General features: G+C 44.3%; 6 protein-coding genes across 8 annotated transcripts in view; 3 read left to right on the plus strand and 3 right to left on the minus strand.

Annotated features, from left to right (window-relative positions):
* The window catches only part of GDF11 (growth differentiation factor 11), a gene marked incomplete at both ends in the record, with an annotated part of 6,624 nt that extends 396 nt beyond the window's left edge, over positions 1-6,228 (plus strand). Inside the window, 3 exons of the mRNA XM_079714950.1 lie at position 1; positions 4,922-5,319; positions 5,848-6,228. The exon at position 1 is cut by the window's left edge and continues 396 nt beyond it. Coding sequence (XP_079571076.1) covers position 1; positions 4,922-5,319; positions 5,848-6,228 — 780 coding nt within the window. The remainder of the gene's footprint in view (positions 2-4,921; positions 5,320-5,847) is intronic.
* A 7,017-nt stretch (positions 6,229-13,245) lies between these two features.
* SARNP (SAP domain containing ribonucleoprotein) lies at positions 13,246-65,659 on the minus strand. Its single transcript, XM_079714180.1, has 11 exons — positions 65,605-65,659; positions 52,627-52,726; positions 50,292-50,338; positions 49,998-50,065; positions 46,452-46,503; positions 45,539-45,612; positions 45,060-45,088; positions 41,820-41,845; positions 40,241-40,309; positions 16,436-16,525; positions 13,246-13,539 (listed from the first exon to the last, which is right to left on the minus strand). Exons 1-11 carry the CDS (start codon positions 65,638-65,640, stop codon positions 13,498-13,500), a joined length of 633 nt encoding a protein of 210 aa, XP_079570306.1. The 5' UTR covers positions 65,641-65,659; the 3' UTR covers positions 13,246-13,497.
* Positions 65,660-67,004: 1,345 nt separating this feature from the next.
* On the plus strand, positions 67,005-68,814 carry ORMDL2 (ORMDL sphingolipid biosynthesis regulator 2). The gene is made up of 3 exons (XM_079714613.1): positions 67,005-67,179; positions 67,351-67,502; positions 68,326-68,814. The coding sequence occupies exons 1-3, from the start codon at positions 67,006-67,008 to the stop codon at positions 68,459-68,461; spliced, it is 462 nt and encodes a 153-aa protein (XP_079570739.1). The 5' UTR covers position 67,005; the 3' UTR covers positions 68,462-68,814.
* A 975-nt stretch (positions 68,815-69,789) lies between these two features.
* On the minus strand, positions 69,790-74,882 carry DNAJC14 (DnaJ heat shock protein family (Hsp40) member C14; the record flags this gene model as incomplete). 2 transcript variants are annotated; one of them, XM_079714850.1, is made up of 6 exons in its annotated part: positions 69,790-70,000; positions 70,210-70,312; positions 70,396-70,556; positions 70,906-71,025; positions 71,233-71,339; positions 73,458-74,882. In XM_079714850.1, the coding sequence occupies 6 exons, from the start codon at positions 74,865-74,867 to the stop codon at positions 69,790-69,792; spliced, it is 2,112 nt and encodes a 703-aa protein (XP_079570976.1). The 2 variants fall into 2 exon arrangements, with proteins under 2 accessions (XP_079570976.1, XP_079570975.1); XM_079714849.1 differs by lacking the exon at positions 70,906-71,025 and having other exon boundaries at positions 73,458-74,867.
* A 3,154-nt stretch (positions 74,883-78,036) lies between these two features.
* On the plus strand, positions 78,037-80,266 carry LOC307060671 (transmembrane protein 198-like; the record flags this gene model as incomplete). Its single annotated transcript, XM_079715314.1, has 4 exons — positions 78,037-78,211; positions 78,810-79,391; positions 79,832-79,989; positions 80,112-80,266. 4 exons carry the CDS (start codon positions 78,037-78,039, stop codon positions 80,247-80,249), a joined length of 1,053 nt encoding a protein of 350 aa, XP_079571440.1. The 3' UTR covers positions 80,250-80,266.
* Positions 80,267-81,808: 1,542 nt separating this feature from the next.
* MMP19 (matrix metallopeptidase 19) lies at positions 81,809-86,951 on the minus strand (the record flags this gene model as incomplete). 2 transcript variants are annotated; one of them, XM_079715398.1, is made up of 9 exons in its annotated part: positions 81,809-82,320; positions 82,504-82,631; positions 82,793-82,957; positions 83,557-83,682; positions 84,275-84,520; positions 84,993-85,208; positions 85,455-85,585; positions 86,484-86,569; positions 86,865-86,951. In XM_079715398.1, 9 exons carry the CDS (start codon positions 86,949-86,951, stop codon positions 81,886-81,888), a joined length of 1,620 nt encoding a protein of 539 aa, XP_079571524.1. In that variant the 3' UTR covers positions 81,809-81,885. The 2 variants fall into 2 exon arrangements, with proteins under 2 accessions (XP_079571524.1, XP_079571523.1); XM_079715397.1 differs by having other exon boundaries at positions 86,862-86,951.
* Positions 86,952-114,852: the final 27,901 nt, after the last annotated feature.

The following is a 114,852-nucleotide window of genomic DNA, read 5'->3' on the forward strand; positions in this document are numbered from 1 at the left end:
AGTAAGTGGGAGGCGGGGCATGAGCGGTGGGGTGCTGGCTCCCACTCCGGCTCCGGGAAAGTGAGTGGCTCCCGCTCCGAAGCGGGGAGCTCCCGGTTGCTCCGGCCGGAAAGCCTTTTCTGCGAAAACTTGATGAATTGGGGGGCGGGGGCTGCTCCACAAGTTTTTCGAGCTGTGGAGATGGGCTGCGGAGTTGTGTGCACGCCCCGCTCCCGGAGGTGAGGGGGCAAACAGAAAGGGTTGCGAGATACCGCTTCCCACCCTGTGTGTGTGTGTGTGTGGTGGTGGTGGTGGGGTTTCGGGGAAGCTGGGGTCCCCCTGCAGCAGAGGGCAAGGGACAGCAACTCAGTCCTGAAGGGCCCTGGTGGAGAGGCTGGAGAACAGAAGCGGGAGGCTTCGGAACCCCCGCAGTCCCAGCCGGGCTGCCGTGCTCTCCGCCTCCCAATGGCCCTGGCACCAACTCAGCACCCCTTCCACCTTGGGCTTTGCAGCGCGCCCCGCGAGCTGCAGAAAACCTAGTGCTCCTCTCCTTTTCCCAGGAGTGAGATCCCAGAGCCCTGTATCTCTCCCGTCAGCCCAGCTGGCACTCGTCCCATCGGGAGCCCTTCTGACACCAGGTCTCCCAAGGGGCCGGGAAAGCTGTGCCTTCTTGGTACTAACCGAGCTCAGAGAACTCAACTCCATTGCGCTGGGGCTTAGGGCACCCATCTGGCAGCTCAAACCTTAGTGTTGTATCGCACGTGCCCTTAGCCGCAACCAGACTTGAGAAGAGAGAGGAAGACCTAGGGGGATAAAGAAAGCAATAGATGGGGGGTGGGGAGGGGGGGACCCAGGCATCCTAGTCTCTGGTCAAACGGAAGATGAACCTGTTAATAGACTTGAGCTGCTTTGAAATTTTATGGCCTGGAAAATCCAGGCCAACACTGTCCCCCCCCGCAAACCCCCCAGCTCCCCCTAAGGTCAGATGACTCCTTTTTCCCCTCCCCCACTGAGGTCTCCCCCATCCCAACAACTCTAGGGAGCCAGGCCCTCCCTTATGCCCTAGTGGTTTGGCAAGTCGCCCCCGACCCCACAACTGTTTGGTTTTATGGCTCTGAACAGAAGAGGGGGAGACCGGTTTATTGGCAGATGGGTCATAAAAAGCTGGGGGCTGAGGGGAGTCCTAGTGGCCCGCCCCCCAGGGAGAGGCACAGGAACCCAGGCGTGCATCCGGGAGGCTGAGTGCCTCACACTGCCACCAGTTTTTCTGTGACCCTAACTCCACAGTACCGGTCAGGGCTGTAAAGAACTCTCGGAGGACTAGGAAACTAACCTGGGGTGGGGGGTGGGAAGGCCTAGGACCTGGTCTTGAGTTCCTCAGTCTCCCTTCTGCTCTTAAGGCGTCTGCTTTATAGAAGCTAGGGTCAGTCTGAGACTGGCTGAGGGCAGGGGTGGGGGCGGGGGTACCAACAGAGTTAGAAACAGAGAGTGGTAGAGGGATTCTGAAAAGAGTTTGCTGGAAGAAGGTGAAGGGTGCAGAGGAAAAAGATACTTTGGTCTGTGTGGTGCAGTGTGTGAGGATTTCCAGAATGAGTGATGGAGCTGAGGACTTCCCCTTGCTCACTCTATCCCTAGCATCTCTTAACCAATAGGCCTGAGCCCAGAGTTAGCTCTGGTAATGGGGATGCAGGAAGTGAACAGACACCGCACACACAGTTTGGGAAATGCCGGTTAGACTCAGGGGCTGGGGAGGACGGGGAAGGACACCAGCAGGTGGGGTCCCACCTCGGCTTCTACCTTCCTGCCACCCCGGGACTTGGATAACTAGGGAACTGGGTCTCCATCCAGGTATTGTACGTCCCCTTTAAGAACCAAGCTGAGCTCTTAAGGGAGGGAGGGGGAGCCGAGGGGCGGGGAGGGAGAGGGGAAAAGGAAAAAGAGACTTTTATAGTCTAATCCCCAGGGACCCGCTTTAATAAGAGACTTGTGCTCTGCTAATCGGGGGAGGTGTTTGTCAGCAGCGATGGCCTCTGCTCCCCTCCCCCTTCCTCCCCTCCCCCAGCCCTCAACCCTGGACCCCAGCCCCCACCTCTCCTAGGCTGCGGTGCCTGCCCTAGTTCCTCCACCCTCTCAGGCTCTCCCACCACAGCCTTCATCCTGGGAACCCAGCCCCCTTGCCCTTCTGGGAGCCAAGCCCAGCCCCTCAGTTTCTCTCTCTCCTCCCTACACCAAGAGGCCCCTGCCCTCTCAGTCCAACCTCCTGCCCCTAGGCCTTCCAGCCGGGGTAAGGAAAGTGTGTTTGGTGTTTGGGAGTGGGGCGTGAGGGAAGAGGAGGAGGTGGTGAGCAGAGAGGGGGTTGGGCTTTTGCTGAAAATAGTGCAATGACCTCTCTCCAGAACAGAGCCGCCTACTAAACCTGACCTGCTGCCTGCCACCAACCCGGATCAATCCAACACAGATGTGGCTCCTTCCCCTCCCTTTGGGAGCTGGGCCTGTGTGTGTGTTGGGGACTCTCTCAAGCCTCTTGTTTCCCTCTGTGGCTCTACCTGCTTCTTTGTTCCTCCCTCTGTTTCCTTCCATCCTTTCTCTCTACCCCACTAGTCTTAGCTACTTCCCTCCTTTCAGCTTCTTAACCCCCACTCACTCCTTTGGCATCCCTCCTCCTCTCCCAGTGTTCTCCAGCTCCCAAACCTGCTTCTTCTCCCCCTACCATGATCTTCCACTCTCTTCCTTCTTTTCTCCATTCCTCTGCCAGTCTCTTCTAACATGACTTCATCTCTGTCTCTTCTCTATTCTTATCTCCCTCACCATCTCCAGTCCCCTGTTTCTTCTCCTTTCCCTTTTCTTTCTCCAAATGTCTTCATCCTGTCCCCTTGTGATACCAACTGTCCTCATATCCAGTGGGGGAGAAGTGTATGGTGATTCCCGGGGGTGAGGATGGGGGACTCTGCCTGAAGGAACCAAAGACTTAGAGAGATGGGGCCCTGGAGCCCAGTCCCCCATTACTAAGCCTTGGGTCAACTTACATAGGGACGTATGTTTAGAGTTTAGAAAACTAGCGATAAACCAACTGAGAAACTACTGCTATTTTCACATTCTTATTTAATGCTCAGCACTCCTGTGAAGCAAGGATTATTATCAGTATCACTGAGAAGCTTGGTGAATAAGGTCAGATACTGGTTAATGAGTCAGGCAGTGATTAAACCCACTTCAACTGTAGTCGGAGAACAGTGTTTAGATGCCAGGAAGAACTTTCAGGCACTTGCCTGTATAATTTAAGATTGGGAGTTTAGGGAGTTCATTCAGCATGCACTTACTGAACACTGCCCCGGTACTGTGGGAGGAAATAACAATGGTGAGCAAAACAGAAACAGTATCGACACAGTGTCTACTCTCACGGAGATTAGTACCTAATGGTGAAGACAGGCAGGGAAATAAAACAATCCCTATACTGAAATTAGGCAGAGCACGCTATTTGGATTGTTGCTTGTCACTCTCCATCTCACCAGCAGCTACCCTGCCCCAGGGACTCTCCTAACCCCCAATCTCCACTCCCCAAACCCTACCTGACTGTACTATCACTGAAGCTCCAGCTGGAGGATAACTGTACTACCAGTGCCCTGGGACTTTGGAAAAGAACCAAGGGAAAGCTGCAAAGGAACTTTGTGTCTTGTGCCCTGAATATGTGAAGATCTTTAAGTACTCCTCCCCATGTCACTTCAAGTATCCTCCTTCTCCTAGGGTGGGGGTGGGGGAGTGCTGATGAAATAACGGATGATAAATTCTCTGTGATTATGCAGACCTGGGCATGATACATAAGGGCTTGGACTTCCTGATCATCCTTACATGGCTCTGGAAGCTCATTCCTGATTCTTCCTCAGGCTATTTAGAGTGAGAATGGATATTAATATCCAATAGAAACATGATTTAGGGCACTCCCAACTGATTTAAGAGATTAGAAAGGGGAACTGAGCGGAGCTGAAATGGAAGCAGAGGCAGATATTGAGAATCATCCTTTAAACTCAAGAAGGGTCAGTTTATGATCCAAAACAAGGGGAAATTGGCCAAAATGTAAAGTTGGGATGTTAAACCTTTGTAAAGACTTATTGGCACTGAACTGAGAAACCAAAGGAAGCTTAGGGGAGAGAAGACTGATTAAAGTTGATCTGATGTGCTGAATACTATTTCTGATGCTTTGGGAAAGGAGAAAAAATACACGGAGGTAGTTCTTCCCTTTCTTAAAAGTGGAGGCATTAACGGTGATGAGGAAGCAGCAGCTGAGGGAACTTTTCTCAGGGTCAAGGGACTGAGCAGTCAGATGCATGGGGCGTGCTTGAGTGGTTCCATTCTTTTGGGAGTGTTATTTCTGGGGGGAATGATGGAAGAAGCCTAGATTTGAATTCTGGTTTACTTCATGGAATAAATTGAGCCCACGCTCCCTATCTGGACCCTGGGTTATCCATTCCCTGAGGCCATCTGTTTCGGGGGGTGTGCTGGGCTCCACCTGGCCACCAGACAAAACAGAGCAGAAATGGGGCAAGGTGACCTGAGGACAGCAGGTGTGATATGAGCTTTGGCTTTTATGGAGAGCATCAAAGGTTCAGGAAAAGTTGGAGCCCTACATGCTAGGGAAAGTTGGAGGAAGGGAAGACTGCAGGTGGAAGAATTCCCTAACAACTATCTTTGCAGGTTATCTGGTAGAGAGGAACTTCTGCATTAGGGCAGACAGACTAAGGAAGGGGTGTAGATCAGTAAGGCCTGATAGAGCCGTTATCTTACAGGGAGAGCAGGGGTGCTGTTCTAGGTACCAGTGACATGGTAGTCAAGAAGACAGGCAGGGAAGAAGGGTAAAGAACTGGAAAACACAGGCTGAGGAGTGTGAGTTGCCAGTTGCCTCCACAGACACCCTTTGCTGATACTGTGCCCCCTTCTCTCTTATCAGCCGACCCTGCGGTGCAGACAGATGGCAGCCCTCTCTGCTGCCATTTCCACTTCAGCCCCAAGGTGATGTTCACAAAGGTACTGAAGGCCCAGCTGTGGGTTTATCTCCGGCCTGTGCCCCGTCCAGCCACAGTCTACCTGCAGATCTTGCGACTGAAACCCCTAACTGGGGAAGGGACCGCAGGGGGAGGGGGCGGAGGCCGGCGTCACATCCGTATCCGCTCGCTCAAAATTGACCTGCACTCACGCTCCGGCCACTGGCAAAGCATCGACTTCAAGCAAGTACTACATAGCTGGTTCCGCCAGCCACAGAGCAACTGGGGCATCGAGATCAACGCCTTTGATCCCAGTGGCACAGACCTGGCTGTCACCTCCCTGGGGCCGGGAGCCGAGGGGCTGGTGAGCAGGGAGCCTGAGATACTGGCAGATATGTATAACCTGGCCCTGAGGAGGTGGGGTGTTGGAAATGGTAGACCAGAAACGTAAAGTGGGTTAGGGACCAGCATTATTTTTCTAGGGCCCGGAGCTGATTCTAGAGGAGAGTTAGGTGGTGGTAATGGGGTGCTATCGCTTTTCAGAGATCCAAGGGGGCAAGAGTTGAAAACTGGATTTGGGGTGAAGTAAATCTATTTGAGTAAATAGATTCATGGGACAACAAAAGTGGGGTGTTGTTGAGACCTTGGGCCAAGGGGCTGATGAGGATCAGGTTGCCAGAAGAGAGAGAATTGGGGAAGGTGAGTTGAGGGAGAGGTGGCTAGCTGGCAAGAAAAGTGGGTAAAAGGCGGGCTGGGGATGGGAGCGTTGGAGAAGCTGAGAAATCAATAGTCTCTGTTCTGATGCCCCTGTTGAGGGGCAGGTGAGAAGAAACAGGGAGTAAGAGCTCTGCAAGGCTCTATCACATCTATTTCTCCTCTCCCTCACCCCCAGCATCCTTTCATGGAGCTTCGAGTCCTAGAGAACACAAAACGGTCCCGGCGGAACCTGGGCCTGGACTGCGATGAGCACTCAAGTGAGTCCCGCTGCTGCCGATACCCCCTCACTGTGGACTTCGAGGCTTTTGGCTGGGACTGGATCATCGCACCTAAACGCTACAAGGCCAACTACTGCTCCGGCCAGTGCGAGTACATGTTCATGCAAAAGTATCCGCACACCCACTTGGTGCAACAGGCTAACCCAAGAGGCTCTGCTGGGCCCTGCTGTACCCCCACCAAGATGTCCCCAATCAACATGCTCTACTTCAATGACAAGCAGCAGATTATCTACGGCAAGATCCCTGGCATGGTGGTGGATCGCTGTGGCTGCTCCTAAGGTGGGGGACAGAGGCTGCCTCCCCAGCAGACCCCACCCCCAGACCCCCCAGCCCTGAGCCCCTCCGCCCAGGCCCTAGAGCTCCCTCCACCTCTTCGATGAGCATCACACCTTGTTCCCTGCCCAAGCAGTGTGCAATACGGCTGAGGGAGGCAGGTGGGGAATGCAGGGGTGAGGGGTTTGGGGGAAAGGGGGGAGAAGAGGGGGCATGGTCAGGTGGGGAGTTTTTGAGGTTTGAGGTGAGAAGGTTTGGCAAGAAGACAGAGAGACGTAGAGACAGAGGTAGTGCAGAGGAATAGAGACAGAGGAACAAAAAGAGCAGCAGTGAGAAGAAGGCAAAGGGATAGAGATGCAGAAGAGACAGAGACTAGGCAGAGATAAACCCTGAGAAAGAGACAGAAATGCAGTATTGAGAAAGCCCCACACCAAGCCTCCTTTCTTCCACTGGCAAGGTGAGGGGCTTGGTATGGTCTGGGGAGATCCCCTGACTACCATTCTCAGTTAAGAGAGGAAATCAAAACCCATTCTTAGCTTCTTCCCTTTCTCCCTCCAGCAGTGGGTGGGGGAAGGGAAGTGAGGGCAGGGGCAAAAGTGAGGATTTGGGAATTTTATTTATTTATTTATTATGACTTTTCATTTTTTGGTATTTGGCTTTACTGAAATAGATGGGCCCCTGCCCACTGTGCCCTATTTGTCCCTTATCTCCCAAACCCTGTTCTTCCTCAATACTCACCTACTTAAGCACTTGTTTAAAGCTTCCAGGGTTGAGAATGGGAGTAGAGGGCAAGAGGGCTGACACATGGAAGTTTCCAACCCAAAATCACCCTACTTAACCTTCCTGAGCCAAACGGGTTGAATTGAATTCTAGCAGTCACAGAAACAGTAAGAGGTTAGGGTTTAGGAGCTGGGGGGTGGTGGGTGGGAGGCAGGGGCTCAACATCCAGTATCTGTATGAGAGCCACAAAACTAACCCTCAGGTCTACCCTCATAGTACTGACTTAGGCACAGGTGTGGCCTGCTTATGGCCAAATTCCCCCCAGCCAAGAGAGAGACCAAAGAGCCTGTGGAATGCCTCTGCTCCCAGCCTCTATCTTCAGGTCAATAAAAAGAAGAGTAGAGAGAGCCCAGAGTCCCCAGGTCTGGGAAGGGTCAGGAGGGGTCAAGAAAGGAGCTGTAAGGAGGCTGAAGGTTACAGGGCATTTGAATCCAAATCACTGCTCTGGGCTAGGGAATAGAGCCAGCAGACCAAGGTGGAAGGGATTCTGGAAGGGGGACATTTTAGTCCCCCAACCCCAAAGCTCAGGGTGGAAGGGGGTAGAACAAAGGAGCAGAGTGTCTATAATTATTTTTATCTTTTATTTTTGGAATCTAGCAGTACCTGGCAGCAGGGAGGGGACAATACAAGTGGGGAAAAGCACCTGACAAGGCCAGTTAGGGCAGAGGTTGGGAAGGATGGAGACTCCCTGGTTTGGAAAGCTAGGAAGCAGGCAGGGACTGGTTGCCACTCCAGGTCACTAGCTGGGCCTATTCATTCCTCCCACAATCTTGACCCACCCTCCTCTGGACTCACTGTGCCTCAGTTTCTTCCCCTCGATGGAATGAGAAATAGCAGCACCCGCCACAGCCAAGAGATGAATTCTGAGCACTTACCACGGGCACTTTATGGACATAAAATACCTCTCGCTGTGGGACAGATAACCAGGGCACCAGAGTAGTGGTGAAGAGATGTGAGGCTTAGAGGAGTCCCAGGCTTCAGAGTCCAAGTTCCCCTCTGCCTCCCAGCTGGACAGTGCCTGAAGACAAGGAGCTGAGAACCTCCTGATCCATACCCTATCCATACCTCACCTCCAGACCTCTTGGCTCCAGGCAAGAGCCTCGAGGATGTCAGGAGAGGAGGGGAAAGAACCTTCAGCAAAATAGTCACTCTAAGTAGAGCCAGCAGTCGTGGGTCTGATGCAAACAGTACTGAACTAAAGTAAGCCCAAGCTGGAGAGCTGACCTGGAAGGCTTGTTCTTCCCAAGAGCATGACTTTCCTGCCTGGCCCAGCTGGTGGAAGGGGCAAAGCTATGTGGCCACCCTTGGAAAGGTGATGTCGGTGAGTTTTGGCATCTTATTCCCATTCCCACAGTGAAAAAGTGAGATATTTTGGTACCGGAACAGGCAAGGGCTGTTAAGTGTTTCAACTTGCCTCCTCCCAGATAGCAGCTATACTAACCCCCAGCCTCTCCTCTCTGGCCCCGTTCTTCATCATTCCTTATGCCCCAACCTTGGAGAACAAGATACACCTGACCATCAACACCGTTCACATTTCCTTGGTGGAAAGAAAAGGAAAAGAGAAGTGAAGAACAGAAGACGCCTCCTCCAAGGGCAAATGCCCGTGTCTCTTGATCTTGGCACAGGGTGGGGGCTGGGCAATAGGCATCAGGTGACTTCCCTCTACAAATTCTAGAGAGCTGGGGCATTAGACTTGGGGGACACTTAGAATATGCCCCTTTAATGCCACCAAATAAAGACCTTTGGGGGAGGGTCTTTCTCTTATGAACATAAATCTATGAGTTGAAGTCTCATTCCCCTGGTCCTCCTCACCCGCAAAGAGGCACGGGGTAAAGAGGCCTGGGGGCGCAGCCCAGCAACCTAGTGGGAACTAGTACTCCCCTCTCCCATCTTACGATGTGTGTGGACCTGGCCAGTGCCCCTCTGATCATAATTAGTGTAATTATTATTTGTGTATTTGTTACACCGTGTGCGTGATTGCCTTTGTTTGTTAAGGGTGTCTGAGGAGTATGGGGCTGACAGGGGCACTGGAAGGCCGGGAAAGGACTTCTTCACTGAGATCAAGGCTTCCTGGAGGAAACCATTGCAAAAAGGCCATCAGGCAGTTTTCAAGTTATGTGACTGACAGAGGGCAAAGATGGCCATAGGGTGCTCTGAGTTTTGGGATGGTCACATGACACAATCCAGCACTTGAACCTGAAAAAAGAAAAATAAAAGCAGTCAAAGAGTTTAGAATTCAGTGATGAGCTCTTCTCCCTAATCAAGCGCCATGTTTACACCTTGGAGACCAGGAAGCAGAGGATCTGAGGGAGAATGAAACTTTGTGCTCAAGGACTAAGAAGATGGGGGTCTTTGAAGCAATGAACACTAGGGTCGTTTGGGACGAGGGCTGGGACATGCAGCCCAAGGGAGGTTGGGCAGAGGACGGGAAAGAAAGGGAACCTAGTACAACGCTTCACTGGAGGCTTGATCCTAAACAGTCCCAAAGACTACCAAACCCTCTCCCAGCCTCCACAGAAGATCTAAAAGTCCTCTTGAGATGGTCCAGCTAATAATATCTATCCTATTCTCCTGCAGTTCCCTGACCCTAGGTTCCCTCAGCAAAATTTCAACAAAGTCCACAAACCAACCCAACTTTGAACTTCCAGTGTACCAAGAGTGGTTAAGCATCTTAAGTATTCTTTGATTCTACTATAAAAATGTTGCCCATATACCTAAAGCACACTTCCCAGGGCATGAGAGTGGGTGGTAGCAAAGGAATGTTGCTTTATAACTGAAAACAAGACAGGAAAGTTCCTGTAACATCAATCTGATCCAGAATGGGGGACAATGTGGGTTCAATGTGCCACCATGCTTTCCCTGTCCTGTCAGTTCTGTGAGCAGATTGACCCCATCTCAGACCAGCTACAGCTCAGACCAACTACAAGTTGAGGGAGGACTGAAGTGCTACATATTGTATCCTCTCCCCCAGTGAACTGCTTTATCTACATCTACCCCTAACTTTTGGCCTGAGCTAAAAATAGGCTCCCCCCCTCCATTGCTCATTGTTTCCTACATTGAGAGGACACCCAGAAGAGACTGCAAGATGACGTTTATCCCCAAACATCCTGCAACCTAATGGATGAGGAGCTGACCTATACTCTGTCTTTGCCTGTGTCAGGGGCCCCAAGCTAAGAACCAGCAGGCAGTGGCACTTGAGCTTCTGGTGTGTAGTGAGGCAGAAGCAGGGAAGTCAATGCCCCCAGCCACAACGTCAGCTTTTCTGCCAGTGAGCTGGGGTTAAGGGAACAATTGGGACGACTCCTACCTCTTCCCACTCTCTGAACCCCCAAATGCACCTCCATATGTGGTATGCATACACATACACACTTACAAACTAGTCCACTCAGACCCCTACCCTCTAGTTGGAACCTACTCAAGGAAAAGAAAATAATTCTATTGTAAATCACCTAGTAAAATTAAGAGCCAATAATTACTGAATGATTACTCTGCAAACTATGGTAAGAAAATTATGCTCCGTACATAAATATGATAATGTCAATTCTCACGGCAACCTTCACAATAGGGGTGCTACTGGCACAGAGTCTAGAAAAAGAGTCAAGAATGATTAAGTAATTTGCCCAGGGTCTTGGACCCAGTTGAGCTAGTGTGGTAGAACAAGGAATTACACCAAAGTAGTTGCTATACAATATTTCATTCTAATCTATTAATAGTGATCTGAGAGGTGGAAAAATTAAAGGCTGGGACAACTGAGAAAGGAAAAGAAATAAAGAGAAAGCTGGGAGCACTTTGGGCTCAAAAAGAATCCCCAAAGTTGTAAAACCTGACATTTTTCAGTCCCTTTGGAAGGGAAAACAAGAAGAGTGTGGACATGTTGCAAGAAAGGGAGGACATTAGATTTTGGTGGATTCCAATAATCAGAGGTGAGTGACACTGTCAGGGGCCCTCATAAAAGAGAACAGGGAAAAATAGCTATTCTCACTTATTTATATAAGGTCTTTCCTTCCCCCTGTTCTGTTTCTCATGTCAGATATGGCAACAGGACTCAACACCAAGTGTTGCTCTTATTCACATCTTCCTTCCTTATAGCCCTCATCCCCACAGAAGCTTCTAGCCTTGTGTCTTCAGAAGTAAGTTCCCAGGATTTGGGGTTGGGGGAAGGGCAGTTTAGAGTGATGGTGGAGAAAAAGAGAATGATCCTAGAGAACCATAAAAAGGTGCAGGTTTACAGCTGACAGAGCTGGTTCCCTCCGCATCTTTATAGACTCCCTCATTAAGAGCTTCCAGGTATGCAGAGAATGTCACAGCTTCAGAACAGGGAAAAGAAGCCTGAAGTCTGCTAACTACATCTGGATCTCAGATTAGCTACACTAAAGAGACTAGGGGATAGGAAGGAAGGGTACTTGGATCCCAGATAAAGAACTGCAAGCTTGGATGCCTGTTCTGCCGTTCAAGGTACTTAACTATTTTAAGACTGAATTAGTAAAAAAGACATAGGCATCCTGAACTACTCACACTCAAAAAGTATGTGTGGAATGATTACAATGAGGCAGGAAGAGGAGGATCTGGTGATCAGGCTTGGAGGTGAGAGACTTCTGACCAACATAAGAACAGCTGCTGGGATGGGATGAAAAGGGCTAGTAAAAAATCCACACAAATTGAGAAACACTGTGTCAAAGATATGGGGAAAGCGAGTTTAAGTGTGGAAAAGACTGATTAGGCTTCAGAAAGAGAATCCTGGGGGCAGGGGTTGGGGTGGGGAGGCTGAATCCCTTCTGGAACATTATAGAGGATAAGGAGACAAAGTGAAGAAAACTTCTGAAGGACCTAGTGCTCCACTCCATTATCAGCATCTGCTCTATTCCTTTACCTCTTTTTTATTTTGGGTAGAAAACCCTTCCTGAATCTATGATCTCTGTAAAGCTACAAAACTGAACTAATTCTCTCTGGTTCCGCTTTGAGAGAGACAGAGTAAGAGAAAGGAAAAGCTAAGCCTCAGAATCGGGGCCTGAAGAAAAGGGAGGCAGGCAGTATCGGCCAGAGATGATAGGAGGAAGAACTTTAACCGGCATTCCTCTTTGTTCATTTCTCCAAAGTTTCAGAATGGGGCAAAATTCACAACAAACAGGCAATCTTTGGATCTCCTCATTCTAAACTTAGGTCCTTGTCCTCCAGCAACCAAAGAGACTTTGTGGAAAGAGATTCTTGTTAGGAAGGTGATCAAACCATTACTTTTCTATTAATTACAAAACCAGACAGAGGTGTTAGTAGAAATGGGAACGAGGAATTACACCACAGCAACATGGGATCTGATCATGAGACCAAAGTCTTCAGGTACGGTGCCAAGCTCTTAAGTTTTATTATCAGAAAACCAAACAAAACCCAACCTTATATAGATGTACAGAAGTAAAGATTAAGAGGAGAAACCCTATACCAACATGTCCAAAAAGATTAAGTAGCAGGTCTCACATCTACATGAAACTTCAAATGCAAACAAGCAACCCTGCTTAGGGAGAGCCAAATCTTTCTAAATAGGAGGCTCAGCAAGGAAAATGGATTTTAGTAGTATCTAAGAAACATTGCCACCAAAACTGCAAAAGTATATTTCTGCAATAGAAGACAAGCTAAACTAGCATAAGGCTTGACTAGAAAATAGAAGCCTCCAGTCCACAGCTTACGTTCCCAATGACGTAGGTAATAATGCTTAATACCTCTCACATCCTGTCATACTCTGAATCCCCATACTTCTAGCTCTGAGGGGTACCCAGCCAATCTCCTTTCCTGAACTGCATAACCAACAGGATCCCACATATTGGCTATGACTGAAGACAAGTCACTCTTGAAAATAGGGCCCTGCTGGACTCCAGAATAGGGAGGGACTCTGGACTCCATTCCATTATAGACTACCAATCACTAGTCCTTGTGTTTATATCCTTTGCACCTACTAAAACCCACAGTGTTCTCCCTATCTTATTCCAGTGGGTCATGCCAACCTGCTGAAGCAAAGATTCAGGGTGAAACTTGGCCTCTTCATGGAGGATAAAGAAGTAAAAGGATGCCTGTGAGTATGAGAGAAGGAAATAAATAGGCTTAAAGGGACATACTCAATCCTTTTCCTTGTTCTCTTTTCTAAAGGATAAAGGCATTATGGCTAATTCGCTATAATATTTGCCCCTGAAGCTCTCTTTATCTGGTCTAATCTGGCACTAAGAACTCAAAGGAACACCTGATAAAACACACAGTTCTTTTTTCTATTTTTTTTTATTAACAAGCAAAATAATAATTAAAAAACAACAACACAACAACAAAAACCTTAAAGTTGGAACTGCAGTAAGTCAAACTGCTGCTGGAGTTCACGGATGTACCTGGGGTACATGCTCCCTCACTGCAAGGCAGGACCTAGGCACATGACTGTGCATTTAGGTATATATGTGACCAGGAAGAGTCGAAGAGATGGAAACCACTGGAGAATAGAAAGCATCAAAAGCTTTTCATCAGGCAATCCCAAAGCGCTCTGCTCTTTTCCTCTTCTTTGCCTACAAGGAAGAAGCAAGAAGAAAAAAATTAGATTGCAAGACAACAGTGGGTTCCTGGCTGCTTTAATCCAAACTCACATGGACTGTCACAAGGCCCAAGAAGGAGGGAAAGCCAGGCTTATGCTTGGCAGCCAGAGATTTAATGTCTGAATCTCTCTAGTTATCCAGTTAGAGCTGGTTTGATGGGAAAGGAGAATAAGGAGGGGAGAAGACTGTGGGGAGTAGGGGGTGGGGGAGGGAGAGGAGGAAGAGAATAGTGGTAGAAAATGGAAAGATTCCTGAAGGAGAAAGGGCCACTCAGCCTTACAGCAAGTTAGCCTGGAAACAATGGATCCTTAAACAGGCTGGGAAAAGTCTTCCAGTCAGTGGGGAGATGGGAAATTTCAAGGGACAAAAGGTTGACCAATGCTATTTCATGGAGAAGGTGAAGGGGATGCCCTTCTGGGCAGTTAGGCCCAATCAGCAACTATTCCTTCGGCCTCCAAATCCACAAAGAGGCATATAAATCTTCAATGCCAAATGGGGGGTGGGCAGGCCCCAACATGGATCTCTTAAGGGAGGCAGTGTGGGAGAGAGGGCACAAAATGGGTGGGGGAGAGAAAGAGAGAAAGATATGTTTGTTCTGGGAGTGACTCATAAAACACTACTGAGTCCTCACTCTAACCACTGACCCCAGAAAAGAGGGGGCTTTTTTTTTTTTATTCCATTCACAGAGGAGGTTAAAGTTATATTAAAAAGAAAAGCTGAGTGGGACTTCCCTGGCGGTCCAGTGGTTAAGACTCTGCGCTTCCAATGCAGTGGGTGCGCGGGTTTGATCCCTGGTCGGGGAAACTAAGATCCCCCATGCCGCGTTGTGCACGGCCAAAAAAAAAAAGAAAAGAAAAGAAAAGCTGAGTGTATACAAGCCAAGCTCACTTCCACCTGGATTACTGACACAGTTCTTTGGAATCAAATGAAAGTCATCTGGTTCATATAAACTCCATCAGCCTCAAAAGTTACTACTCCCTTACATATACTAACTCTCCCAATAAAAGCCACTATTCCTTTCTACTCAACAAATCCTCATCTGCCTTATCTTGGTGGTCAAATGTACCAACTCAGTGAGCATGCCTGGTCTAATGACAGTTTCCTTGGCAAAGAGGGAGTAATTTTAACTAGAACTAAAACAAGCCTAAGTTTACTTCTAGCTTATCCTGGCAAGTCAGCAAGTAAGGAGACAGTCACTTACAACAGGTAACGCTTTATTCTGAACTAGTAGCACAAAGAAGAATATAAAATCCTTTAGTTTTTTCACAGTGGAGAATGTAAACTGATCAGATTCTGAAATTTTCAGGGTTTATTACAAGATTGACTCTGATATTTATTCATAAAGAGACTATAAGATTTTCAGGGCTTCCATGGTGGTGCAGTGGTTTAAGAATCCGCCTGCCAATTCAGGGGACACAAGTTCGAGCCCTGGCCCGGGGAAGACCCCACATGGTGCGAGGCAACTAAGCCTGTGCACCACAACTACTGAGCCTGCACGCCTAGAGCCCGTGCTCCGCAACAAGAGAAGCCACCGCAATAAGAAGCCCACGCACCACAACGAAGAGTAGCTCCCACTCGCCGCAACTAGAGAAAGCCCACGTGCAGCAACAAAGACCCAACACAGCCAAAAATAAATAAATAAATAAATAAATTAATAATAAAAAAAGATTTTGAGTGTGTCAGGTAATAGAATTTCAGAGGCCATCTCTAGAAGTAGATGGAAAGAAATAAATTTGGATTAAATGGAAGAAGTAACATTTCAAATTCCTCACCACCTAAGAAATTTCTATAATTCTAAACATAGGCTGTGCAGGGTCTAGGTTGTGGCACGCGGGATCTTCGCTGTCGTGTGCGGGATCTTTGTTGCGGCATGTGGGATCTAGTTCTCTGACCAGGGATTGAACCCAGGCCCCCTGCCTTGGGAGCTTGCAGTCTTAACCACTGGACCACCAGGGAAGTCCCTAAACATATTCATGTTTCAACTGTTCACTACACCTCTGCTAACGCTTGGTCTCCATTATAGATACTCTCAAACCAGCAAATCAATATTGTCTGCCAATGCTCAGAGTCTCAATGAATGTTACTCCAGAAAATGCTGGGATATAGATGCACACAAGTCTTAAACAAACAAACAAACAAAAAGCCATCCTTTCATTTTGAGAAACTATCTGTAAATAAAGTGATAAGAACAAGAAGTCTCATTTGAGGACTTCCCTGGCGGTCCAGTGGTTAAGACTGCGCTTCCAGGGACTTCCCTGGTGGTCCAGTGGGTAAGACTCTATGCTCCCAATGCAGGGGACCCAGGTTCGATCCCTGGTCAGGGAACTAGAGCCCACATGCCACAACGAAAAGATCCCACGTGCCGAACAACTATTATTTGTGTCTGGGTTGGATATGGCTTTCATCAAATGATGAAAGAAATTTGCTTGGCAGATAATCAGAAACACTGCTACTTACTGAATACTTGACATTTGACACAGAATCATTTCATGCTTAAAATACCACTTCGAGGTAGGTTTTATTATCTCCACTTTCCAGATGATGAAACTGAGACTCAGAAAATTACTATAACTTGTAAGAAATATAGTAATACTAAGTGGCACAGTCACTTATCCAAGCTTAATTAATTCAAAATCTTGTGCTCTTTCCTACTAGGTTAACTGGCTCTTAACAGTGAATTACTTAACTATATTGATAGAATTCAGTGGGGCCACTTTATCCAGAAAACAGATATCAAGCAAAGGACCAAAAATCTTGTCATTTAGGCACTTAAGAAGTAGGCCAGGGAAATAACAATGTTTCTCCATTCTGTTTGTTTGTCTTCATTTTCCCTTCAAGGGCCCTGTGAAGCATTCCAGGTATATTTTACCTCTGTATCCTCTGTGGTTCCTGTTCCAGCTGAACTTGTGACAATCCCAAATCGCTCCTTCCTCTTTTTCAGCTTCTCGTCATCCTCAGACTGTTCAGGGACAAAGAAAAGGGCTGAAACAAGCTATCCCTCCATTCACAAGGTAAATGGGAATGAAATTATAACTTATTCGCTACAATATGCTAGCCAACCTTGTGTCAAGAACTAAGGATCACACCCATAGAAAAAAACAGATAGGAAACTGAATAAGCTAGCATATAGCATATTGTCCCTAGAATGACTAAAAACTTAATGTTAAGTAGGGCTTCAATATTCATAAGACAAGCAGAGTCAAGAAAACAGTAGGGGGCTTCCCTGGTGGCGCAGTGGTTGAGAGTCCGCCTGCCGGTGCAGGGGACACGGGTTCGAGCTCTGGTCCGGGAGGATCCCACATGCTGCGGAGCGGCTGGGCCCATGAGCCATGGCTGCTGAGCCTGTGTGTCTGGAGCCTGTGCTCCGCAACGGGAGAGGCCACAACAGTGGGAGGCCCGCGTACCACAAAAAAAAAAAAAAAAAAAAAAAAAAAAAAAAAAAAAAGAAAACAGTAGGAAACACCCGTAAAACAAATTTCTGTGCTAAAGAAATTTTTGTAGTTCAGAGATATGGAAAACTGAGCCTTTACAAATAATACCTGCAGAGAGCAGGTTGGTAGAAGGCACCCAAACTATTTGTCGAACACTGCTTACAAGTTCCATTTTCTTGCTAAAAAAGGGAAGGGGAAGGGGGCCAGAGTGGTGTTTCTGAAGAACTTACAAAGAAAGCTAAGTGTTACGAATACCCAGCAAAGTCATAGAAGGCTCTGAAGAGTTTGAAATGATTTTGAAATAAGGAAACAGCTGCAGTCATCTCTCTGAGAGAGATGCTCTGGACCTTTTCCAAGCATCCAAGAGACTCATGGTGTCTGCTCTGTAATTGGAGAGAATGTTCCAGCATACTATGAATTGGAGCTGGCCATTCTCCTATAGCATTTTAAAGACTGAGCTACTGTTCACATCCAGCACTGTTCGATGTCAGAGTCTCATATATATTATATTCTCACCAGGACCTAAACCTGCCACTTTATTAATCCCACTTTAACAGTTATTTATTTTCCCCTTTTCTACCTTCCCCTCATACCCTGTCACCAGCAATCAAAAGCCCAGCCCTAGGATTAGAAACATCTAAAAGTATGTGGGCTTCCTGGGTGTTTTTTCTCCCCCAAAAGCATTTTCTAGAACTTGACACATCTAGACAAAGATCCTATCTTCTCAGATATCCCAGGGGACCCTCTACTCCATACACACGTAACACCCTGATCATGAGCCAGGACAGTTTCTTTGACTTTATTTACAAAAGTTAACCAACATAAGGTCAGGTCAAACATGTTGAAACAAACTTTTTTTTTTTTTTTTTTTTTTAACTGGGGTATAGTTGCTTAAACAAACTTTTGAGCAAGCTTATGTGTGGTGCTCCTGAGCTGGATTTTTTTAAAAAAACCCAAGAAGTTCATATTCCTGACATACGTAGGCAGGTTGTGTTTCTGAGTGTCCCAAAAACCAGAGTCAAAAGGAAAGGCAACCAAGAGCCTACAGAGACACAAGAACTTTTAAAATACCTTTACTCTCAATGCCGACCATGGAGCTGCCTTTGTCCCTACAACCACAGGAACCACCTCTTGGTCAAAAGCAGAGCAGCTCTACAGCCTTCTGTGTTCAATCTGTCTAGCTAGCGCAGCTCTCTGAACACAGTAGTCAGGAGTACTTTCTCAGTCTTACTTTGGCTCTTTCAGCTTGAGAAACGTTCATTTTCTCGCTTTTGCGCCACCTGCCTTCTAGCAAGTAAGAAAGAAGCTAAGAAAGCTTGGTGGCTATTGAAGCACTGAAGAATCCTACACACAAGTTATCACTTAATCACAGTGTATTACTAGAATAGAATACTGCCTACATACTTTTTCTGCCTTTTTCATTATAACCATCAGCAAATCCATAGTAGGTGCATAATTAATGTAATCTAAACTACTGTAAAACACTGAGCCAGGTTCCAAAGGAAAAAAGTATTCCTGTCTTTAATAATCATAAATTAAAATAATAATGATTATATTATAGCCACTAACATTTGGGTGCTTACTATGTGCCAGATACTATATGAAGTTCTTTACATTCAGTATCTGATTTAGTTGTTTTAACAATCTTAATATCAGGTACCATGACATACATAGCAGGTCATTTTATAGATAAGAAAACTGAGGCTTTGAGAGATTAAGTAACTTGCCCAAGTCTCACAAATAGTTAAGTGGCAGAGCCAGAAATGGAACCCAAGATATTTTACTCGAGAACCCACTTTCTTAACTTTACCAAAACCTCAGGTTATCTTACATAAGCACTTCTTTGGAAGAAGAGTAGCAGAATGGAAGTAGTGCTTCATTTCCAAGGGAAGAAGGATCACTAGGATCCTTAGCTAAAAGTAGTTGTAGGGCTTCCCTGGTGGCGCAGTGGTTAAGAATCCGCCTGCCAATGCAGGGGACACAGGTTCGTGCCCTGGTCCGGGAAGGTCCCACATGCTGCGGAGCAACTAAGCCCATGCGCCACAACTACTGAGCCTGCGCTCTAGAGCCTGAGAACCACAACTACTGAAGCCCGCGTGCCTAGAGCCCGTGCTCCGCAGCAAGAGAAGCCACCACTCGCCGCAACTAGAGAAAGCCTGCACACAGCAACGAAAACCCAACGCAGCCAAAAATAAATTAATTAATTAAATTAAAAAAAAAAGTAGTTGTAAACTACTTCAACAACTTCTACAGCACTCAAATGAGTGGGTCAATGCAAGGATCCTAGCCCCTTTTCTACCATACCATATGCCTCTACTTCATAACTAACTAGGACTCCAATTAGTAGTCTCATACTAAAGATTTTCTCAACTCAATTTGTTTCTAACTTTGGTTAACTGGCTATTCCATCTGTTGAACTGTATGAAAAGAATTAGGGTTTCCAATGAACACAGGCCTCACTATATTTTTCCTTACCGAAGTCACTAGGAAGCTTTTCTTGATTTTGTCTACCACCACTAAGATAAAAAGTGAATAAGGGATATAAATGGAGATTTCAAAATGAGAACCTCTATAGAACATTCTAGATGAAAAATTCTCCATTTCATTAAGCCTCCAGGCCAAGCAGGAAACAGCTTTAAGGGAAATAAAAGGGGCATACCATACCTACCCTTCTTGGGGATAGGCAGGACTAGATCGTATCTTGCTGAACTACCACTATTTACTTTTTTCATTCAATTCAGCGCTAGGGATACTTCAGCACGTTCACATCACAGAGGGAGATGTTACTGCTGAAACCTATCTATTCTCTCTGCACAAACCTTGGGGCCATTCCCTTCACAAATCTCATCGCAAAGCCTACGTCCATTTGGAGTGTGTGGGACAGCCTTTCCTCTGGTTCTCTACTTCGCTGTATCCCAAAATGGGGAGTTTGACTTCTAAATTAAATTTCCTGTGTTTCTTTTTGAGCTCAAAGGTGGGGAAAGAACGAGGGAGGAAAAGAAGGGGGCAGGTAGGGTCAGATGGATATATTTCTCTAGCCACTAAGGCTACTATCAGAGATTTCCCCTTGAGATTCCTTTTTTAATCCTCTGGTGTCTTCTCCTGGAGATCTAGGCAGAGCATCTGCTCCAAATATACCAGGGGCTCTAGGAGGAAAAAAACAATACAGATGCCCCCACCTCCCACCCCCTATGAAGAGCCTGCCCACCCCTCACCCGCAGAGACCAGAGAGGGTTTTATTTATTTTGTGCATGCCTGCCCTTCTCTCCCTACCCAGTGCCCCTCAGCTCCCCTCCTAAAGCCTCTTTCCTCCTTGCCCTGCAGGGAAAGTGCACAACAGGCCCAGTAAATCAACACAGTTCTAATGATCTCTCTCACTTGACCCTTCTAGCGTGACGGTGTCGCATGGAAACAAACGTACAATAAACTTCACTCCATCTTTAGCTCCTTGCTGACAGGTTTTGATTCATGGGATGGTGAGACCCATCTGAAGGAAATTACCTCGATCAAAATGCATCTCCCTCTGCATTCATCAGGCCAATGCTCCCCCAGGCCATGCTCAAGTGCACAAATGGGGTTGTGCATCTGCAGGCAGCACTGACCCCTCTAGCTCAGTGTCATATGCATTTGCAAACCTTTCCCTTCTTCATCCCTCCCCCACTTCCCTCCCACAAACCCTCAACCACTAACAAATCTTTTTTCTTCCCAGGCTTGCTCCCGTGTGGGAAGAATAGTGCTGGAATCTGAAATGCCCTTATTTGCTATCAAGTGAAAACTCTTCAAAACACACCACTTGCATCCAAAATCAGAAGAGAAACCTGTCCTCACTGAGTAAACACAGGCACTGGATATTCAGATTGATCCATGTACTTCACTTCCCTCATTCTCTCACTCAAGACTTAAAAGAGCAAGCCAACTAACTGACCGACGCCAATAACTTCAGCATACATGATCCTCACTCCTATCTCCCAATAACTGCCTTGTTTTTCTTTTCAGAAGTTTGGTGATAAAAACAAGAAAGAGAACTGTGTAAAAGAGGAGAGAGGTCGTATAAGAAGCACAGGGCAGAAAGCATGATATATATTTAAGAAAGCCAAATGCCCCCATGAATCACTATCACTGTATTTTCCATCATGGAATAAGATAGTTCCTAACTGAACCTTTCAGAAGACATCTTCAACTTTTCAAAATTCACTTTTCTTCTTGTTTCCCTTTCACATTTGGCAAATCCTTGGACAATATAAAGAAAATGATACCTGCTGAAAGAAAAGACGGAGACATTCCAGGTTGCCCCAAGATACAAATTACATGTGTGAAAATGCTTAGTACACAGGAACTATCAGATAAGTATTCAATAAATGTTAGCCATTATTTCTATTGCTTCCTTCTGGTCCTTGAAACAAAGTCTGAGACCACCAACAGAATTTTGAAACTAACAATGCCATTCATTCTTCTTCTACACTACAAGTGAAGTCATCAAAAGTTGTCAAGAAACAGACATTACCAAGGCAACAAGGAAATTCCCTTCAGTTGCAAGGCAAATGATATTTGGAAAGAGGATCAGATTTAAGGTTAAAGTGTAGCAGAACAGTAACTCAGCAAAACCACAGTCTTCTCCATCAGGTACTATTAACCATCTTCTCTTTCTGGGACCCTAAAAAAAACCACTATGCTGTCAGGCTTTAACTGGTATCAACATCCCTAACAATTAATGACTACAAAAACAGATATCTATATAAGGTAATGTCCAAGGGAACTGAGCAAGGATCCGACCTCTAACTCTGTAGATCCAATTCCAGGTACTCTAAAGGCCCCTGAGGAATTGCTTTCACTGAATTACACAACATCAGTTTCTATCAACACTGTCAGTAACACTGAAACCATAAAATTAAACCATTCATCCACTAGTCATTCAAATAACCACTGAGAGCCTACTTTGGGTCAGGCACTGTTTTCTGGCATTGGGAACAGAGAGATGAATAAGACAAAAATCTTTAACCTCATAGGGCTTATGAATTCACAACTGAATGACTATAAAGATGTGTGCCATTGTTCATTACATTACTGCATTATGAGGACTCATGGGGAAATTTTCTTTCTGATTCCCAGACCCCAAATAATTATGCTTTTGCTGAACAACTTGTTAGTTTTACCTTTTGAATCCTGTGAATCACTGTAAACAGTACAATTGTGTTTTCCTCTTTCTACTGACTGCTATAAAGTTTGGAGCAAAATGTGTGGCCTGTCCCTGACAAGTGGCTTTGAAAAGATTTCTATTAGAAAGGAGAGGCCAGAAGTACTGAGGTGAGAGAAAAACATGAGATTAAGAGACGGAGATCAGGGAATTTCCTGGCAGTCCACTGGTTAGGACTTGGGACTTCACTGCCAAGGCCTGTGGTTCAATCTCTGTTCGGGGAACTAAGATCCGGCAAACCGTGTGGGGTGGCACGGCAAGGAGAGAGAGAGAGAGAGAGAGAGAGAGAGAGAGAGAGAGAGAGAGAGAGAGAGAGAGAGAGAGAGAGAGGTGGAGATCAAACACCCAGATCCAGAGGTAGAAACTTAGAAGACAAGATGACATAAACTTAGTCACAAGGTTGGTGCTGGTCCTTTAAGAACTTATTCCTCTCTAAATACAATGGAATTAATTAAAACAAAACAAAACAAAAAAATACAACCTCAGTGCCCCAAGAAGGAAAAGGAGAGGGAATGGAAGTACAAAGTTATAGCTCGAAATTTTAAATTAAGGAAGGGCTCTTGTCAGTGGTTTCCATGGCATATACACTGTAGCCAGGAATTAAGTCACAAGTGGAAATCAGCTGCAACAAGTGGCAGCGTGAATATCACACAGATGCTTTCTAAAGTGATTGCTTCTTTTTATGGCAAAGAGTACCACAGATAAAATCTCTACCCAGGGACTTCCCTGGTGGTCCAGTGGGTAAGACTCCATGCTCCCAATGCAGGGGGCCCGGGCTCGATCCCTGGTCAGGGAACTAGATCCCGCATGCCACAACTAAGGATCCCGTGTGCCGCAACTAAGACCCGGTGCAGCCTAAACAAATAAATAATTTTATAAAATAAATGAAATAAAATCTCTTCCCAAAATGGAGTTCCAGCTTTACCTTCCAAACCCAACTTGTGTCTTCAAGATTCAAATTCAGGTGAACATTTTTCATAACTTACTAATTTTATCCTGAATACAATAAAGAATATTGCTTCAAGCTTAGTGTGCTAGGGTTATTTGCTCTGCCAAAAGGAGTCCACTTTGATTTAATAAGCACCCCATGGGCTGTGCTAAAGCATTCACTTAAAAAAAAAAAAAAAATTATTTATTTATTTACGGCTGCGTTGGGTCTTTGTTGCTGCGTGCGGGCTTTCTCTAGTTGTGGCGAGCAGGGGCTACTGTTCGTTGTGGTGTGCGGGCTTCTCACTGTGGTGGCTTCTCTTGTTGCGGAGCACGGGCTCTAGGCGCGCAGGCTTCAGTAGTTGTGGCTCATGGGCACTCGCACAGGCTCAGTAGTTGTGGCACACGAGCTTAGTTGCTCCGCGGTATGTAGGATCTTCCCAGACCAGGGCTTGAACCCGTGTCCCCTGCATTGGCAGGCGGATTCTTAACCACTGTGCCACCAGGGAAGTCCTATTTATTTGTTTTTATTTTTGGCTGTGTTGGGTCGTTGTTGCTGTGCGCGGGCTTTCTCCAGTTGTGGTGCACAGGCTTCTCATTGCGGTGGCTTCTCTTGTTGCAGAGCACGGGCTGTAGCCTTGCAGGCTTCAGTAGTTGTGGTGCGTGGGCTCAGCAGTTGTGGCTTGCAGGCTCTTGAGCGCAGGCTCAGTAGTTGTGGTGCATGGGCGTAGTTGATCCGCGGCATGTGGGATCTTCCCCAGCCAGGGCTCCAACCCACGTCCCTTGCATTGGCAGGCAGATTCTTAACTACTGCGCCACCAGGGAAGCCCAAGCATTCCCCTTTTTCAATCTTATTACCAGTGCCACTCTGGATCACAGAGATAAACTAGGAGAAACAAAACAATGACCCAAATGTAACCAGGCTTATGTAGGGAATTTGAACTCAGTAAATCCCAAAACACAAAGCAAGTGTATTTACTGAATTCAAATAAAAGATATCCTCACTGTTCTTATAGGAGACCAAAAGAATTAACCAAGCCAGGTATTTTTTCTGGTCAGTACAACGAGCTCACTCACATCATTCCTTCTTACACTATGTATGAGAAGCAGAAATTCCAATCTAAACAATTCAGTCAGAGATATCCTTACAAGTAGAAGGGACATTTCAGGGAAGCTTAGGTACTGCTGAGTTGGAGTTGGCCCTTCTCCTTAATGACTGAGCTATTGCCCACATCCAACACTGTTCAATGGGTAAGAGTCTTTTATATATTCCCAACAGGACCTAAACCATGCCACTTTATTTATCCTATTTTAACAGTTATTTTCTCAGAAGTCTTTTCCCTGGAGTGATGGAAGAGAGGCTGATGGTGAGCTACGGATGATCAGTTTGCAAAAAAAAAAAAAAAAAAAACCCCAAATAATTGCCTCCTTTTGTAATTGAATTACCATACTAAGATGTTAATAGTTCTCAAGCCAATCTGATTTTCCAAGGGAATGTAAGGTGAGAGTGAGGCAAAAAGGAAGACAGGGAGCCTTCTGGTGACTTTCCTGGCTTTCGCTGCCACGTGACTGATGGCAGGATGAAAAGCAGTGCCTGGGGGCTTTCAGGCAATGGTAGATTAATAATGACATGGCCTTGACTTCCCAGAGGTAAAGGTTATGAAACACTCCAGGGTGAGTGGGCTTCTAATTTCATACTCTCGGTGAATGACAGCAACTGATGGTTTTTCTCTCAGAAACACTTTAATGCTTAAACACACAGCTGTCACCTCCCTGCCCCAGTTTCTGAAATTCATTTGAACATGTTTATTCCTCAGCCTTTTTGCCAGCCAGACCACAGAACACGAGGTGGTTCTAAAGACCAATGCACAGAGCCTAAGCAGGACTAAAGGTGAAGGACTGGACTAGCAGAGGGTCTAGTCCATCATCTTAGCACACACAGAGTAAAGAGATACTCCAATACCGCCACACCTATACACATAACACACCTCCCAGTACAACAATCTTACCTACTCTCAACAATCTTTTAACTGTTGAGATCGGATTCAACCTTCTAGAGCCAGAAGGATGCCAGGAACTGTAAAGCAACACCAGAATTAGAGACTACCAGGAACTGTATCTCCTCCTATCTTTACAGTATTTGAAGCCCCAGTACACAGTCAGCTCAGAACCAAACACTCTTCTGAGTCACTAGCTCCCATCACTTCTTCTCTCTTGTCCAAATCAAGCTTCTTCCCCAACCCCCACTCTTGTCCAACCCAGGAGGAGGTCGTCTCGGTCTTGCTCTAGCTGACTGTAGGACAAAGCAAGGAAGGTAGAGGAAATGAAGGCTTCACACTTGAGACCCCTGGAAACCAAGTTTCTATTAAAAGTCCCCACCTCCCTCCCTTAAACGTCAGGAAGCTGCTGCTTTTAAGGATAAGCGATGCAGAGCTTGGCAGAAATGTCAAGAAGTCAATAGAGGGAAGCTAAAACCTTCTGAGGGGAGGTGAATTCTGTCTTAGCCAAAATATACAGAGAATGAAGGACAAGAGTTACCTGAGCATTCAGAAATTTACAATGAGCGCTAGGAAAGCAGATTCTTTTCACCTGACATATTTTAAAACGCAGATTTCTGGCTTTGCCCCAACCTAATAAATCTGAGTCTCAAAAGGAAGAGCCTAGAGAACTGTAAGGGACCCCTGGTGACCCTTATGTGCAGCAACAGTTGAGAATAATTGCAAATAGCTTCCAGACAGTATAGACCAAAAAAACAAAACAAACAAACAAACCCCCACCCCAACCCCACAACAAAAAAACTCTCACAAAAACCCAATAGGCTGCTACTCCACTGCAACTTTCCCCCCAAAGCACTAGGGGCCTTCCAAAAAAGCTTATGCTTCCTACAAACAGGTTATCTCAGCTGCAGGGATGTGAAGGGGAAAAGAAAGCTATTAAGGAATCACAGCTGGCTCTAAGGCACACCTGTCTTGCTGCCTTTCTAGAATTCAAATAGAGGAACAGAAACTCTTTTACCAGGGGAGTTCAATACAGGAAGAACATGCCAAAGCAAGATCTGGGAACACCTCAGATATGTGGGGAAAAGAGAGAGGCAACCAGGTTCAAGCACACAAAGGTTTTTTTTTTCTCTATAGAACTGATATAGAGAAAGAGGGAGAGTATCAATAAAGTGGAGAACAGACAGGGGAACAGACGGCTTTTGTCTTAAGGCTCGTGTGTTTTACTTGTATATTTAGAGCACTAAACAGGTCCATCATATAAAACCTCTCATCCTGTGAGTCTGTTCATTTCCAGTTGCTCTTCCTCCTGAAACATTTCATACTCAAGGTGAGCATGACAGTGAAAATTCTGAAACTGTGCCCCTCTACTCTACCTAAATAAACTCTTCATCCAATACTTTCTAACATCCAGACACCAAGCATTTCAAATATAATCTCCTTCTCAATAAGATATCTTCATTGCTAGGGATTTAAAGATTCAATATGTGATATAAAATCCAATGTGGAACCCTCTGCAAATACATTTCTATATCTGTCCTAACAATCTGTTCTGGGGATGAGAAGGTAAAAATGGATTAAAGTACTATCTTTAAAAATATGAGAAAAGAATAGCAAAGGAAAAGGAAGGGAGGAAAGGAGTTAACATTTTCTAGATCTTAACAAGGGACCTCAGATTTTATTAAAAACAGGGACTTTGCTAGTCTGCAAAAATCACTACCAAGTATCTTCCTATAAAACATCTCACGGGGCTTCCCTGGTGGCGCAGTGGTTGAGAATCTGCCTGCCAATGCAGGGGACACGGGTTCAAGCCCTGGTCTGGGAAGATCCCACATGTGGCGGAGCAACTAGGCCCGTGAGCCACAACTGCTGAGCCTGCGCATCTGGAGCCTGTGCTCCGCAACAAGAGAGGCCGCGATAGTGAGAGGCCCGCACACTGCGATGAAGAGTGGCTCCCGCTTGCCACAACTAGAGAAAGCCCTCGCACAGAAATGAAGACCCAATACAGCAAAAATAAATAAATTAATTAAAAAAAAAAATCTCACGATCTGATGCCCTATCTCATTCTCATTTGCAACTTCAAAATCTATAGGATTTTATTTGACCTGTTTCAGCTTTCAGGCATAAAAAGCAACTTTACTATTTTAGTGAGTGCATAAGAGAACGAACTATCATGTTATTATTAAACCTTACTTGAACCAAACCCATATGTATTCTTTAAAATGTTACCTCTCCTTATCAGTGTCAGCCTAACAAACAGTATTACTCAAGTATTAGTCTCTCAAGTATTAATATACATCTTAAACATTCTTATACTGCTACTGCTCTCACATCATGAGGAGTATTTGAACACCAAAATTTCATACCCCCCCCAAAATTAGTAACATAAACACAAACCAAAAAAACAAACAAACAAAAACACCCCACACTTCTTCCTCCCATACAGATTTTGAAGGAAGGATAGGCTTGGATTCAGAGGGTTAGCTCACATTTCACCATAGCTAGGGAGAGTATCTGGAGTGATCGGACAGATATTGCTCTGCTTAGAGAGCCAGCTAGCTACCGGTCACCTCAAATTAGACATACAGGGCTTCCCTGGTGGCGCAGTGGTTGAGAGTCCGCCTGCCGATGCAGGGGACACGGGTTCGTGCCCCGGGCCGGGAGGATCCCACATGCCGTGGAGCAGCTGGGCCCATGAGCCATGGCCGCTGAGCCTGCGCGTCCGGAGCCTGTGCTCCGCAACAGGAGAGGCCACAGCAGTGAGAGGCCCACGTACCGCAAAAAAAAAAAAAAAAAATTAGACATACAACTAGATATACAATCAGATATGATTTACAGGTGGGTTTTAAAAACCTTACATGCGGGCTTCCCTGGTGGCGCAGTGGTTGAGAGTCCGCCTGCCGATGCAGGGGACACGGGTTCGTGCCCCAGTCCGGGAAGATCCCACATGCCGCGCAGCGGCTGGGCCCATGAGCCATGGCCTCTGGGCCTGCGTGTCCGGAGCCTGTGCTCCGCAACGGGAGAGGCCGCAACAGTGAGAGGCCTGCGTACCGAAAAAAAAAAAAAAAACCTTACATGCTAAGAGTCTAAGAGTGGCACTTTTTAAAAAACTGGCATTCAGGGACTATCCTGGCAGTCCAGTGGTTAAGACTCCATGCTTCCAATGCAGGGGGCACAGGTTCAATCCCAGGTTGGGGAACTAATAAGATCCCACATGCCATGCAGCACAGCCAAAAATTTTTAAAAAATAAAATAAAAACTGGCACTCAGAGAATGACCCCACCACAAGAACTTGGTTGGCAAAAACAGCTGAAGGTATTTAAAAGTAAAACAGACTCAACAGAATGCAGTATCCCCCTCCTTTTCCAGGGTATGTTTACTCTTGGGGCAAAGACTAAGGGGGACCACAGAGAGGCATAAAGCTTGTTTTTTATTGAAGTCATCAATTCTGACATGTTAGAAGAAGGAATGCAAAGACATTAGTGGGGGCGGGGTATCAAGCAGAGGAAACAGAAAAGAGAGTAAGTTTTTTTTCTTACTACAAACTTTTGTGCCTCTAGTTCTTTAGGTTCAAACTCAATGAATGAAATCAGAGAGAGAAAAATAAAATGAAATGTTACAAGATCCTAGAGGTCTCAACCACGTACCTTAGGGAAGTATAAACCCTTTATCACAAACTTCTCAAAGATCCAATTTACAGTGAACAGGGCAAAACACCAGCCACAAATGCTGATATAGCACCAAAAATTTTATCTTGCTTCCCCCAATTTTTAAAGTTTTTCCTCTAAAGTGGTCAATTTATATTCCTAACATTTCTTGTCCAACTTTTTTCTCAACCATGGCCAGGTAAAAAGTATGTGTTTGAAGTTTAGGGTATAGAGGGAGGGTAGAAGTTGAGCAAAGAAAAACCTGATTCCTATTTCTCTAGTTAAAATTAGAATACATTTTCAACAGCCCTGGGCAGGAGAGAAAAATTCCATTCTGCCTCTTTGCTCTTCCAAATTCCTATAGCCAAGTGGTTCAACAGCATTTGAATGGCACACATAATGACATCATTGATTGGAATCATAATAGAAGGGAGTGAGAAGAGCGGGTGTGGGGGGGAAGTGGGAAGGGAGGGAGGTAAAGATGTATTTGTGTTACAGACAAAAGACAAGTTCTGTTCCTCAGCAGGGACAAATGAAGAACCAGATGAAGGGATAAACTGAGGTCAGAGAGTTTTCCCTATTGTTTCCTCTTTAAACAGCTCCTTCACCACTCCCTCAAGGTTTGTTCCAATGGATGGGTATAGAAACAGCAGCGTATGTGTTTTTATCTTAGAGGAGGAGGTAGAAGAAAAAAAAAGCCAAATATTTATTTTCAAATTATTATGAATTAAGAAGGGGATTTAAAGGACTGGTTAGATTTTAGTTGGGCCCTAAAATGCTCTCAGAAATGCTGAGGACTATGTGGGGTTGGGTCTTGGCTTTTCTGAAATTCATCTTCTCTGATAGCCACTCTCAACTGCCATCTCTATCTACTATATAACCTGTTCTTATCGTCTTTTCTCGTTGGTTAATGTAAGTTAAAATAATACAATTTTTCAAGTGGAAGAAGCATTTTTGGGGAAAATGACAATCTAGGATGAAGGAGGAGGGGAGGGAAATTTCCCCCCAAAGCCTTTTATCAATGAAATACGATGACTGAGAGGGTCTACACTGAAGTTTTTTCCATCTGCAATCCTACTACCTGCATTTTTCTTGGTCTCATGGGGCATCATGAGAAAAGGAAATAGAGAATTAAGTGTTGCCCTTGGCCTAAGTACCGCTGCTTGAATATATGTGGTTGGAAAGAACCTAAACCTACTCAGCATGCTACTTTTCCTGGGATCTAAATCTTCTACCCCTTTAAAAAATATTCTACCAAACTCCTCACCATAGCTTATGGTTCCTCAGGTCCTTACAATTCCACGTTGACAATGTCCTATGCACAGTCCCACAGTTCTTCCTTTGGAACAGGTTTGTATATACATGCCTAAACTAGTTAACAAATCCCAATTATAGACCCTCTGAGAAGACTGGTGACCAAATTTTTTTTTTGTGGCCACGCCACACAGCTTGCAGGATCTTAGTTCCCCAATCAGAGACTGAACCCGGTCCCCCGGCAGTGGAAGCTCAGAGTCCTAATGACTGGGCCACTAGGGAATTCCCTCAACTTCTAAATCTATACTGTGGGGGCTTCCCTGGAGGCGCAGTGGTTAAGAACCGGCTGCCAATGTAGGGGACACGGGTTTGAGCCCTGGTCTGGGAAGATCCCAGATGCCGTGGAGCAACTAGGCCCATGCGCCACAACTACTGAGCCTGCGCTCTAGAGCCCGCGAGCCACAACTACTGAGCCTGCGCGTTGCAACTACTGAAGCCCACACGCCTAGAGCCCATGCTGCGCAACAAGAGAAGCCACCGCAATGAGAAGCCCGCGCAATGCAACAGAGTAGCCCCCGCTCACTACTAGAGAAAGCCCGCACGCAGCAACAAAGACCCAACACAGCCAAAAATGAATTAAATAAATAAATAATTAAATAAATAATTTTTTTTAAAAGAAAGTAAATCTACAGTGTGAACTTCCTTCTTTCCATATCCCACTGACTAACCTCTGTACCAAAACCCACTGCTGAAGGGAAGAAACAAACATTCTTCATTTATTTCAGATGGTGGAAGGGAATCTCGATAGAAACAAATAGGCCTTCCAGAAGAGAGTGAATGGAGACAAGCCATAATGAAATTTGTGTGCTAGAACAGGGGTCCCCAATCCCTGGACCACAGACCAGTACCGGTCCACGGCCTGTCAGGAACTGGGCCGCACAGCAGGAGGTGAGCGGCAGGCTAGCGAGCAAAGCTTTTTCTGCCGCTCCCCATCGCTCCCATCACCCCCTCCCCCACCCCACCCCCCACCCCGCCATGGAAAAACTGTCTTCCATGAAACCGGTCCCTGGTGCCAAAAAGGTTGGGGACTGCTATGACAGAAGACACTTGTGCCCTCCTGTGCTTGGAACTGACTCTTTGTCCCAGCTTCCTCTTTGATATCTCAACACATTTCAGCGACAAGCTCCTCAAAAACAATAGGTCCAATGTCTCTCTCACTCTGAAGTGGTCCATCCCCAAAAAATGGTGAGCAAAAATATACAATTATATGAAAGGTTCATGAAACTAATCACTGCAGCCACCCAAGACTCTTTTAGTTACCAGCCTCAGCAATAAGAAGATAGTCAGTGGAGGAATATTTAATTTGTTTTCAATCTTTTTATCAATATATTCTAACACTGTGTATCACAGAACATTCATCAGGGAAGAAAATCGGCAAAAAGCACGAACATGGAAAAAGTAGCCTTTAGGGTTTACAGGCCATTTAAGGTAACTCATTAGGACAGTTACCTATATGAAGAACTACAAGTAGGGAAAACTCAGTAATATCCTAGTAGAGAAGTAAGGAAGATGTACTAACGTCAACATTTACTACTACTAATCAAGAATCAAGAAGCAGTAACACATGCCCCTCACATTCTCGGGAAGGGAGAAAAGTATAAACCACACTCCAGTTTTCTGCTTAGTGCCTGGGCCTGGTGTTTTTGTTTGTGTTTCTTTGTAATACTTACCTAGCTGGAATTCCTGTAACTTCCTCAAGTATCAAGTTTCACTTTCCCAAATGTGTCAATGTTTGAAAACAAACAAACGAAAAAAACAATCCATGCAAATTAGCTACATCAGTTAACAATACATCTCTAAGCCCAGACCTAGTTTCTACCAAAACTAATGTCCTATGACCATCATATATTAACTGAGCTGGCTTCCCATGTACTTCCCTTACCCATTCCTTTTAGAGATGAATTTCTTATGTGCCAGGCCAAGTCCTTCACCAAGAGGACTGACCCAAACACTACTTCTCTTGGGAGGCATGGAAAACTGACAGAGAAAAAAAAACAACCAGTTAAGCACAAGACTGAAAACTTAGCTGGTGATCAATCAGAACCAACCAGGTAGAGGTTATTTATCTGGGTTTTGTTTTGTTTGAGGGGGTGGGAGGTTTCTCAGCCCACTGTCACTATGAAGCTTATAGGAGAAAAGGCATGCCATTCTATCCTCAAATAGTCCAAAGAGTTGGAGGGGACAATTTACAGCCTCTTGTGTAAAAAATGTCCATAAATGCCAGTGCCATTCTTTGCCCTGTCACTTCCCATTATCCTAAACCAACAGGATTCTATTTACTGAGGCTTGAGCTGGAAACATGAACAGACAGGTCTTTTTCTTGGGCAGGGGGAGAGAGGGAAGATGGTTGGGGGGGGCACATTTCTTGAAGTTTCTGTGTACTGCCTAATGTGTACAGTATACTAGTGGAGCTGAAAAGTGAAATATATGAGCGGTCATGCAAAAGTTAGCCAAGGAAGAACAGCAGAAATTCGATACCCTCAAATTAAAAATATGCTGAAGCCATATATCTAAAATATGAAGAGGAGATGGTCAGATTGTGACAGTTAAAAAAAAACACTGGGGGCTTCCCTGGTGGCGCAGTAGTTGAGAATCTGCCTGCTAATGCAGGGGACACGGGTTGGAGCTCTGGTCTGGGAAGATACCACATGCCGCGGAGCAACTAGCCCTGTGAGCCACAACTGCTGAGCCTGCGCGTCTGGAGCCTGTGCTACGCAACAAGAGAGGCCACGATAGTGAGAGGCCCTCGCACCGCGATGAAGAGTGGCCCCCTCGCGCCGCAACTAGAGAAAGCCCTCGCACAGAAACGAAGACCCAACACAGCCATAAATAAATAAATAAAAATTAAAAAAAAAAATCTGTCACAAACACTACGGCTCACTCCTCTCACGCATTCTCTCTCTTTATCATATCCACTGGTATGCAGCAGAATCTACTGAGAAGAAACCATGATGCAATGAGGGCCTTAAGCTGGATCAAGCAAACACAAACTCCATGCAATGAGGTGACAGAGAGTGAGTCTCTCTCATTGCCCCTTTTAGGATACTAGGATGAAGAAGAGGTATCTTCACATCACCTATTAACCTCCACTATTTGCACCATATCTAACTGAATAAAATCTGTGCCTGGAGAACTGTAAAACTTAAAGACAGATGACCAAATTACACAGGAGGAGGCTATACTGTAACCCAGGACCCCAGGATGAGGTGGACATAATTGTGCTGCTCTGGCTGTCCCATAAATACAAATTTAATCATATCACTAACCTCTGGCCAAGCAAATACTAGGTAGCAAATCACCTCTGGTGATAGAGAACTGTTAAACACAGGACTCCGAACAAAGCAACTCTTACTGAGAACGCAGCCAGTTGCAATTTCATGATTTGGGTCTAGAACACTAAGTTCTAGAAAAAAAGTTACTTGAAAAAAAGAACAGTTCCTCTTCTTTTCTCTTATTCCCTTTCCTCCAATTTCTCTCCTCCTCCAAATTCACTCTGAAACTGCTTATATTCTACAAGTACTAAAAAATTCTGGGCTATGGAAACAGTGATCCAAACAGGTGGTCTGATAAGATTTCTATGCTACTTCCAAGTATGAAAGCTGTGGGAGATACAAGCTGGACTTGAGCTGTCCAATACACATGTGGCTACTTAAATTTAAAATAATTAAAAATTCAGTTCCTAGTCACACTAGCTATTGTGTGACTATACTGATCATTAGCCGCATGTGACTACTGATCACATTTCAGGTGATCAATAACCACATATGGCTAATGACTAGTGTATAGGTATACCTTGTTTCATTGTGCTTCAACTTATTGTACTTCACAGATATTGTACTTTTCACAAACTGAAGGTCTGCAGCAACCCTATGTTGAGCAAGTCTACTGGAGCCATTTTTCCAATAGCATTTGCTCACTTCATGTCTGTGTCACATTTTCGTAATTCTTGCAACATTTCAAACTTTTTCATCATTGTTATTATATGTGTTATGACGATCTGTGATCAGTGATCTTTGATGTTACTACTGTAATTGTCTGGGGGCACCACAAACCATGCCCATAGAAGACAGAGAACTTAATCAATAAATGTGTGTGCTCTGACTGCTCCACCAACCGGCCGTTCCCATCTCTCTCCCTCTTCTCGGGCCTCCCTATTTCCTGAGACACAACAATATGGAAATGAGGCCAATGAATAACTCTACAATGGTGTTTAACTGTTCAAGTGAAAGGAAGAGTTGTACATCTCTCACTTTAAATCAAAAGCTAGAAAGGCATGTCAAAAGCTGAGAGAGGCCAAAAGCTAGGCCTCTTGTACCAAACAGTTAGCCAAGATGTGAATGCAAAGAAAAAGTCCTTGAAGGAAATTAAAAGTGCTACTGCAAGGAACATTAGAAGGAGAAGAGAAACAGCCTTATTGCTAATGTGAAAAAAAGTTTAAGTGGTCTGGATAGAAGATCAAATCAGCCATAACATTCCCTTAAATCAAAGCCTAATCCAGAGGCAGGCGCTAACTCTCTTCAATTCTACGAAGGCTGCTGAGAGAGGTGAGAAAGCTGCAAAAGTCTGAAGCTAGCAGAGCTTGGTTCCTGAGGTTTAAGGAAAGAAGCCACTTCCATAACATAAAAGTGTAAGGTGAAGCAGCAAGTGCTGATGTAGAAGCTGCAGCAAGTTGTCCAGATCTAGTTAAGATAATTAATGAAGGTGGCTACACCAAACAACAGATTTTCAATATAGATGAAACAGCCTTACATTGGAAGAAGGTGCCATCTAGGACTTTCACAGCTAGAGAGGAGAGGTTAATGCCTGGCTTCAAAGCTTCAAAGGACAGGCTGACTCCCTTGTTAGGGGCTAATGCAGCTGGTGACTTTAAGTTGGAGCTAATGCTCATTTACCATTCCGAAAATCCTAGGGCTCTGCCTGTGTTCTATAAATGGAACAACAAAGCCTGGATGACAGTGCGTCTGCTTACAACATGGTTTACTGAATATTTTAAGCCTACTGTTGAGACATATTGCTCAGAAAAAAAGATTCCTTTCAAAGTATTACTACTCACTGACAATGCACCTGGTCAGCCAAGAGCTCTGACGGAGATGTACAGTGAGATTAATGTTGTTTCCACTCCTAACACAACATCCCTTCTGCAGCCTACAGATCAAGGAGTAATTTCAACTTTCAAATCTTATTATTTAAGAAGTACTTTTCATAAGGCCACACGTAGTGATTCCTTTGATGGATGTGGGCAAAGCAAACTGAAAACCTTCTGGAAAGGATTCACCATTCTGGATGCCATTAAGAACATCTGTGATTCATGGAGAGAGGTAAAAAAAAATCAGCATTAACAGGAGTTTGGAAAGAGTTGATTCCAACCCTCATGGATGACTTTGAGGGGTTCAAGACTTCAGTAGAGGAAGTAACTGCAGATGTGGTGCAAACAGCTAAAGAACTAGAATTAGAAGTGGAGCCTGAAGATGGGAATGAATTGCTACGATTCATGGTAAAACTTGAACGGATGAGGAGTTGCTTACAGATGAGCAAAGACAGTGATTTCCTGAGATGGAATATAGTCCTGGAGAAGATGCTGTGAATATTGCTGAAATGACAACAAAGAATTTAGTATGTTACATAAATTTAGTTGATAAACCAGCAGCCAGGTTTGAAAGGATTGACTTCAATTCCGAAAGAACTTACTGTAGGTAAGATGATATCAAACAGCACTGCATGTTCCAGAGAAATAATTTGTGAAAGGAAGAGTCAGTCAATCAATGTGGCAAACTTCATTGTTTTTTTGTTTTTTTGTTTTCCGGTACGCAGGCCTCTCACTGTTGTGGCCTCTCCCGTTGCAGAGCACAGGCTCCGGATGCGCAGGCTCAGTGGCCATGGCTCATGGGCCTAGCCGCTCCGCGGCATGTGGGATCTTCCCGGACCGGGGCACTAACCTGTGTCCCCTGCATCGGCAGGCGGACTCTCAACCACTGCGCCACCAGGGAAGCCCACTACATAAATATTAAACTACATATAAAATTTCCTTCATTTTGTACAACTCCTGGACAAAGATGATTTATTTTATACAGTTCTAAATTAATTTTATAATGTAATTTATATATCTGTCCCATCCTTAATTCTACTTCAAGTGATTTTGTAATGCAAAGTAATTTGGAGAATCTATTAATTACGTGAATTCAGGAACAAGGAATAGATACAATATTTCTATACACTGCATTTTGTACTAAATTTAGGAAGGAACTGAAACATCTTTTTTCTTATATAAAGCTGAATTTTTAAAAATAAATAACAAGCATAAATTATCTTACAACACAATTACTTCAGCTGCATCTTAGTCACTTCTTGGCAGTCTGAGGTTCAGAATGCCACCTGGTTGCACTGGTTGTTTGAGGACATTAAAAGCAAGATTTTTTTTTAATAAAAAATGCATTTTTGGCAAAAAAAAAGAAAGAAAGAAAAGAAAAGAAACTGCCACAGCCACCCCAACCTTCAGCAACCACCATCCTGATCAGTCAGCAGCCGTCCACAGAGGCAAGACCCTCCACTGGCAAAATGATCACAACTCGCTGAAGGCTCAGATGATGGTTAGCACTTTTATTTTAGCAATAAAGTCGTTTTCAATTTAGGTATGTACACTGCTTGTTTGTGACTCACTTTACTGCAATATTCACTGTATTGTGGTGGTCTGCAACTGAATCCACAATATTTCTGAGGTATGCTTATATTAGATAACAGATTATTTAATAGAACAATATTTTGTAGAATATTTCTATCATCACAGAAGGTTCTACTGAACAGTGGTGGTCTAGATAGCAAAATAGCAGGGACATTTTTAATGGTTTATGAGGCAACTTAGAACAAACCATTGAAATTAGGATAATTCTGAAAATCAGGATTTAATGATCAATGTAAATGGAAACTATACTCAAAAAGGACATCTCAGAAAGTCACAAGCCTCCAAGCAAAGTGGTCCTTGGAAGAAATCGTGTATGCTCTAGTACAGTGCTCCTCAAAATGGGGTCTGCCTCCTAGTGCTTGATCCCCAAACCGTTTATCAGTCTAGAAATTAGTCCAGAAATTGAGAGTGTTTAGAAACTTCCAAAGTAATTTAACATTTCTTTGACATTTTAATTTTTTCGCAAAAGTACCTCTCGATGATGAATTGGAAATTTTAAAAAACTAGTCTTTCGTCACAGAATTCGCAAAGCACTACTCTAGAACACATGTGTGACAATGAATGTTATTAGAGAACAGAGCTCATATAATTAGAGTTCTGCCAATTACCATTATCTCATTTTAACTCTTTAGAATTTAAAATGGGAACTGTAATCCTATCAATGATCAACTGAAACACAGAAGTTAATTGACTCAAAGTGATACAACCAGAACTGAAAACCAAGGAAGGAAACTAAAATTTATTGAGGGTCTGGACGTCCCTGGTGGCGCAGTGGTTAAGAATCCTCCTGCCAATGCAGGGGACACAGGTTTGATCCCTGGTCCGGGAAGATCCCACATGCTGCGGAGCAACTAAGCCCATGCACCACAACTACTGAGCCTGAACTCTAGAGCCTGAGAACCACAACTACTGAGCCCTGGTGCCACAACTGCTGAAGCCCGTGCGCCTAGAGCCCGAGCTCTGCAACAAGAGAAGGCACCACAATGAGAAGCCCACGCACCGCAACAAAAAGTAGTCCCTGCTCGCCGCAACTAGAGAAAGCTTGCGCACAGCAACAAAGACCCAACGCAGCCAAAAAAAAAAAAAAAAAAAAAAAAAAAATTAAATAAAAAAAATTTAAAAACATTAAAAAATACATTAAAAATACATAAAAAGAAAATTTATAGAGGGGCAAAGTGTCACTATGTTAGGGAACTGCAAATATACATTTATTCTTCACAAACATGATGTTAGGTGTTACTCCCAGTTTTATAGATGAGGATCAAAGAAGTTTAGTAATTTGCTCAAAATCAATAAATGTATCCCCTTCATGTTTTATTCAGCCTCCTGTGGAGGCTGAAAACAGGTCAAATATAGAGAAAGATTCCAGGGAAGGGAAGGGAAAAGACTGATATCCTCGTATAACTCAGGTGAGCAGCACAGAGTGACAGACAAAATTCCTCTCAGGAATGTGTCCCTATGAGCTAAGTAGTAGGAGATATCCTGTTCAATTCTGTTAATTTCGATAAAACACACAATGTATGGCTGTTGGCATAAGTGATGCCATCTTGTGTCCATTCAGTTCCTCCTGTCCTTCCACTGACTCTACCTAGGGCTGTACTGTGTAGTACATCTCTTCTCTGTCATCAAGGGCTCTGTAGTTAATAGATATTGTTTAATGATCATTAGGCCTGGGTGGCCTCTATACTCTGTTAGTCTCTAAACAACAATGACGACCTTCACTGATATATTCATGGCGCCCACAAGACTAGTTACCCATTCATAAATCTTGGCTTGGGAATGCACTTCCTGTTTCCAAGCATGTACCCCCAAACCCTGGGTTAACTGTAAGTATAAAATTGGCCCAATGGCCCCTCAGCAGTGTGGAGTGCAGCTGTGAATGCTTCCAGATTGTCGTCTACCTCATCCTACCCTGTAAGTAAGTTGCCCTATAATAAACTACTCCATTGATTATATATATAGAGCTGCCGGCCTCATTTTTCAGTATCAAGGTACCTTCTCAGTTCAGTGGGTACCTTTTGTTCCCTCCGTCCTCCAACACACAAACTCATACAATTCCCTAAAGGAGTGAAGTTATTGATGAGATTCTCAGATACCTAGGCCTCATATACAAAACAAGGAGATAGATGATAAGAAGGGTCACGGATCCAAGGCACCTTTTCTCTTGACCATCTTGCAAAACACAAATGACTTTTGGTTTATAATAATTCTTCCCTATTAAGCTGTTTGTGGTTTAAGAATCATATATTCTGCCTACCTCTCAACTCCTTTATTTTATTCCACATAAACCGCCAAATACTCCTACTGAATACCGATGGTCTGAGCATCAAGTTGGGCAAAAAGACATGATGTTATATTTCTGGTAAACACAAAAAATGTAACCCAAAGGGAAGGAAGATGAAGCACAGTTGTGTGCAAGGTTATGAGTCTCACAGGGACACAACTAATGTTTACTTTTATATACTCAATTTTTCTTTTCTGAGCTAAAATATAACTGCCGTCAGGTAAGTTTTTTCTAATGGATTTCTAGAGAGCTAAATGCTTCCATACTCGAGTGGGAAATAATTTTTTTTTTTTCCTAATGACGTTTTTTCTGGTTTGAAATAGTCTTCCCTTAATCCTACCACCACTTGAACAACCAAGAAACGTGCTCTCATTCTCACAGAACAAAGATTAAGAGACTACCGGCTCGGGCTTCCCTGGTGGCGCAGTGGTTGAGAGTCCGCCTGCCGATGCAGGGGACGCGGGTTCGTGCCCCGGTCTGGGAGGATCCCACGTGCTGCGGAGCGGCTGGGCCGGTGAGCCATGGCCGCTGAGCCTGCGCGTCCGGAGCCTGTGCTCCGCAACGGGAGAGGCCACAACAGTGAGAGGCCCGCATAACGCAAAAAAAAAAAAAAAAAAAAAAAAAAAAAAAAAAAAAAAAGAGACTACCGGCTCTAGGCAAACAGGCAAGTCCTTAGCATTTTCTCCAATGTGCCTAGCAAAACTCCAAACACAACAATGCCCTGTAGAATTGATCCCTCCCCACAGCATGGTGTCAAAAAGTCATCTTGCTTACACTAAACAGTATCAGTTAGCAGAGGGGCAGAAAGAATGAAACAATTTTCTCAGTTTTGTTCCAAAGAACCTCCAAATTTTACTTTTAGGTAACTTTGACCTAAAGACAGGACTGTCTTCCCCTGATTATTTAATTTCCATTATGCCTATATCAGAAGTTAAAGCAGATGTAACGTCACTGAACTCAACAAAGAGAAATATAAACCTTGTTCTAACAGCCAGCATGGCAGCTATGCAAACAATCTGTAGAAAAAAACAATTAACTTTGTTAAACAATAGCCATAATGTAATCAATAGTCAGTGAGAGGAGGTGATAGTCAAAGGACTGCATTAAATGAAGTGCTGAGTAGCCAGTTCTATTCTTAGGACAGTCATTTCCAAACTATGTAGCCCCAAGCTGCTCTAATGTCGCAAAAATAGTACCTTACCTTTCTGGAGATTGAAGAGACATTCAAACCAAATCTTTGAGCTCTTTCCTTTAACTTATCCAGGTTAACCTACAAAAAACATAGGAAAAAAATATTTAAAAAAAAAATCAGGGACTTCCTTGGTGGCGCAGTAGCTAAGAATCTGCCTGCCAATGCAGGGGACACAGGTTTGAGCCCTGGTCCGGGAAGATCCCACATGCCGCGGAGCAACTAAGCCTGTGCGCCACAACTACTGAGCCTACGCCCTAGAGCCTGCAAGCCACAAATACTGAGCCCACGCACCACAACTACTGAAGCCCGCGCGCCTAGAGCCCGTGCTCCACAAGAGAAGCCACCGCAATGAAAAGCCCGGGTGCCGCAACGAAGAGTAGCCCCTGCTCGCCGCAACTAGAGAAAGCCCGCGCACAGCAATGAAGACCCAATGCAGCCAAAAATAAATAAATTAAAAAAAAGAAAAAAATCAAAACAGAAGGCACAAACTATGGTCCAAAGCTAAGAGTTCAAATAAGCCTATACAACATCAAAGATACCCTATGTGCCAAATTAGGAAGCTAAGCAGCACTCATCCATGCCACTAATTATTAAAAGTTCTCTCCTGGAATGCAGTGAAAGATTCAGCCCTGCCGCTTTCATTCATCAAAGGTGGCAAAAGCCTAGGGAGGGTTTAAGATCAAAGTAGGCCAAACACTGCTTGAAAAAGCAAACAAATGTCTAAATCATCACCTCCAAACAAGTCCATCATTCACAGTCCAAAATTGTTAATTCCTATACATAGGCTTTGCAAGTAGTTCTTAACCCTATGCCCTAGCAAAGAGAAACTATCACTGCAGCTCTCCGTTCTTCAGAACACAAATCTACTACCAGTACCTAACTCAATTTTCTTCCTTCCATTTTCTTGGAAGCCTTGATATATAAGACTTATCATAAGGATATTTGGGACATTATCATTACTACTACTACTGCTACTAACTTCTACTACTACTACTAAAACATTTCACCTTCACTTACATTATTAAACTGTAATTCCAAGAGCAGGATTTCATAAAGCTAAACATATTTCACAGCATTTGCTTGCATTTTCTAAACATGCTGACAAGTCATAATGGTCCAGAAGGCGTACTATCTTAGTCTTTATTCTCTGGTATTTGACAGGTAGTGTTGAAAATTATCAGTATCTACAAAATAGAACTCATAAGTTGCTTCCACAGATTCTCTTGTGGTAATTAAGAGTCTGACATTATCCGAAGCCACTGGATGAGGCCCTAAAACTCCAGTACCATAAAACAAAGAGTTATATGGATTGTCCTCTAGCTAACAAAATCTACCCTTTTCAAGAGGAGTGGTAGGAAGGAAGACGTTTATAATGACTTTGAAGATGCAGCAATTTTCCTGACCTCTCAGTACCTCAAACAATTCTTTCTATTTAGGACATAAGACACCGTACTGAAAACAGTCACCAAACTCATACTACCTCAGTTTCCTCTGATCTGGGGAGAAGAAGCAAAATCCGTAACTTAACTAACTATACAGAGTTAAGATTTGGCTCTCAAGGTTAAGAAAAAAAAAAAAGATTTCTTACCATAGGCTTGGCATCAGATGACAGGCCTAAAGAAATTAATTTAAAAGTTTTATTTAATATTCTTAAAAGTCATAAAGGAAGTTGACGTCTTTGAATCAAGTTAGATAGCATAGAAATCATATATAGGACAAATGTCCTTTATCTTATGAAGTTAAAGAAAAGGCACAGATTACATCTAGAGACCATGTCTGCACCCATTGCTGTTGGGAACATAAAATAGTACAGCCACTTTGGAAAACAGTTTGGTAGTTCCTCAAAAAGTTAAACATGGAGTTTACCATATGACCTAGCAATTCTACTCCTAGGTATATACCCAAGAGAAATGAAAGCATGTATCCACACGAAAACTTGTATATAAATGTTCACAGCAACATTAGCCATAGTAGCCACAAAATGAAAACCCAAATGTGCATCAACTGAGGAGTAGATAAAATGTGGTATATCAATACAACCTAATATTATCTAACAATAAAAAGAAATGAAGTAATGATACATCCTAAAACAGGGATAAACCTGGAATACATTATGTTAAGCGAAAGAAGCCAGTCACAAAAGACCATGAACTGTATGATACCATTTATATGAAGGCAAACTTACATATATAGAAAAAACTTAGTGGTTGATTAGTGGGGTGGGGCAGAGGGAGCGGATGAGAAAAACTGCTAACGGGTATGGGGTTTATTTTGGGGATGATGAGTATGTCCTAAAATTAGACTATGATGATAGCTGTACAACCCTGTGAATATATAAAAAACACTGAATTATATACTTTAAATGGATGAGTTGTATGATACATGAATTATATCTCAATAAAGCTGTTAAAAAAAGAGAAAAACATCTTATCTGGACAAAAGACCAGAGCTACTATTATAATGAGTTAAAACTATGGCTTCTTAAAGCGAATGTTCTGTCCTGAAATTATCACTAAGAAGCAAATAGTATATTAGCCTGTAGGCCCAACCCCAACCTAGTCAATAATTATTTACTTAAAACTTCTCAGAATTTTATTTTAAGCAATCTCAATATTGTAATTGGTTCCCTAACTTTCCACTGTAAACTTTCAGGTATGGACTCAACTTTAACCATAACCTATGTACTAGGAACTGTTACATATTTTTATGTTCTCACTTATAAAACAGTATTTCCTTTTATATGTTGCCAAATTCTACTCTTTTAAGAGCTACCCTGTAGTTCTAGGATTATATGAATAACACTGAATGTTACCTACACATTATTTTATTGGTCAGTTTTCCTCTTTAGGCTAAGTATTAATTTTAACTTTTGCCTTTCTTCAAATAGCACCATTAAATAATATCTTTTAAAACTTTTGGGACGTCCCTAGTGGTCCAGTGGCTAGAACTCCGCACTCCAAATGCAGGGGGCCCGGGTTCGATCCCTGGTCAGGGAACTAGATCGCACATGCCTCAACTAAAGATCCGGCATGCCACAGCTAAAAAGACCCTGCACGTAGCAACAAAGATCCTGTGTGCCGCAACTGAGACTTGGTGCAGCCAAATAAATAAATAAATATTAAAATTTTTTGTTGTAACATCACCAATCCTATTATCTCTCTCTTGATATAACTAAATGTCAGAGAATATTCTGTTTCTAAAGCATGTAGTGAAAGTGACCAGAATTTTGCTGGTCTTTTATTTTTTATTTTTACTTATTTATTTTTTTGACTGCATCGGGTCTTATTTGTGGCAGGTGGGATCTTTCGTTGTGGCACATAGGTTTCTCTAGTTGTGGCACACGGGCTCCAGAGCACACAAGTTCAGTAGTTAAGGGGCAAGCGGGCTCTCTAGTTGTGGTGCATGGGCTCAGGTGCCCCGCAGCATGTGGGATCTTAGTTCCCCGACCAGGGATCAAACCCGTGTCCCCTACATTGGAAGGTGGAGTCTTAACCACTGAACCACCAGGGAAGTCCCTTGCTGGTCTTTTAAAGGGGCATAGCAAAACTCTACAAGATCTTTGGAGGACATTTTCTTAATAGACTTGACACTACTAACAGGTCACTAGGAAGACTGCATTGGATCAGAAGACTACATTTAAAGTCTCTGAGGGACTTCCCTGGTGGCACAGTGGATAAGAGTCTGCCTGCCAATGCAGGGGACACAGGTTTGATCCCTGGTCCGGGAAGATCCCACATGCTGCAGAGCAACTAAGCCCGCACACCACAACTACTGAGCCTGCGCTCTTGAGCCCATGAACCACAACTACTGAGCCCACGTGCCACAACTACTGAAGCCCAGGCACCTAGAGCCCGTGCTCCACAATAAAGACAAGCCACTGCAATGAGAAGCCCGCACACTGCAGTAGCCCCTGCTCACCACAACTAAAGAAAGCCCGTGAGCAGTAACGGACCCCAGTGCAGCCAAAAATAAATAAATAAATAAAATTAAAAACAATAATAAAAATAAATTAAAAAGAGTAACTTTTCCCCCTAATTTATTACAAATACATATTCAATGTAGAAATTTAAAAAACATAGACAAGCAAAAAGAAGTCACTCAAAATTCCACCAACCAGAGACAATGAATGTTATCAATTTAGTATATATCCCTCTAATCTTTTTCCCTAACCATACATGCACTTTTATTGGGAAATAGGAACATACGACAAATATTTTATAACTTGCTTTTTCCATTTATCTGTCTGACAAATATTCTTCAGTATAATTTTAAACATCTTCATGGTCTTCTAACTGTACTATGGTACACATTTTACTCAACCAATTCTCTATTGTATATTACATTGTTTCCAGTTATTGATCACTATAAATAATGCTGTGATAATCCTTGTGGCTAAGTCTTTTATCCAAGATTATTCCCTTGTAAATTCCTAGAAGGTAAAAGAGAAAAAAAAAATAAAAAATAAAAGAGACTCTTTTCTTCCTTTTGCCACTCACACTAGGCAATATAACACTGGACAGGTACACAATAATTACATGCTAACTTGAGACATAAGAATAAAGAAGGTATTAGAAACTTCTCTGAAGAGATCCAAGAAAAGGAAAACAAATGTTGGCACTTCCTCCTATTCTCTCATAACTTTAGCACCTTCTCTAAATTGCCCAGGAAGGCTTAAGTATGGTTTTACCTAGAGCAAAGAGGTGGATATAATAACCTCTTACAGGCTTCTAGAGCTAACAAGTTTACCTTAATTTGGAGAAATGGAATCTGTTGTGCCAAAAAAGTAAAAACACAAAGATAACTTTCTCAGAAGTCTCTATACTCTTACCTTTTGATGGAACTGAAGAAATCCCAAATCTGTAGAAAGAAAAACAAGCTAAATTTTAGGAAGCTGTTCACACTCCTGGTTGTCTGTCTCCGTGTCAAGTATACATATGGCACTTCTTGCTTGTGATCTCAAGCCTTGCAATCATTAGCTAATTCTAACAACCCCATGAAAGAGGTTCAGTTGACTCTTTTTCTCACCAAGAGTCCAGAGAATAAGTTAAAAGGTAGCCTTATCAGAACTGGGAGTAGCAGTCAGTTCCTGACTTTTACCTATTACAAAAACCCTGCTTGATAATAAAACCCAATCTATAGCTACTATAACCAATCAGCAGATACGTTCTGAATAGAGCCAAGAGAGTATTTCTTTCCAGCAAGGCCTCTATTCTACTTAAAATCAACAACTATATTTAAAACCTAGGAACACATTCCCTCACCTTCATATTACCACGATCTCAGGTCTAAAAGGCTGGGAACACTCACCTAGCTGCCCTGGCAGCTTTCTTACTCTCCAAGCTCACAGGTACATTGAATCGTTCAGCTCTCTTCTGCATCCTCTAAGTGATAACAGACAAAAGAAAGGCAAGAGAAAAATTCAATTTCTGGTTTCCTTCTTTTAAGAGAAAAGTCATTTAGAGGTGTTTATCTCTAGAACATTGGGATTAATTTCTTAAGGTGCAAACTGAGTTATACTGACAATCATAGAGGATATCAGGTTGTATCCATCCCAGGGCTTAACTCAACAGTCCTTTCCAGAAAGCAAACACAAAAAGACTATTATTACATTCATGTCCTCAAAAACAAAAGGGAAGGAATAAAATAAAACCCGCATTCTGTATCAAGCCAAGAAGACAAAAGCTGTGTTTGACTGACCTTTGAAAATGGATCAAAGGAACAGCTTGGTTCCAACACTAGTTGTACTCTTTCAGTTAGAAATGAGGCAGCGTTGTCCTATGCCATCTCTACTTTAATAGTACAAAAAAACCCCATAGATCTTCACTGAAACCTAGTTTCAGAGATCTTGAGATAGGATCCAGAGAAATTTCAATCTCACCAGCTAGCTAGTAGTAACTTAAGAGTGACATCTTCCCTTGTAAATTTTCATCTCTTCCAAGGTATAATCCTCTCAAACTCTAATCTTAGTTTGTAAACATCTTAAAAAGAGTTACCACTAAGACCAGAATACTATACAAAAAGACTACGGCCTCAAAGGTGACTATGCCAGTCCAAATATATTCCCAAGTGTGGCTGGTGGAAAAATGTATCAATACCAAAATCTGTCAATACTGATTTTCTGCCTATGAGTAAATATTTTAAAGTGATGATACAGACAAAATAAAGGGTAAGAAACAGAAAGATATATATATAGAGACTGCTCTTCTGAAAGAATACCTACCTCAGTCTGCGGTATTTCAGATGTAATTTTTACCACTTTTTTCTCTGCTGCCCTGGAAAAGGGATTTTTAAAATCAGAAGACTGACATTCTAAACCAAAACCTTTGAAGTGTATAAGAATTCACCTGAATCATGTCCTCTGTCCCATATCTCTCTACCACCCTTCAGACCAAAAAAAACATGAAGCCCATTAGACCTTTAGCTCCTTGAAGTGTCGTCTACTGATAAAAGAGTTTGAATAACAGACTAAGCTACTTTGCTAGAGTATAAGAAAGTAACAAGGAAAGACGTCTGGTTAAATATACTGAGCTGAGGGAAATGCTCAAAGGACACCAGAAATCATTTCATTTACTTTTAGGAACTTTAAATGTACTTTTGGACTCATGACTATTCCTCCAACCCTCATCTAAATACCAGCTCTCAATTTTCATCGCAATTAATGAGTGCTCTACAAGGTCTAGTCTCCTGCTTTTACAAATCCCTTCTATCTCCCATGGGCCCGTAGCTCCAGCTGGAACAGTCAAAGTGGGATAAATAAAAATGCCAAAGGGAGTGGGAAGAAAAAAGGCTAAGGGGAGTTTGAATTAGGAAAACATGGCAAGTTACCAGTCAAAAGGTTTAAGAGAAAACAAAAGAGGGGGGACCAGGGGGGCGGGAGACAAAGTTCGGAAGTACTCAGGATAAATGGAAGGGCATTAACCCTCCACCAAACAACTCCCATAAAACTGTGGGTCATAACCAGTCTCATTAAGGTCCCTCATTTAGAGACATGGGAGGCTTTTGTTCCAATATCCCAGACACTTTTCCCATTTGATGCCCTGAAAGGTAGTAATGGTTTAATGGCATTTTCAGAGGAAGCAATTCTGGAACAGGAACTTACTCTCTCCTCCATCCTTTTGTTGGAGGTCCCTGGACTGACAGATAAGCAATGGGAGCCCCCTGCTGACCATAACTAAGTCCTGCAATATTTAACTGCCGTGGATTGAGGAGAGGGGAAAAAAATCAAACTAGAAACAGAGGTACCTTTTTTGGAGAACCTCAAGCAAAAGACAAAGCAAGGGGATCTCCTTTTGAATGTTCTAAGGACCTAAATTAGCCCTGTACATTCTGACTTCTAAAGAAATTTCTGATTTCTTTCCATTTCCCAGTCATCTTTCCTTCCCCAGTCCTCTCTGTTTTGTTCAGGCAGAAAGGGACACTGACGTTTAATGTTCTACTTGAAGTCCAATGCCATTAAAATAGCAGTCCTCTCCACCAAACCCCAGGCTAATGACTTCCTCCACATTCCCATCAGTACACTTCATGGCAGAAAGGGAACCGGAAAGAAGAAGCTTCCTTCAGCTCTGTTCCAACTCCCTCAGGCATAATTAAGCTCAAGCAATAAATAACATCATATTCTGGGGCTCACGTGAAATTTCTTCTCTTCACTCAGAAGTTTCGCCCCTACCCATAGTCACATACAAAACATTCTCCATATTACGGCGACCCAGAATCTTTCTGTACATACTTTAGTCTAACCACTACTATTCCTCTAACAAGCAAAAACACAACCCCTCCCACACACATTTTCAATTTCTTTGTTTAGAAATTCACTGATAAAATTAAAGCCCTCTAAACAAGGGAATTACACATTTTACATATTATAAAAATAAACTAAAAAATTAAAGCCCTCTAAACAAGGGAATTACACATTTTACATATTATAAAAATAAACTACAAATTTTCAAACTTCATAATTTTTAACCCACACAGGCCAATTATAATTGTATTTATTTCATCTTCCTTCTTGCCCCATAACTCCCCAAAACATCTCTATTTTAAAGCTATCCCATCAGCCATTTTCTCAAGGCATTATATCTAAACATAAACCTCCTATGATGGATGATAACTAAATGGCTTTAGAAAGCAGTAATATGACAAAATCTAATAAAATATTAAATGCACATCTTCTCTAATGCAGAAAATCCATTGCTAGAAACTTATCCTTTGGACATACCTGCATAAATTTAAAATTAGTTGTATATGAACATGCACTGTATTTTTTGCAATTATGAATAATCTAAATGTCCATCAACAGGAGACTGGTGAAATTACTGTTCAACCATAGAATGGAGTACTATTAGCTGCCAGAAAGAATAAGATTCTAAGTTGATAACAACTAAATCTAGGTGATGGGTTCATGGGGGTCTATTTACTATTCTCCTAAGTTTTGTATATACTTGTAATATCCCATAACGACAAGCTAAAAAAAAAAGAGACCTACCACTTACTAGGATAATTATCCTCATTTCATAGCGTTGACGTGACAATTAAATGAGAATACATGTAAAACACTTAGAACCTTGCCTATATATAACTAATTTTTTTTGGCCGCGCCATGCAGCATGCATGATCTTAGTTCCCCAACCAGGGATCGAACCTGTGCCCCCTTCAGTGGAAGCATGGAGTCTTAACCACTGGACCGCCAGGGAAGTCCCTATAACTAATATTTAAATAAAGATATTATATGATGATATAGAAAGATCTCCATATGTGAAAAAAAAGCAAGAAACTGACAATATGCATATGTGTGTACATATGTATCTGTATATGCACATATAAAATATTCCAAAAGAATATACTGAAAACCTCTGGGAAGTCAGGTGGGGGTGGAGACAAGGGTACTTAATTTTCAATTTATATATTCCTCTATGTACTGTTTGACTTTGACTTTTTACATCTATTGTCCTTTTTTTTTAATTGTCTTTTATAATTAAATGGATTAATACAGCTATGAGGAACAAAAATGTTAAAAAGGACTCAACTGTTCTTAACATGCTGGAGTATAAGATGGCCAGACATTTGCGGGGAAACCCCAAATAAAAAATGTTTATGATCAACCTTGTGGAATAATTTAAATAAATCAAGATCCACTTTTCACTTAGTACTTTGTCCTCCCTTCCTCCACTGTAAATCAAAAAGGAAAAAAGAATACAGTGTTACTTGAGACATAACCTTGCTCAGCACCCTCTTCCCTTACAAAATTCCTTATATGCAGAAAATGTGCATGATTCTCTTACACAGAAGAAGAATCATCTATTACGGTGATACAACAAAGGCTAAGAGAACTAAACTTTATCTGGGCTTGAAGTCTCGTGGTCCTAATTATCTATTACATAACCCAGAGACAAAGTTACTTTGCTTCACTGGGACCATGTACTTGAAATGAACAAGACCTTTCTGAAAATGTATGATCTAATGAGAAATGAAAAAGCCAATGAGGGACTTCCCTGGTGGCGCAGTGGTAAAGAATCTGCCTTCCAGTGCAGGGGGCCCGGGTTCAATCCCTGGTCAGGGAACTAGATCCCACATGCACGCCGCATCTAAGAGTTCACATGCCACCACTAAGGAGCAAGCAAGCCACAACTAAGACCCAATGCAACCAAATTAAAAAAAAAAAAAGGGAATGTATACATTCCAATGGGAATGTATAAGAGGTAAACAGAGTGTAACACTAAAAAATCCAGAACCATCTGCTCTGTCCTCATTATAAAAAAGGGATAGTTACACATCAACAGTTTTTTCAGGAGGTTCTTCCTCTTTGACAGGCAGTTCTATGGGCTTCGGTTCTTCTTCCTAAAACCAAATGAAACAAGATGGTTAAAATAAATCAAGAGTAAATACCTATCAACAGAAGAATATGAGAACTCCAAAACGAACCAGTCTTTCAGAACCTTCATTCCCCCTTTATGCTCCCCTAACGAGTTAGCATTGAAGCCCTCTAATGATTGACGTTTAGCAACGTGACCAAGGCAGTGGCACACTGCCAGGCCAGTGACTAACCTTACTCTCTCCAACTCACCTCTGTTTCATCTCCCAGTACATCTTCTTCATTTGCCTCCTCTTCAGCTAAAGAATATTAAAATAATCAGGTCAAGCCCTGCTACAAAACCATCTTGATCACTGTACTTAGGCTAAAATTATAATCATTTTGCTTTCCCAAAATAAAATTCAATAATGAAGGCAGAAATGTTCATAAAATTTGCTCTACATGGAGAATATAAAAACTATATTCTCTACCTAACTAACATCAATTAAGAGGTTGAACTCCAGCTGGACTGAAGAACTAAACATGATGAGGTCAAACTATAACATTAATAAAAAGTACTGTGGCAGAACTTAGTGGTGGGGAAGAATTTCTAAAACAATAAAAACAAAACAAAAAACCCAGAAGCAAAAGTACTATGCAAAAAACTTATTTTTCATAACTAGGAAAGGGGGCTTCCCTGGTGGCGCACTGGTTAAGAATCCGCCTGCCAACGCAGGGGACATGGGTTCGAGCCCTGGTCCAGGAAGATCCCACATGCCACGGAGCAACTAAGCCCGTACACCACAACTACTGAAGCCCGTGCGCCTACAGCCCGTGTTCCGCAACAAGAGAAGCCACCGCAATGAGAAGCCTGCCCACTGCCACGAAAGTGTAGCCCCTGCTTGCCGCAACTAGAGAAAGCCCATGGCCACCAATGAAGACCCAGCACAGCCAAAAATTAATTAATTAATAAAAAAAAGATGATAAATGTTTTTTAAAAGTACACACACAAAAAAACCCCAAATTAGGAAAGGATACCACAGAAAAAGAAACAAATGTCAAAGAAGATATCTGTGTCTAAAACCAACATGGGAATAGTCACTAGAATATATGATATGCCTGCAAACTAACAAGCAAACGATGAGAACCCCAAAAGAAAAATGGGCAAAGGAGAAAGCCAAAGAACCACGAACAAAAGACATGTTTAAACTTTTTAATAAGTAGAGGAATGTAAATTGAAACCACTAACAGATTACCAAAAATTAGGCCACTTGTTAGGACAGTGAGTCCTCATGTGCTGATGATGAAATTTATACAGCAATTCAGAAAAACAATTTAGTGGTGTTTAGTCATATTAAGTATACATTTATGAACAGATATTTATTAGCAACCCCATTCCTGGGTATATACCCCCAAGACTCTCACACAGGAATATAAGGGAATATGAAAGAAGTAGCTCAGGAGTCAGTCACTGGGTGAACTAAATAAAACACGGTTAATTCTTTACATCATAGAATACCATGCAGGAATTAGAATCAATAGATTAGATGGCTGCTACATCTTAAAAAAACACAGTACTTAGAGAAAAAAGTGTGCAATAAAGTAAGGCTATGGCCTCACTGCCAAATACATAAAATTACTGTAGACCAAACAACACTACACGGTTTATAAGGACAAAGACAAAAAATATATATCAAACACATTAGAGTAGTTGCCTAAGAGAGTTGGGGTAAAAGGAATGGGAATAAAAGGGAATAAATTAAAATTAGAGAAGGATGATACTATGCCTTAAATGAAGTGTTTGTTTGTTTTTTAAAGTGGAATTAGAAAATGTCAGAGCTAGAAGGGACCAGAGATTACTTAGGTTTATGGATTTCAAGGGTGGAGACACTTGTCTCACTTCACAGACTACAAAAGACACTTAGCCATGAAAACAGTGGCTGTCCAAAGTTACCTAGTAAATTTCTGGCTCAAGAGGAATTAGACTTCAAATCTTCCGATTCTCAGTCTAATGATGCTTGCTTTCCCATACTTCCTTGAAAATAATTTGTTGAAATAAAATTACAATGTCTTTTTAAAAGAGGGGTTATTTCTTTTCATTATAACCACTGTTTTAGATGACAAGAGTTTTCTTGATAGAGTTAATTAAAATCTTACATCATCAACAACCTAAAGGAAAAGAAGAAATCTTCTGTATGGCAGAGCCTAAAAATTAATCCTCTCAGGCTTCCCTGGCAGCACAGTGGTTAAGAATCTGCCTGCCAATGCAGGGAACATGGGTTCAAGCCCTGGTCCGGGAAGATCTTACATGCCACAGAGCAACTAAGCCTGTGCACCACAACTACTGAGCCTGCGCTCTAAAGCCCGCGAGCCCAACTATTGAGTGAAGCCTGTGCGCCTAGAGCCCGTGCTCTGCAACGAGAAGCCACCGCATTGAGAAGCCCGCGCACCGCAAGGAAGAGTAGCCCCCACTCGCTGCAACTAGAGAAAGCCCGCACGCAGCAATGAAGACCCAACACAACCAAAAATAAATAAATAAAATAAATAAATTTATTAAGAAAAAAAATTAATCCCCTCACATCACTCTTTGCCTCCGCAAAGAACTTACCATGCTCTTCAAGATATGCCTGGAGCCTGTTGATGAGATCTTGTTTTATTCCCTTGGTCTCCAAACCACGAGCAAGACACTCCTGCTTTAGTTCAGCAAGCTGAGAAAAAAGAATAAAGCTTTTCCTTAATTTACAGAATGAACCTGGTGGGGGAGAAAAAAAAAAAGAGGTAGTTCTCACAAGAAAGAAAAAGAAAGGAAAGATCAACCCAAAACTACTGTCTTAATCCCACCAAGCTTCTAGGTCCACAAAGATGATCTGCTTCCTCCTAACAATATTCAATATGCAAGAGGACTTTTCTAACAGATGGTGAATAAACCTACTTTAATCAAATTCTGATCTATTCATACATTTATTACATAAATCTTTAGCTACTTCTGAGAGGGGGTGGTCTTTTTCCCGAACAATTACTGTACCAGCTCATATAAGGAATGAATCTTTAAGTAGAATCTAATTATCTAAAAGCAGATTTTCCTTACTATCTATTATCCCAGATCCTTTACTGCAATCTACCATATACATACATACAAGTTTGATCACCACAGAATTAGGTAGATGTGTTAGCTAGATTAATGTCAATAATGAATCACATAAAGGATCTTTGCCAAAATGGAAAAAAATATGTAATGGCATGCCACGACATGGCATGAGTTGAAGATTTTTAAATCAGTAACTTGACTAAAGATACAACAGGTATACTTATCAACTTTGCAGACAACAGAAGGAGGAAGAATTGATGGACTACTGACAGAACTAAAGGTGGGTGGGTGGGGATGTCAAGGGGTGTTGTTGGCTCTTCAGGGAAAACAATAAGCCAAAATGAAGATTCAATTTAGAAGAAATAAGGTATACCTATAAGTACTACACTTATATTCAAAACAAATTGTTAAAAAACCAGATGAACAAGATCTGGCTCAACAGTAACTCAAAGGATAAAGACCTCAGTCAGGGTTTTAGATGATTACAAATGCAAAGAGGGCAAACAGTATGATTTGCTACGAAAGTAATTCTAGGTTAAGGGTAACTAAAAAAACAGAATCTATATACATATCTATTTTTAAATTTATTTATTATTTTATTTGTTTATTGTTTTTGGCTGCCTTCTCTGTTGCTTCGCGCAGGCTTTTCTCTGCTTGCGGCGAGTGGGGGCTATTCTTCGTTGTGGTACGTGGGCTTCTCATTGTGGTGGCTTCTCTTGTTGTGGAGCACGGGCTCTAGGCGCGTGGGCTTCAGTAGTTGCGGCACACGGGCTCAGTAGCTGTGGCACACGGGCTTAGTTGCTCCGCGGCATGTGGGATCTTCCCAGACCAGGGATCGAACCCATGTCCCCTGCATTGGCAGGTGGATTCTTAACCACTGCGCCACCAGGGAAGCCCCAGAATCTATATTAAGTGATTAATAGCCTTACTGGGCTCTATATTCTCATTTTAAGGAGCGTAATGACACGCTGATCCAAGGAGAACAACCAAGAAAAGAAAGGCTCCAAAAATCCTATATGCAGATCAGGGCACAGAGATATTTGTCCTGAAAAAAGACTTTACTAGTTTCAAAGTACAGATCTAAGACCAACCAGTAGAAGTCAGAAAGCAGATTCCTATAGAACTTTACAACTATGGGAATATGCTGGTCAGCTCTAAAAGGTTTTCAACCAAGGAAACATTTGGAAATGGAGAGAGGAGCAATTTTTTTTTTTTCTGATTGGGCATTCAGTGAGTGGGACATGCAGGCAGGGAGGGATACTATGTGGAACACTGTTCTACTCAACAAGCCAACAGCACCCTCTATTGAGAAATATGGTAGGTAATCACCCATTAAAAGTGTGGAGTGGCTGCAAAGCATAACATGGCCTCTGAAGTCAGACTACCTTGGGTTCAACTTCCAGCTTTACCACTTACAGCTGTGTAACCTTGGGTGAGTAACATAACCTCTTTGTGCCTCAGTTTCCTATGAAATGGGGATAATGCAACAGTACCTACAGCATAGGGTTGTTATGAAGATTGAACCAGCAAATACTCATAAAGCATTTACAATAGTGCTTGGCAGCTACTAACTCTTTGTAAGTGTTAGACAGACACCGGATGAAGGGTTAGACAAGATCAGACAGAATGACTGCTTCTCAGATTTCTGCATTTCATAGATCAATATATTTTTAAATAGGTATACTGATAGGGCTGCCAAGTTTTTATAGTATTCCAACTTTTGTATAGAAACAATAAAATCAATTACTAGAAAAATGATCATACACTTGGATGTAGCAGTGATGTCAAACTGCTATAAAAGTTTCTAAAAGCTTAATTTCTGTTTTAAACTTATCTCATCATTAACCAGTAACAGTTCATGGATGAGCACTGACCTACAGATGATACAGTGAATAGTATTAATCTAGAATCTAGATTCTAAGTGATCTCTAAAGTCCATTTCTTAAGTAATGGACCTTAAGTAAGAATCTTGATCTTTCCCATGTTGGTACTTTATTTTTTCTCAGTTTCCTGGAGACCAAGTCGTTTGATTTTAGTTACACTTTTAAGAAAGTATTATGTTCACTGTAGAATAGTTTGAAAATTCTGAAAAGTATAAAGGAAAAAAAAAGTCTTATGCAACCCCGGCACTTAGAGATCACCTAACATTTTAAATATATCATTTACTCTGTGTGTGTGTGTACGTGTGTGTATGTTTAGAGGGTGTTGCTTGTTTACAAAGCAATATAATTTCTTTACTTCCTATAACTCCTAATCTTCCTCAGAAGACTCCATTCCTTCTTTCTTCTCCTGGTTTAAGTAACATTAAGACCACCTAGGGAAAAGGAATGTAAATACTCAGGCAATTCAAAATTCAACTTTCTAATAGAGTTGTTCCTCCCTTCTCCTTCCTTCCCAAAACTGTGTAGATATGGACAAAAGTTTACAAAAACCTCCAGATGACAAGGAAACAGACAGTCGGTGATGGATTTTGCACAGGATGCTAATCTGGTAGACTTGAAGCTGACAGACTGGTACAACTGGTTGTTTAGCTTGGATAGCCTCCACCACTGCTGACCACTGACCTTGCTATTGCTGTTGGTCACTGAAATCTCAACCCCCCACTGGCTCCCAGTCCCTAACCTCAGGTCTCTGGCTCATTCAGCAGTCTTCTCAGCACCTCTACGTCCCCTTCTCTGGTCAAATGAGAATGTTACATATAGTTTTTACACACTGTTGTATTACTTTATTATTCTATTATGGGTTCTGCTCCTATACTGACTGGGACATTATTTCAAAAGGGAAATAGATGAGTAAAAACAAAATAGCTGAAAATGAAGTCATTTCACTCATTTCATTTTGGCACAATTACATTAGTAGAACAAAACACTTTTAAAGCCTCAAATAAGAATTTACAGGGACTTCCCTGGTGGCGCAGTGGTTAAGACTCCATGCTCATAACGCAGGGGACCCAGGTTTGATCCCTGGTCAGGGAACTAGATCCCTCATGCATCCTGCAACCAAGAGGTCGCATGCCACAACAACTGAGAAGCCCTTGAGCCACAACTAGACCCGGCACAATCAAATAAATAAGTAAATAAATAACTTATAATATCAAATCTTACCCGTTTTTTTTAAATAAATTTATTCATTTTATTTATTTTTGCCTGCACTGGGTCTCACTGCTGCACGCACGGGCTTTCTCTAGTCGTGGTGAGCGGGAGCTGCTCTTCGTTTCGGTGCACGGGCTGCTCATTGCGGTGGCTTCTCTTCTTGCGGAGCATGGTCTCTAGGTGCACAGGCTTCAGTAGTTGTGGCATGTGGGCTCACTAGTTGTGACTCGCGGGCTCTAGAGCGCAGGCTCAGTAGTTGTGGCACACTGACTTAGTTGCTCCGTAGCATGTGGGATCTTCCCAGACCAGGGCTCGAACCCGTGTCCCCTGCATTGGCAGGCAATCTCCCAACCACTGTGCCACCAGGGAAGCCCAAATCTTACCCATTTTTATATGTATTTGACTTTAAAATGTTTTAAAACAACATACTGGGTTGGCCAAAAAGTTCGTTCAGTTTTCTTCCATAAGATGACTCTAGTAGTGCTTAGTTGTCTTTAACTTCATTAGAAACAATTTGGTTAGATTTTATTGTGACAGCTGTCATATCAGTGTGCATTTAAAAGAAAACATCAAAACTGGTGAATTTTTGTGTAGCCACTTTAATATTGAAGATGGAAGAAAAAAAGGAACATTTTCGGCATATTATGCTTTATTATTTCAAGAAAGGTAAAAACGCAACTGAAACGCAAAGAAAGATTTATGCAGCGTATGGAAAAGGTGCTGTGACTGATCGAACGTGTCAAAAGTGGTTTGCAAAGTTTCGTGCTGGAGATTTCTTGCTGGACGATGCTCCATGGTCGGGCAGACCAGATGAAGTTGATAGTGATCAAATCAAGACATTAACTGAGAACAATCAACATTATACCATGCAGGAGATAGCCGGCATACTCAAAATATCCAAATCAAGAGTTGAAAAACATTTGCACCAGCTTGGTTACGTTAATCGCTTCGATGTTTGGGTTCCACATAACTTAAGCAGGAAAAAACCTTCTTGACCTTATTTCTGCATGTGATTTTCTACTTAAACGTAAATGTTTCGTTTTTAAAACAAATTGTGACACGCAATGAAAAGTGGATACTGTACAATAATGTGGAATGGAAGAGATTGTGGAGCAAGCGAAATGAACCACCACCAACCACACCAAAGGCTGGTCTTCATCCAAAGAAGGTGATGGTGTGTATATGGTGGGATTGGAAGGGTGTCCTCTATTATGAGCTCCTCTGGAAAACCAAACGATTAATTCCAACAAGTACTGCTCCCGAACTGAAAGCAGCACTCGACGAAAAGCGTCCAGAATTAGTCAATAGAAAACGCATAATCTTCCATCAGGATAATGCAAGACCATGTGCTTCTTTGATGACCAGGCAAAAACTGTTACAGCTTGGCCGGGAAGCTGTGATTCATCCACTTTATTCACCAGACATTGCACCTTCGGATTTTTATTTATTTTGGTCTTTACAAAATCTCTTAATGGAAAAAATTTCAATTCCCTGGAAGACTGTAAAAGGCACCTGGAACAGTTCTTTGCTCAAAAAGATAAAAAGTTTTGGGAAGGGCTCCCCTGGTGGCGCAGTGGTTGAGAGTCCGCCTGCCGATGCAGGGGACACGGGTTCGTGCCCCGGTCCAGGAAGATCCCACATGCCGTGGAGCGGCTGGGCCCGTGAGCCATGGCCGCTGAGCCTGCGTGTCCGGAGCCTGTGCTCCGCAACAGGAGAAAAAGTTTGGGGAAGATGGAATTATGGACTTGCCTGAAAAATGGCAGAAGGTAGTGGAACAAAACGGTGAATACATTGTTCAATAAAGTTCTTGGTGAAAATGAAAAATGTGTCTTTTATTTTTACTTAAAAACCGAAGGAACATTTTGGCCAACTCAATATTTAAAAAGCAAGGTATACTGAGTGAATTGTATGGTATGTGAATTGTATCTCAATAAGGCTACTTAAAAACGCCAAGTTACAGAACATTGTATATATGATACTAACATTAATGTAAAAAATAACATGCCCACACACACCACTCATATGTGTATACACAAGATGCCTGGACAAGAAACAGGTAAGTTAACACTAGTTGAATCTGCGAAGAAGTTTGTTGAGGACACATGTAGGAGGGAAACTTTTTACCATGTACCCTTTTATACCTTTAACATTATGAGGTTGAGTATGAATTACCTATTCAAAAATTAAATTTTCAATATCAATCTAAAAATCCCATTTCTCAGTATTAATAAGGCATTTTTCATGCTACCTATCCAAACAGCAGAGAAAGGACTGATCAACTGACCACATAATACATTTGACATTAATCATTCATCACCCTGTGATTTCTAATTTACTAATCTTGAATTTTGATTCAAATCATTTTCATCTGTTAACTCTCAATCTAGTTTGTAAACCTTTGAAGACAGAGGCATTTTACCCCATTTAAACATTTCATAAGATAGGAACTCAAATTTCAAGTATTAATACATGCCAGGCAAAAGCCTAAGTTCTTTGAACATCATTTCCTCATTTAATTCTCAAAACATCTATGTGGTTGGTATTATGACTGCATTTCATAAATTAGGAAATTGAGGCTCAAAGAGACTCAATAATTTGCTAAAAAAATCACCCAGCTAGAAAATAGTGGAGCCAACATGCCAGCTCAGATCTGACTTAGGCCCAATTTTATGTTTGTTTGTTTGTTTTTAATATTTATTTATTATTTACTTATTTTGGTTGTGCCGGGTCTTAGTTGCAGCAGGCAGGCTCCTTAGTTGCGGCATGCGAACTCTTAGTTGCAGCATACACGTGGGACCCAGTTCCGTGACCAGGGATCGAACCCAGGCTCCCTGCATTGGGAGCGTGGAGCCTTATCCACTGCGCCACCAGGGAAGTCCCAAGCCCAATTTTAAATACCAAGATGAAGGACTGCTTTCATGTGCACACTCTATCTCTCTTACCATTTTCCTCTTACCTCACCTCCTCAGCCTCTTTGCTAGCTCTTCCTCCACCCAACCCTGTAAATACAGATATTCACTAAGACATTCACTAAGGAGACTTTGGCCTTCTCATCCTTTCACTTGTACAAAAGGCTTTTTCACTTCCCAGAATCCAATTATTGGCAAATCCTGTCAGCTCTACCTTCAAAATATATCCAGAATCTAATCCCTCTAGTCTTTCTTTCATACAGATCATTGTAAAAACTCTTCAGCCCTTGAACCTCACTATAGTTTATTCTCAACAAGGTAGAGTGATCTTTGACAGTTTAAGTCAGAACATGTCATTCCTCTATTCAAAAATTCTCCATTGGTTTCCTATCTCATTAAGGGTAAAAGCCAGAGTCCTAATGATCACCTCTAAGGTCCTCTTATAATACTCTGCACAAGGCTCACTCTTTCACCTCCTTCAAGTCTTTGCTTAAACAACACCTTTTCAATGAGGCCTTCCCCCTAGTCATCCTATTTAAAATTATAATACCCTTCTCTTCCCACTGTACTCTCTCTTCCTATTTTTCTCTACAAATCACTATTTGACATACTATAAATTTTACTTATTTATTGTACCTTTCCCTAATAAAATATAAGCTCCAAATATATATATATACACACATATATATATTTACACACACACACACACACACACACACACACACATATATATATATAGGCTCCATGAAAGCAAGAATTTTGTCTGCTTTGTTCACTGCTGTATCTCCAGTGCCTATGGTAGCTGGCACATGGTACGCAATTCATAAATATTTTTGAATAAGTCCCAAACCTTTATTATCAGCACTCAGCTCTTTTTGAAAAAATATTTATTTTTTATTATTTTTTATAAAGCAGGTTCTTATTAGTTATCTATTTTATACATATTAGTGTATATATGTCAATCCCAATCTCCCAATTCATCCCACCACTATCAGGCCCACCCCCACTTCCCCCTTTGGTGTTCATACATTTGTTCTCTACATCTGTGTCTCTATTTCTGCCTTGCAAACCAGTTCATCTGTACCATTTTTCTAGATTCCACATATATGCATTAATATACAATATTTTTCTCTTTCTGACTTACTTCACTCTGTATGACAGTCTCTAGGTCCATCCACATCTCTACAAATGACCCAATTTTGTTCCTTTTGATGGCGGAGTAATATTCCACTGTAGATATGTACCATATCTTCTTTATCCATTCATCTGTTGATGGGCATTTAGGTTGCTTCCATGACCTGGCTATTGTAAATAGCGCTGCAATGAACATTGGGGTGCATGTGTCTTTTTGAATTATGGTTTTCTCTGGGTATATCCCCAGTAGTGGGATTGCTGGGTCATATGGTAATTCTATTTTTAGTTTTTTAAGGAACGTCCATACTGTTCTCCGTAGTGGCTGTATCAATTTACATTCCCACCAACAGTGTAAGGGGGTTCCTTTCTCTCCACACCCTCTCCAGCATTTGTTGTTTGTAGATTTTCTGATGATGCCCATTCTAACCGGTGTGAGGTGATACCTCATTGTAGTTTTGATTTGCATTTCTCTAATAATTAGTGATGTTGAGCAGCTTTTCATGTGCCTCTTGGCCATCTGTGTGTCTTCTTTGGAGACAACTCTCAGCTCTTAAGCAGGAGACCCACATTTCCAAATGACTACTAGATATCTCCAAGTGAATATCTCAAAGACATTTATGTCCAAAACTGAACTCATCTTCTCTCCTACAAAAAACTGGCTTCTCCTCCTCCTCCCAACTTAGACTAAAGGTATCACTACTTGGGAGTCATCTTTCATTCCTCCCACATCTAAATGATCTATAAATGCTTGTAATTCTATATTCCAAATTTCTTTCAAATTCATTCTTACTCTAAAAGCCACTACCTTATTTCAGGTCTTAGTAAGTTTATTCACTTGACAAATAGTTACTGAGTATCCACTGTGTGTCAAGCATTATCTTAGATACAGGAAAATAATCATAAGCAAAACAGAAAGAGTTCTTGCCCACATGGAGCTTACGATCTAGTAGGGAAACAAGGCAATCAGTGATCATATACATAATGTTTAACTGATATAAAAAAAAGAAGTACAGGGTCCTATAAAAGCGTTTAAAAAGTGGTCTGACCTTGTGTGTGGATAGATGGAACCCATCCTACCTAAGGGTTCCTTGGTTAAATGATGTTTGACTGATATCTAAAGGGCAACTAACAGTTAATTAGACAAAGGTATGGGGGATGGGGATGGCAAGGGCACTGCAGCCAAAAGCATGTGTAAATGTTCTGAGCACTAAGGTAAAGAAAGGCAGTTGTGCACAGTGATTAAGGACAGGAATTGTGGAGACAGACTGCCTGGATTCGAGCCACCACTTATTACCTGAGCAACCTAGGGCAAGTTATCCAACCTCTCTGAGCTTCCGTTTTTCCTCAGTTTTAAATGGGGACAACACAGGCACTTACCTTACTGCCTTAGGATTATCATGAGAATTAAATCAATTAATGTATACAAACAGATTTGACCAGTGTTTGCCACATAGTAAATGCTATGTAAATGTTAGCAATTAATGAATAGCCATTCTGAGAAATAAAATAAAGCCACTGTAGCTGGAGTGTGAGAAACTAAGCTGGAGAGATTGGCAGGGATATAATTAAAGGATTTTAAGCACGCAAGTGACTACTGTAATAAAAATCTAGCTGGTGACATTTCTTCCTCTCCAAACCCCATCCTTCTTACTGCCAAAAGAACACAAACTGGGAATTCCCTATAAGTCCAGTGGTTAGGACTCCACACTTTCACTGCCGAGGGCCCAGGGTTCGATCCCTGGTGGGGGATCTAGGATCCCGCAAGCCATGCAGCAAAGAAGAAAACAAAACAAAACAAAACAAAAAACACAAACTGATCACATCAGCTCTCCTTTCCAATCTCCAAAGGTTCCCTACTTTCTGCCTACACGACAAAAACCGAACACCTTACACAACTTAGAAGCCCTTTTCAGTATCACTCCAATATACCTCCAGTCGCACAGTTCACCTACTTTCCTTTCCAAACTATCTTCAAACACCAACATATATGCACTTTGTGCTTTAATATTACAATGTCTCACTGTTCGCAGCACTCTGAAACTAGTACACCCTTCTTGTTCTCTCCTCTGTAGTCCCTTTTCTCACACTGACTGGAAATCTGGTACTATTACAGTTCAGAGCATTTTCACCCACAATTCAGTCTCTCTTTCCAACTGTGTTGGAATGACTCCATTTCTACAAAATCTTCAGAAATTTTCAGTTGATGTGGATTTACATATCAATTCAGACAGATAATATTTTTCCTTCCTACTTCAAAGCCTGTTCCTTTCCTCTGAGACCCCATGCTAAAGCCCCGAATTCCCTTTATAAAAATGGAAAGTTTTTTTTTAAAAAGATAAACCCTAGGTCAACCCAAAAGTCAGGATCACACCATCAAGAGCAACATTGGAACCAAACATTAGCCATCCTGGAAGTCAGAATCAAAGGCATGGGCTCTTAACCAGAGGTCCAGGAGCTCCTCAGGGCTACAAGGTAATTTGATGAAGCCCCTCAAATCGCATGCAAAGTATGTGTACATGCCTTTTTCTGGGGAAAGGGTCCATATCTTTCATCAGAGTTTCAAAGATATCTGTGACCTCCAAAAGGTTAAGAAGTGCTCTAGAGAAAAAGCAAAGACAAGCAAATATGATTAAAAGAGTGAACCCTTTTTAGGCTGTCAGGACTGCCTCATGTTCTCCAAGACTACCTGAAATCAGGTCAGAGGACATTATCCAATCAAAATGGAATTTTTTTCTTTTTTTTAAATATACCTTTTCTTTTCTTTCTTTTTTTAAGATTAATTAATTTTTATTTTGGCTGCGTTGCGTCTTTGTTGCTGCATACAGGCTTTCACTGGTTGCAGCGGGCGGAGGCTACTCTTCGTTGCGGTGACCAGGCTTCTCATTGTGGTGGCTTCTCTTGTTGCGGAGCATGGGCTCTAGGCACGCGGGCCTCAGTAGTTGTAGCACACGGGCTCAGTAGTTCTGGCTCGTGGGCTCTAGAGCACAGGCTCAGTAGTTGTGGTGCAGGCTCAGTAGTTGTGGCACATGGGCTTAGTGGCTCCACAGCATGTGGAATCTTCCCGGACCAGGGATCGAACCCATGTCCCCTGCACTGGCAGGCAGATTTTTTTTTAAATACATTTTTATTTTATTTATTTTTATTTTTGGCTGCGTTGGGTCTTCGTTGCTGTGCGCGGGCTTTCTCTGGTTGCAGTGAGTGGGGGCTACTCTTCGCTGCGGTGTGCAGGCTTCTCGTTGCAGTGGCTTCTCTTATTGCGGAGCATGGGCTCTAGGTGTGTGGGCTTCAGCAGTTGTGGCACGCAGGCTCTAGAGCGCAGGCTCAGTAGTTATGACGAACGGGCTTAGTTGCTCCGCAGCACGTGGGATCTTCCCAGGCCAGGGTTCGAATCCGTGTCCCCTGCATTGGCAGGCGGATTCTTAACCACTGCGCCACCAGGGAAGCCCCAAAATCAAATTTAATATAGAACTGACAAATACAGATTTTTATGTAAGGTGGAACTCCATAAACCAACATAAAATCCATAAAGGCAACTCATAAGGCTGGTGACTTACTCTAGGGGTTTCAAAAATGGAACTAATAAGGGGACTTCCTTGGTGACACAGTGGTTCAGAGTCCGCCTGCCAGTGCAGGGGACACGGGTTTGATCCCTGGCCCGGGAAGATCCCACATGCCACAGAGCAACTAAGCCTGTGCGCCACAACTACTGAACCCACGTGCTGCAACTACTGAAGCTTGCGCACCTAGAGCCCGTGCTCCACAACAAGAAAAGCCACCGCAATAAGAAGCCTGCGCACCACAACGAAGAGTAGCTCCCGCTCGCCACAACTAGAGAAAGCCCCCACGAAGCAACGAAGACCCAATGCAGCAATAAATAAATAAATATAAATTTTGGAACTAATAGGAAGAAAGTATTAGATCTTCTATTCATATTTCCTTTTTATCCCATTCATTCAAAAATTCCTTTTCTGTGTATACTTTATAACAGACATAACACTATAGTACTACATAATTTATACAAGTAAGCATACATATAAATGGAGGTAGTTGCTCAACTTTTTCTACCTGTCATTCTATTAGTAGACCACTGATACAATCTACACATTTCAGCACCACCAAGTTAACAGTAACTCCAGGATAACACAAAACCCCACTAGTACAGCTTAGAATCCAAGAGCAAGAAACCTAGCAACTTTCACAGAAAGTCTAATTCGTGTCAACTAATAAGTGATTACAAGTACCTCTCTCTGCCCTTACTCTCCTTATACTTTTTTATTTTTTTAAAAAAGCTCATCAAACTTTAAAGGATCAGTTTTCAGCTTGGGCTAAATCAGCCTGGTTTGTCAAAGGTTCCCGGGACGTGACCAAAACATGACCGAAACATGTGATGGGAAAACTACTTGTGAAACCACAAATGTACAACTAATCGAGATATCCTCTTAATTCATCCTAAAAGAAACCACTCTTTTCTTCCAGGAAAATAATAACCTAAACACGAAACATTTATTAAGATTCCCAAGACACAACTTAAACCGGCTTCTGTGATTGAGTGTCACCCAGTGGTGAGACCAAGAGATGCAGGGTCCGTCCGCGATACGAAATGGGACAGAGGTAACCCTAACCTTGGAAACGTTTTCCCAAAATATTACAGCCCTGAGTGACTTGTCTCTTGGGTGGTGGAGGGCAGGGTTGGGGGAAGGCTGGCGGGCGGAGAACAGCGTTGAGAGAACTCGAAAAACTTTTCAATCTAGGGTATCTGTGCCTTCACTGCCTCTTAAGGTCTCCTAAACCTCAGGCCTCTAAGGGGAGGCCCATCTTCGGAGGGCTCTCCTCAGGTTTCCAAGTTTACCCCGGGGGCGTCACCCCACCTAGAAAAAGGGAGGGGAAGCATTTTCTAGATCAAGTTTGAGACCTAGACAGACAGAAATACACGAAGCTGCCATCATCTGCTACCGTGAATCTCAGCTTTGGACAAGAGACTGGAAAGCATTAACCCAGGGAAGAAAAAGGGGTCCCGGGCCCGGCACGGGTCCAAGAGGAGGGGACCACTGACGTAATGCAGCCTGACGAGAAAGGAAAAGAGAGCAGAACAGGTTGAAGGCACTTACACAACCCGATGGGAAAGTGGCGGACGACACCACAGTGGAGGAAGGAGCCGAATAACAAGTAAAGATACAGTAAAACCGTGAGGAGAAATGGGAAATTAGGGAAGGCGTAGTGGGGAAGAAAGGAGGCACAAAAGAACAGAACTACGGCGGGAGCCGGAAAACGAAGTGGAAGAGCCTGCAAGGAAAAGGCGCAAACCAGCCGGCAGAATTCAGTCTCCGGAAAAGTCCGACCCGGCCCTCCCCCGCTCACGGTACCTTCAGCTTATGGAGCTCCACCATTTCAGCCGCCATCTTGTTACCCCTTCACTCCGCCAGGCCCCCACCCGCTGCCTCCGCCTCCGCCTCCGCCTCCGCCTCCGGGAGCTCCCGCCTCGGCGCCGACAGCCACGGCCGGCCAATCGCTGTGGCTTTTACTCCCGCCTCCTACCATCAACTCTTTCCATTAGTCAATAGCTGGAGTCGCCCTCACTCCTCCAGGCGGCTTTCCCCACCTCTCTCAAAAGCTGGGACCTGGAGAAGGGCGGGTTCGGCACCTTCCGAAGGACGGAAATGGTGACCAATTGTGCCCGGTGGCAGACCGCCAGCCAATGGGTGGTGGCGACGCTGACTCCGCTTCACCAATAGGGAGAGCGCAGATGGGCCGGGGCTGCTGCTTCCCGGAGACCGCAGGTGTAGAAGCGAGTGCTGCGCCCCAAGCGGGACGGGTTTCCGAAGCTGGCAGGTAGGGTTACGGGAGACTGGGAAGCGGTACTGAGGAAAAATGGTGGGAAGTGAAAGGTGGGGGGTGGGGGGTGGAGCGGCGGCGAACGACAGACCGAGAGAGGAGCGAAGACGACAGCCCTGAGGGGAGCCGACGAAGGAAGGAGAGGGAGCCTGGGGGAGCAAGGGGCGGATTCAGCACTAGGGCTTAGGGAATTTTAGGTAGAGGGCGGGCCAGAGCTGCTTCCTAACCAGGCGTCATCAACTTGAGGGCGAGCACGATTTTAAAACGGCCAAGTTCCGACGATCAGAGCCGCCCTGGAGTCGGGACTAGGGCTCCATCTCTCGAGACGCTCAGCTCACGTCCCTTCCTAGTTCAGTGCAAAAGCCCTGGGCACATTCTTGCAGCACCCCACGCTTGAGAGGAAGAATTAGGATGCTGCCTGCTTACATGCCAAGGAGATGACACAGGAGGGGCAAGCCCCAGAGGAAAAGGTGGGGTTAGAATAGATTAGAAAAGGTAGCTTTACCCCCTCAACCTTCCTTAGTGGTTCCTTGATTGTTTCCCATGACCCTCTTATGGAGTTTTGGGTGTACCTAATGTCTTCATGGTTCCTTATTAACTTCCTCAGGAAGGTAAAGTGACATACTTCTGTTTCCCTTGCTCCTTGAAGCGCGCCAAGCCTATTCTTACTCCTTCAAGTTACAGTTGAACTGTCAGATCAGAAGAAAGATTACCATAATATGTCTCTAAGATGTAGAGAGGACTCTTCTTGCCTTCTAAGTTTTTTTTCCTCCCCAAGTCTTCAGTTTTTCCTTTGTGCATGATGGGGAAGTTCTCTCATTCCCAATAGAGTCCGGGGGATTTGGGCTATTCAGGGGACAACTTCGAAGAACTCAAAGAGGGGTTGAGAGGAAATTAAGCTGGACTCCTGCCTGATCCCCCGCTGTGGTAGGATGAATGTGGGGGTGGCACACAGCGAAGTGAACCCCAACACTCGAGTGATGAATAGCCGGGGCATCTGGCTGGCCTACATCATCTTGGTAGGACTGCTGCATGTGGTCCTACTCAGCATCCCCTTCTTCAGCATTCCTGTTGTCTGGACCCTGACCAACGTCATCCATAACTTGGTGAGCACTAAACCATAACCTTTTACCCACTCCAGGCTTTTCCCAACCCAAAACAAAATAAAATCACCAATTATTTGGGGATTTCTGTCTTCCTTTTGGGATCTTAGCATACTTCTTGAGCTGAAGGACTGCTTCCTGCCCCCCTCACACTGCCCCCTTCCCTCCTCCCAGGCTATGTATGTCTTTCTACATACAGTGAAAGGGACACCCTTTGAGACCCCTGACCAAGGAAAGGCTCGGCTACTGACACACTGGGAACAGATGGACTACGGGCTCCAATTTACCTCTTCCCGAAAATTCCTCAGCATCTCTCCCATTGTACTGTGAGTCCAGGGGGAGATACGGGAGATGCTTCAAAAGCCAGGTACAAAGGTCCACAGGGAATCTTTACAAAAGCAGACTTCTACTCACTTAGACCCTGTGAAGATATGATATACTAGGTCTAAATCTAGAGAGAACAGTAAAAAGCAGAAGGCAGTAATCAAGCATTACTTGCTGCCTCCTTGGTGGTAGGGGAATGGGAGATGGGACTGAGAAAAGATAAAACACCAAGTAAAAGAAATTATTTTACACTTCCAAAAAGTGAATAAATAAAGGCAGAACTGATGTGAATCTGTAAGAACTGTGAGAAGTGGAAGCAAAAAGGATTCTAACAGTCATGCAGGCTGAAACTGCTTCAGCTGTCATTTGCCACCTGTCATTAACAATAAAAAAAAAAACACAGGGCTTCCCTGGTGGCGCAGTGGTTGGGAGTCCGCCTGCCGATGCAGGGGACACGGGTTCGTGCCCTGGTCCGGGAGGATCCCACATGCTGCGGAGCGGCTGGGCCCGTGGGCCATGGCCGCTGGGCCTGCGCATCCGGAGCCTGTGCTCCGCAGCGGGAGAGGCCACAGCAGTGAGAGGCCTGCGTACCGCAAAAAAAAAAAAAAACCCACAAACTAATTTATAAATCTCTAGTTAAAGGTGCTATCCGATTATCTCCCCAACCCCAAAGTAAATACTGTTAATATAGCTGGAATATTTTCAGATATCCTAGAACTGCATGCAGTAAAACTGGTCATTTAAAATAGAAGAGAAAGTTGCTGGAAAGGCCTGAATATGGATAGGGAAGGCCAACTTCACTCAACCTATTTCTTCTCTCCCCAGCTACCTCCTGGCCAGCTTCTACACCAAGTATGATGCTGCTCATTTCCTCATCAACACAGCCTCACTGCTTAGTGTACTGCTGCCCAAGTTGCCCCAATTCCATGGGGTCCGTCTCTTTGGCATCAACAAATACTGAGGGATGGGGCTGGGGACGTTGGAACAAAGGGCTGTAACATCCCTCCTTTTTCTATACTGTCTTCTGTGTCTTGAAAGCCTGAGAACTATGTTTCCCAAACTCCCAGTGGAAACTCAAACTTTCCCAAATTTTCATTGGAAAATGGGGTTCCCTGGGCCCAGCCCTGCTAGCAGCAGGTTTCTTTGACTGAGGAAAGACAGGTGAGGTAAGGGGCAAATCACTCTCCACAGCAGGAAGCCATGTTTGGGCAGCTTTTTGGTTGATTAAGTTTTTCCATATCATCCACTTCCACCACCTTCCATCCAGCTCTGTTTTACTGTGTATTTTCCTTATAATAAAGATAATTATTTTCAGATATGGCTACAGTTTGGTCAGCAGGAAGGGTAGGGAGGTGTCTTCATGAGGCTGGGGAAGAAAGATGCAATAATGACTTACAGAACTACAAAATTTCTCTAAGGTTCTTTTGTCCCCTCTCCCTTGGTCCAGTAGGAGGTGCCCTTCACTCTCAGCTAACACTTAGGAGGGAGAAGATTCTCAAATGAAGAAAAAAGGGCTCCAGCTATATGGGCAAAGAAGAGAGGGAAGATACAGGTTGCCAGTTATGTATTTATAGAAAGATAATCCCCTGGCTTTAAATAGATATATACATACAAATATGAACAAACTTAAAAAAATACAAACCCTTGGATCATAAGGGGGCTGCCAGGAGCCCCTCTATCCTTCCCCCTCACCCAAGGGCAGAGAGCATGAATCTGTTTTTTAAAAATTATTAGTTTTGGCCATCCCTGCAGCAACAAGCACGAAGTTGGGTGATTACCCACAAGGTGAGAGTTCCCACTCTCTGAACTCTATGTATCTCCTATAATTAGGGTTACATGCTTTCTCGTTCTTTTTACTAGTATACTGGGGCAAAGGAGGGGGCTCCCTCCTGAAATGGGTCAAGAAATAATACAGACACGTTTAAAAAGAGGGAGGAAAGTGTCATCTGCTGTAGAAGCAAAAGACAAGACAAAGGCATACAGACCCCAGGGAATTACCCAGTTCCCACACTACTATGGGAGATATCGTCCAGCCCAGGTCCAGGCCCTAGGTTCTTTGTTCTAGCCACCCCCTATTTCTTTGGTATTGTCAGAAGACAAGATTCAGTTCCTGGGTGCTGGTGGAGGAGGGAGAGTGGTTCCAGGGCTTCCTATAAGTACTGAGTGAACAATTTGAGCTTAAAATTTTCCCTTTTTTAAATATTTAAAAATAAACAAATCAAACTCCATCCTGTGCTGTACACAGCCCTTTTGACTCCCTGACATTGATTTGAGGAAAGAGAGGGGGTGTCAACGTTGGAAAGGCCTCCTCACTTTCTTCCGCCGCTTGGGTTTGGCTTCTCCCCTGGGTACTGTGCTGTTGGGCTTGGAGGCTGCAGTGGCCCCAGGGCCCGGCTGAGGAGCTGCAAAGAAGTTCCCGTTGGACATCTGGCCTGGGGGTACTTGAAAGATCCGGCTCAAGAAATCCTGAAGGTCAGCAGGAGGGGCATCTGGGGTAGCCCTGACAGGAAAACAGAAGACATGATGAAGCAAGAGATATTGGAGTCAAATGGTTACCTATGTTACCTATTTATACCTATTTTAAAGATATACTGAGTCAGTTCCCAAACTTCTTATAGGGTGAGACACCTACATGTCCTAAACAGCATGTCATGAAACCATGTTCAGAACTAGAATAGTGGATAGATTATTGAGAGGAATACCACCTACCTCTGCCGCCCACTGGTGCCTGCCATCCGTGAACCAAATGAGATGTGATAGGGGACTCTGTGGGTATCTGGGGAGATTCCCACACGCTGGCATCCAGCCCACTCTGCAAGCATGAGAGATAATTAGCCAAAATATCACAGATGGGCTGGATATATGAGCCCATACTTCCAGAGGACAGAAGTATACCTGTGATGTCATACACCTTTCCATCCATCAGCGCAAAGTAGGTGATCTTGAGGCCCAACATGCTTGACTCTGCCCAAAAGTCTCCTTCCTCAGCAGGATGCAGCCTATTACACTCAGCACAGTATCTGGCACTCTTAGGTTCCCGATCCATTTCAAACCTCCTGCAATCCAACAAAAGGACAGTTCCTTAATAATCTATCAAGCTTACCTAGAGCATTGCTGTAGTCTCCATTACTGACATCTCATCATTACTGACAAATATGGTTACTGACTCAGTTGTTACAAATGCCTATGTACACCCTGCCCTCAACCTTCTATCTTAAAGCTAGAACTATTATCTTTTCTTGCTAATTCAAATCCTCAATCTCTTAACAATATGGCAAAAGTAGAAACCTCAGGGTCTTGTTACTTACCATCTGGATCCCACAACTACCGACAATACAAGGAAGGTTTTTAGCTACCCAATCCCTAAACTGTGGCTGTCCCACTCCTGTCCTATTTAAATCATACCTATGCTTTCCCTGGCATCGGCTGCACATCATAGTATTCATTGCTTCTTTGAGGTCGTCCTGCAGCTTGGACAGAAACTCATTCACTGACCGGCTCAGCTCATTCTCTGCCATTCGCTTCCTGAGAGAAAAAAGGCTTTGTAAGTCAGAGGGTATTGAGTGAGGGACAAAGGGAGACAGATCTATTGGCTTCTTGAGGCTCCTGGCCAGCTAGACAAGCCACCTCAGTTCTCTCTGCCTCAGAGAGCCTCCATCCACAAGTCCAATGATCTCTGCTATTGAAGATTATTCATTTACCCCACCTGACAATTTCCTAGCTCCAACTTACATCTCATATTCCTTCCGTCTTTCAGGGTTGCTGACAATGTCCCAAGCTGCCCGCAAAACCTTGAAGGCCTCCTCAGCCCGGGGATGATTATTTTTGTCAGGATGAACCTACCAAAACACAGATTTCATCACATATCCCCATTTTGGGTCAAAATAACCTCATATCAAAGTGTTCTCCTTCACCACCCTCTTGAAGACTCAATATAGCTTAATGGTTAACTGCTGTGGCTCTGCAGACAGATCTGGGTTTAAGTCCCAGCTCTGTCACTTATTAGCTGTATGACGTAGAATATTTTATCTATCATGGATTGTTGGGAGTATTAAATGAGAATACACATGAAGCATATGGCACAGAATCTGGCACTATGGCGATCTGCCATCCCAGTGTGCCTGGGGTTGTCTCAGTTTTAGCACTGAAATTTCATGTCTCAGGAAACCTTTCAATCCCAGGCAAGCAGGGATGGTTGGTTTAGTATGTGTGTGCCTACCTGGCACACACATACTAAACCCTCATATTTTAGCTTTATTGTCAGTCATAAAGTTAAGAGTTCCAACATACTCAAACTCTATTTTCTAACTAGGAAATTCTCATATCTACTCAAAACTTCCTACAGTAGTTTGCCTTTCTGTCCCAGGAGTGAAATATTGATAACATACCACGATCCTCACAGGCTTTTTATCCACTTTTCAGCCTTTTCTCCAAGACAAATAATATCCTCACTTTCTACAGCTTCCTGATTGTTCCCATCCACATACCCCGAAAACAGAGATAAAGCTAGTCTCTTGACTGAGGCCAAATAAACAGAATGCTATTAAATCTCTCACATTCCCAAACTTATAGAATGTGGGTAATGGTCAATTTAGGGCCTAATAAAGGCAGTGAGAGGTTGTATAAAAGAAGCTCACAGGGACTTGCCTGGTGGTCCAGTGGTTAAGACTGCGCTTCCAACACAAGGGGTGCGGGTTCAATCGCTGGTCGGGGAACTAAGATGCCATATGCCGTGTAGCATGGCCAAAAAAGCCCACAGATACTCTGGCCCAGAACAAGAGGGAGAACTCTAGATAGTAGGGCAGGTCTACTGAGGATCAGGGAACTTTACTACATATAGCTCTACTTCAAGAAAGTAAGTTGAAAATGAGAATTTTTGAATGATACTCCCCAAGAGAGGATGTCTGCTAAAAGACATGAAGGTGAGAAAAGAGCTCTACCATTAGTAACAATTTGAGTGTGAACACTGTTCCCCAGTCTCAGAATATCCCAGGCCATCCACTAAGGGGCATACATTTCCCACCAAACTATTGATAATTTAGTCATCTGGTAAGTTAAAGGCCTGGTACTTTATTGTGCCTTGAATGGTTAATGGAAACTTTGGTTGCTCATTCCCCTTTAGTGTCATGCAACCATTGAGATAATTTACACACTGTGATATTTTACCAGTCAAGTTCCATACACTCAAATAGGCCTCCAATGCAATTTACACACATTACTTATATTCATAATAGCTTTACTTGTATAGAAATAGCATATCTAAAAATAGCATCTGAATAGCTACTTCTAAAAGCAATTTGATTGCATGCTTGTATTAAACCATTTTCCTCGAGCATGATAAGTCACAACTCCCACCTATACCCCCTTACCAGTAAAAGCAACCATATTTTCATGTATGACATGAAAATGTATGTACATGCCTCTCCAAGATTTATGTCCCATTCTCCTTCCCTTTCCCACTCTGGGTTGTTGGTCTTGAAACAGCTGTTTTCTCTCACCTGGTCCTAGAATAATCACTCACATGTACTCCCTGAATGTTCCCACACTAGTCCACTTTTGCCTCACTGGGACAGACAGTTGGATTTCCCTGTATTCAAGAAACCCTCATTTGTTTAGGAGAGAACTGCCAGGCTTTCTGACTAGGTCTCTTCTCCACCCTACTCAGAGGGATTTCACCTGGATATTCCAGGGTGAGTGAGTCCAACACTGTCTAATACACCAGGTTCATTGATTTTCATTAAGAAAAAGAATCTCATGATAAAAAACTTTAAGGGAAAGTCAGATCCCATAGTAAAGGGGGGGAAAGTCTTTATGACTCTTTCCTAAGAATTAAAGATGCTCTTCATCTTCAAGATGACTTTCTACTCTGCCTTCCCTTTATTCCACTCTCCCAAAAATTGTAATAGAAAATAAAATATGGGAACAAAGAACTGGAAACAGAGCGGAAGGGTACTCACCATCACTGCCAGCTGCCTATAGGCCTTCTTCAGTTCAACATCTGATGCTGTGGCTTCAACCCCCAACACATGAAAAGGGTTTAGCTCATCCTCAGGAACCCCAGCCATGGTCAACAGTCGAGCCACCTCCTCTTCGGGCTGGCAGTAGCGACCACTAGCTACAGGTGCATTCCCCTGCCTACTGGTCCTCTGCTTAACCCAGGGCAACTCCAGCCAACCCCACTGAACTATTCTTACCAGCTGCTGCCACGGCCTGCTCTCTCTCAGCAGAATCAGGCACCGCTGCCAGGTGGGAGAAGCTAGCCAAGAGAAGAGCCAGGTGGCTTTACCCCTCCAGCCTAACCGGTCACTCAGTCCTACCAGAAACCGCCAGCCCAACTGTAGACAGCCCAACAAAAGGGCCAGAGCCAGGAGCAGCAAAGCACCCAGTAGCCTAAGAAAACGGGTGAACAGCCCTGCCCCATAGCAAAACCCTTGGCTCAGAAACTGGAACATCACCTGGGCCCTGCCCCCCAGCCGCCCTGCCCAGACTCCCACCCAGACCCAAAAAAGGTCCAGATCACTGCCTTTCAGCTGCCTGCATGCATAGATGAGATGGCCACAAGTTTCCACGTACTCCCCCACTAACACCAGCAGTTCGATCAGCCACCAGAAGCCCGCCTGTCCAAGCTGACACAGTTCCTCTGCTCCCCACAATCCCAGTCCTCTGCGCTTATCCGCCTGACTCCGTTTCCGACCCAGCCGATGTCGACCAGGGGATCTGGGATCTCTGCGTCCACCCTCCCGAGTATCCTCCTTGGCTGGAACGCGGTGCCGTTGTCTCCGGGGTGCAGGTTTCTTTCCACTGGGCACACGTGAAAAATCACTGGGAAACTTAAGAGGTTCCTCCTCATCATATTCCTCTTCCAACTCTTCATCTTCCCCCAAAGCTGGAGAGGTACAGTGGTGGCAAAAGTTGCTAGAAGAGCTATCTCCTCCCTCAGAGTAAGGCCTTTCAGGGATTCCAGGGGTTCCCTGGCAGTTACAAGCAGGTGGAATGGAAAGAAAAGAAGGGTTCCCATCCTCCTGGTACCCAGCCTCATTCTCTCTTGAGAGTTCCTGGTCCACTCCTGACTCTTCTGAAGATGCCTCACTCTGATCAGGGTCCTCTCCATCCCTAGGGGGTCCTGGACCCCTTGGAGGGCCATGGCTTGGATCTGACCAGTGGGCTGGATTTGGGGGCTGTGTGTACTTAGGACTAGAGTGCTCTGTGAGGCAGCGGGTACCATTAGGAGCAGGCCCAGCTGAGTCCCTGAGTCCTGAGAATGAAAGTATTTCAGGGTCCACAGAGGGTCCTAAAGTCCTGAGGGAGGCACCACCACTGTGGTGGGCTCCACACAACCCTCCTTCTCCGGGGTGCTTCTGGGCCATGACCCCAGGGCTTCCTGAGGATTTTAGGTCACAGCCATCATGGTAAGTTCTGTTGCCTGTAACAAAGGTATCAAGGTGGGGATGATCAAGGATAGGACCAAGAGAGAGGTTACATAATCTTAAATTGGGGAGATATATTTAACGGACCCACCTCCCTTGTTTCCCCGAGTTCTTTTGGGCATTCATTACCCCAGCAATAAAGCCAATACTACATTAACGACAACCCTGCTCCCTCCCTCCTCCTCCAAATCCCCTTATTTTTTCCTTTCCCCAGAAAGCTATAATGCTGAATCAGGGAAAAAAAGAGGTACCACAAAGGGTGTGGTCCTGGGGTCACTCTTGGGAAAAAGGGAAAGACGACCGGAAAGGGGGCCGCAGACAGCCAGAAAAGGGTGGGGACCGTGCGGTCCTTAAGGAAAATCTGGGGGCGGAGCTTGTGGTTGCCCCTGACAGAGACAACCGCGAACCCTCGGGCTGGGTAGAGGGGACCAAGGTAACGTACCGAAGAGCGGCGGTAACTCCTCCCCCTCGAGCAGCTGGGCCGAAGGCCAGGGGGAGCTACGAGAGCAGCTCCCCCGGCTCCGCCTCCCGTTCACTCCCCTTCCGTCCCCGCCGCGGCCGCCGACCTGGGGCTACTTCCACTTCCAGGGTCACCGGGGAAGACACGGGAAGGAAAAGTAAAAGCGGTTGGCGGAGGCGGGAGCCAGTGCTGCAAGCGCGGAGTCGAACCAGTGGGGGCGGTCCTGAGGAAGCACTGGCCCCGCCCCTTAAAGGGCTCTCTGCTGCCGCCCTCCGCGTGCTGAAGTGGGATCCCCGAAGGTTGCGCCACAGGAAGCGAAGCAAGTGGGCGCTGCAGCAGTGCCTGCGGACTGGGGGCAGATTCTCAAGTTCCTCTGGCTGTATTCTTGGGCTTGTGCCGAGACCGGGAGATAGAGGAAAGCCACCGAGCCAGTCTTTTTCCCTTGCAGTCAAAACCAGGGAGCGTAGGGGAGCCACCGCACTGATGCCTTGCTGTAATGAGGACAGAGGCCCTTTTGTATCATGCGGGGGTGGAGCGGAGGGGAGGACGCCCCGGGCCTGGCCCCGCCCTGGCCCTCCTACGCTGCCCCTTTCTTCCCACCAACCCTCGCCACCCCCCCCCGCCACCGCGCCTGACCCAGCTGGCGAACTGCCCCGTATAACTGTAGCTCCCACGGCCCGGATCCGCGCCTCTGGGTGCAGCTCTCAGTCCCCGTCACGAACCGGGACCGGAGGACTGAGAGCGTGGCTCCACTGGGCTTAGGACCCGAGAGGAGTGCCCAAAAACACTGCACTCATCTGCATGCTGCTTTGCATCTCGTTTGCATACCAAGCTGTTCGGTCGACGTTGACAAGCGCCCCCGCCCCCACTCAGACCCGGCTTGGGTACCCTCTCTGTCGGTCCCCTCCTCTGCACACGCCTCTCCGTTAGTCCCCCTTCCAGACCCCGTCTTTGCTCCGCAAGCTTTTCTACCCATGAACCCCTCGTCGGCGCCCCCAGACCAGTAAGAGCACCTTCCCGGGGTCCCCGATCCCGACCACCAAGTTCTCCAGAAGACAATACTCCAATTCTCTGGGAAGTGGAAGAAACCAAGCCGGAGTAGGGGGGCGCTGGGACACCAATAGGGGTTTTGAAAGCTTCTAGTTGTTGAGTCAGCGCCTAAGTATATTCAGAGACCTTTCCCCAAACCTCTTGTGGTTCCCCCAAGACCGTTCCCTGCTATGGAAGGGGGTCTCTGATCCCAGCCTAGAGCCGTAGGCAAACTGGGTCCCCCCACACACAAGGAAGAGAGTTGGAGGGTCCCGCCCCGTGATGTCACGCCCCCCACCCTGTCCCCTTCCTCCACCCCACCCCCCCGCCCCCAAGCTGGTTGCTTTTAGCTCACGGGGCTTGGGCTACGACTTGCAAGAGTTTAGGGGGCAACGAACAGAGTGGCCCTGCGGGTACCCACGCCCGACAGCCGCGTGAACGCCTAGGACTCCGGGCAGGGATGCAGCTGGGGGTCTAGGGAAGCACATCTACCCCCTCCTCTCCTCAGCCCTGACAGGGTGGTGAGTAGTTAACACCCCCTCCCCAACCTCTCCTTGTTTAGAGTCCCCAGACTTCCAAGCGGATTGAGGAGAGAAACCCCAGGGATTGCCCAAGCCAACTCTCCTGCTTGTTAAGACCTTGATGTCCAAAAGAAGACAGCTGAAGGGAAGTGCCTGCACCCACCCTACCCCACTCCCATAGTGCCCCCACTGCCAGCCCCTCCTTGGTGTCCTCCTTTCAGGAACTGAGATCATATCCCACTGGCAGCCCTGGCACCCCAGGGGAAAGGGAGAGGTAGGAAAAGTCCCACCGGTGTCCTGAGGGGAGGAGCAAAATACTACCAGGATGTGAGATGTTGTCTGTGGGCAAGGTGCCTGCTTAGTCCGTGAGGGATCGTGGGAGTTGGACTGTGGCTGAACGCCCCTTCCCCCAGTAACTCCTCCACCTGAAGCCAAGGCTTCAAAACCCTGATAAAGTGTGGCTTTCTGTCTCTACTTGATTCTTTGTCCCAAACTCTTGGTGTCTGATTTTTCCCCCTCTTCCTTCTCTTGGGTTGGGGCAACTGTCGGGAGACCCCCACCATGATTCATTCTCTCCCCTTCCTTCTCCTTCTCCTCCCTCTATTAAGTCCATTCTTCCCAGTCCAGTGTGATAATTTTGAGTCCCAGCTGCAGATGGGGCAAGCTTTCTTTTCGGCTGGAACAAGCTGCTGAGTCTTTAGCCTCCAGTCTCACTAGTACCCCTGGGCCCCTCCCTCCACAGACCGAGGACTTCCTACTGCTCCCACCCAACCCTGAAAAGCCAGGGGACAAAGACTCATTACCTTTATAAGATTTGAAGTTCTACTTAATGTCCTTGTTTCAGAGGGTGATAAAGAGACAGCTGGCTCCCCTTAACCTGGTCCTGTAGGTTTCTTCAGTTACCCCAGCAGGGCTAAACTCCGTCCTGAAATTGGCCTTTCTTTAAAAGAAATAGAGGTACAGAGTCCTCAAGATTCATGGGCACCTGAGTTCCTGCCCCCTACCCCCTTGCAGGTTTCCCAGCCCCCTCAAGACATTCATGGATGGATGAGAGGAGCTGACACTGACCTCCCTCTCTGTGACCACCTTCTCTTCGGCCATGGAGGAAGCCTTGCTGCCCCTGGCCATGACCTCTGACCCCAGGCCCTTTAATCAACAACTCCCAGAGCCTCCAGACCCAAGATGTGTCTTGGAACCCCAGGACAGTCCTGAATTGGCACCCGCCCTGGTGTGTGCTCTTTGCTGCTGCTTTGGAATCATCTACTGCTGCTTCGGTGAGGGCAGGGCCAGGGTTCTGGGGGGCAGCTGCCCGAGACTGTCACCCTCAAGGATGATGCCAACTTTCTCCTTTGCTCCTGAGCCACCTCTCCTCCTCTGTCAGGGGATGCCTACCTTCAGTGTGGCTGATCTGCTCTTGCCAGCTCTTTTTCATCCCCCATGCCCACACCCTCCAGCTCTGAGCCCTGGCACCTATCATTTGCCCTCCCCTTGCCTCCTACCTCAGGATTCCATTCCCAAATTACCCTCTATGCTTAAGGCTTCTTCACCCTTCCCCAATAATCTGAACCAGCCTGTGCCGATTTCTTCCCGTCTACCATGCCTGGAAGGACGAAACCTTGTTTCTGTACTTTTTCCCCTCAATGCATCCGTCTTACCGTCTTACCTCCTGATTTGCTCTCCCATCCCCTCTCAGTTCCTGAAAAGTCCCTACCCTCCCTAGATGATCCCTTTCTGCCCTTTGCCTTGAGGTCCCTGTGTGTGCTGCTCCTGCCTTCTGCTCCTCTGGTCAGCCATTCCTCTCCCTTCTGATTCATCAGAGCCATCCCTGGAGACCTCTTTCTGCCTCTCAGTGCCTCCTGCCTCCCTTCCCAGGCTACCGCTGCTTCAAGGCAGTGATGTTTCTCTCCGGCCTGCTATCAGGAGCCCTGGTGATCTTCCTGCTGTGCCACAAGGAGCGTGTGCTAGAGACACAGCTGAGCCTGGAGGTGAGCGCGGGCATTGCGCTAGGCATCGGACTCCTCTGCGGCCTAGTCACCATGCTGGTTCGCAGTGTCGGTCTCTTCCTGACTGGTCTCCTGCTAGGCCTAACCCTGGGCGCCGGGGTCCTGCTGGGCACTGAGCCCATCTACCAACCACCTTCAGCCTGGGTGCCGGCCGGGGGGCTGGTGGGGCTGGCACTGCTGGGAGCCCTGCTCACACTTCGGTGGCCACGTCCATTCACAGTTCTGGGCACAGCCCTGCTGGGTGCTGCGGTGCTGGTGGCCTGTGCTGACTACTTCCTGGAGGGGCTGGCACTGGGCAGTCGGCTGGGCCAGCGCTTGCAGGCACTTCCAGCCTTGCCTCCTCTCTGCTGGTATAGCTGGGTCTTGCTGGGGACCTGGCCAGCCCTGGGGGCCCTTGGGGCCCTGGCCCAGTGGAAGCTCATGGATGAGGAACGTGGAGGCCACACCAATGGTGAGTTACTGCCATGGTACAGAAAGCAGCCAACCTGTGCCTTCTCTTGTCCCTGGTTCCCAGACTTGAGGAGAGGAAGGGGGAAAATCCACTTGAGGCAAAAGGCAGAGGTGTCTAAGGTGAATGGGGCAGGGCTTTGAAGACAGAGTTGGAGGAGCCAAAGTTCTGGGTAAGAATGAGAAGAATCATTGTCGGGGGTGGGCAGGGAAGAGTTACTGGGGACTGATATGGAAGGAAAGGAAGATGTCAGGGAAGTCCAGAAGGAAAGGGTAGGAGGATTACAAAGAAAAGTTTCTTTAGAATAACTGGAGGGCGAATGAGATTTGAGAGAGAGGTAACAGGGAGACTGAATGGGTTTCTCTAGAGTATGAGTGTATTTGGGGGTGGGTTTCAGAGTCTAAAGAGGCCTCCCTGAGTCTGTATTGCCCCCTCCCAAGCAGTGGTCTTGAGCCACCAGCGAAGGCATCTCCAACTCCTTCGGATCCGTCAGCAAGAGGCTAAGTGGCACCGGACCTCCCCTGGGGTGGGGCTCTGTGAGGGCAGCTACCGGCGCCCGCTCCACCCCAGCGCCCGGAGCCCTGCTGACAGTCTGGCTCCAGTGAGTGGAGGGGTAGGGGGTGCTCAGGGGCATGGGAGAGAGGGCACATGGGGATGCTCAGGGTGGAGGGGGGCTCTGACCCAGGCCCTTTCTTCTGCCCTCTCTGCCCTGTGCCCCTCCAGAGCTATCTCCAGAGCCTTCGAGAGCGCCAGCTGGGACCAGGCACCCAGGCCACAGCTCCCCACACTGTCCTGGACCTGGATTCTGACTGTGGTTCCACTGTACCCCTCACCACACCTTCTGGTTCCACCCGGACCTGAGCCTAAACCTCCACTGATGCCCTCACCCCTAGCAAGGGCCTGGGAACACTAGGTGGGCAGGGCCTGGGCCCACAGGATCCAACACAAACTTCCCCACCTCTTGGGGATGGAATCTGTGCTCCAACCCAGAGCAGCCCTGTAGGGATATGTTTTAGGTACAGATAGAGAAGAATCTTGTGGGGAAGGGAGAGGAATGGAAATATGAGTACCTACCTCTGTCCAATAATAGAGGTGCCCTGGTCCCTAAAGTAACTGACTCCCTAATTCCCTCCAAACCAAACCAAGGGGGACTGTTACCCAAATAACCTTCTATATACCCATCTCAGTTTGCCTCACAATGGTAAAATAAGGGGTTTTGTTTTTGTAGGACCTATAGAAAATCAGGAAGCCTCCTAAAGCACTTGATAGCTTTTTGATGGGGAGAAGGGCAACAGAGGAGCTCAAGGATCCCTAATCCCCAGGTCCCTCATTGGGGGGCAGTTGGGTTCCTGGTTAGCCTTTCCCTCTGGACCCCGTAGGCTCAAGCCCCCTTCTCCTACCTCAGTTGGGGGTACTGTCCTCCATGGTGCTTCCCTTTCCCTTCTTCTTAATGTGGGGAGGACCACAGGGCAATGCCTGGCTCAGCACCCACCTTCCCCCAAAGCTGGCTTCTTGCTCCAAGGAGAGATCATTGGCCCCCATGCCAGAGTCTTGCCCTTTTGCCCAAAGGAGCCTGGTCTTCAGGGCTGTGTGGAAGACAAGTGCCTTCTCTGCCTCTCATTATAGGTGACACTAATCTCCTTAACCAGAACATTGTCCCAGCCACTAACCCATTCTAACTCTCCACTACCCCTGATTCTCCTGCCCAAAGTCTGTACCCTGGTCCCCCAGACAGCATGAAGGAAGATATGTCCCTGCCCCGGGGAAGCAAGGTTATGATGGGAGGGAGGAAGAACACGGGAGCATGTGAATAAAATGGCATTGAACGTTGAATCAGGGAGTCCAGCCTCTACTGTTGCTGCTCTTTTCTTTCTTTGCACCCCAGAACAAAGGGTTAGCCATACTGACAAGTCCTCTGTCCCTTAAAGATCTGATGACGGTACCTTTATCAGACTGGACTACTGTAGGAGCTGCACATGCACAGCCAGAGGAAGAGTTGTTCACTGCTCTCTCATGAACGTGAAGTTAACCTTTATGAAGCACAAATGCTCCAGGCACTTCACATATAGTATTTCATTTAATGCAACAACCCTGCAGGATTGGTATTAACCTTATTTTGTGGATGGGAAATCCACGGCTTAATGAGGTTAATTAACTTGCCCAAAGTCATAAGCAAGTACATGTGATTCTCAAGGATTACAAAGCCATTGCTCATTTTACTGGCTATGCTGTTTTCTTGCACTTTATCTAGGAAGAACAGGACCCAGGCTTTCCCAGTTGTGGCCTCCTGTCAGCTAAAAGCCTGATGGCTGCCTTTCCTCTACCAATGTCCTCCAGAGAGGTAGATGGGGAAGAAATGGATGGAGTTGGGGGCTGAGTTAGAGAGTCACTGCCCAGGAGGGAAAGAATACAGGGGAGTGGTGGCTGGAGCTGGGACATTTAGAGGTGTGAGGTCCATGGTTCATGCTCGTGCTGCAGCAGACGTTAGACTGAGGTCTTAGATCTCTGGGAGGGTGACGTTACCAGGGAATAAAAGGGTGGTGGAGGCTGTGGCTGAGAGGGTAATGTCCAAGATCGTATCTCTGGCTGAGCGGTCAGTGTTCAAAGTGATATCTATGGCCAAGGAAGTGGTATCCAAGGTTGTTCCTGTGGCTGAGGAAGTGGTGTCCCCATCTGATGGGGTGGTGTCTGGGGTCTGGGGACGACAGTGCATCCAGTTGTGGGCGATATCTTTGGGATAGCCTTTCTCTACTCGAAGCTGCCGATTGAGGCGCCAGTACTGTTTGCCCTTAAAGAAGTAGACGCGGCCATCCCGCCAACTCATGGCACCTGAGGGCTGGTCTGGCACTCCTGTAAACAACCCCTTGGTTGGTTTGGGGTAGCGGCTGAAATCAGTTGGGGCCAGCTCGTCCCACTGCCAGTAACCGGAGCCCTAGGTGTGGGGCAGACAGGGAGAAGAGGAGGATGAGCAGAGAGCTTAGGGACCCCCCAGAGGTCTACCCTCAGCCCACAGCAGCTGTAGAAGAACTCCTCCCTTCAAGAGCAAGTCGGCTTCTCCGTGTGAGGTAGCCCGCCCCCGCTAAGAAGGGATTTGCCCTTGCTTTGAACTTTATACCTTAAAGAGGAACACCTTTTTGTTGAGAGGCCAATAGAGAGCAGCATCCAGGTTGGGTTCTACCCTATTCAGCTTCTTAGGGAAGCCAGGAGACATCTTGAAATTAACGTAGCGCCACACCTTGTCTCCTGAGAGCACGAAAGGAAAGAACAAGTCACCTCTGTCCCCAGGTGATAGCTTTCAGTTCCTCCATTCCACCACCTCAGAAACTTCTCACCCCTCCCTCCTTTTATGGATTCTCTGACTATAGGCCCTCCTCAGGTAACACACTGTAAACTAGTCCCCTCACCCTTAAAGAAGTGAATCCATTGCGTCCGAGGAGAGTAGACAGCGGCATCCAGGTTTCCTGGGAGCCCCTCCCAAAGGGCAGACACTTGGAACAAGGGACCCAGCCCTGAATCTGTCACGGTCCACACGTAGTTTCCCTTGAAAGCGTAGGTCTTCCCTCGGGGCCCTGAGAGCATAAGCATGTCAACAAGTCAAAAAGACAGGGGTCAAATAAAGACTTGTGGGTATCTCAGGCAGACTAATCATTTGCTGTCCTCCCACAGGCTGATTTCTCAAAAATTCATTCAACTTTAATTCAAAGAGAAGATTAAGGGCAGAGAAGGAGGACCCAGTGTTCAGCCTCTCCTTTATTGTTCACAGCAAATCAGCCTTGGCCCAACAAAACAAAACAAAAGCCCTGCAGATAGCTGCTCCCCCTTGGGGACCTCCCCTCCTACCCCAGGTGGCTTCCAAGTTGTACTTCCATGCGGGTATAACACCCTCTCTAATAGACATTCCAGTTAAGACTGTTTTCTCCATCCTGCTGTATTTCCCGATGTTTTTAGTGGCCCTCATAGGGTGGCAGCAGAGGTAAATTCCAACCTGGCCCACCTTTAATTTGGTTCCGAATCCTCCCTCCCCATACCACATGCCTCCTTCCATGGCCACTAACCCCTGTCTGGTGGTTAACTGCCATTGCTCATGCTGAGTTCCCATGTCACTCCCATCTCAAGGTCAGCAGGCCACCCCACTGCCTGCCTACAGCCTAGAGGAGAAGGGTCTTACCCAGCATCATGGCGTCCAGTTCACCAGTGCAGGGGTCTGGCATGGGACTGGGTTCTGTGGGCACTTGGGGTACAGTGGGGAGCTCCGTCTCTTCTTCCTCATCCTCTATCTCTGGGCTTTTCTTGCCTGCAAGATAACATAATCCTGCTCAGAGAGAGAACTCAGAGCACTGGCCTCCCCACTCTTCTACTGTAAGTTCAGCTCAGAGGTCCCATAGAGAGGAAAAGGGAAACCTAGAGAGCTTTCCTTGGTGGGAGGAACGATCATATTGATATCAGCAGGAGACATGTTTTTAGTTTTGAGAGGCACTAGAAAGGGAGAAGGGGGTTTGCTGGAATGTTCATTCTTCATCTGCTAGAACAGGTATGAGGGGAGAGAGCTCTGGCAGAAAGATTAGACCTGGAAGTGTCAGAAAAACAGCTCTTGGGAGTTCCCTGGTGGCCTAGTGGTTAGGATTCTGGGCTTCCACTGCAGCGGCCTCGTGGCCTGGGTTCAATCCCTGGTTGGAGAACTGAGATCCCACAAGCCACGTGGCGAGGCCAAAAAAAAAAAAAAGGAAAGAAAAACAGCTCCTGAAAATGAAGAAGGCCGAGTAACTGGGCAGGAGGAAGAGAAAGAAGCCAAGCCATTTCCCTCCATGAAGATTAGACCTGTCTCTTCATGCCTGAAGAGATACTGGTCAGACTGACCTTCATGATCACTAGGGGAAAGGACTGACCATAGAGAGCCTGGATCCCAGCCACATCATCCGGGTGCAGCTTGAAGTGGGGCCGGTAGCCAGCATAGACAGGGGCCATGAGGGCCTGGGTGTATCGGGAGTGCCCAAGCCCCAGGGCATGGCCCAGTTCGTGGGCTGCAATGATGCGCAGGTTCACCCCCCGGTAGGTCTCCTCAGTCCAGAGCTCATCTTCATCAAAGTGCACACTGCCCAGCTCTGGGATGTCGGCATGGGCCAGGACCCGCCCTGGAAAAAGGCAAAGGTAGACAGGAAGGAGGTCAGAGTCTCCTAGGGTGGAGCATCCCCTGCTTGTTATAAACTCCAATTACTCCATTCCCTTAAAATTCCCCCATGTATATTCACTGTCTCTTGGATACCTCTCACTCCGTTCAGATTCTGCTGTCATCACTCCGTTCTCTCAGGGATGCCCATCACTCTGTCCCTTTACCTCCCAGCCACTCTGTCATCTCTGGCCCTGTCCTCTCTGAGGTATGCCTTGAGCAGAGGAACTTAAACCAATGAAGAAGGCATAAGCTTCAAAGAAGAGGCTTGGTAAGGCCCCAGGGAGGTGACATGCTGCTCCCCAAGGGAATATTAGAAGATGGTTAGAGAGTGTAGGGTGCAGTTGAGTATGGGGGTGGCCTGACATTAAGGTTCCAGAGTCACTGACTCAAGGCGACAGAGGTCTGTGAAGTGAGAGTCAAAAGCTGGTGCCTACCAGGCCCATCAAAGGTACTGGAGCAGTATGGGCTTTCACGGCCATGGAAGGAGAGGCGGATATCAGCCCAGCCAGCCTTCACCTCCCGGAAGGTCAAGGGAGCCACATTGCTCCAGTACTGGAAGGCTTGAAGCAGGGCTGCCCGGGCTGTGTAGGATGGGAGGGTGGAGGGCAGGTTCAAGATGCGGAAGGTCAGGTGCTTCTTTCTCCAGCGGCCTGGTTAATTGGACCAGAAAATAGATTAGAAGCACAGATACTTTTGCCAGCTCTGAAGAGTTCCCCTGAGTCTGGGCACTCACTTAGTAAAGCTGTGAAACAACCCCTCCAGGCAAATGATGATCAGTTAATTACCAGGTGACCATCCATTCAGCACTGAGCTTATCCAGGCTGTCCCAGTGCCACCTGTGCTCCACAGCCATGCCAACCCCTCCTCTCCCTCCCTTTCCCAGGCTCAGCCCTCACCCAGCAGCCGGTATTTAAGGGTCTTCTTGTTGAAGGGGTCCTCCAGACCACAACGGGGCTGCCTCATACGGGCCCTCGTGGCGTCATCTAGCTGACCTGAGACTGGCAGCTCAGATGCTTCCTGAAAAGCTCTAGAAACAGGGAGAGGGATGGGTCCAGCAGGGCAGGGGCATCTGGGATGACTGAGAACTGGGGTTAGCTCTTTGGTCCCCCGCTGCCCAAGGTGGTGTCTGAGAATGGCCCAAAAGCTCTGAAGTTGATGGGATCACTCCAGTATCCAGTCCTCGTAATTGGGACTTCCTCTTCTGTTCTGCGTAAAGGCAATACTCCAGCTTCACCTCCTGTGTTCATGCTCTTATTTGGGTAAAGTGCCATCTGGCGTTGCCTTCTTCCTCTACTGCAATTTCTAACCTCCTTCTGATCTAGGTAAGTGTCCTGCCTCCTGCTCTGGAGACTCTCCCACCACTGCTCCCATCTGAGGGCCTGTCCTCCCTTTGCTTTCTCCCCTCCTGGCTGGACCCGTCCCTCCCAGCCCAGCCTGCTCTGGGGCAATTTCATCCATCAGGCGCCACAGGTACTGTGACTTTTCAAGGACCTGGGAACATATCTGAGAGCAGAAAGAAAAATGACCCACTAGATCCAAAATATGAAAACTTCAAAATAAAATAAATAAATCCTGTATTAAATGTCTACGAAAGGCAACATCATGTCAACAACTCAGCTCCAACTCAACTCAACTCACAGTTTTACATATAAATTACACTTCATGTGGAATGTGACCAAATAATAATATTTTGGATATAACATGGCATGGAGCCTCCAAAGAAGTGCTTAGGGCCTAAGAAGATCCAGTGACTGTGCCCTCATCTTTGAATCCCCATCTCACCCCAGGCCCCACCACCCATTCCCTAGATCCCCAACGTGGACCTGGGTTAAGCAGAGGTGGGCCTGGGGACTGAAAGGGTTTAGAAGAGAGAAAGGAGACCTTGTGACCTTGACCCTGAAGGCATGCACCTTATGACCTCTCACCTCAGAGCCTCTGTGATATCTTCTGGCCTGAAGTCATCAGGTCCTTCTAGAGGCTTCTGTAGGTACCCGTATTGCAACAAGTAATCCTATGATGAGGGTAGGGGTCAGCGGAATAAAAGGAGGTTAGTCTCTGGGTGAAGCTCTAAGTGACCTAACAGCCCATAAGGACAGGAGGGGACAGACGTGGAAGGACTAAAGGAGAGGCACGTTAGGGGAGGAACAAGGGGAAGGAGTGGAGATGGGTAGGGGTGGATCATGGAATAGAGGAAGGAAGGGAAGGGAAGGCAGTTGTAGGTCAGAAGGGAGGCTTGGATGGGACCATGGAGCAGTTCCTCCATCCCTCCCCCAGCCTGGGTCTGACCTTTCCAGGGCACTCACCACTGCTGCCTCCTTCTCTCCAGGCCCCAGGGCCCAGCACGAGACTGTCATGGGGAGTAGGAAGACCAGCCACAGCCGCTGCCAGTTCATGGTCCCACAAGGCAAGAGCTCCAGAGGCTGTTTGTGCCCTCTGCCCTGAGATTTCTGGGAGCCTGGGGGAGCAGGGCTAGGTGGGGGGCTCTTCCCCTCAGTTATTTTCACTCTCTAGTCTCTGGTCCTCTTTATAAAACTTCAGAGGAGGGGAATTGGGGGGAGTGTCAGTAGGAGGTGACTCAGCCCAGAAATGTGTTGCAATTCACCATTAACCTCTGCCCTGCCAGAGAGCGGAAGTCAAGAAGAGCCTCCAACCCTGTCCCCCAGGGTCCTCTGCTGGAGACCGAAAGACTTTCCATATTGTCCTGGGGGTGGGTATCCTGGCAGGATCAGAGGCAGAATATCTGCAAAGACTAGGTATAGGGACCATGGCCATCCTCTGAAGCTGGACATTCCTGTGCCCCGTGACCCTTGGGTAGCAAACCCCTCGTCTGCGACCTTCATGTCTCCCTGTCTGCTCTAGGATAGGAAAAATAAAAATAAAACTAAGAGGTAGGAAGCAAGTTGCTTAGGTGCTTGGGTTTCAGGTGAAGGAATGAAGGATGAGATCTCAGTTTCTTTGCATCCAAGACCAAGTTGGGAATTCAGATGCTCTTGAAACCTACTTGTGTCTGCTTTAATAAAAAGTCATCATTTCAAGCATTTAATGTACCTGGAATGTGTGTATGTCGGGGGGGGGATAACAAGGATACAAAGAAGTAAAGGGCCAGAGCCTGCCCGCAGGGACATTACAGATAGGGTGAGACCAACACAAGCACCTGAAATGAGGGAAACCAGGGTGCCAGGCAGGGGGTGCCCCATTCTGAGGGCCATGGGGCTGTGGGAAGGCTCACAGAGGAGGCAGGCTTTGAGCTGGGCTGTGAAGGCTGGCTATGAGTTGGATGGAGTAAAAGAGTCCTGAGGAACAGGGACGGTGCAGGTCTTGAGCAAAAGTGCAGAGGGGAAAAAAGCCAGCTGTGCCCAGTGAGAGGTTCTGAGGCTGTGCTTCGTGCCTACTCCAGGCTAGGTCAGTGCTTCGGGTGCTGCTTAATATGTCTGTCAAATGAATGACCAGGCTGGGAGAGTGGCTGGGAGCCAGAGTTTAGAGACGGTCTTGAATGCTATGTAAGAAAGAAAAGAAAACCTTACAGTTAAAGAACTACTTTGTGTTAGGTGATTCATATATTATCTCATTTAATTCTCACTATCCTCCTATGAGGGAGGAATTATTCTGACCTTTTTTTAAAATTTATTTATTTATTTATTTATTTATGGCTGCGTTGGGTCTTTGTTGCTGCACGTGGGCTTTCTCTAGTTGTGGTGAGAGGGGAATACTCTTTGTTGCAATGCACGGGCTTCTCATTGTGGTGGCTTCTCTTGTTGTGGAGCACAGGCTCTAGGAGCACGGGCTTCAGTAGTTGTGGCACGCGGGCTCAGTAGTTGTGGCTCGGGGACTCTAGAGTGCAGGCTCAGTAGTTGTGGCGCACAGGCTTAGTTGCTCCGCGGCACGTGGAATCTTCCTGGACCAGGGATTGAACCCGTGTCCCCTGCATTGGCAGGCAGAGTCTTGACCACTGCACCACCAGGGCAGTCCCTCTGGCCATTTTTTTAAGAGAAGAAATGGAGATTCAGAGAGGGAAACTTGACTAAGGACATGGAACTCCTAACTGGCCTGGCATACATTCAAATTCCTCTGCCAACTCCTAACCCGCACTCTTTCCATGCACCACGCTGACTCTTAGAGCTTTGTTCTCTAAGTGGTTAGGAGCCACTGAAGTTTCCACCATCACCTGTGCATCACACAACACTTACATACCATTCAAATGCACAGGGAAGTGGGGACAGGAATGGGGGAAGGGGTTACTGAACTCATGTTTTCAGTGGGAACCCAGTTCTGAGCCCTTCCCCACATCCCAGGCTGAAAGGCTGGCAGGCCACAGGGGAACCCTTCACACCCCAGGATGGAGTCGGGGGATCCTCCTGACTCATATCGTCGCCCTCAATGATGCTGGTCCTCTTGACCCACTCAGCACGCAACTGAGTAATAATCAAGTGACTAAGTCCAAAATGGCCAGTGACAGGCAAGCAAGGACATAGCCTCTGACTGATGAGTGACAGAGGCCGTGACTGAGGCCATGATCAAGGCTGCTGCCCCCAGGAAATGAGGGAGCTTGGGAACCAGCTCCATTCAGCCCCCTGCAGGGCTTTTCTCAGCCCTGCCCTTCTCTTCCTCTTTCCACCCTTCCATCCCTCAATCCCTCTTCTTTTGAGAAGAAGACATGGCCAATTGAAAATTATATATTTTTTTCTGATTAAAGTCTTCTCTATTTTTTTCTTTTTAAAAAAATTCTATTTTATTTACTTTTGGCTGTGTTGGGTCCTCGTGGCTGCACGTGGGCTTTCTCTAGTTGTGGCGAGCAGGGGCTACTCTTCGTGGCGGTGCACGGGCTTCTCATTGTGGTGGCTTCTCTTGTTGCGGAGCACAGGCTCTAGGCACGCTGGCTTAGTAGTTGTGGCTTGCAGGCTCTAGAGCACAGGCTCAGTAGTTGTGGCACAAGGGCTTAGTTACTCCACGACATGTGGGATCTTCCTGGACCAGGGATCGAACCTGTGTTCCCTGCATTGGCAGGCAGATTCTTATCCACTGCACCACCAGGGAAGCCTTCTATTTCTTTTTTTTCTGAATAAGTTATCCATTGCTCATTATAGTAAGTTTGGAAAATACCAAAATAAGCAAGAGAATGAAAACCACCAGTAAATTCTACCCAGAAGAGAACCACTAGTAACATTTTGATGCATTTACTTGGAACTGTCGGTGGCTCTGAGTTCAGCTCCAGCTCTGCCAGCCCAGCCTCAGCCCCTAGATGGAGACTGTGGGTGGGATGAGAGAGAAAGTGAGAGGAAGTAATGAGCATAGTGGGGGAGGGACAGGATCTGAGAAGGGTGTGGGGAAAGGGAAAGGAGTAAAGTAAGATGAATGTGATAGCAGATTACTCCCTCCCCTTGGGCACCTCATATAGCAACAACAACAACAACAAAAAAGAGGGGGTGGAGGAAGAATGCTTAGGAGTGTATGTTAGTAGGTTAGTGAGAGAGATAATGGTTATTATAAAAGGTATAAAAAGTAAGGGGTGGGGTTTCCCTGGTGGCCCAGTGGTTCAGATTCTGCCTGCCGATGCAGAGGACACGGGTTCGTGCCCTGGTCCGGGAAGATCCCACATGCCGCGGAGCGGCTGGGCCCGTGAGCCATGGCCGCTGAGCCTGCGCGTCCAGAGCCTGTGCTCCGCAACGGGAGAGGCCACAACAGTGAGAGGCCCGCGTACCGCAAAAAAAAAAAAAAAAAAAGGTAAAGGGTGGGCACTCACGCTGGCCTCGGAGCCACATTCTACACACTAAGGAGCCAGGGACAGAGTGAAACAGTAAAAGTTGCCAAATAGTTTATCTCATTTAAATCTCGACAACAACCCTGTGGGCTGGTTTATCTCATTTAAATCTCGACAACAACCCTGTGGGCTGGTATTATCACCTTCTATGGAAAAGGAGACTGAGTCTCTAACAGGTTACTTTGGGTCACACAGCTAGGAAGAAGCATCAGAGCCTCAGGCCCAAGCTGTGATCTTCCCAGTCTCCCAAGAGTTTCCGCAGGCCCCCAAACAAACCCCTTAGAGCCAGGAACTGCAAGCTGGGCATGTGTGCAAGACTGCGTGACTAACTGTTCCCATAACGGCATAATGACGTCCACTTCCGCCAGTCCCCACCCCCTGAGCCGAGCTGACCCAGCTCTTTTTCCCTCTGAATTTGTCATCTCTCACTGGGGGACATGTGTAAATGTGTGCAAAGGGTTAGGACATGCGGTCTGCCTGCCCCAAAAAGAGAACTTGAGTCAGAGAGAAAGAACTCCTGGGTTCTTTGGCTGGCTTGCTCCCATCCTGCAAACTGCTTTCCCTCTCTGCCCACAGATTGTGGTAGAAGAGTTTGTATAGAAATATTTTTAATTAAAATATTTTAAACTGTAGCGGCCGGAAGTAGGTAAGATTCTGAGAGTATTTTCTCATGTTCAGGAGCTATGGGGCTGTGGGTGAAGGGCAAAGGTTGGCAGAGGTCTCTAAGCCCAGGAGAAGCCAATCTCCAAATCATCACCCACCCCCCTCTGACAGCATCCTCACCCTAACGGGGTGACCTGGAGGGCTGGACATTCTGGTATATAAAGGGCAAGTCTGGGGTCTGAAACTGGAAACCGGAGGTGAGAAAAACTTAGGGTGTAACCAAGTTAGGGCTGGCCTAGATACTGCTCTTGATCTAGAGAAATGTGGGAGGAATATAGTGTCAGCCTCTGGCCTGTTTTCCCCTCAGAGCCCTGAGGGGGTCAGGAGAGAGGGCAGTTTGCCTGGCTGAATGGGATTGAGTTCTCGCCAAGCTGTTATCTTGGAAACCTCTATTTTTGAGAGGACCCCTCCCCCAACAAACACACACGCTCCTTTAATTAGTTATGAGTTGCTAGAAGCCAGATGGGAAGCGATGGCCAGGATTGTGCACAGCTGGATCTGGTTACTAACTGGGAAGTGGGAGGGGCTTGGGGATGGCTCCGGCCTGGGCCAGCATATTCTGTTCCCAGGATACCCCAAACTTCCTCAACCCCCATTACAAACACTTTCTGGCATTCCCTCCCACCCGCACAGGCACTAGCCTAAACTGGCTCGCTTGAGAGGACATCAGACCCAAAACCCTGAGCTCTTCGGTTCCTGTCAAGTGTTGGGGAGACCAAGGTCTGCTCCCCTTCTCCAATCCACATACAAAGGTGTTATCCCACAGGACTCCCCTGGAGATGCTGGAGGCTTCTGCTGGTGGTCCCATTACCCAGCACAGTGCCGAAGGGCTGCATGAGAGGATAAATTCTAGCATCTGGAATAAGGAAGGGAGTAGAGGAATGAGTGTAAGTGTTCTTTCAGCATCTGGGATGATAAGGAAATGATGGTAACACAAAGGATTTTTGCTCCTTCTGAGAACGGCAGCCTTTTCCTTAACAAAAACCAAACTGATCTTTATTGATTTTCCCAAGCCAAGTGGGATGCGGGGGAGCAACTTGGCCTTCTGTCCTCACTCTGTGACCCCAGGTCTGCCTTAATGTTTGGGGACTGTCATGGGCCTGGAAAATCCACATGTGGCTCCCTTTGGTGTTGGCAAAAGTGTTTGACAGGGGGTTAGCCAGGGAAGGAGTTCAACACTGACTTCCCCTTTTGAAGAGGGTAGTAACTAGATGTGGGACGGAGACCTGGGGAAAGACACAAGTTTCTCTGTTTTCTGTCAGGGCAGCAACTGCGGAGGAGAGGGATGTTGGGGTGAGAAAGCTGCCCTTGACCTGGGTGGAGGGGGTATGTAGGGAGACAGTTCTCTTCTGCATCCCCTGTTTTGCCCCTAACTTACTTCAGAAAAATAGTGGGTGTTCACCAGTGTAGTTTTGTTTTTGCTTTGTAGTGAACTCATTAGTTTGACAATGGGGGAAGCATTGACACAGTACAAGTATATCCTGCACAGAGTGAGGACGAAAGAGCTCAAGGACTTTAAAGTGACAAAGACACCATATTCCAGCCTGAGTTGGAGCTGCTTTGGCATACGGAGCACCACTCCTCAGCTGTGAAGGAAGTTTCTGCAAAGGGAAATAGGAAAAGATAGCTGAGAAAGAAGACCACTGATCCTAAGGAAGACTGTATTCTCAGATTTTTTTTTATACAGAAGCTATTCCTACGAATGTGTGCTTGCCTGTTGCCCAGTTTTGTAAGACCCCTAGTGCGTGTGTGTGTTTGTGTGCACGTGTGTGTTATCACAGAAGTGATGCTTCTATGTTATAAAAAATTGGGATGATACATAACTATCTGCCTACTTTCAAAAAGGAAGCCAGATTTTGTTGGGATGGAAGCACACTGGGAGGAAAAATCAGAGAGATCTTTGAAAACCAAAAGCTGGAACAGGTGGAAAACTATCCAGTTGATCACTGGCCACAAAGTAAGGCTGGCCACTGACCAGAGTAGCCATGGTGATCAATAAGATCAGAAAGAACTGGTTGGCAAGATGTAATCCCTCTGCTGTGAGGCCAATGGTGGTGGCCAGTGGCAAAAAGAGTGTAAAAGAGAAGCAGGAGAAAAGGGCAATCAGGTTGGGGAGCTGAAGAAGCACATGAAACCAAACCCAGCTTAGATTAAGGTCATGTATTGAAGGCAAATTGAAAGTTGCTTTTCTGACTAGACAAATATAAGGAATGAGTATTCAGCTGTCATTCATTGCTTTACTTATTGATTCTGTCAGCACTTTTAAAACTTTTCTGCCAATTGACGCATACACACTACTATATATAAAATATATAACTAATAAGGATCTACTGTATAGCACAGGGAACTCTACTCAATACTCTGTAATGGCCTATATGGGAAAATAATCTAAAAAAGAGTGGATATATATATGTATAACAGATTCACTTTGTTGTATACCTGAAACTAACACAACATTGTAAATCAACTATACCCCAATAAAAATTTTAAAAATAGGGGCTTCCCTGGTGGTGCAGTGGCTAAGAATCCACCTGCCAATGCAGGCGACACGGGTTCGAGCCCTGGTCCAGGAAGATCCCACATGACGAGGAGCAACTAAGCCCGTGCGCCACAACTACTGAGCCTGTGCTCTAGAGCCCCCGAGCAACAACTACTGAGCCCTTATGCCACAACTACTGAAGCCGGTGTGCCTAGAGCCCGTGCTCCACAACAAGAAAAGCCACGGCAATGAGAAGCCTGCGCACTGCAACGAAGAGTAGCCCCAGCTCATCGCAACTAGAGAAAGCCCGCGAGCAGCAATGAAGACCCAATGCAGCCAAAAAAATAAATAAATAAAAAATAAAGTATATCATAAACCCTGGGGAAAAAAACTTTTCTGCCAAAATTCCCAGATAGATCATGAAAATAAATATGTTGAGGGTAGAGGTGTATGTACATAACTGTGGTGGTTACTTCCTCAGGGTATTTGTCCATCTCACAGTGATTACCCCTTCTCTGTCCCCCTTCCACAGGGTCAAGTGGGTGACTTCCAGCAGCCATGTTTATGCCATGTAAAACTAAATACAGAATTCTATGTCAATAGGTTTCTTTTTTTTCCTTTGAGTACTTTAAACTGTCTGCTGGTTTCCATAGTTTCTGATGAGAAACCTATAGTAATTCAAATCATTGGTCCTAGACTTCCCTGGTGGTGCAGTGGTTAAGAATGTGCCTGCCAATGCAGGGGACACGGGTTCAAGCCCTGGTCCGGGAAGATCCCACCGGCCGTGGAGCAACTAAGCCTGTGTGCCACAACTACTGAGCCTGTGCTGAAGAGACTGCAAGGCACAACTACTGAAGCCCATGCACCTAGACCCCCATGCTCCGCAACACGAGGAGCTACCGCAATGAGAAACACGTGCACCATAACAAAGAGTAGCCCCCACTCACCGCATCTGGAGAGAGCCCACGCGCAGCAGCAAAGACCCAACGCAGCCAAAAAGAAAAAAAAGAAAAAAAAATCATTGGTCCTCTATATAGTAACGTGTCATTTTTCTCAAACTGCTTTCAAGATTGCCTCTAATTTTTGGTTTTCAACAGTTTGACTGTGATGTGATTAAATGTGGTCTGCTGCAGTGCGCGGGCTTCTCATCATAGTGGCTTCTTTTCTTGCAGAGCACGGGCTCTGGGCACGCGGGCTTCAGTAGTCATGGCACATGGGCTCAGTAGTTGTGGCACACGGGCTTAGTTGCTCCTCGACATGTGGGATCTTCCGGGAGCAGGGCTCGAGCCCGTGTCCCCTGCATTGGCAGGCGGATTCTTAACCACTGTGCCACCACGGAAGTCCCTGAGCTTCTTTTTTTATTTTATTTTTTAATTTAAATTTATTTATTTATTTATTTTTGGTTTTGTTGGGTCTTTGTTACTGCCGGCTTTCTCTAGTTGCGACGAGAGGGGGCTACTCTTCATTGTGGTGTGCAGGCTTCTCATTGCAGTGGCTTCTCTTGTTGCTGAGCATGGGCTCTAGGTGTGTGGGCTTGCTTCAGTAGTTGTGGCTTGCGGGCTTCAGAGCACAGGCTCAGTAGCTGTGGCACACGGGCTTAGTTGCTCCGCGGCATGTGGGATCTTCCGGGACAAGGGCTCGAACCCGTGTCCCCTGCATTGGCAGGCGGGTTCTCAACCACTGCGCCACCAGGGACATCCTATTTATTTTTTTAATATTTGTTTATTTATTTATTTTGGCTGCACCAGCTCTTAGTTGCAGCATGTGAGATCTTTTAGTTGTAGCATGAGAACTCTTAGTTGCGGCATGCATGCAGGATCTAGTTCCCCAACCAGGGATCAAACCCGGGCCCCCTGCATTGGTAGCACGGAGTCTTACCTACTGGACCACCAGGGAAATCCCACTTATTTATTTTATACAAAGTAATATGTACTTCTTAATCCCCTATCCATATCTTGCCCCTCCCTTCTTTCCTCTCCCCACTTGTAACCACTAGTTAGTTCTCTATATCTGTGAGTCTGTTTCTTTTTTGCTATATTCACTAGTTTTATTTTTTTAGATTCCACATGTAAGTGATACATTTGTCTTTCTTGGTCTGATTTATTTCACTTAGCATAATACCCTCCAAGTCCATCTATGTTGTTGCAAATGGCAAAATTTCTTTTTATGGCTGAGTAGTATTCCATTGTGTGTGTGTGTGTGTATACATCTATATGCACATCTTCTTTATCCATTCATCTGTTGATGGACCTTTAGGTTGCTTCCACATCTTGGCTATGGTAAATAGTGCTGCTATGAACATTGGGGTACATATATATATACCTAAGCGTGGAATTGCTGGGTAGCATGGTAGTTCTATTTTTAGTTTTTTGAGGAATCTCCATAATGTTTTCCACTGTGGCTGACCAATTTACATTTCCACCAACAGTTGCTGAGCTTCTTTGATCTGAAAATTTATGTCTTTCACCAAATTTGGGAAGTGTTCAGCCATTATTTCTTCACAGAGTTTTCTACCCCATTCTCTCTTTCCTCTCCTGTGACTCCAATTAAATAAATGTATATTAGATTTCTGATATTATATGTTTCTGAAGTTCTTTTCACATTTTTCAGTCTTTTCTTTTTCTCTATATTCTTCACACCGGATCATTTCTCTTGAACTATCTTCAAGTACACTGAATTTTTCCTATCTCCAAACTGCTATTAAGTCCATTCAGTGATTTTTAAATTTCAAATACTGTATTTTTCAGTTCTAGAATTTTCATTTGGTACTTTTTTATAGTTTCTAGTCTTCTGCTATTTTCTATTTTTCCACTTATTATGAGCATATTTTTCTTTACTTCATTCAGAATTGTTGTAATAGCTCCTTTAAGGTCCTTGCCTGATAGTTCTGATGAGTTATTGTATCAGTCCAGGTCCAACCAGGAAAGAGAAACCCACAGCAATTTAAACAAGAAAAGTTTAACATGCTAATGGGACTTCCCTGGAGGTCCAGCGGTTAAGACTTCTTGCTCCCAATGCAGGGGACCTGGGTTCGATCCCTGGTCAGGGAACTAGATCCCGCAGGCCGCAACTGAAAGATCCCGCATGCTGCAACGAAGATCCTGCACTCAGCAGCAAAGATCCCACATACCGCAACTAAGACCTGGAGCAGCCAAATAGATTAATTAATTAATTAATTAATTAATTTTTAAAAATTACGCTATAGTGGTGATCATTTTCTAACATACAGAACTATGGAAACTATTTTGTGCACCTGGAACTAACATAGTGCTGTAGTTCAGTTATACTTCAATTTAGAGAGAAATGAATTAGGAGAGTTCCCTGGTAGCGTAGTGGTTAGAATTCCAGGCTTTCACTGCCGTGGCCCAGGTTCAATCCCTGGTCGGGGAACTAAGATCCTGCAAGCTGCGCAGTGAAGCAAAAAAAAAAAAAAAAAAAGAATTAAACTATAAACATTGACAGATACTGGATCATAACAGAGGTAGGCAAGACCACCAATTAAAGAAACAGAATAGTTCCCAGGCAAGACAAAAAAAAAAAAAGAAAAAAGAAAGAAAGAAAAAGAAGAAGGAAAAAAGAAAGGAAGAAAGAAACAAAGGAAAAAGAGGAAAGAAAAACTAGGCCCATCGAAAGGAGTTTTGTTAGTCATGGAGGCATTAAAAAGCAGTCACAGGGGCTTCCCTGGTGGCGCAGTGGTTAATAATCCACCTGCCAATGCAGGGGACATGGGTTCAAGCCCTGGCCTGGGTAGATCCCACATGCCGCAGAGCAACTAAGCCCGTGCCCCACAACTACTGAGCCTGTGCTCTACAGCCCATGAGCCACAACTACTGAGCCCATGTGCCACAACTACTGAAGCCCGCGAGCCTAGAGCCCGTGCTCTGCAACAAGAGAAGCTACCACAAGAAGAAGCCCACGCACTGCAACAAAGAGTAGCCCCCGCTTGCCACAGCTAGAGAAAGCCTGCATGCCACAACGAAGGCCCAACGCAGCCAATATTTTTTTAATTTTTAAAAAATTATTTAAAAAAAGTAGCAGTCACAGAAGCAGACACTGGCAATGGCCATCCAAGGACTGTATTGAGAAAATGAATCTTGGCAATAGACTTGAGTATTCAGGCCATTTGACAAGGCCATTCCTACTGTGAAAGTAAATGTACCACATAGTGTAGTCTGATGCCTTCAGTCTTTCTAGTAGTATAATTTACTTTTCAAATCCCAATTTCCATCCTGCAGTAGGTTGAAAAATGTGCCTCCCGAAAAAGACATCCATCTCTGAATCCCTGGAACTTATTACCTTATATGGCAAAAAAAAAAAAAAAAAAAAGTGGGGGAGGACTTTGTATATGTGATTAAATTAAGGATTTTGAGAAGAGATTATTTTAGATTATCTGAGTGGGCACTAAATGCAATCAAATGTATCTTTACAAAACAGAGAGAAAGGGAGATTTCACATACAAATAAGAGAAGACAGTGCGAAGACAGAGGCAGAGACGGGAGGGATGCTGTCACAAGCTAAGGAATGCTGGCGACCACCAGAAGCTGGAAAAAGCCAGGAATAGAGTCTCCCTTACAGCCTCTGATGGAAGTGCTGCTTTGCTGCACCTTGATTTTGATCCAGTGACACTGATTTTGAACTTCTGGGATCCAGAACTGTGAGAGAATAAGTTTTCGCTGTTTTAAGTCACCATGTTTGTGGTAATTTGTTACAGCAGTTATGGGAAACATGCATGTTCACCAAGAGACCTTCTGAATATAATTTGGTGAACCAAATTAGGAGCAATGTTTGTGGGAAGGTAGAGGGCTGGTTGTGCTGACCCAAACATTCTGTTTCTCATGGCAGATGTAGTATGTGTAAATTGGTAAATTGACACTATACTTTATATATTCTGGTTTATGCAAGTCTTGTGAGCTTGACTAATATGAGTCTGACCCCAAGATCTCCTCTCTGTGCTGACAAAATCAGATGTCTGACCCTGTGGGGATATTTGCAAGATCCTGGCCATGGTAAACACACCAAGAAAATTAATACCATCTTGTTGAGGTCTTTTGAGAGGTATATATCTGGTCTCTCCTGGTTATTCCATGATCTTACCATCAGTTCTCTACTTCAAAACTTCATTAATAATAACTTTATCATGGGACTGACAGTTTAAAAAGCCTTCATATTCCTTATCTCATTTAATTCTCATAACAATGTTGCAGACTAGGTTTTATCATTATTCTTATTTTTATAGTGGAGCAAAGTAACATTCAGATCAACGAAGTTTTGCCCATGGCAAGTGGAACTGAGATTTGAATCCAGGTCTTCTGAGTCTGAACCCTAGTGACTAGAGTCATTCAAAAAACAAACATCTATATTGTGTTTCATTATGCACTAGGTACCAAGAACCAGGAATTCAGATATGAATAAAACTAGTCTTGTTTCTACTGCCATGAGGAGCTTCCAATGTAGTAGGAATAAGTACGTAAAAAATGCAAGTGTTTATACCAAGGGCAGAAACAAGTGGAGCAGAAAACACTGTACCTTACGTTGCACATTAGAAACTATAATTCACTGAATCTGTGTTTGTATTTGAATGTTTTAGCATTGTTACAGCCTGCACATTATTATCTGGGACATTATTGCTAGGTAAAATATTGTTTGTACAATCCAATTAAAACAAGCTTGCCACCCAAGAAGAGGAACTCTAAGCAGAGGGTCTTACATTAAACAAAAACACACTTGGAACTAACTCTATGTCTGTCTATGTTAACTGCTTGCTGAATATATAAGTAGTTTATATAGTGTTGTTCTTCCCAATAATTTCATGTTTCTAAATTAGGTTAAATAATCCATTCAAATATCATTAAACTTAGAAATTCCTGAACTCAGGAAGACCCAACCCTTTCTCTAGATCAGTTCTCCATAGTGGCTGTATCAATTTACATTCCCACCAACAGTGTAGGAGGGTTCCCTTTTCTCCACACCTTCTCCAGCATTTGTTGTTTGTAGATTTTCTGATGATGCCCATTCTAATCGGTGTGAGGTGATACCTCATTGTCGTTTTGTTAGGAACCAGGCCGCACAGCTGGAGGTGAACGGTGGGCTAGCGAGCGAAGCTTCATCTGCCGCTCCCATCGTTCGCATTACCGCCTGAACCATCCTCCAACCCCCGCCATCCGTGGAAAAACTGTCTTCCACGAAACCGGTCCCTGGTGCCAAAAAGGCTGGGGACCACTGTGCTAACCTGAGTCATACAGATTGTTAATCAAGTGGTGCTGAAATAGGCAATATTCCTGATTTAGGTAGTGCCTGGTAAGGTAGTCTCATGTGTGCTGAGCAGGAGAGGTAAACCAGACTCTTAAATTACTTTAATACATGGGCCTATGTGATAAGTACCATGAGAGACATATAAGAGGCTATAGAATTTGGAGACGGAAACAACCATTTTCAGTTGGAAGATTCTGAGGACAGTTAACAGATGAGTAACTTCTCAGCTGATCTCTGAAGGATGGATAAAACATTTTAAAATAAACTTCACGGACTTCCCTGGTGGTCCAAGGGTAAAGAATCAGCCATCCAATACAGGGGACATGGGTTTGATCCCTTGTGGGGGAACTGAGATCCTACATACCAAGGGGCAACTAAGCCGGTGCACCACAACTACTGGGCTCGTGCGCCTCAAAGAGAGAGCCTGCTTGCTGTGAACTACAGAGCCCTCACGCTCTGGACCCCACGTGCCACAACTACAGAACCCACGTGCCCTGGAGCGCCCCCAGCCACAGCTAGAGCGAGAAAACCCATACACCACAACTAGAGAGAAGCCCACGAGCCATAACTAGAAAGAAGCCTGTGCACCACAGTGAAGAGCCTGCTCCACAACGAAAGATCCCACATGCCTCATGAAGATCCAGTGTGCCGCAACTAAGACCCGACACAGCCATAAATAAACAAATAAATAAATAAAAATAAAACAAACTTCAATTTTTAGTTTATTAAAAATGCATATTTACTGTAATAAATTTAGGACATAAAAATTACATAAAAGAAAAGAAAAATCATCTATAATCCCACTACCCAGAAATAACCACCACTAACATTTTGCAGTATTTCCTCTTAGCCTTTCCATGTAATTAAGTGTTCTTCTTAAAAAGAACATAGTTGTTTTTTTAATTTCTCTATGGCAGTCTGTTATACATCATAGAATATTTCATCAGTGGCTTGTTTGGGGACATTAAAATTGTACTCTTGGTAATTCCCTGGTGGTCCAGTGGTTAGGACTCCACACTTTCACTGCTGAGGGCCCAGGTTCAAGCCCTGGTTGGAGAATTAAGATCCCACAAGCCATGTGGTACGGCCAAAAAAAATTGTATTCTTTACTTTTGTGTTATTTTTTCTCATTTTGTTTTTGTAAAAATACTCTTAACAAAACATCCTTGTGACTAAATCTCTACATACCTCCTTGTATTTTCCTTAGGACAATTTCTTGCAAGAATAACTTCTTTGTCCAAAAAAAAATCTTTTTTAGGCCTCTTATTAACATTTTTAGAAATTGTTATAAAATATACATATTTTAATCATTTTATAAGTAAAAATGCAGTGGCATTCAGTACATTTACAACATTGTGTAACTATCACCACTATCTATTTCCGGAATTTTTTCATCATCTCAAGCAAAAACTCTCTACCCATGAAATAGTAACTCCTCATTCCACTTCTCCCAGCCACTGTTAATCTCTACTCTACCTATTATCTCTATGAATTTTCCTATTATAGGTACATCATTTAAGTGGAATCATATAATATTTGTCCTTTTTTGTGTCTGGCTTCTTTCACTTGCATGATGCTACTGAGATTCATCCATTTTTGGCATATGTCAGAATTTTATTCCTTTTATGGCTGAATAACATTCTATTATATGTATATATCACATTTTCATTATTCATTTATCTGCTGATGGAAACTTGGGCTTTTCCTGATTTTGGGCTATAGACCTTTAATATTTTTGACAAATTGTCCCTACAAGAAGACTTTAACAATTTGCACCAGCAGAAGTATGAGTGTGCCCATTTCTCTGGTACTTATGAAAACTATACTCTTTTTTTTTTAACAACATAATAGTAAAGTATATCCTATTTTTGTTTTACTTTTCATTCCTGATAGAGACACACTACATTTGGAAAAACAAAGATAGCAGTGCAAGTCAGAAGACAATGGAATGACATTTTTGAAGTACTGAAAGAAAAAATGCCAACCTATAACTCTATATCTAGTAAAAATTGAATTGTCTGTTTATTTCTACATGGCAAAGTAATCCGACAAATTAGCCCTCCCACCATTTAATTAAAAAAAAAAAAACTAGGGCTTCCCTGGTGGCACAGTGGTTGAGAGTCCACCTGCCAGTGCAGGGGACATGGGTTCACGCCCCAGTCCAGGAGGATCCCACATGCCACGGAGCGGCTGGGCCTGTGAGCCATGGCCACTGAGCTTGCGCGTCCGGAGCCTGTGCTCCGCAATGGGAGAGGCCACAGCAGTGAGAGGCCCGCGTACCGCAAAAAAAAAAAAAAAAAAAAAAAAAACTAGAAAACTGTACAAAATAGATGAACTGTTTTCAGGTATTGGGCAAAGGCAACACAAGATTACAATCCCTGAGAGAAAAGGAAAGAAAACAAATTATGTGAGCCTTTCAATTATCCCAACTATCTGACCAGAGATACGTTCCAGACAGTATCACAGGGATGGGAAATCCAAGCAGAGTACAGTGGTTTTGCTGAGATGAAGGGACAGAGATTAGATTTTGGGAAGGCTGAAGAGGTGTGATTCTGTGGAAGAGAGTACTAGAGAGAAGAGAGCTATGTGAAGAAAGAGCTCCACAAATTTTCATAGTGGCCCTGTGAGTCTTTGACTGAACAATAGACTGCTCATGGATGGGAGTGAGAGGGGAGACTCCATGAAACTGGCCAAAAATCAACTATCAGGTAAAAAAACAACTGCTGAAGAATTACAAAGTATATAATTACTGGCACTTACACAGGGATGGGAAAATTAGAGTTCCAACCAGTCAGACTGAAGGGACCTTGTTGAATACTCAGAGTATTCAGTCGAGACTTCAAAAAAGCTATGCCTTAGGAGTAGGGCACCTACAGGCCTGAGAGTAAAGCTACCCTAGACCTACACTAACAAAGTTTAAAAACATGCCTCAAAAGTATCAAGCTGATATTAAAGTAAATTAGCTGCCTGCCAGAACAAAGCCCAACACTCTTTAAAGGAAGGAAATAAAATCCAGAAACTCAACAATGTAACATTCACAATGTCCAGCATCTAATAAAAAATTACTAGACAGGGCTTCCCTGGTGGCGCAGTTGTTGGGAGTCTGCCTGCCGATGCAGGGGACGCGGGTTCGTGCCCCAACCTGGGAAGATCCCACATGCCGCGGAGCGGCTGAGCCTGTGAGCCATGGCCTCTGAGCCTGTGCGTCCGGAGCCTGTGCTCCGCAATGGGAGAGGCCACAACAGTGAGAGGCCCGTGTACCACAAAAAAAAAAAAAAAAAAAAAATTACCAGACATACTCCTTGCAACCATCAAATAAATAAATAAGTAAATAAATAACATAAAAAGAGAAAATGGGATCTATAGCCAGCAGAAAATTCAGACAATAAAAATAGACCCAGAGACATTCACAGAAAGATAGACAAGATGAAAAGGCAGAGGGCTATGTACCAGATGAAGGAACAAGATAAAACCCCAGAAAAACAACTAAATGAAGTGGAGATAGGCAACCTTCCAGAAAAAGAATTCAGAATAATGATAGAGAAGATGATCCAGGACCTCGGAAAAAGAATGGAGGCAAAGATCAAGAAGATGCAAAAAATGTTTAACAAAGACCTAGAAGAATTAAAGAACAAACAAACAGAGATGAACAATTCAATAACTGAAATGAAAAATACACTAGAAGGAATCAATAGCAGAATAACAGATAAGTGCCCTGGAAGACAGAATGGTGGAATTCACTGCTGTGGAACAGACTAAAGAAAAAAGAATGAAAAGAAATGAAGACAGCCTAAGAGACCTCTGAGACATTAAACACAACAACATTCACATTATAGGGGTCCCAGAAGGAGAAAAGAGAGAGAAAGGACCTGAGAAAATATTTGAAGAGATTATAGTCGAAAACTTCCCTAACATGGGAAAGGAAATAGCCACCCAAGTCCAGGAAGTGCAGAGTCCCAGGCAGGATAAACCCAAGGAGAAACACGCCGAGACACATAGTAATCAAATAGGAAAAAATTAAAGACAAAGAAAAATTATTGAAACCACAAGGGAAAAATGAAAAATAACATACAAAGGAACTCCCATAAGGTTAACAGCTGATTTCTCAGCAGAAACTCTATGAGCCAGAAGGGAGTGGCATGATATATTTAAAGTGATGAAAGGGAAGAACCTACAACCAAGATTACTCTACCCGGCAAGGATCTCATTCAGATTCGATGGAGAAATCAAATGCTTTACAGACAAGCAAAAGCTAAGAGAATTCAGCACCACCAAACCAGCTCTACAACAAATGCTAAAGGAACTTCTCTAAGTGGGAAACACAAGGGAAGAAAAGGACCTACAAAAACAAACCCAAAACAATTAAGAAAATGGTCATAGGAACATAAACATCAATAATTACCTTAGGGCCTCCCTGGTGGCGCAGTGGTTGAGAGTCCGCCTGCTGATGCAGGGGATACGGGTTCGTGCCCCGGTCTGGGAGGATCCCATATGCCGCGGAGCGGCTGGGCCCGTGAGCCATGGCCGCTGAGCCTGCGCATCCGGAGCCTGTGCTCCGCAACGGGAGAGGCCACAGCAGTGAGAGGCCCGCGTACCGCAAAAAAAAAAAAAAAAAAAAAAAAAAAAAAAAAAAAATAATTACCTTAAATGTGAATGAATTAAATGCTCCAACCAAAAGACAAAGACTTGCTGAATGGACACAAAAACAAGACCCATATATATGCTGTCTACAAGAGACCCACTTCAGACCTAGGGACACATACAGACTGAAAGTGAGGGGATGGAAAAAGATATTCCATGCAAATGGAAATCAAAAGAAAGCTGGAGTAGCAATACTCATATCAGATAAAATAGATTTTAAAATAAAGAATGTTATAAGAGACAAGGAAGGACACTACATAATGATCAAGGGATCAATCCAAGAAGAATATATAACAATTATAAACATATATGCACCCAACATAGGAGACCTCAATACATAAGGCAACTGCTAACAGCTATAAAAGAGGAAATCAACAGTAACACAGTAATACTGTGTTACTGTGTTATATGAGGGACTTTAACACCTCACTTACACCAATGGAAAGATCATCCAAACAGAAAATTAATAAGGAAACACAAGCTTTAAATGACACAATAGACTAGATAGATTTAATTCATATTTGTAGAACATTCCATACAAAAACAGAAGATTACGCTTTCTTCTCAAGTGCACATGGAACATTCTCCAGGACAGATCACATCTTGGGTCACAAATCAAGCCTCAGTAAATTTAAGAAAATTGAAATCATATCAAGCATCTTTACTGACCACAACACTAAGAGATTAGAAATCAATTACAGGTTAAAAATCATAAAAAACACAAACACATGGAGGCTAAACAATACATTACTAAATAACCAAGAGATCACTGAAGAAAGCAAAGAGGAAATAAAAAAACACTTAGAGACAAATTACAATGAAAACACGACAATCCAAACCCTATGGGATGCAGCAAGAACAGTTCTAAGAGGGAAGTTTATGGCGATACAAGCCTACCTCAAGAAACAAGAAAAATCTCAAATAAAGACCTAACCTTACATCTAAAGCAATTAGAGGAAGAAGAACCAAAAAAACCCCCAAAGTTAGTAGAAGGAAAGAAATCATAAAGATCAGAGCAGAAATAAATGAAATAGAAACAAAGAAAACAATAACAAAGATCAATAAAACTAAAAGCTGGTTCTTTGAGAAGATAAACAAAGTTGATAAACCATTAGCCAGACTCATCAAGAAAAAGAGGGAGAGGACTCAAATCAATAAAATTAGAAATGAAAAAGGAGAAGTTACAACAGACACTGCAGAAATACAAAGCATCCTAAGAGACTACTACAAGCAACTCTATGCCAATAAAATGGACAACCTGGAAGAAATGGACAAATTCTTAGAAAGGTATAAACTTCCAAGACTAAAACAGGAAGAAATAGAAAATATGAACAGACAAATCACAAGTAATGAAATTGAAACCATATTAAAAATCTTCCAACAAACAAAAGTTCAGGGCCAGGGCTTCCCTGGTGGTGCAGTGGTTGAGAGTCCGCCTGCCGATGCAGGGGACACGGGTTCGTGCCCCGGTCTGGGAAGATCCCACATGCCGCGGAGCGGCTGGGCCCGTGAGCCATGGCTGCTAAGCCTGAGCGTCTGGAGCCTGTGCTCCGCAATGGGAGAGGCCACAACAGTGTGAGGCCCGTGTATCGGAAAAAAAAAAAAAAAAAAAGTTCAGGGCCAGATGGCTTCACGGTGAATTCTATCAAACATTTAGAGAAGAGCTAACACCCATCCTGCTCAAACTCTTCCAAAAAATTGCAGAAGAAAGAACACTCCCAAAGTCATTCTATGAGGCCACCATCACCCTGATACCAAAACCAGACAAAGATCCTACAAAAAAAGAAAATCACAGACCAATACCACTGATGAATATAGATGCAAAAATCCTCAACAGAATATTAGCAAACAGGATCCAACAACACATTAAAAGGATCATATACCATGATCAAGTGGGATTTATCCCAGGGATGCAAGGATTCTTCAATATATGCAAATCAATCAATGTCACACACCATATTAACAAATTGAAGGATAAAAACCATATGATCATCTCAATTGATGCAGAAAAAGCTTTTGACAAAATGCAACACCAATTTATGATAAACTCTCCAGAAAGTGGGCATAGAGGGAACCTACCTCAACATAATAAAGGCCATATACAACAAACCCACAGCAAACATCATTCTCAATAGTGAAAAACTGAAAGCATTTCCTCTAAGATCAGGAACAAGATAAAGATGTCTACTCTCACCACTATTATTCAACATAGTTTTGGAAGTCCTAGCCACGGCAATCAGAGAAGAAAAAGAAATAAAAGGAATACATCAACAGATGAATGGATAAAGAAGATGTGGTACATATATACAATGGAATATTACTCAGCCATAAAAAGGAACGAAATTGGGTCATTTGTAGAGAGGTGGATGGATCAAGACTGTCATACAGAGTGAAGTAAGTCAGAGAATAACAAATATTGTATATTAACACATATATGTGGAACCTAGAAAAATGGTACAGATGAACCAGTTTGCAGGACAGAAACAGAGACACAGATGTAGAGAACAAATGTATGGACACCAAGTGGGGAAAGTGGCGGGGGCGGGGGTGGTGGTGGTGGTGTGATGAATTGGGAGATTGGGATTGACATATATACACTAATATGTATAAAATGGATAACTAATAAGAACCTGCTGTATACAAAAAAATAAATTAAAAAAAACACAATAATGCTGAAATTAAAAAATAGAACCAGAAATGACAGAAGTTATGGAATTAGTGGATAAGAATTTTTCAACACCTATTATAAATTCAAGAGAAAAGAAAACAATAAATAAAATGAGGCAAGAAATAGAGACTACATAAAAGAAATGAAAAATATCACTGTATGGCCTTAACAACAAATTAGACAATGCAGTTGAAAGATCAGTGAACTTGAAGACATAGAAATAAGAACTATCTAAAGTGAAACATAGAAAGAAAAGAAAGCTGGGGGAAAAATGAACAAAGCCTCAGTGACCTGTTGGGCAATATCAAGTACACTACCATACATGTGACTTGGAATACTGGAAAACAATAGGAACAGAAAAGGATATTTGAAGAAATAATGGCAAAAAATTCACCATATTTAATGAAGAAAATATCAACACACCCAGATCAAAATATTTGATGAACCACAAGCAGTATAAACACAAAGAAAACTATATCAAGACACAGCATTAATAAAATTGCTGAAAACCAATGAGAAAAAGGACATCTGAAAAGAAGCCAGAGAAAAAGATCATTATGTGTATGGAAGCAAATATAAGAATAACCATTGGGCTTCCCTGGTGGCGCAGTGGTTGAGAGTTTGCCTGCCGATGCAGGGGACACGAGTTCGTGCCCCAGTCTGGGAAGATCCCACATGCCGCAGAGCGGCTGGGCCCGTGAGCCATGGCCGCTGAGCCTGCACGTCTGGAGCCTGTGCTCTGCAACAGGAGAAGCCACAACAGTGAGAGGCCCACATACCGCAAAAAAAAAAAAAAAAGAATAACCATTAACTCTCTTCAGAAACAATTCAAGACAGAAAACAATGGAATGATACCTTTAAAAAGTACTAAATGAAAAAGGTATCAATCTAGAATTCTATACCCAGTGGAAATACCCATTAAAAATGAAAGCAAAAAAGAAATTTTAAAACAAATGAAAGCTGAAAAAAAGTATATCACTTGCAAGCTTCCCTGGTGGTGCAGTGGTTAAGAATTCACCTGCCAATGCAGGGGACACAGGTTTGTGCCCTGGTCCGGGAAGATCCCACATGCCACGAAGCAACTAAGCCCGTGAGCCACAGCTACTGAGCCCGTATGCCACAACTACTGAAGCCCACGTGCCTAGGGCCCATGCTCCACACAAGAGAAACCACCGCAATGAGAAGTGCGCGCACCCCAAGGAAGAGTAACCCCCACTTACTGCAACTAGAGAAAGCCCATGTGCAGCAACAAAAGACCCAACGCAGCCAAAATAAATAAATAAATAACAAAATAAATTTTAAATATATATATATATCACTTGCATTACCAGAACCATTAAATGAGGTTCTTCAGATTGAAGAAAGATGATACCAAGTGGAAATAGATCTACACAAAAGAATTAAGGGCATGAAAATAGTAAGCATGTGGGTAAATATAAAAGACATTTTAAAAATTGTTTAGGGAGTCCCTTGGTGGTCCAGTGGTTAGGACTCAGTGCTTTTACTTCTGTGGCCCACGTTCAATCCCTGGCCAGGGAACTAAGATCCTGCAAGCTGCGCAGCACGGCCAAAAAAAACCATTGTTTAAAGATCAACTGTTCAAGACAAAAATAGTACTAATATATAGTGGGATATAATATATGTAGAAGTAAAATGTATGATAACAAAAGTAGAAAGGATAGGAGAAGGGAAAATGGAAGTATGCTTTTGTACAGTTTTTACATTATATATGAAGCCATATAATATTATTTGAATGTAGACTGTAATAAGTTAAAGATACATATGGTAAACCCTAGAGCAACTACTGAAAAAAATAAATATAATTAATAATAGGAGATAAAATGAAATACTAAAAATAGTGCAAGGTGAGCAGGAAGAAAGGAGTAAAAATGGATAGGAGAAGTAGAAAACAAATAGCATGGTGGTTGGGACTTAAACCTGACCATATCAGTTGGAATTGTCTGTTTATGGACTTTGCTTATCTTTCTATAGGAGAGGTTGTCTTTTCGTGTTGATTTGCAAGAGCTCTTTATATAATAAAATATAAATCCTTTGTTATATATGTTTTCTGCCTTTAATGTTATGCTCAGGAAACCTTTCCCTGACCAAAATAGATAGCACTTTGACAAGGAGATGAGATTAGTATAAACTTAAACACTGACTCAGAAAACTGAAAATAGAATTACCATATGATCCAGCAATCCCACTCCTGGGCATATAATTCAAAAAGATACATGCACTGTTCACAATAGCCAAGACGTGGAAACAACATAAACGTCCATCAACAGAGGAATGGATAAAGAAAATGTGGCACTTATATACAATGAAATACTACTCAGCCATAAAAAAGAAGGAAATAATGCCCTTTGCAGCAACATGGATGCAACTAGAGATTATCATACTAAGTGAAGTCAGAAAGACAAATACCATATGATATCACTTATATGTGGAATCTATAATATGGTGCAAATGAACCTATCTATGAAACAGAAACAGACTCACAAACAGAGAGAACAGACTTGTGGTTGCCAAGGGGGGAGGGAGGGGGAGGGAGGAATAGACTGGGAGTTTGGGGTTAGTAGATGAAACTATTACATATAGAATGGATAAACAACAAGGTCCTACTGTATAGCACAGGGGACTATATTCAATATCCTCGGATAAACCATAATGGAACAGAATATAAAAAAGAATGTATATATGTATATAACTGAGTCACTTTGCAGTACAGCAGAAATTAACACAACATTGTAAATCAACTATACTTCAATAAAAAAATAAATTAAAAAAAACTTAAACACTGAGAAATAAAGAGCTGTATTCAGAAAATAAATATTGCGTAGGTGAGTTTAGCTATAAAAGGCACTTAAGGGAATCATAGAACATAAGTTAGAAAGAGTAATTCAGGACCAAAACATTGAGTGCTATCTTAGTCTATTCAGGCCGCTGTAACAAAATACCACAGACTAGGTAGCTTATAAACAACAGAAATTTTTTGCTCACAGTGGGAAAGGCCAACGCAGAAGTAGGGAATTAAGAGGTAGAAACTACTATGTGTGAAATAAATAAAATACAAGAATATATTGTACAGCACAGGGAATATAGCCAATATTTTATAATAACTATAAATGGAGCATAATGTTTTAAAATTGTGAATCACTATGTTGTACACCTGAAACTTACATAATATTGTAAATCAAATATACTTTGATAAAAAGAAAAAGAAGTTATTGCTCACAATTCTAGAGGCTGAAAGTCTGAGATCAGGGTGCCAGCATGGTCAGGTGAGGGCCCTTTTCCAGGTCTTAGACTTCTTGTATCCTCACTTAGTGGAAGGGGGTAGGGAGTTTTGTAGGGTCTCTCTTTTTTTTTTTTTTTTCTTTTTTTGTGGTACGCGGGCCTCTCACTGTTGTGGCCTCTCCCGTTGTGGAGCACAGGCTCCGGACGCGCAGGCTCAGCGGCCATGGCTCACGAACCCAGCCGTTCCGCGGCATGTGGGATCTTCTCGGACCGGGGCACGAACCCGTGTCCCCTGCATCGGCAGGCGGACTCCCAACCACTGCGCCACCAGGGAAGCCCTGTGGGGTCTTTTTTATAAGAGCATTAATCTCATTCACAAGGGCTCCACCCTCATGACCTAATCACCTCCCAAAAGTCCCACCTCCTAATACCCTTTGGGGGCTAGGATTTCAACATATGAATTTGGGGGGACATGAACATTCAGACCATAGTAACTGCCTTGATTATCTGATGAGTAAGCTTGATCTCCATTGGGTAGACCAAAGGGAACGCATTAAAGGTTGTTGTTTGATGAAATGACACCATCAACATTGGGCTTAAAGGAAGTAAATCTTGCTGAAGATCAAAGTGTGTGGGACTGACTGGGGGAAGTGGGTGGTGGAGAGAGATCTAAGTTGGAGACCAGTTAGTGTGCTTTTGCAGTAGTTCTGACAAGTAGTGACTAGGATATCCACCTAGATAATGAATAAGGATAAGAATTATATGACTACTGTAAAAACCAATAGCCTCAAGCTTCTTTCAGTTCTGGGTTTTAGACAAATTGAATCTGAAGCACCAACATCCAAATAGGAGATATTGGATAGGCAGGTTTTAGAGGTGGTCAGGTTAGAGAAAGTTTGGGAGTTATTAGCACAGAGGTAATTATTGAAATCACAAGTGTAAATGAAGCCACCAGGGGAGACCTGAGTACAGCAAAACCTTGTAGATTTCTAAAATGTTGGACTCAGACTCAGCCTAGTCATGTCCTCTGGGGAGCCTTCCGTGATCACCACCTGCCTGTCCCCACCCCCGCAGATGGGGGACTTAGGAGTCCCTTCTCTCCTTACCCCTAATAGAGTATCTTTTACACTTTATTATTGTTGAGTGTTTGCTTCTTTGTTTTTCTTGAGGTTCTAGAAGGGAGGTACCAAAATTTATCCAACTTTGGGTTCTCCTGGACTATAGAAGACTCTTGAAAAACGTTTGCTGAATTTAATCAAAATCTATGTCTTGTTGCTTTCCCAAAAAAAGAGATCCTTTAACATTTCTCTCCCCACCTCTCAGCCAATTCTATTACCCCCACTCAGCCAGTTATCTATTTGGGGTTATAATCTCCTTCCCTCCCACTGCAGTTCAGCATCTTCTTTGATCTCCAGGAGAGAATGGAAAGCATTACTGTTTCTTTTGAGAGATGGCATTACTGACAAAAAAAGGTACCCTCTCAATCCCAGATTCTCTATCCTCCTCAATTTGTAGCTCTAGGTTATAGTTGGGTAGGGAAGGCAGATCTATATATCCCATCCTGGAGTGCCTGGGAGCCTGAAGAGAAAAGATTTTCTAGCTGAGTAAACCTATCTGCTAATTTCAAGACAAGCTGGAGTCTAGGGACAAGATAAGTCACAAACATTGACCCCTCACAGTACCACCTAGTGGACAATAAGAAACTAACACATGGATTCTGAGCCTGTGAGGGTAAAAGGCCAATCCTAAAATAATTCACTTCTGGATCCCTAGAAGCTTTGTTATTTACACAATAGGAGAGAGGATTCATCTTCAAGGAGAAAAGAAATGGTAAGTAAATAGTAATATAGTCTCAGGATTAAAAAGAAAGCCAGGGGTTAATGTACTTCACCATAAGCAATAAGGGTCCTTGAGGAAATAATTAAACTAATATCCTTCTATCCCACCCATCCCAAATATAAAGACCAGAAGGAAAGTGTGTGTGATGCTTCAGCCCCTCAGTATCGATTTGATCAGTGGCTTTGAAATTTATTTTCCTGCAAACAAAGGTAAGGAAAACATCTTACATTCTAACCCAATACTCATATAGTATATATCTGAAACAAAATTATCGTGAGACATATTTACTCTTTTATTAAGCATCAGTCTCTGCTCTATTATATTCTATTTAAGAAACAGTACTGGTCACAAGTTTCTAAATTGATTTCATTACCCACATATAGAAAAACATTACTTATGTGCAAATTTTCATTTGCACATGTTAGTGTAATATTAATCAAGTAATTAACGTTGATTTTATGTAAGAAAATGTGCCCCTACAAAACTGAAAGCAAATTGGGACTTCCCTGGCAGTCCAGTGGTTAAGACTCCTCGCTTCCACTGCAGGGAGTATGGGTTCGATTCCTGCTCTGAGAACTAAGATCCTGCATGCCACACAGCCAAAAAAAAAAAAAAAGGTCAAAATTGAAAGCAAATTTACCACATACCTTTCATGCTGCCAAGCCTTTGTACATACTTGCTCCCCACTGCTTGTCTTTCTTGAGATGCTAGTCATGGTCTTCTTTAAGATCGAACTTCACAATTAAGGCTCCCCATCCCCACACTTAGAATAAACAGTTTCTTTCTTAGCTCTCCCTCAACTCATTGCTGATATCTCTACCACAGAACTTATCTGACCAGTGCTTAGTGATTTACATGACTTAAGAGCTTCCTTAAATGAAGGTTCTACAATGTGTAGAATTGTGTAAAATGTGTTCCTAATTTCATCCCTCCAGACTAGTGCAATGATTGATGGGACCCAAAAAATATCAAAATAAACTTTAACCAAGCCACTAAAGATCCAGGAAATTTAAAGATTTACTGTGGTAAATACTGTGCTTTTGTAAAGCAAATAATCTCTCCCTGATAATGACTTTTAAAGTATAGATTACTCTATAACATCTGAACTTACAAAGCATCAAATACCTACTTATAAGCCAATTAAATCTTAGTTAAGGGACTTCCCTGGTGGTGCAATGTTTAAGAATCTGCCTGCCAATGCAGGGGACACGTGTTGGAGCCCTGGTCCGGGAAGATCCCACATGCCGCGGAGCAACTAAGCCCGAGAGCCACAACTACTGAAGCCCGCGCTCCTAGAGCCCATGCTCTGCAACAAGAGAAGCCACCGCAATGAGAAGCCCACACACTGCAACGAAGAGTAGCCCCTGCTCGCCGCAACTAGAGAAAGCCCACGCGCAGCAACGAAGACCCAACCCAGCCAAAAATAAATAAATAAATTTGTATTAAAAAAATCTTATTTAAAATCTTTATAATTGTATAGGGGTCTTTCTTACACAAGGGAACTTGAACTTTTGGTCTCACACTGAGGTACCCAATCAAGTTCTCAGTAACTGCTCAGGTGTGCAAGGAATACATTTTCCTCATCTTCTGTTCCCCACATAGCTTGTGTCTTCATTCATTCAGCCAAACATTTGAGAATGTACTATACTGGGCACTGGGATGCAATGATAATAAACACAATCCCAGTGCTCGAGGAGCACATGATCTAATATGGAGGAGAAGGGCTAACAAGAAAACACGTGTGACAATATAATATAATAAATGCCACCACAGATGTGTGGAGTGTTGAGGAAGCAGGTTAAGAAAGACGCCTAAATTAATATTTGAGGGTAAAAAAAGTCTTCCCAGAGAAGATAACATTTAAGCAGAGATCCAAAGACTAAGAAAGAGTTGATTAGGGAGAAGGGGACAGGAAGAGTATTCTAGGCAGAGGGACCAGCAGGGGCAAAGGACTAAGGCTCAGAGAATATGGCTCATTCGATGAAATGGAAGTTCAGTAGAGTTGAAGCAGTTTGACCAGAGTTAAAAGAATGGCAAGAGGACTTCCCTGGTGGCGCAGTGGTTGAGAGTCCGCCTACCGATGCAGGGGACACAGGTTTGTGCCCCGGTCCGGGAGGATCCCACATGCTGCGGAGCGGCTGGGCCCGTGAGCCATGGCTGCTCAGCCTGTGCGTCCGGAGCCTGTGCTCCGCAACGGGAGAGGCCACAACATTGAGAGGCCCGCGTACCGCAAAAAAAAAAAAAAAAAAAAGAATGGCAAGAAATGAGGCCAGTTTGGGTGGGACCTTAAGAGTCAGGCTAAGAACTAAGGTTGACTTCTCCTCCGTGGGTTTCTATTCTGGCAGCTGGCTAGAAAGAAAGATTATGACAAGTGAAGGTGTGGAAATCAGAGGGTACGTGAAAATTAAGTGACAGCTCTTTTTGGCTATAAATTCCTCTTCCTGTATCATTAGTTTGCCCCACAATGCCATCTTGGGATGGCATCTGAGAAGGTAAAATTTCAAAAGAGCTGTCCCAGGATTTCCCTGGTGGTCCAGTGGTTAGGACTCTGCCCTTTCACTGCAGTGGCCCGGTTCAATCCCTGGTGGGAGAACTAAGATCCTGCAAGCCCTGCGATGTGGCCAAAAAAAAAAAAAAAAAAAAAAATTAGGTCAATGACCTTCAGAAGTAAACAGTAAGAGAGATACTAGGGCCCCATTGCTATGCAGCACAATAATGATGATACATGTAAATTAATATCAAATTAAATTTGTT

This window comes from Hyperoodon ampullatus, assembly GCF_949752795.1.
Source record: "Hyperoodon ampullatus genome assembly, chromosome: 11".
Lineage (NCBI taxonomy): Eukaryota > Metazoa > Chordata > Mammalia > Artiodactyla > Ziphiidae > Hyperoodon > Hyperoodon ampullatus.

Excerpts from the sequence above, each read along its gene's own strand:
- ORMDL2 (XM_079714613.1), top strand. The coding sequence starts at position 67,006 with ATGAATGTGGGGGTGGCACACAGCGAAGTGAACCCCAACACTCGAGTG. Across the intron at positions 67,180-67,350 it reads CCAACGTCATCCATAACTTG|GCTATGTATGTCTTTCTACA; the intron begins GTGAGCACTAAA and ends CCCTCCTCCCAG. Across the intron at positions 67,503-68,325 it reads AGCATCTCTCCCATTGTACT|CTACCTCCTGGCCAGCTTCT; the intron begins GTGAGTCCAGGG and ends TTCTCTCCCCAG.
- SARNP (XM_079714180.1), bottom strand. The coding sequence starts at position 65,640 with ATGGCGGCTGAAATGGTGGAGCTCCATAAGCTGAAG. Across the intron at positions 50,339-52,626 it reads GGCATATCTTGAAGAGCATG|CTGAAGAGGAGGCAAATGAA; the intron begins GTAAGTTCTTTG and ends AATATTCTTTAG. Across the intron at positions 46,504-49,997 it reads CCTGAAAAAACTGTTGATGT|GGCAGCAGAGAAAAAAGTGG; the intron begins GTAACTATCCCT and ends TCCCTTTTCCAG.